Here is a 144,179-nt window from a genome sequence, read left to right on the forward strand (position 1 = left end):
TGAAATTTTCTGATATGATAAATAAAAAGAATACAAAGCCTCTCATGCAAGAACTTGAATAAGGACCTAACCTGACTTACCCTACCCATGACATGAATTTCATCAAACACATCATGAACATGTAATGTACAGGTCATATAAATACAACTAAACATACACACCTCATATTTATCTAAGATTCGTCAACAAGGTCTGATGCCCTCTCACAATAACTGCATTATCATCTATTAGGTAATACATTCATTGACATTTCATTTACTAAATTGTTGTAGCTGCTACAACCACCCTCCAAATGCTTTCCCATGCTTAGATTTTCGAGCCTCCCTTTTGTCCATAGGAGCTCATCATTCATTATCGTCAAGTATTCATGTTATCTCAAAGACTTATCTTTCATGGAGTGCTTGTGATGTATTGTTTTGATCCTGACTATAACATTTTCAAACACAAGTCATCTCTTACCTTGACTTTGTAGCTTTGCCGGTCTTCCCCTAAGAAATTACACAATCTTAGAAGACATGACTGCCTTGAGGATTTGAATTGCATAATCTAGGGAGGTAGGCCAGCCTTGAGCTCAGAAACTATGCAATCCTGGAAGGTAGCTCAGTGTTGAGCATAGAAATTGTGTAAATCTATCCTTCTCCTCAGAAACAACGCAATTCACTGAGGCAAGAAATTTCCCAATCCTTTGAGTCTGGAAATTGTGCAATCTCCTTTGCAAGTGTGAAAAAGAAGTTTCCCCAAAAACCAAAGTTGGCATCCCTAAAAAATAGGAGTTGCCTAATTTATGTCTAGTTCATTCCACTAAGCTGCTAATTATGACTTTCAAAGAACTAGTGCTTTTTCCTTGATTTTAGGCATGTGCATTAGAAACCTTAATGAACCTAGATCTATGTAATGTATACCTATATATTTTATTTTCAAATTCGATCTTGGAGTTCTAGATTTCCCAAGGATATCAAGGAACCTTCGATTGAGTTTGTAGCAATTTTCCGAGTGAGTTTTCCTTTTGTTGCCTTTTTCTATCGCTTTTTGTCATTTTACTTATGTAAGTTTTTTTTGTTGTTGTTTCTCTTCATAGTTATTAGAATTTTATCTTATATTAGCTTGTACAAGTGTTGGTTCATTCCATCGTTCACTTTTTACAAATGTTGTGTTAGCTTCTTGTTTTTATCAATTAGTGGTAGCTGTTTCGGGGACTCCCTATGCATGCTTGTTTTTCCTTTTGCATTTTGATCTTATACACTTGATTTTCATTGATATATTTTTACCATAGTCATATCCACACTCTTACTTGCACCATCACTCAGATATGCCACTTCCCTATCCTCTTCTCAGGCAGATCTACCCCTTTACTTGGATTGTAGTTCTCCTAATCAACTAGGCATTACGCAAATCCAAAGCTCAAGCCTCATGATTGGCCTCTGAGACTCTACACTGCACAATCCCTAAATTTCCCAACTGTGTATTACATAGTTCCAGGGCTAGAGCTTTATCCTTGGTCACTAAGACTGTGCAATGCACAGTCTCTCCATTAGTCTATCGAGGATGAGACTATGCATTGCATAGTCTCAAGCCCCAAGCCTCTCCCCTGATTGTCGAGACTACGCAATGCACATTTCATGAGGCCAATATTTTCCCTTAGTATAGTAATTGCGTATTTTTCCCTCTTTTTCTTTTGTTTGTTTCCTTGATATTTCTTTGTGAGTAATTTTCCTTGAGCTAATTTATGTTTTCCATGAGTGCATTTTTCTCCTACAGGTATTGTAGTCTTTTAGCACTTCTCTTGATCAATTACTATTATTATGGCTCCCAAGAGATCTATCTCAAAGGAAACTATAGAGAGCAGCATCAGGGAGGCAATTGAGAGTACTCTAGTGAATTTTCCAAGGAGATTAAGGAACCTTTGGTTGAGTTTGTGGCACTTTTTTGGGTGAGTTTTGATTTTGTCTCTTTTTGCCACTTTTTCTATTGCTTTTTGTCATTTCACTTCTACGAGAGTTTTTTTTCTTGTTTCTCTTCATAGTTTCTAGAATTTTGTCTTATATTAGCTTGTACAAGTGTTGGTTCAATCCGTTTTTCGATTTTTACAAGTATTGCATCAACTTCTTGTTTTTACCCTTTAGTGGTAGTTGTTTCAAGGACTCCCTATGCATGCTTGTTTTTCCTTTTTCATGTTGATATTATGCATTTTATTTTCACTAATATATATTTCCCTTCTTCGTATCTTCACTCTTACTTGCACCATCACTCATATCTACTAGTTCCCCATCCTCCTCCTAGGCAGATCTACCCCTTTACTTGGCTAGCAATTGAGCCTTATCCTTGTCCACTCAGAATGTGAAATATGTAGTCTCTACCTTAGTGTGCCCAGGCTGAGATTGCACATTACATAGTCTCAAGCCTCAAGCCTCTCCCTTCACTACCGATACTATACAATATGCAGTTCATGAGGCCAGTATTTTTGCTCAGTCCAAGAATTTCACAGTTTCCCCTCTCATTATTTTGGTTGTTTCCTTGATCTTTCTTTGTGAGTCATTTTCCTTAAATTGGTTTATGTTTTCCATGATTTAATTTTATCTTACAGCTACTATTGTTTTTTAGCACTTCTCTTGATCAGTTACTATCACCATGGCTCCTAAGAGATTGATCTCAAAGGACGCTATAGAGAGAAGCATCAAGGAGGTATTTGAGAGTACTCCAGTGAATTTTCCAGTTTTCTTAGACACTCAAATACTCATAGAGAAAGAGTTAAACATTACATGGTAGAAGATGAATGAGGTATTCTCAGTAAAAATCTTCAAAACGTATCCTAAGGACCAGCAAGTGTACATCAATGTCCAAAGGTTAGCATTAAACAAGATTGCATGTAGGTACCTATTCTTTCCATGTGCAGACATTGTCAACTAGATACTATCCCATATAGATAGCAAGACCATGACTCTCAAAAATCCCAATGGAAAAATGCTTGCATCTTTTACGTCACATGATTTTCAGAGTACGTGTCATTTACCATTGCTAAAATCTAACATGGATTCCCAATTATATGCAATCACTAGCTACCCAAGCACAAAGGATATTGTCAAAATTTGGGTGAAAGAGCCTTCCAAGTCCTGCCAAACATCCAACAACACTTACAAAACCAAATATCTTAAGATGTGTTATCAATACTTGATAGTGTTACATTGTTGGATCTATGGCCAAAGTAGTATTGAGACCTTTCCATAAGGTTAGGCATTCTCTCTTAATCAGGTTGTGAATGAAGGAAAATCATTCAACTGGTTGGATTTGTTGGCTCAAAAATTGAGTACCCATGTAAATAATTCTAAAAACCCTCCCAAGGGTAAGAAAGCTAGGTTCTACACATATTCTTACTTGTTGGATGAAATTTGTTCTCAATACTCTTTTCCTGGCATGAATTGTACCTCATCACCAAAATAACCTTTTGTGCATATTTACTACAAGTTGCTTCCACAGTGCAGTTACAAAGGAGTAATTGAAAATTTGACTAATCACTTCCTCATTCTTGTGCAAGTTAATATTTTAGGAAGTGACACCTTATATGTCTCGTGGGGAAATGGAAGCATTGTTAGAGTTAGAAAATTGGTTTCCCTAACTGGATGATATTTTCCTTAGATTTTTTGGAGGTTAGAAGTCTCCACATCTTCTACCGAGGTATGCCACCGAAAACTTGGTCATGCAAGAAGTTTCTTACCATCTCTCCGTAGGGTTATCAAGAGTTTTGGACAAGAAGAAGAAGGAACCTTGACTCATTCTTCCTTTGCAAATTTGGTTGTATGAGATCAAGAATTTGAAGGTTGCAAACATCAAAGGAAAGGAGATAGAGAAATTTACATTCGGTTGTTTGGACTTCAATCCTTATGATCCTAGGAATTTTGGCAAAGAACACTGTGCAAGGATTTATTTACAAAGGCCTAATGGGACATATTACAAGCCCAAGGACGAAACGATTAAGAATTTTTACAATTCCTCAAACTCCCACGAACTAGTTATCTCCATAGGAACATCATAGGTTAGTCCTCAGAAAGAAGTCACTATAGAGTCAAAACTAATAGAAGGGCGTAACTTGGTGTGCAAAAAGGGCAAGAAGAAATTTTCACATAGTGAGTGGAAGAGCATAGCTGCAAGATGAAAGAAAATCCAATCATCCTGAAAGCGACCATAACAGCAAAAAGGAGGCAAGATAAAGGAAGCAAGAGGAGGAGATGAAGTAGAGGGAAGAACAAGAGAATAAACAATAGGAAGGATAAAGGCAGAAACAAGAAGAAGAAGAAAGGAGACTAATAGAAGGAGAAGAAGCAACATGGAAATAGGTCAAAGAACAAGAGAAAAACCAACTACTATAAGAGGAGACAAAACTATTGTATGAGAAGGAACTCGCTCAATAAATCGAAGAACTAATTTTGATTCAAGACGTGGAAGTGGAACCAGAGCCACTAAACCGAGATGTTGATCTTATGCTGAGTACTCATCAGGTCACAATTCAGTCTCCCCCTCCTCCGATAGTAGAGAAAACTCCAAGAGTGGAAGAGGAAATTGTTCCTCTTGATGATGCTTCGGTCATGGATACGTAAAATATAATTTGTGATGAGCTTCAGAAGAATATTGTACAAGAAAGAAAGAAACACTTTCCGGATGATTTTATATCTCCTGCATTCATTAGAGAAAGGGTTATTGTGATAGATACTAGGAGAAATCCAGAAGCCATTGCTCCAACCAATTTGGACTTTGCAGGTGCTACCAAGTTAAATATTGAGTATCTCATGGCTGAGAATACGCAGATGGAAAAGAACTTGCAAGCTACAAGGCAACAAATTGACCATGTCCAAGTAGAGGTCCAGAAAGAAACTCCCGCACATGTATATATGAAAGAACTTAAGGAAACCATACTTGGTGAAGTATCAACATTGGGAGAAACCTTGTGGAGCCTTTATGAGGAACTTGTCACCATGCATAAATAAATTGTGTGCTTTCATGGAATGAAACATAAGTGAAAATACAATGCTAAATCCCTCAAGGTTGTCCATACATCCATCACTTTTGTGCAAGAGTGGTCAATGCAACACAAAGGGGCATCATCTGAATTTGAAAAAAAAAAAGGAAACAGGAAAGGTTGGAGAAGACAGAAGTTCAGATGATCATCCAGAGTAACAAATAGCTCACCTCATTCATCCTCAACATTCAGGCCTCATATGAATGATTATATAATAGCATAGATTTCATGGTGAAAACACATAAGATCCCTTCAATTAGTTCACTCATCAAAGCCAAGTGCAGGCGGTTGAAGAATATTTGGACTAGCTCAAGCATATCGACACCAAGGAAGATCTGGATGTGAGCAGGAACAATAGTAGAAGTACATTGGTGGCTTTGTCAAGATCAACACCATGTTACTCTTACTGAATACGAAAATTCAAACTGGTTCCAAATCAATCTACTCGGATGCAATGGAGGCTAGAGTCTGCTTCCAGCTTTATCCCATCATATAATTTTGGGAAGTCATCGCATAGTACAAGGCTTGGCACCACTATGTGATCGAGGAGCTACAAGTCAAGGTCTCTAAGCTAGAATTTCCCCAAACTCAAGCTTAACTTGTCTAGTTGACTCTACCCAATTTTTTCTTAGATAGGTATGAGCGGTATTGTAATAAGTTTTGTAATTAATTTTAAGTGAAATTCCAAGTGTCAATTGTGGAATGTGAAGAATCATTTTGTAATCAATTCCAAAGGCCATGGTTGAAGGAAGTCAAACAGTCATGACAAAATTCAAAGACTAACAAAGGGAGGTGAATAATCCCCCCTTTTGTTATAAATATACCCTCATTAGTCATGTAAATGGATTTTGGCTTAGGAGAAAAAGCTTTGGAGTTTTTGAGCCCTAGATTCTCTGTAGCATAGAGGGAGTATCTTTCTTTGGAGGAGTAGGTGTTGGGTTCATGTTCCACTATTTGGACTAGTGGTTCATCAATTGTATATGTATGCTTGGGATGTTGTCCCTTTAATAAAAGCTTAGAGTTGTCTCGTTTTCATGCATATGTTGTGGATATAGTAGGACTATTCTTCTTATGTTTGAAATATATGTTATTTCATTTACGCTAAATCTTATGAACTATTTCGCTTTCATTAGTACGAATCTTGTTTAATGCATGTTGTTGTATATTTCCATCATGGTTAACTTGTGAACTATTTTACAGGCTAATGTGTGATGAATTTTATGCTCATGTGTTCCTTTCAAGTTGTGTACTATTATAGGATTCTAAGGGGCTCACTCACTTTCCCTGCATCGCGCTAGAGCCTTCCATGCATTGCACTTGAGCCTTCACAAATCTATACAGTTATTTCACCAAAGTCATGAATACATCATTCTATGTGTTATCACAACCAAGGCATAACACTAAATCCCACTATTTCAGAAACCAGATCAGATTCCAGATGGGGCTCCTTCTCCAAATGGTGTGAATTCTAGCTAGGACTTCATACCAGGGAGACCCCCTGAATGTTGGCAGGTCCAGCACTGTCAACATTTCTGGCACTAAAAGGAGGGATAAATGATAAATTGATCATGTGAAGTGTGTTGTGAACTTTCCTATTTTTAAATGGCTTCTTCCCATATCTTAACCCTAGAATGTTTTTCCAAAACTGCAAATTTGAAAGTACCCAAGACGATAATGAATGACTTGTCAAATTTGAAGTTCAATGGAGAGCGTGGAACAATCATTGTTGAGTACACTACTCGCTTTCTTGAATTTTTCACTCATCACAATATTCACTGTGAGGATATTGCTTGTAGGTTGTTCGTTCTCAAGTTCGAAGTGCACGTTAAGGAATGGTGTTAAATGTTTCCAACTGCTTCTATTCAATCTTTCCAACATCCTATCATGGAGGTATATTGCCCCTTTTAAATATATGATCATAAATATGTTTATAGAAAAATAATGCATATAAGAAAAGAACCTGATGAATCACTTAATGATTTTCATGATCTCTTCATTCATTTATGTTATGAATTTTCTAAAGTTGATGTTGATTGGAATTTCATGAAAGAGAAGTTTGAATTTCTTATTCATATTTCGATGAACCCAACAGAATGTGAATCTTTTGAAAGTCTCCCAACATATACTGGTTATGGAGATCTTAAATCTATGACGAAGGAATTTGTTTTCCTAAGTGACTCTTCGTCTTCTTCTCATCAAGCAACTCCATTTACATAGGGAGAGGTTGGAAAACTTGAGAGTCCATCCATTGATCTACCACGATCTTATCCCACCCTACATATTGAAAACTTAAATGCATGTTTGGACTGAAGATCTAATGTTTCTAGTGATGATATTTCTCCTCATCCTCCATCCATTGGTTCCCTTGGTCTTCCTGAATGTTAATAAATTATATATTACAAAGCAATGGAACACATAAAATTATTGCAGAAATATAAAAACAGAAAATGCATAAAACAAGAGAGACACAGATATACGTGGTTCACCCAATTTGGCCTATGTCCATGGAGAAACAGCCAGTCCTTCCTTTTATATTATCCAGCAAACTGAAGAGATACAACCTACAATAGATCCGTTGTAATTCCCTCTTCACTCTCACACAATCTCCTCTCTCTTTCTCCCTCAGAATGCAGATCTACATAGACGTCATACAATTCCCTCATATATAGCGAGGGGCTACCTTCTAGGGATGAAAAACCTTAAACTAAATATAACTTTGACCGTCAGATTTCTACCTAATGAAAGGCCTATATTGACTATGAAATTAGAACATTTTACAAGGAAATTTTACATCTACTTTTAGCTTCGGCGGTGCTACCCCTGATCCCCTATTTGGGGGGGGGGGGGGGGGCCTCCAAATAATCGTCGTCGCCCCCCCTGGACCCCCCTGGCGGCATACATTTATGGGTGCAATTGCCGCCACATTACAAATTGGGGTCCAATGCAGCGATACCTCTAAATAAAGAAGATAATCAGGCTCCACACCCAACAATCTCCCACTTGGAAAATGATTATAGCAACTCCACCGCTGCTTCATTTGCTAGACAATGACTTCAATTTGGACCTCGTTGTTTCTCATCTTCATCATCATACTTGAAGACCAATTGAAACCAAGCAGAATCTTAGTTTCTCCCCGGTTACAACTTTTGTTAACATATCTATAGAATTTTTGCTAGTGTGTATTTTTTCCAGCTTCAACTGTCCATCTTCCAACACTGACCGTATGAAATGGTACTTGAGCTGTATATGTTTAGTCTTGGAATGAAATGAAGAGTTCTTTGCAAGATGTAAGGCACTCTGGTTGTCACTATATAACCTACCCAACTCCTGCTTCTTACCCAATTCATTTAGAAACCTTTGTAACCAAATCATTTCTTTACTAGCCTCTGTAGTAGCAACATACTCTACTTCCGTCGTTGAGAGTGCAACAACATTTTGCAGTTTTGAAACTCAATTAACAACTATTCCACCAACAATAAACACATACCCTGTGGTGCTCCTCATGTTATCTCTATCACCCACCATATCTTCATCAACATATGCCTGTAGAGCAATGTTTGAACCACCAAAGCATAATGCTTGATTTGTGGTACCTCTAAAATACCTGAGAATCCACTTCACCGCCATCCAATGTTTCTTTCTTGGATTGTTCATGTACCTGCTTACAACTCCCACTGCATGTACAATATCAGGCCTTGTGCAAACCGTTGCATACATTAAGCTTCCAATTGCCGATGCATATGGAACTTTAGACATCTAAGCCATTTCTTCCTGAGTCTTTGGACACACCCCCTTACTTAGTTTGAAAAGCTAGCCAAAGGTATACTAACTAGTTTTTCATTATACATATTAAATCTTTTCAACACCTTTTCTGTGTACTCACTCTGAGACAATGTTAATTTTCGATTCTTCCTGTCTCTAGTTATTCTCATACCAAGGAATTTTTTTGCAGTGCCCAAATCCTTCATTGCAAATGAGTTTGCCAATTTTCTTTTGAGCACATTTATTTCCCGCATGTTAGAACCTGCAATAAGCATGTCATCTACATACAATAACAATATAATATAGCTGCCATCATTTTGCCTTTTGAGATAAACACAATGATTAGAGTGACATCTAGTATAACCCTGTTCAAACATAAACCTGTCAAATTTTAGATACCACTACCTTGGAGCCTGTTTTAAGCCATACAAACTCTTCTTGAACCTGCACACTAGCTTCCCCTTCCCTTTGACCTCATATCCTTGTGGTTGCTGCATATATATCTCTTCGTCCAAATCCCCATGGAGAAAGGTTGTCTTTACATTTAATTTTTCAAGATGCAAAGCTTTAGCTGCTACTAGACTTAAAATAATTCTAATTGAAGTATTTTTAACAATATGATAAAATCTCTCATCAAATTCTATACCCTTTTTCTGTGCAAAACCCTTCACCACAAGTCTAGCTTTATACATTTTTCTACCTCCATCTTCTTCCTTCAACCTGTAAACCCATTTATTATGCAATGCTGTTTTAGCTACAGGCAACCTGACTAAGTCCCAAGTCTAGTTATGCACTAAGGAGTCCATATCTTCTTTCATGGCTTGCTCCCACTTCTTCCTGGTTTCTACCTGCATTGCTTCTTCATAACATTCTAGTTCACTAGAATCAGTCAACAATACATAATATAATGAAGGAGATTATTGCTCAAGGGGTCTACTTATCTTGGTAGATATTCTAACACCACTTTAAAGTGTTTGAGGTTGTTGTTGTTGTTGTAGTTGCTATTGTTGTTGTTTTGGCCACTGATCATTATGATTTTCAGGCATCTTCACTTTTTCTGTGATCTCATCAAGCACTATGTATTCTTTGTTTTCTTTTTCCTGTTTCTTTTCCTGCATTTGACCCTTATACAAAACCTTTTTATTGAATATGACATCTCTGCTTCTAATGATTTTTTGTTTTTTCATAATCATAAAAGTGATAACCAAAATCATTAACACCATATCCAATAAAGGTACATTTCTTTGATTTTGCTTCAAGCTTTGTTCTATTTTCTTTATTAACGAGGATGAAGGCTTCACAACCAAAAGTCTTTAAAAATGAGTAGTTTACCTTTTTACCTATCCATGCCTCCTATGGAATACCACCATCCAAGGAACTTGAAGGCCCTTTGTTTATTAGATAAACAACAATATCTACAACATCTGCCCAAAATTATAAAGGCAATCTTGTATGCAATCTCATGCACCTTGAATGCTCTATGATTGTACGGTTCATCCTTTCTGACACACCATTTTCTCGTGGTGTTCATGGAACTGTCTTCTCTCTGCGAATTCCATTCTCTGAACAATACCTATCAAACTCTTTGCTGCAATATTCACCTCCAATGTCTAATCTGAGACACTTCAACCTTTTTCCTCTCTCATTTTCAACCAAAGATTTCCATTTCTTGAAAGTATCAAATACATTAGATTTATTTTGAATACAATAAATCTAGGTTTTTCTCATTGCATCGTCAATAAAAGTAACATAATAATGAGAGCCACTGAGAGATGATGCCTGAGTAGGTCCCAATATATTTGTTTGCACAAGCTCTAATTTTTTTCTCTTCTTTTCTTTCCCAACTCTGAGGAATCTTACTCTCTTTTGTTTTCCATAAACAAAATTCTCATTGAATTCCAAATCAACATGCTTCAAACTCGGTAACAAATTTCTTGAGTGAAGAATCTGCATCCCCTTCTCACTGATGTGCCCAAGCCTATGATGCCATAATGTCGTATCTGCTCCTGTAGAGGTTAAAGCATTAATAGAATTAGAAATACCATTGCATAAATAAAATGTAGCAACATTTTCTCCTTTTTCCATTACCAGTGCTCCTTTAGTGACCTTCTAGGTTTTATCTATAAAAGTAGTTACGCAACCTTCACCTCCCAACTGCCCTATTGAAATTATATTTTTCTTCAAATCTAGAACATTCCTTACCTCCTTTGATAGCCATTTATTTCCATTCTATTATTTTATTAAAATTGTACCCATTCTAATTATTTTATAGGTTTTATCATCACCCAATCGATCCTGTCCAAAATCTCCTTGAACATAATCATGAAAATGTTCCCTATCAGGTGTGGCATAGAATGAGGCCCCTGAATCTACCACCTAAGCATCAATAACATTTTCTAATGAAAGAATCAAATCATATTGCAACACATCACCTGTCACATTTGCTTCATGATTGTTTTTTTGTTGCGCGTCTCCTTTTTTCCCTTCTGAGACTTGCAGTGTTTCTTCAGGTGTCCTTTCTTCCCTCATTTCTAGCACACTATCCCCTATATGTACTTGGATCTTCCTTTCCTTGACTTATTGTGATATCATAGGCTCTTTCCTCTTTCCATTTTTCTTCCCCTAGTCTCTGCAGTCAAATCATTACCTGATGTCTCACCAGAGCTTTTCCATCGCATTTCCTTGCTAAGGATTGCACCGAGAACATCATCAAACTTTAAAGTACTAGATCTAGAGACAAAGTTACTAACCACCATAACTAAACCATTCCAACTTTCTGGCAATGAGAATAGAAATAACAGAGCCCTAACATCATCAGAAAAAGTTACCCCTACAGAACTTAACTAACTGGTAACTGTATTAAATTCATTGAAAAGATTAGCAATAGATCCACCTTCTGACATCTTCATATTAAATAAATGCTTCATAATAAATACTTTATTTGAGGCTGATGGTTTTTCATATAGTTTGGCCAATGCCGACATTAAACCCTCTATTGTCATTTCCTTTGAAATATCAAAGGCTACTGATGCCGCTAGGCAGAGTCGTATTGTTCCAAGTGCCTTTCTGTCGAGAATATCCCATTTTGTGTCTATCATACTCGTAAACTTCTTTGTCTTTCCACTCAATGGTAGGTACATATATTTCTGATACAAGTAATCTTCCATCTGCATCTTCCACAACTGGTATTTTTGGCCATCAAAATTTTCAACCCTAAACCTACCATCTTCCGCCATTGCTCTGAATCAAACCAGGAACCCTTCACCCCTGCGAGTTTATCAACCAAATAGACCTTCGACTTTGATACCAGTTGTTAGAAAATTATATATTACAGAGCAATGGAACACATAAAATTATTGCAGAAATATAAACATAGAAAAAACATAAAACAAGAGAGACACAGATATACGTGGTTCACCCAATTTCGGCTATGTCCATGGAGAAACAGTGTGTCCTTCCTTTTATATTATCTAGCAAACTGAAGAGATACAATGTACAACAGATCCATTGTAATTCCCTCTTCGCTCTCACACAATCTCCTCTCTCTTTCTCACTCAGAATACAGATCTACATAGATGCAATACAATTCCCTCATATATAGTGAGGGGTTGCCTTCTAGGGAAAAGAAACACTAAACTAAACATAACTTCATCCGTCAGATTTCTGCCTGATGAATGGCCCAGATTGACTACGAAATTACAACATTTTACAAGGCAATTTTACATCTATTTTTAGCTTCGGGGGCACTGCCCCCGATCCCCTACTTGGGGGGGCTCCAAATAATCGTCGCCCCCCCAGACCCCCGTGGTGACACACATTTACGAGAAGTGTTTCCACCGCATTACAAACTGGGGTCCAATTCGGCGATACCTCTGAATAAAGAAGATAATTAGGCTCCACACCCAACACTGAATGTGAGATTTTATATCCACCTATTTTAATTGTTTCTTCCAATGTTCATGAGGATCAAATTTAGGATGGAGTTGGTGTTGTTCAACAAACTTGGGATATCATTTATGATGATTATTTGTGGGATTCTATTTTTGAACAAGAACATGTGATGAAAGTTGGTATTTCTCCTTCCTCCCCTCTCCCTCTTTATCCTGACATCTTCCATGATTCTATCATACCTATTGTATCGTTCGAAGAATCAGTTTCTGACAATGTTAATTCTGATCATACTTAGGACTTGTGGAATGTTAGTTTTACATCTAAATTTAGAGAGGGAAAATCTTCTCTTCTTGATCTCTCCCATCCATCATCTAATCATTTTGGGGAAACAAAGAGTGAAATATTTTGTTTTCAATATCTCCCTATCTATGATTCATCATATCATGTGGATCCTTTTCTTCTTTACGATGAAATTTCTAATCATGGTTGTCATGATCTATTCACCAACTCATCTAGTCACGACTCCAAATTTTATACTATCGATTTTTCTCAGCCGCGAGTTTTCAATGATATAGCTTCTGATGTCTTGGAACTACTACAATTTTTTGAGGAGCTTTAGCCCGCGCTAATAGTTATGTTAGCTTCTCATAGTCTTGGTGCTAGTCCCAATCATGATCAGGATAATACATCATCTTGTAGGAGTCCTCACAATTTGAAAAACAATCTCTTCCACATCCTCCATTTTTTTCATGATCCTATCACTCAATCATTAGAGGATTCACACCTAGCAAGCCCATTAGCAAAACACAAGTTTTCCACTTTATTCTTGTTTGCAAAGTTTGGAAGTTCAGAAGAATTCTTTTTCATGTCAGCTTCTTGCAATGTGAATGAGCACCATCATGCATCCACAAAATGTTTCGTATGTGCTTTCTTGATGTATTTTTCTACATGCATTTTCAATCTTCGAATGTTGCAACATGTCGTGATGTGTCTATCATATATGATGTTATTCTTGAATATCTCTCTTGTTGTTGATACCCTCGCTCACTTAGGTCAATAAATACTTCAGTGGTTACATTGGAAGTTTCATTTTACATAAGCATGGTTTTTTCTTGGTTATTTTAGGAGTAGGGGTAGTTTTGTTTGTTTGCCTGTTTTGTTTGGTTTTGATTTGCTTTCTGCACTTCCCTTTTCTTTCTTTTCCATTTCGAATATCTTCTACCTGAGACCATGTTTGGTTTCTTGAAGAAAACATGGTTAAGTTCAAGAGGAAATTGTGCTACTCTCAATACTTGGTTATCTGTTTATTCCCTCTCTTTACGTGGATCTTGCGCCTTTAGTCGATGATACCCTAATGGAAAATACATTCTTTCTTGGATAAAACCGTAGTGGAATCACAATGTTGATTCTATAACTAGTGCCAGATACTCTAATCAATTTTAATGATTGGTTGGTTTTTCCTTTTCAACTAAGTCGAGTAGAGTAAGGAGGGGAGGAAACTTTAATAAGTGAATTGTATTTCAGAGGTGTATAAATATCCTTCTTTGAATGGGAAACCTCCTCTTCTCTTCTTAAGTTAGGATCCCTCTTCCATGCCATGAAATCAATAAGTGTTGGTGCATAGTTATATGAATAAAATGAAAAAAAAATAAAGGGTGAAAGAAGAGAAAGGCTTCCTCCGCAGGGAGCTGAAGTAAGCAACTCCGTCACGTTAATGTCTAGGATCACTAGCAGTAGAGCAATGTTTTTGTCCCTGAAGTGACTCTATCATGGTACTGTCCAGGATTTTTGGTAGTGGAGAAATAATAGAGATGAAAACCAAGACTCTGAAATTCATTTTTCACTTGTGTATCTATATACTCCCATCCCCAATTGAAATAGCCGTGTTTGAATTGTCTTTGTTAGTGTGTCACCGATGAAGAGAATGGTATGGACTATATATTTAACTCAAGCTAAGAAAAGAAGCTATGGTGATCAATGAAATGAAAAATAATTTATGAGAGATTCTTCAACGTAAATCACATAGAATATCATTTGTCGACGCGTTTCGAACCAACTAGTGTGGTTCATCGTCAGGACAAGTTGAAGAAATAGATCCAGCTTAGCATGTTAAATAGTCTAAGCAAAGTCTCCAACGGCTAATTTGACCAACGACTAATTTTGACCTTGGGACCAGGGTCAAATTATTAATATTATTATTACTATTATTTATTTATTTATTATTATTATTATTATTCAAAAATAAAATAATTTTAATTGGTGTTAATGGTTAGTTAAAAAACTAATTCATTTATTTATTTAATAATTAAAAATTATAAAGATTATAATAATAGGTTGTTAATAAAAGTTAGTTAGAATTAATAAAAATATAGGAACGAGGTAACTTAAAATATATATATATATATATATATATATATATATATATATATATATATCTATATATATATATATATATATATATATATATATATATATATATATATATATATATATATATATATATATATAATTGGAACGAGGTAATACAAATAAAAATAAAAATACATAAATAAATATTAATGTATGTAAATTAAAGAAGCTGGTTATAAAAGGTACTAAAATAAATAAATAAATAAAAATAAATTAGTTAATTAATTAGAACATAACAAATAACCATAAATAAAAAAAAAAAAAAAAAAAATTTAAAATAAAATAAAATAAAATAAATAAATTAAAAAATAAAAAATAAATTAAATTAAAAAATAAATAAATAAATAAAAAATAGGAACAAAAATTGGCTGAGGAAAAAAAATAGAATACGTGATAAACCGGAACAGACGGAGAGATGGCTTCCACTGCGCATTCGATCTGGGCAAGGAATGGAACCCTCGGCAAGCTGTTCGTTAGAGGAAGCGAGGGGGGCAAGGACGCAGCCGGCCGCAGGAATGAAAGCAAGAACGGACTGCGGGAATTTTACCTGTCTCAAATCCCTGAAGCAGTCACGGTTATGTGGGCAAATAACTGGAAGCTACCGGAGTTTATGATTACAGGTTTTACCCTTCGGCCATATCGCCCAACGCATGAGGGGTCAAATGAAACTGGAGCTGATTTGAAGAAGAAAACAAATCCGTCCGGGACAAGAAATCTGCAGCCGGTTTTTATTGGGTTCAGAACTCGTTTTGGGGACGGATCTATGTCAGTAATTGGTCTGGCATATCCCGGATCTGCCAACCCTAGGCATGCATGCAAAGTAGTAGGGTTTCATGGGGCAGATCCAACTGCAGATCTCCCCCCTCACTCAATGCAGTGGTTAAAACTTTGCAGATCCGGCCCAAATCTACCTGATCGTGTCATCTTTCGAGACCCCAGACAACAGATTGACGGCAGCAAGCACAGATCGAACAGAGGGGTTGTAGAACGAGGCATGCAATCCAATACGATGCCAGATCTGGAAGACTGCTCAAAGCCAGAGCAGGTAAGATCAACCCTTATTCAGATATTTATTAAAACCCCTGAGGGGAAATCCCGATTAGTGTGGGTTCATGCAGGAGGCACCATCTTGCAGTTAAAACAGCAGATCTGGGCAGAGATGGGATATCCAGTCCAGATTCAACATCTGGTCAGTGGTAGGTGGTCCCTCCAGGACTGTAGAACCATGAAAAGCTATGAGATCAGCCTAGGAACAATCATTGCTCTAAACCTGAGGCTGAGAGGAGGGGCTATGCCTCAGGGACAGCCAAGCTCCTCAGGGGGAGGCAAGGGGAAATCAACACCTTAGAACCAACCCACAGGCAACTATCGCGAAGCAGCCAAAGGGAAAGAATTTCCAAAGGGGAAAGAATCCACAGCTGTCAATATACCTCCAGGGCAGTATATCGTGGATCAAATGCCAGAGAGTCCCTCCATCTTGCTGGATACTCCAGAGGTAAAGTGCATATTTTCAGACCTACAAAAAAATGTTGTTATTTGTAGATTTAACGGTTTCTGGCCTAGAACGGATGCTTTATACCAATGGATTCACACGGTCTGGACAAAAAACTGCTAGATCCACCTATGTTCGAAGGGTTTTTTCATAGTAGTCTTCCTAGAAGAAGGAGAAAGGGAAAAAATTCTCAATGAAGGACCATGGTTCTGGGGCAGTGCGGGATTGTTTGTGACCCCATGGTTCCCGGGTTTTGATGCAAATACTATGGTGGTATCAAGGATGCCAGTGTGGGTAAGGATGCATAACCTCCCAATACATTTCTGGCATTACAAGACCTTATCAGCCATAGGGAATACCCTTGGAAGAATGTTAAAGATTGATTCAGAGAGACACTTAAAAGGAATCTTTACTTTTGCTAGGATATGTGTCGAGGTAGACCTTAGCCAAGGCTTACCTGAAAGCATCATTCTGAATTTCAACAATTCTCAGTGGAAACAGCCTTTGGACTATGAGAATACAGCATTCAGATGCAGGGGATGTCAACAAACAGGTCACCTGTTCAATGCATGCAAAAGCCTCAACAAGAACAAGCCTCAACAAAGGAAGCCCAAAGGATGGCAGAACATAGATGATGTTATAAAGAAGAGAACCCCTTCGGTAATAGAAGACGAAGAAACAGAAGCAGAAGAGGATGATACCACCATAGAGGAAGTTGAAATAGAAAATCAGAAGGAAAATATAGCCGACAACAAGGCTTCACAGTCCCACTCAAATCAGGCAGAAACACAGCAAAATCAGGCAGAGATGATAAACGTGGATCAAAGCATGGGAGGCATCAAGTGGCACCATCACTCAGATACATCAGACTCAGACAAAGAAACAGGGCCTCCGAATGTATCAACACAGTTAGTCATTGTTTCGACCGAGCCCACTCAAGGAGAGTGGCGCAAGGTCGAAAAGAAAAAGGGGAGAAAAACGTGAAAATTTTCTTTCTCTTTTCTCTTTCCTTCTCTTATTCTTTGTGCACATTAGTTTTCTAATGTTGCGTAGGGTGCGAAAGCACTTGAGCCCATGTGGCAATTACTGAATGCTTCACTGCATCTGCTAGTGTAACTTTTCATTAATTCTTTAATAAAAGGTTACCGTTTTTTTCCTTGGAAAAATAAAATAAAATAAAAAAAAATAAATAGATAAATAAATAAATAAATAAAATAAAAATAAAAATAAATAAATAAATAAATAAATCAATAATAATAATAAGTAACAAGAAAAGATTATCAAGTTAAATAAGTTAATTAATAAAAATCATAATCCTTCAATTAGGAAGAGAGGGTTGGGATCCAACAGCTGCTTATCTTCCATCCGTCCTCTCTATTGAGATTGTTCGGTCTTTTTTCAATTTCAAGGGCTTCCCTAAATTTTCGGTGATGGAATTGCGAAACCCTAGCGATAACACTCGCCTCCTCTATGCAAACATGATGATTGGTACTCTCTGCATGCTCAGCTAAAGCGTAAGACTTGGTTCTCCTATGCCCGAGGTCAACTGCATGCTCACTAATCCTTTGACTAATGGAGCGACCAGTCTCACCAATATAGGGTGCCCCACAGGAACAAGGAATAATATAAACCCCTTTCATGTCCTTAGGGTTGATAGGATCCTTCACAGATCTGAGGGATTTACAGATGGTGTTGAGGGGTCTAAAGGTCGAGGGGACATTATGGCTCTTAAGAATCCTAGCAATCTTATCCGTGGTCCCCTGTACATAAGGAAGATGGACACCTGGGACCTGCTCTTTCGGTTCTCTTATAGGCAATGAATTTTTGGCAGCTTTGAGGAAAGCTTTCCGACCCAGGTACTTGCTTTAACCATTCTCAATGAAAACATTAAGGAGGTGGGATTTCTCTTTCTCAAAGCTTTTTTCATCAGAGATCCTAAGGGCCCGAGTAGCTAGGGTGTTAAGAACACCCAACTTCTAGGCCGGGAAATGGTGGGAATTGGCATGAAGATACTGCTCCGTATGTGTTTTCTTTCGAAACACTTGGTGGGAGAGGGAACCATCAATATTCTTAGAAATAAGAATATCAAGGAATGGGAGGCAACCATTGACTTCCTGTTCTTTGGTGAACTTAATGGCTGACGATTGACAGTTGAGATGATCAAAGAAGAGATCCAATTCCTCTTGGCCATGAGACCAGATGACATTAGTGTCATCTACATATCTCTTCCAAAGCTTTGGCAGGAGGCGTGCCGAGCTAAGGGCCTTGGATTCAAAATCTTCCATAAAAAGATTAGCAACCACAGGGGAAAGGGGGGAGCCCATGGCAACACCACAGGTTTGCTCAAAGAACTCTCCTTCAAAACTAAAGAAGGTGGAGGTTAGGCAGATCTCCACTAATCGAGCAGTATCAGGATCAGTTAGGCGGTTGACCACCTCCATAGCCTCATTTATAGGGATGCAGGTGTACAGGGAAACAACATCAAAACTAACAAGGATGTCCTCGGGGTCAAGCTTAACGTCCTTGAGCTCCTTAATAAAGGAAGCAGAGTCTTTGACAAAGGACTCTGTACGACCCACTAAGGGCTTAAGCTTGAAGGCAAGGAACTTAGCAAGAAGATAGGTAGGCCCACCAATGGTGTTGACAATGGGCCTAAGGGGAGCTCCTTCTTTGTGGATCTTAGGAAGTCCATAAATCCTAGGAGTTATGGGACTGCTCTCAATGAGCTTATGGTGCAAGTCACACAAAGATTTACAGGATTTAATGGCAAGCGCCACATTCTTAGAAATCTTCTTTAAAGGGTTTTTGGGAAGCTTTTTATAGCTTCCACTGTTATAAAGATGATCCAACATCTTACTGCGGTAATCGACTTTGTTGAGAATGACAGCAGCCCCACCTTTGTCGGCTTTCAGAACAACGATATCATTGTTCTGGTTTAAGGATCTAAGAGCTACCAATTCCTCCTTGCTAAGGTTGCTCTTAGGGGGCTTTGCCTTCCTCAAGATTACTGCACAATCCTGCCTGATAGTGTTTTTAATATTATCAGGTAAACCCTTAATCCCGAACTCTATGTCACAAATAATATCCTCCACGGGAATCTTCTTAGGGGCTAAGGAAAAATTTAACCCCTTACTTAAAACATTAAACACAGCAGGGGAAAAGAAAATCTGGACAAATTAATAACCTTATTATTTATATTACAATTTATTCTACCCCTAAAGTTACCATCAGTAGAACCATCCAACTCATTATTAATATAATTATTACTATTATTATTATTGTTATTAATATCATTATTATAATAGTAATTATTAATATTATTATTATTGTTATTATTATAATTATTATTATTATTATAGTTATAATTATTATTATTATTGTTAATATAAATATCATTATTACTAATATTATAATTGATAAAATCGTTATTATAATTATTATCATGCTTAAAGTCATTATCAAACCGGTTGATGTTTTTATTAAAATTCCTATAGTCATTCCCATTATCATATTTATAATCGTTAATATCATGATCATCAAACTTAAAGTCATTTTTATAATCGTTGATGTTTTTATTACCATTCGTATCTTTATAATTATAATCACTCCCCTTATTATATTTATAATTATAATTAAAATTATAATGAGAATCAAAACGAAACGAGTTGAAATGAGAAAGGGGGAGGACTGCGCTATCACCTGGGCGGGCTGTATTAACGAGCGGAGCCAAGTCACCAATCTGCTGATCAGACAACTGAGAGGCAGATCCAACGACGGGAGCCAAGTCATCACTCAGCTGATCGGATGGCTCATGAACAGATTTATCAGCCGCGACTAGAGCCAAACCATCAATCACCTGCTCGGATGACTCAAAACCAGTTTTGATAGCCGGATTAGAGATAACCAGCAGGGAAGAACATGGAGGGGGTGACGGTGAACCATCCCCGCGCCCTGAGGAAGAGCTGCATACAGCACTGTCACCGAGATTATGTAAGGGAGCCCGTAGATCGGCGCAACGGTATTCCTTACCCAGACAGCAGAAGGAAGCACATTCCGGTGGACCAGCAATAGAGGAAACCTGCGTTTTATAACCAGCAATACAGGAAATCTGCGTCTCACAACCACGTCCAGGACATTCAGCAGTGGAAACCTGCGTATCACAACCATGCCCTAGACACAAATTGCAGACAGCGCTGTTCTTTAAACCGTCTACCGTAACCTTCAGATCCGAATGGAGATTATCTTCAGGCAACTTACCATCAGAGATAAGAGGAGAAAGAAAATTACGGTTAGGTTTGGAAGAGATCAGATCTCCAGCCGCGAATAGATTGGACTGCTGGCCACTCTCCTCCATGCTGGAGCATGCGAGATCTGATGATGAGAGCGGATTGGCCTCAATGTTAGTGATTGCAGAGTTATCCTCATGAGGGACCAAATCGGAAGACCCACCAGATACCCACTCTTTCAACGCAGACTTCTGAAACGCAGAAATACGGCTATGTGAAACAGCGTCCGAAGATTTCAGCGCTAACCTTTGAAACTTAGAGGCCTGCTTCTGCTTCCAAATCTCTTCTAACCGTAGAGATTTTAATGCCGAACACGCATCTATTCTGGCCCAAAGGGAGGCGGGAATTAAATTCGCAAGCATCAGATGTAAACCCAAGAGATTAAGAGAGAGCTGATTAAGGGATCTTCTAATTGAAAAAAGACCGAACAATCTCAATAGAGAGGACGGATGGAAGATAAGCAGTTGCTGGATCGCAGCCCTCTCTTCGTAATTGAAAGATTATGATTTTTATTAATTAACTTATTTAACTTGATAATCTTTTCTTGTTACTTATTATTATTATTATTATTATTGTTGTTGTTGATGATTTATTTATTTATTTATTTTTATTTTTATTTTATTTATTTATTTATTTATCTATTTATTTATTTTTATTTTATTATTCTTTATTTATTTATTTATTTTAGTACCTTTTATAACCAGCTTCTTTAATTTACATACATTAATATTTATTTATGTATTTTTATTTTTATTTTTATTACCTCGTTCCAATTATATATATATATATATATATATATATATATATATATATATATATATATATATATATATATATATATAGATATATATATATATATATATATAGATATAGATATATATTTTAAGTTACATCGTTCCTATATTTTTTTATTAATTCTAACTAACTTTTATTAACAACCTATTATTATAATCTTTATAATTTTTAATTATTAAATAAATAAATGAATTAGTTTTTTAACTAACCATTAACACCAATTAAAATTATTTTATTTTTGAATAATAATAATAATAATAATAATAATAAATAAATAAATAATAGTAATAATAATATTAATAATTTGACCCTGGTCCCAAGGTCAAAATTAGTCGTTGGTCGAATTAGCCGTTGGAGACTCTGCTCAGACTATTTAACATGCTAAGCTGGATCTGTTTCTTCAACTTGTCCTGATGATGAACCACACTAGTTGGTTCGAAACGCGTCGACAAATGATATTCTATGTGATTTACGTTGAAGAATCTCTCATAAATTGATATGGATCACAGAAGCCTCAATTTGACAATTGAATCCCTGCATGAAAAATAATTCCTGAAGTGTTAGACCCAGTTTACATAAGTCAATACCCATATAGAGAACTAGAGTTCTACCAGTGTGTCACCAAGTGTTGTACCTGCTACAACCAGCAGCCAAAATGTTGCCCATGCTTATATTTTCAAGCCTTCCTTCCGTCCATAGGACCTCATCATTCACTGTCGTCAAGTATTCATGCTATCTTAATGAATTATCATTCTTGCAGTGCTCGTCATGCCTTTTTTGAGCCCAATTGAAGCCTTTTCAAACACAAACCATCTCTTGCCTTGACTATGTAGCTTTGTTAGTATTCCCTTTAGAAATTTCACAATCTTGGATGGCATGCCATCCTTGAGGATTTGAATTGTGAAATCCAGAGAGGCAGGATATCCTTGATATTAGAAACTCTGCAAAGTTATCCTTCCCCTCAGGAACTATGCAATTCGCTGAGGAAAGGACTTTCCCAAGCCCTTGAGTCTAGGAATTGTGCAATCTCCTTTGCTAGTGTGAAAAGAAAGTTTCCCAAAAAGCAGAGTTGGCATCCCTAAAAAATAGGAGTTGCCCCATTGATGTCCAGTTCAATCCACTAAGTTGCTAATTATGACTTTTAAACAAGTGGTTCTTTTTCCTTAATTTTAGGCATGTGCATCAAAAACCATAACTAGGTTAGATCTATATAATAGATGCCCATAGAGCTCATTTTCACAATCGATCTTGGAGCTATAGCTTTCCCAAGGAGATCAAGGAACATTCAGTTGAGTTTGTAGTGCTTTTTTGGGTGATTTTTGCTTTTGTCGCTTTTTGTCATTTTGCTTCTATGAGTGTTGTTTTGCTTGTTTCTCTTCATAGTTACTAGAGTTTTATCTTATATTAGCTTGTCCAAGTGTTTGTTCAATCTGTCAATTGATTTTTACTGTGTTGCATAAGTTTCTTGTTTTTACCCATTAGTGGTCACTGATTTGGCGACTCCCTATGCATGCTTGTTTTTCCTTTTGCATGTTCATATTCTAAACTTTATTTTCATTGATATATATATTTCCCTTAGCCATATATGCACTCTTGCTTGCACCATCACTTAGATTTTCCACTTTCCCATCCTCTTCCCGGGCAGATCTGCTCATTTACTTAGCTAGTAGTTGTCTTGATCAACTGACCATTGTGCAACTCCAAGGCTCAAGCCTCATGCTTGGCCTCTGAGACTATGCAATGCACAGTCCCTTGCTTTCCCAAATGCATATTGTGCAATTCCAAGGTTGATCCAGATTTAAACAGAAAAACAAAAAATTACAGATATAACCATAAATACAAAGATGCAGTAGAAATAACACTTCATTTCATTAATATCAAATAATGAAAAATGCTAACAAACAGAATGGAAATAAGACTAGCTTGGGTGATGGTAGCTTATCTCTGAGAAGAGATGTGGCAGCTACATGCCTCTGAATTGTGTTACAACAAGGCTCCAAGGCCTATTTATTGTTGAGAAACAAAGAAAACCCTAAACATCCAAAACCTAACCCTAGGATATGAAGCACCAAACTATGGGCACCGTTTGGGTAAATTGGTACATCAACTTCCCGGGTTTGTAACTTTCGCATATAATCTCTGTTTAACGTGCACAATACCTTGTTAGAAATATCTATCTGAGGACTGCAACTTTTGAGTGCGAAACATCAATATATAACCCATTTTGCTCCCAATTTTTCCAAAAAATGTTGTTTAGGGCCTCAAAACAGCTTTGAAAGTTCACTACTCAAATAACTACCAAAAATAGTAAATTGTGCTGCAAATAAGGAAACTGAAAAACTAAAAGAAACAATGGTGGGGATCCAAGTGGAATAGGCAAGTGACCACCAATATCCAACCAGATCATTCCTCCCCCTTTAGGAAGAAATGGTCCCCATTGCATTGAGTTCCTCCATGAGACGAGGAAACTTCTGTTGAACTTGGTCCCTGGTGAAGGAGTTGACCTACTTTGACAACTCGATATAGTTGGATCCTTTGCTATCGGGTGTTCTTGATCTGTGTGTCCATGTTCCGATCAGTCGTGGCTTGCTTCATCTAATCTGGCTTTAACTCTGTAGGTATGAATTGTTTTGTAATGTCTGATGTGTCCAACAATTGTGGGAAGTATGATCAAAGGCAATCCACATCGATCACTGGGTGCAGGCCAAGAAATGGGGGAATGTTGATCTCAAATGCATTATCTCCCACAACCTTGGTAATGGTGTAGCAACCATATCGAAGTGGTCTAAGTTTCTGATAGGCTCTAGTAAGGTGTTCCTTCTGCAAATGCAACCAGACTTTGTTGCCCACCTGAAACTTTTGTGGCACCTGATGTTGGTCATGTCCCTGCTTGTACTTGGCATTTGATTTCTCCAGAATGTCATGAACATTTTGGCAGATATGTTGGATGTTCTCAATGAAGTTGTTTCCTTATCAGCTTCCATTTGGACATGAGATGAATATGCCTGAGTAGCTGCAAATGGTATGGCCACATAAATGGGACATAGTGGTTGGAATCCCAAGCCCACCTGCAAAGGGTTGTGGCCAGTCGAGCTGTGGAGAGCCTGGTTATAGTTGTGTTGGACATATGGAAGGCTCTCATGTTGAAAATTGGCAACAAGAAACTACTAAAAATAGCACTACTAAAAATAGCAGTTTGGGCATCAATGCTAGATTGGGCAACAGGGAATGAAAAAAGGAAGTGCTAAAAGCATAAGTTCTATTTTTAGTAGTGCAATGTGGATTCCTATTTTAGTCTGTCCCTAGACTAGAAATAGGAAGTAAAATTTGAATTTGGTCTTACCAACAATTTGAATATTAATTAATTAATTCAGTTTGAGTTAATTAGTTAAGGAATTATGAACTTGAAGTCTTTGTGAGAACATGCAATATTTTCTCCACCTATTGGGGAATGTGTCCTTGATTTTCTCCACTAATTTAGGAATTAAGGATGAGTTCTATATTGAGAGGATCAGTTGACTTAGTTTAACTTAGTCAAGTCCAGTTAGATTAATTTAATAGTTTGTTAAATTAATGAGATTCAGTTTGTTGATGCTTGCATGAATGTGACAATTGGTATTTTCAGATAACTGAGTATTCACTCACGGATAACTGATGCATGGCATTTTAGACAAAGACCAGTTGAGATCAGATGAGGGACAATGTACTATCAGTTGCTAGGATATTCCTAGTGAATATTCCTTGCATGAGGAAGGAATATTATTCATTCTAGTACTGTGCAGTTGGACATGAGGTGACAACAGGTATGATTTGGCACATTCACACATGTTATGTAATTGGACCCTAATCAAAACTGTGCAAGGAAATAGGAGCTTGGAGGACTTGTGCAGCCTATATATAGAGGCCTAGGTAGTCCATGAGCTACATCATCAGAGTACAGAGAGAGTAGGATAGCTTTTGAGCTGATTCTTTTTGTATGTTGTTGAGGACTTCCACTTGGTTGATAATACAAAGATGGAGTTTTAGGCTGGTGCTTTTCCCAAATAAATTCTTCAGTGTTATGTGTGATTGATTCCTTCTTATCAGTTATATGTGTTCATGCTTGATGTTGCTCATGTTCAATTAAGCTTCCGCCAAGTTTATGGTAGATGTAGATCTAGTATTATGCTTTAGTACATTGCATATATCAGTTGGATTTGTAGGTGAAATTTCTACATGATATCAATGAGTTAGCTAATTTGTAGAGAAAATTCTACAAGGTATCAGAGCTAGTTGATTTGTAGAAAAAATTTACATGGTATCGAAGCACAGGTGATCAAGGAAGAACAGTATACAAGAAGGGAGAAGTTGAAGTTTGTGGTTTCTAAATATTGAATTGAGTTCTTATCACATCTATTTCACCGATGGTGTTCTATGGTTTGAGGCTTGAGTATGCACTGGATGGTAGCTCAAACTCTATAGCCTGGAAGGATCGCATGTAAGAAATATTAGAAGATAACGGTCTAAAGGACTTCATTGATCAAGAAGTCCAGAAACCGACTGATGCTACTCAATTGGCTGAATGGAAGAAGTGTGTGGCTAGAGCTAGGAGAATCATCCTGGAGGGAGTTCGAGATCACATAGTCTCGAGCCTTCATGGGAAGGAGACTTTGTTTTCAATGTGGAAAACATTGGAAGATCTTTATCAGAATAGTAGTGATCAGAGGAAGCTGGCACTGAAGGACAAACTTCGAAAGATCAACTGTGAAAAGGATGAGATGATCTCTATGTATCTGAACAAGCTCACCCATGCAGGGATGAGCTTGCAAGTGTAGGGTTCATGACAGCTGATGATGACATGGTGAGTCTTGCACTCCTCGGACTTCCTAAGAGCTGGCATAGCTACTAGGACTCGGTTAATGGAAGAGAGAAACTGCTAGATTGGGAATGACTATGGTCAGATTTGATGCAAGAGGAGATCAGAAGGAGCACTAGAGATGGTTCTTCATCCATGGAGGATGAAGAGAACTGTACCTTAGTGAGTAAGGCAAAGAAGGGGAAGGAGAAGGTTTCTCTTCTCAAGTCCAGTTCTTCCCATGGTGGGAAGAAGCTTGAAAAATCGAAAGTGTGATGCTTTCGTTGTCATGAGGTGGGCCATTTTGTTACAAATTTTCCACTAAGGAAATCCAAGAATGGATCTGGGGAAGGATCTGAAGGTGAGGCAATTGCTTCATAGTTCGAGTTGGATTTCACACTCTTCGCATGCATGGTTTCATCTATGGTGGGAAGTGTTTGGTTTCTTGACAGTGGAGCTTCTTTCCACATGACCGGCAACAAGAGCTTTTTCAGTACTTTGGAGGAGAAAGATCTCCAAATACTCATTGCGATGGGTAATGATGAAAAGTATAGTGTCTCAGGTCTAGGCATGGTTATTTTTTAGAGGGAGCATGGAGCTCGCCTTACCTTGACCGATGTCAAGTATGTACCAGGACTAAAGAGAAACTTGGTGTCGAACGTGATACTGGAAGACAGAGGCTATGATGTAGTCTTCAGTAAGGGAGAGGTTTTCCTTAGACACATCATCACTAGACAGGTGAAGCAGATCAGTTCACAAGTCAAGAACCTGTATGCTCTTGAGGTTCAAGATTCATGCAAAGCCTTGAGAAACAAGGCAACTGATGGAGACTTGGTGATTGAGAGGGAGAGTATATTACCTCTCAACATGCAGCGCCAGAATAAGTCTCAGACAATTGTGGAGGAGCCACGATTGGTGCAGCATGTTCAGGAGGTTGTGGAGCAACCACAACAGGGGAAGTTGAGTGGATATTGAGTAGAGACATCTACTCATGTAGAGACCTCCAGTAGGGGGAAACTTCGAGCTAGGTGGGTTGAGGGATCACATGCAACCATACCTCTAGGTAGGGGGTGGGGTGATGTAGAGTGATTGTCCCAAGGATGAGGGGCAGGATCCTTGATGTACACAACCTCTTGGATGAGACCTTGCTACAGGAGCTCGGATGGGGAGTAGCAAGAAATGACTGATTGGGTAGAGACAGATGCGGATGGAGTGGCAGAGAGAGCTACAGTGCAGGGAATCCCAGGACAACACAGAGCATGCAGGTTGCAACAATGTGAGAGGCACAAGTGTGTTGCACAGTGCAAGGTAGCACAGAGAAGGGTGTAATGGTGTGAGATGCATGGAGATGTTGCAGTAGCACAAAGGTCAGAGAGGGAGCACTTGTCAACAGAAAGTAGAGCTTCAGCATCAAAGTATGTTTCTAGCCCAATAAAGAGGTCAGTTGGGAGTTTTTTTTGTTCCAAGAGTTGTTGGAGTAACCACACTTGGTAGATGTGTTGCATGCAGAACATTCTAGAGGTACATGATCAGGTTCAAGAGGAAGCCTTTCTTGTTGAGAGGGAGTGTTGAAAATTGGCAACAAGAAATTGCTAAAAATAGAAGTGCTAAAAATAGCAATGCTACAAATAGTAGTTTGGGCATCAGTGCTGGATTGGGCAACAGGGAATGAAAAATGGAAGTGATAAAAATAGAAGTTCTATTTTTAGCAGTGCAGTGTGAATTCCTATTTTAGTCAGTCCCTGGACTAGAAATAGGAAGTAAAATTTGAATTTGGTCTTACCAGCCGTTTGAATTTTAATTAATTAATTCAGTTTGAGTTAATTAGTTAAGGAATTATGAACATGAAGTCTTTGTGAGAACATGCAATATTTTTTCCAGTGATTGGGGAATGTGTCCTTGATTTTCTCCGCTGATTGAGGAATTAAGGATGAGTTCTATATTTAGAGGATTAGTTGACTTAGTTTAACTTAGTCAAGTCTAGTTAGATTAATTTAAGAATTTGTTAAATTAATGAGATTCAGTTTGTTGATGCTTGCATGCATGTGAAAACTGGTATTTTTAGATAACTGAGTATTCACTCATGGATAACTTATGCATGGCAGTTTAAACAGAGACCTAGTTGAGATCAGATGAGGGACAATGTACTATCAGTTGCTAGGATATTCCTAGTGAATATTCCTTGCATGAGGAAGGAATATTATTCCTTCTAGTACTGTGTAGTTGGACCAGAGGTGACAGCAGGTATGATTTGGCCAATTCACACACGTTATGTAATTAGACCCCAATCAAAACTACGCAAGGAAATAGGAGCTTGGAGGACTTGTGTAGCCTATATATATAGGCCTAGGTAGTCCATGAGCTACATCATTAGAGTATAGAGAGAGCAGGATAGCTTTTGAGCTAATTCTTTTTGTATGTTGTCGAGGACTTCCACTTGATTGATAATGTAAAGATGGGGTCTTAGGCTGGTTCTTTTCCTGGATAAATTCTTCTATTTTATGTGTGATTGATTCCTTCTGATCAATTATATGTCCTCATGCTTGATGTTGCTCATGTTCAATTAAGCTTCCGCTAAGTTTATGGTAGATGTAAATCTAGTATTATGCTTTAGTACATTGCATATATCAGTTGGATCTACAGGTGAAATTTCTACATGATATCAGTGAGCTAGCTATTTTGTAGAGAAAATTCTACATGATATCAGAGCTAGCTGATTTGTAGAAAATTTTTACATCTCATTCCATTTGTGTGGATACTTTGAGTTGTACATGTGCAGAATGTGTACGATCATCTTGTTGATGACCTCTGTCTGGCCATTAGTTTGGGGATGGAAAGATGTGTACTTAGTGAGCTTGGTGTCTAGCATCAACCAGAGACTGGAGCAAAATGTACTGAGGAACCTGCTGTCCTGATTTGAGATGATAAACTGTGGGATCCCAAAGTGTACCCACACTCGTTCAAAGAAGAGTTTAGCAGTGGCTTCTACTGTGATATTCTTCTTGCAGGTCGCCAAAATGGCCATCTTCGAGAATCTGTCGATGGCCACAAAAAAGTAGTCGTTGCCATTCTTAGTAGAAGGAAGGCCCAACATGTAATCCATGGAAATGAATTCCCAAGGCCAAATAGGGGTATGAAGCAGATTATAGAGGCCTTTCTTCTTGACGGCCGGTTTGGAAATGGCATATGCAGTGTAGGATCTGATGTACTTCCGGACATCCTGTCGAAGATTCAGCCAGTAGAAATACTTTTGGAGTACTGCCATTGTTTTCTCGACCCCAAAATGCATAGTGGCCTGACTCTAGTGCACTTCCGAAATCATCTTGGCTCGCTTTCTTGAAGGAACAAAAAGGTGTCCCAGATGGCATAGTAAGGCATTATGGAGGTGACAATCTAGAACTTGCTGATCCTCCAAGAGAATCTGGTATGTTTGGCCAGACTCTGGGTTGCTTTTGTAGAGAAGTGGCCAATCATAAGTCTCGTGCCCACAAGAGTTGAGCACAGTCGGCTGAGGCAGTCTGCAACATTATTGGTGCTACCCTTCTTATACTTGATATTTAAATGGAACTGCTGCAGGTATGTGGACCACTTTTGATGGTGATCATTCTGCAACTTCCCCTGCATCTGTATGAACTGCAGGGGTTGGTGGTCTATGTGGATGATCGTTTCCTTCCCCAAAATGTAATGCTTCCATTGTCGGAAGGCCTGCATAATGGAATACATCTCTTTGTCATAAGTGGGATACTTCTGGATTGTGTGTGAAAGTGTCTCACTGTGATATGCCACTGGATGCCCCCGTTGAGTAAGTACTGCCCAAATAACATAGTCAGAGGCATCTATCTCGATCTCAAATGGTTGTTGCAAGTCTGGTAAAGTGAGCACTGGTGCAGAGTAGAGGCAATGTTTCAACTCTGCGAATGCCTTTTGTTGAGATTCATACCAAAAGAATTTTTCTTTCACTCCTCCTTTGGTGACTTGACTCAAGGGCCAAGTGATATGAGAGAATCCCAACATGAACCTGCGGTAGAAATTGGCAAGACCCAAAAAGCTACGAAGCTCTATCAGAATGGTTGGGGCTGGACAATCCCGAATGACTTGGATCTTGGTTGTATCCACATGCACCCCTCATTCATCAATAATGTATCCTAGATATTGAACTTGGGTCATGCCAAAAGTGCATTTTTCCAAATTTGCACATAGCTTGTGTTGCCACAGTGTTTGAAGAACCTGTTGGATGTATTGGAGGTGCTCTTCCCAACTTTGGCTGAAGAGCAGGATGTTAGCCAAGTATACCACTACAAATGAGTTGGTGAATGGCCACAAGATGTCATCCATCAGCCTCATGAAGGTTGCAGGAGCATTCTCAACCCAAAAGGCATAACCAACCATTGGAAAATGCCCTCCTTGGCTTTGAAGGTAGTCTTCCACACATCGGAGGGTTCGATTGGTACTTGGTGATAGTTGGACTTCAAGTCGATCTTGGTGAAATATTTTGTCCCCCTTCAGTTGGTCTAGAAGGTCATCAATTCGTGGGATCAACTACCTATTTCAGACAATGATCTTGTTTAGCACCTGGTAGTCAATAAAGAGTCTCCAAGTCCCATCCTTCTTTTGTACCAACACGATCGAGTTCCCATAGGGCGATGAACTCAGACGGATGTGACATTTTTGTAGCAGCTTGTTGGACATGGAATCCCCCCACACAACATGGTTTGGGGCTCAAAGCCCAAGTTTTGAGTAATATTATTATAATAACTCTTCGAATTGCGTGTGTTGAATGAAAATTGTATGTTAGAGTCATAAGGCTATCCACCCTAAGTTTTGAATGTAGTGTCGGCCTACCCATGGTCCGTGGACCATGGGATTGTATAAATAAAGTGAGGCTCTAAGTTGTAAAGTAGGAAGTTAACCAACGGATGGAGTTTGAAAGATAGTGAGCATAGAGCAAGAGTCTAGTATCTTGGGTAGTAGTAGTAGGAAGAGGCTCTGCAGCTGAGTACGCAGAGGCCTTGTAGAGTTCGCAGTTGAGTGCGTGGACCCCTGTAGCTGTGTGCGCAGGGCGGAGTCGAGTCTGTAAGCAAGGAATAAGAATAATAAAGAGAAGTTTTATCTGAATTTCGTGTATCCATTCTTATGTTATTACATGTTTGATATCAAGTAAAATTATACTATTTATTTACTGGACACTTTTGTATGAATGTTAAATATTGTTCAGTTTAAATGAAAGCATACATATAAGCTAAGTTAATCCACTAATATTGGGTTTCTAGTAAGGTTTTGGGTAATAACAGTGTTCGGGCCCCGAGTAGGGTTGCGCCAAGGCTGCATCACTGGCTACGAGTACTGATAAGTATGCATAGTGACGTGCACACAGGGTCAAACCATGGAAATATGAACCCATCATACATCCCCAGGGTACGAAAACCTAATTCTAGCACACTCCCATACTACTTTGGGTTAGACCTTAGTCCGTGCTCCGTGGACTATTGCCGAAAGCGCCAATCATACCGGGATTTGTTTGGCTAAATCATTTCTGAACCTGGATCAAGCCCCAACAATCCAACAAATGGTTCCATTGTCGGGATCAGGATCTTCATAAGGGATGTCTGATGTCGTGTCACTAGAATCCAATGAAGAAAGAAATTGAAGGGTGGTTAGACAAAAAGATTCACAAGTTCGCGACGCAAGAAAATAGGAATTCGCGAGTATCAAAGAAATAGTGGTTGGAGTGCTACTTATATACGGAAATCCATGAAATTTTCTTTGCATCCTTTCCCTATGAGTTGTATGAGTGGATCGCGAAGCTAGCAGACAGTCATGGAAGGTGTAGACTTGACAAACCAATTGTGTGGACCCCAGAATTAGTGCGCAGACTAGAAGCATCAGAAGATAAGATCGCACGCACTGTGGGCTATTGGCTCGATTGAATTATAGGAGGGTTTATCACCGAGTTCATGGTAGACACAACAGTCAGCAACAGTGAGGCGAAACAACACTTCCTCAAAGGACCACAAGGTAAGTACATTAAATCTCTGAACACTTGGATTAAGATGTTATTGCGTGAAAAGTAGGTTATGCGAATAAATTAATGTTTGGGGCTACACAAAGTGGGAAGATCTATAGAAACGAAGGTAGCATAGATATAGAGAATAACCCCTTGATTTCGCCTCACCGGGAAAGTGAGGAAGAGCTTGCGAAAGTTTCTCCAAGAAGCACGGTCAGTTTGATAAGGCAGCGAATTCCATGCCTACCACCTCCACCTACACCACCACCAATCTGACCATCTTCCCCTCCATATCTGCCCACACCACATCCGCCACCACCAACATTCAATATGGCGAGCGCGATAAAATTGCCAGTATTCAGGGGAGTAGGGAATGAAGATTCAGACCAATTTTGCTTCATGGTAAGGGCCTTATGGGAAGCACAAGGAGTTGTGGAAGACAATATAAAGAAGGTAACGTTGGTGAGCGTGTTGTAGGATCGCGCACTGACATGGTACATTAAGCATTCTAATGACCATCTGAACGTGGGGATTGCAGATATCTAGGCCGCATTGAACTGGGAATTTAGCAGGCCAAAAGTCAAAGACATAATCAATTATTGGGTTTAAGGAGATCACGATGCTTCCAAGAGAGACCCCATGGGATATGGACCAGAGACTGAAGAGTATGATTCGTGAAGCCAACATGACCTTGATATATGGGCAACATCTCGCATGGTTTTTAGCATCACTAACACTGCATATAAGAACGATGTTTTCGCAGCAAGAGTTATCCACCCAGGCCGAAACTTTGGAGATTGCAATGAGACTGCACGAGACCCCAATACAAGATCTTGGTTTTGGACTCCAAAAGGTCCATGCGCAACTACAAAAATTGTGTTTGGAAATGCAGAGTTTGAAACAGGATAGGGCAACTCACCCAAAAGCATGCGAGGAGGTATGGTGCATAAAATGCAACGACCAGGGGCACGAAAAGGACCGTTGTTCAGTCTTCGTGAATTAATTGGTAGGATAAGGGCCGATTCCAGTAAGACTAGAGGCACAAGAAAGACTGAGCATGGCACCTACAGTATGGTGCGTGATTTGTCATATAGGAGGAAAGCACACTGTGGATAACTGTCATCTATTGCAGAAGTATACGCAGATGTCCCAACAATTATTATGTAATTTCTATAGGTCGGTAGGTCATGACGAGCGCACCTACAAAAGTTACGAGCTAATGATGGATTAGACTCTTGCCTATAGGGTGTAGGCTGAAACACGAGCCCTCGACCCAAATGTGGGAATGGCGTGTGTTGGATTTCAGGGACGCGGACGAGGTCGAGGAGGAATGGGACTAGGAAGGGGTCGGGGACAACTAATTTGTTACAATTGTGGAGGGCCAGGGTACTATGCCCATGATTGTACGAATCCGATGAGAACATCATGTTTATATTGTACTTAGTTTGATCATGAGGCAGAGGATTGCCCTACATTGATAGCAAGGTTGCGCGAGAAAGGAGTACTCCAACCTCCCCCGACTCAGAATTTTCAAATGATAAGGTTTGAGCTACGCAAAGAGGACCTGAATGTAAACATAGTGCTCAGAAGTGGTATCACAATAGGAGATGACAAAGGTAAGAAACCTGAAGAAAGTGTGTGGGTTCACAAGGCTCCTACAAAGGAACCTGAATTTGATTTAGATCACGCGAAGGAGACATTCATGGAAGCTAAGAAGAGCTTCACAGAGGCCTCCACTTCAGGTAGTAAGGATCAACTAGAGCCGGAGATGGATCCTTCAACGATCACTACTTGAAACTGTTGCATGACAACAAGGCTTGAAAGGGCTGCAGGAACTTATCACTAGGTGCGCTAGGTTAGGAGAACCATGCGTAGTTTGGAAACTTGGAAAGCACACATCACGAACAGGAAGGTAAATGAGATTGACTGCACAAATTGGGGAGTATGAAATGTATCAAGTAATTTTGGATCTAGGATCCGACAGGAATGTACTGCCAAAAAAAACATGGGAGCACATGGGAAGACCCAAGCTACAATAGTCTTCTATTAAATTGAGAATGGCGAACCAATAGAAGATCTTACCCATGGGAGGATTGCAAGGAGTAATGGTGGATATTAAAGGTGCGAGTGCACTGGCGGATTTTGAAGTGATAGAGATTGTCAATGACAACAATCCCTATCCCACACTACTAGGAATAGACTGGGCCACCGATATGAATGAAGTACTAAATCTAAAGAAGTGTAGAATGATTTTTGAGAAAAAGTCACTACGCGTAGTGGTGCCTTTAGACCCTGCAAAAGGAGCACGCTACACAGAGCCAGTGCGTGACAACAAGAGCAAAAACAAGCTAGATTGTATCTACAAGATAACCACTTAAGAATAGGATTGGGTGAATCCTACAGTGGATGGCCAGATTTCGTGGGAGTGCAAAAGCTCCTGCACATCAGATTTGGATGAGGAAACAGAATGATGGAAGAACCAGTTACATGAGGTAACCACGCTAAATTGCAACATGATGATTAGATCACTGCATTGCATGACAAAAGAGGTAAGGGATCTGCCTATGTATGACGGGTTGACAGCAGTGGATGAATTCCTGAATAGATTTGAAAGTGCAATGCCAGAACAATAGCGGTTCGATGCTCTGAAATGGGCACTGTGTGCAACGCCCGCAAGGTGGTGGGGTACACATCAGAGAAGCTTTGAGGATTGGCACGGATGTAGAAGGATGATGCGCCTATGATTTGGGAAACCACTAATGTGGCTAGTAGAAAAGTATGACGGATGGAATGATCCACATACACACCTCGAAAAATGGACTAAGGTATATGGAGAAGAGCCACAACCTAAATAGGTACATTTGTTCTATCATACCCTGGATATCATACCCATGAATTGGTATACTGAGACGGAGCTCTGCCATGGTACGAGTGAATGGGATATATTGCGTGAGGGATTTCTGTTAACTTTCATGTTTGAAGATCGTTGGTGAGATACTGTTGATGATGCACTACAGGCAGTAAAAGTAGCTATCTTCAAAATACTACAGGAGCCAATGGAAGTACTTAAGCCAGAATCGACGACACAGCTGAGCTGCACGCTAGAGTGTTACAATGTAATTATTTAGGAGGATGATGAGGACCCATGAAATGTTAACATTCTAGAAATGGAAGGTTGTCACAAGGTTCGAGGACCATCGATTGAGGATCCCGACACCACCATGATATTAAAAATAAAGCACGTAAACATTGGAATGGAGGGGAAGTTGAAGTACACAATGCTTGGGGACTATTGGGATGATGCCACGGTGGATAAGGTCGCTGAGATACTCTGCGAATACCAAGACTTGTTCCTGACCAAAAATACAGACTTGAAAGGGATCGTTGGTGACTTAGGGATGATGAAGATTACCCTGAAACCCAACGCGAAGCCGGTTAAGCAGTGGCCTTATCGCCTGAATCCGAAATATAAGGAAAAGGTTCATGAAAAATTAGAAAACTGCTCGCAGCCAGAATTATTGAGCCAATGGAAGAATCCGACTGGGTGAGTCCTATGGTAGTGTAGGAGAAAAAGTAGAATGGCGAAATAAGAATATGTGTGGACTTCAGGAAGCTGAGTGACACCTGTGTACACGATCCCTTCTCGACACCATTCATAGATGAAGTATTGGAGAATGTTGGTAGCCAGGAAGCCTACTCATTCACGAATGGGTTCTCGGGGTACCATCATCAAGATCATGCTGGAAGACAAGAGAAAAATGACCTTCACAACGGAATAGGGCTGCTTTCAATACACCATTATGTCGTTTGGACTGAAGAACATGCCAGCCATCTTTTCATGCATCATTGTGGTTACATTCAAAGAATACATCCACTAGTTCTTAGAGGTCTATCTGGAAACCTGTTGGGACATGTGGTCTGTAAACAAGGACTGATGGTGGACCCTGTGAAGATTTTCATTATTCTAAATTTGGAAGCACGACGAAGTGTTAAACAACTGTACGCTACCTTGGGACACACCGAATACTACAGAAAGTTTACCAAAATCTATGCCCAAATCACCGCACCGATGGAAAAAAATATTGAAAAAGGATGTTACATTTTGCTGGAATGATGATTGTATGAAAAATTTGGATGTCCTGAAGGGGAAATTGGCCTTCACTCCAATCTTGGTCTTCCCAAAATGGGATGTGGAGTTTCATGTCCATGTTGATGCGTCGTGTATCACGCTGGGAGAAGTGCTCACACAGGAGGGTGGGGAAGGTTTGGATCACCCTATTGTGTTTGCAAGTCAGAGGTTGTCCAAGGAAGAGAAGAACTATTCAAAAATTGAGCGCGAGGGGTTAGCGATGGTGTATGCACTCCAAAAGTATCGACACTATTTACTCGGAGGAAATTTCAAGATGTATATTGACCATTCCGTGTTGAAATACCTGGTCAATAAGCCTGTGTTGGGGGGCCGCATATACAAGTGGATCTTATTGTTCTAGGGATATGATTTTGAGGTCATAGTCAAGTTGGGATACCTAAACACAGGACTAGATCACTTGTCGGGAATTGAGATGGGCGAAGAACCTACTAATTTGGAGGAGGGACTACCTGATGCACAACTCTTTGTGGTGCATGTCGCAGACGGGAACTTCGAAGATATAATCCATTTTCTGACAATAGGGATAGTGCCAAAGGAATATTTCATCCAACAGAAGAAGGAATTAGTGGTGCGCATGATGGATTTTTCTGTCATCGCAGGGCACCTATACGAAATAGGAAATGATGAGATATTACAAAGATATGTACCTGAATTCGAACGAAGCCAAATCCTCGTGGAAGCACATGGGGGTGCTACAGGAGGAAACTATGGAGGACATGCGACTACATAGAAGATTCTTCGTGCAGGGTTATGGTGGCCAACCCTGCACCAGGATTTGAAAGCACACTGTAAGGCCTGCAATATATGTCAAAGGAATGGAAAACCATAGTGGAAGGACGAGATGTCGTTAAATCCACAAATAACACTACAGCCATTTGAGAAATGGGAAATTGACTTTGTAGGACCGATCAAACCTCAGGGAAAGACAGGCAGACACTACATCACCGCAATGGAGTACTTGACACGATGGTCGGAAGCACAGCTGGTCAAAGACTGCATGGCCACCACGACTACGAAGTTTTTGTTCGAAAACATGTTGACCCAATTTGGTTGTCTGAAAATCTTAATGAGTGATCATAGAACACATTTCCTGAATGAAACCTCACAGAAGAGTTCCAGGTGTATCATCAGAAAATTACACAATACCACCCTCAAGCTAATGGGACAGTAGAGGCATTCAACAAAATACGAGAGACATGCAGTGAAACGATTGGGACCTGTGCGTACTTGCCGTGCTATGGGCTTACAGAACAACGTGCAAGAAATTGACAGCACAGACACCTTTCTGGTTAGTTTGTGGCACGGACTGCGAAGCTCTAGAAGAAAGTTTCGCACAACTAGAAGAACTCGAGGAAGAATGGTTTTTGGCTGGATTTCATCAGCAGGTACAAAATCAAAGTGAAAAAGCCTGGTATGACCACCATATCAAGTTGCGCACCTTCAAGGTTAACGACTTAGTGCTGCTGTATGACAGTAAGTTTGAAAAAATTCCGGGAAAATTCAGAATGCACTGTCTGGGACCATACATGGTTAAGGATGTCACAGATAGAGGCATAGTCTAGCTAGTCAAACTAAATGGAGAACGCTTGCCAGTAAAAGTAAACGACGGTTGCTTGAAGCCCTACATGGGTGGGCTGACTGTCTGACTAACTGGCCGAAGTAGAGTCTTCACGACTCGAGGAGCCGGAAAAGGGCGCAGGACTATAAACATACGCAGTGGATGCCGATACAGATGTAAGGACACAATTCAGACATGGAGGAATGAATGCAATAGGTTCAGCAAGCAGCAGCTCAGTGTGCGGCAGACATCAACACAGTATGGGAAAAGTTGGAGGGACTCGGCACCAAGATCACCACACCGATAGAGTGACTCAAGGGTGAGTCATGATGTTTGTGTTGGGGGCATGTTGGGCATGGAATCCCCCCCCATAACATGGTTTGGGGCTCAAAGCCCAAGTTTTGAGTAATATTATTGTAAGAACTCCGTGAATTGCGGGCACGGAGCGCGAATTGTATGTTAGAGTCATAGGGTTGTCTGCCCTAAGTTTTGAATGTAGTGTTAGCCTACTCATGGTTTGGGGACCATGGGATTGTATAAATAGAGCGAGGCTCTAAGTTGTAAAGTAGGAAGAACCAACGGCTGGAGTCTGAAAGATAGCGAACATAGAGCAAGAGTCTAGTATCTTAGGTCATTGTAGTAGGAAGAGGCTCTGCAACTGAGTGCACAGAGGCCTAGTAGAGTCTGCAGCTGAGTGCATGGACCCCTGTAGCTGAGTGCGTAGGGTAGAGTCGAGTCTGTAACCAAGGAAGAAGAATAATAAAGAGAAGTTTTATCTAAATTTCATGTATCCGTTCTTATGTTATTACATGTTTGATATCAAGTACAATTATACTGTTTATTTATTGCGTGCTTTTGTATGAATGATAAATATTTTTAAGTATAAATGAAAGCATACATATAAGCTAAGTTAATCCACTAATATTGGGTTTCTAGTAAGGGTTTGGGTAATAATGTTGTTCGGGCCTCGAGTAGGGTTGCGCGAAGGTAGCATCACCAGCTACAAGGTACTGATAAGTGTGCGTAGTGATGTGCGCACAGGGTCAAACCGTGGACCTTTGAACCCATCATACATCCCCAGGGTACAGAAACCTGGTTCTAGCATCCTCCCATACTACTTTAGGTGAGACCTCAATCTGTGCTCTATGGACTGTTGCCGAAAGGGCCAATAGCATTGGGATTTGTTTGGCTAAATCATTTTCAAACCTAGGTCAGGCCCCAACAAGCCAACACAACTCCTGAATTTGCCTCTTGATTTCATTTTTCTCTAGCATGAAGCCCCAATAGATTGGTCCATTTGGCAGTGACGCACTTGGGGTTAGATCGGTGGAGTGCTTGAATTGATAGTGCAGAGGCACCCCTGTGGGGAAGGTGAAGATGTCCTCGTACTACTCCACGACCTTGTCCATCTGTTGTTTCCATGCGAAGGGGCCCTATCTGGAGGTCATGGTCACTGTCTTCTTCTTTCCCTAAGGGCATATCATCAGGAAAACAAATTTCCCAGTTTTGGAAATGAGCTTACTACATAGTTTTGTAGTAACCAAAGAGATGGCGGTAGGCAATGCTACCTCCAGTATTCTGTACAACTTATTTCCCAAAGTAACAATAACAGTACGAGGCCTTGACTCATACACAGCATGTCGCTTCCATAAGTATGGTTGGCATAATAATACATCACAAACATCAATGGGAGAAATGTCACAAAATACCTCATTCGTGGAGGGATTGATGTTGTATGGAAGGCACACACGATGATCTTGTCCTTGGGGAAGCCACCTGATGGTGTACGGTTGTGGATGTGATATGATCAGTAAGCCTAGCTACTTCATGACCTTTGCCAAAATGAGGTTCTTTTGGCTCTTGCTATCAACAATGAACTGTAGCGGGGAACCCTTTACCCACATTTGGGAGTGGAAGAGGCGCTCCTCCTCCTCTAGATCTTCGGGTTCCTCGTTTTGGATCTTCATGGTGGCAACGATGGCATTGAGCTCCGCGTCAATAATCTTCTTCCCTTTGTCATTCCCCTTATTGGGTTCTGACTCAGAGTCAGAATAGGCATCTAATTCCAAATCCTTTAGCTCAGTCATGAGTGATTGCTTGGCTCGACACTCACTTTTGTTGTGAGTGGAGCTCTTATGGAACTCACACCACTTCCCCGTTTCCTTCTTTGGCTTCACGGTGTTGTTCTTTTCTTGCAACTTTTGCGGGTTGTCCCGGGCCACCATGCCTTGGCTTTTTCCTTTGTTGTGTGGTTTGGGAGTACCTTTCCCTTGCTTTGGATTCGCAGATCCAAAGTCTCACTTCTTCTGTTTAAAATTTTGCTTGATCTTGCTCGCATATCGGTATGCCCTGTTGAGTGAGGAGATGTCCAGGAATTCCATTTCATCCTAGATGTACCTGTGCAGGTAGCCAAGGTACATGAGAACCAAATGCTTCTCAGAATCCTTGATACCCAAGTTCATGCAAAGGGTATGAAAAACATTGGTAAACATTGGCACATATTGGTCCCTTCCCTATCACAACATTGTCCAATTTATGTATTTATCCTCATAGCTCCTGACAAGGTAGTACTGCTCCTTGATGGCATCCTAGAATGAGTTCCAAGTGGGTGCGGCTGAAAATAGTGAGTTCGTACTTAAATCCTTCTGCTTAGAGTAGGTTTCCCACCAGTCCTTGACGTGGGGGGCTTCTTTGAGAAGTGCAAAAGTGACATTTTCTTGGCTGGAAAAATCATGAATGGAAAAGTATCCTTCTAGCAAATTTAACCATTTATCTATAGTGTCTGCATCTATCTGACCCTCAAATATGGGAATGTCAAATTTAACTTATACCTTAAAGGGTGTGGCACTTCCAGAGTAGCTGCTAAAAGTAGATGCATCGCCCCTGGGTAGCCGCTGAAGGATCTGGGCAAAGTTGTCCATCATCACATTCCTTTGTCACTCGAGGGCTTCTTCGAGCAAGATTTTGATAGGTTATCCTACTTCCTCATCTTTCTTTTCATCTGCCATTGGAGGCCATCGGGATTTGTGAGGTTGGTCTTGCAAAGGTTCGACCAGTTTAAGCCCTAACTCCTTATATCCCGACCTCATTGGGGACATGAAAAGAAAAATAGAGAAAGAGCAGACTACTCTGATACAACTGATCCAAATTTAAAAAAGAATGAAACAAATTGTAGATATAACCATAAATGAAAATATGCAGTAGAAATAACACTTCATTTCATTAATATCAAACACTGAAATATGCTTACAAACATAATCAAAATAAGACTAGCTCAGGCAATCGTGGCTTATCTTTGAGAAGAGATGCGGTGGCTACATGCCTCTAAACTATGTTACAATGAGGCTCCAAGGCCTATTTATTGTTGAGAAACAATGGAAAACCCTAAACATCCAAAAACCTAACCCTAGGAGATGAAGCGCCAAACTATGGGCCTTGTTTTGGTAAATTGGTACATCAACTTCTTGGGGTCGTAACTTTGGCATACGATCTCCATTTGACGCACAAAATACCTCGTTAGAAAGATCTATCCCAGGACTACACCTGTTTAGTTAGAAACTTTAGTCAATGACCCATGTTGCTCTCGATTTTCCCCAAAAAAAAATGTCGTTTAGGGCCTCAAAATGGCTCCGGAAGTTTAGGACCCAAAAAACTGCCAAAAATAGTAAACTGTGCTACAAATAAGGAAACTGAAAGAAACAATGGTGGCGGTCCAAGTGGAATAGGTGGGTGGCCACCAATATCCACCTGAATAAAGGGCTAAAGCCTCATCCTTGGTCACTAAGACTACAATGCGCAATCTCTCTATCAATCTTCCCATGATGAGATCATGCATTGTGCAATCTCAAGCCTCAAGCCTCTCCCCTGACTACTGAGACTACAAAATACATAGTTCATGAGGCTAGTATCTTCCCTTAATCCAAGAATTGCGTAGTTTTCCCTCTCAATATTGTGTTTTCTACCTTGAACTTTCTTTGTGATTTATTTTAGTTAAGCTAATTTATGTTTTCCATGAGTGAATTTAAGAACTTCTCTTGATTAGGTATTGTCACTATGGCTCCCAAGAGATCTATATCAAATAAAGCTATAGCGAGAAGCACTGTGGAGGTAGTTGAGTGTACTCCAGTGATTTTTCCGGTTTTCTCAAACACTCAATTGTCCATAGAGAAAGAGTTAGACATTACATGGTATAAGGTGAATGAGGTTTTTATAGGTTATTTTGTCTCATCTAATCAATCAGTCTCTAAACTGGATCATTCACATGCTTCCCCCCCTTTAAATTATCATTTTACAAATCCATATGCATGACTCTCTCATTCCCCAAAGTTTTTACCCTAAATTACATCATCTAATCCAATTTTAGGACCAATGCTCACTGGTCTCTTGTTGGACTACATTCACCTACAAGTTCCTCCATTATGGTTTATGTTGATCACCTACAGGTTGCTACCCTTTGAACCTCCATTGGTTCTAGAAATTTGGGAAAAAGAGAGAGAATTGTGAAGCCTCCATTTCCAGAAGCTTCTAGCATTTGTTGTAACCATTTACCTTAGATAAAACTTTTGAATCTTATCCTATCCTACCTTGGAGTTTCCATCCCTTATCCTTAGATCTCATCTTCCCATCAAGAGTGGATCTCAATCCCAAGATTCATAAAAGGATAAGAACTCCTAAGTTACCTCACTCCTCTATATATTTACATCCTTCCATATGCAAGGGGTTGGATTTTGGAGAGTGATTCTACCCTTATGTTGTTGTTGTGAGAGTTATCTTTCCATGCATTTAGGGTGATTAGAGGTGCACTTTGTGACAAAGGAAGGAAGAGTCAACAACATAGAGGAGATCTTCTATAAGATAAATACCTATTTATAGTTGTAACTCACTCCATTTATATCAATACAAATACTTCTTTGCTTTCATATATGCGATGTCGTTATTTCACGTATTTGAATACCATGTTGATTTGTTGAATAAAGTAGATAGATGATGCTACATAGATCTTCTATTTTATTTGCTTGTGTTGTTTGGTTGTGCAGATTATAATTTTTGGAGTTGGAGCTAGGATTGTAGCATTGAAGCCAAAAAAGGAGTGAAACATATGACATATTCCAAGTAGGTTTTATCCCTTCATCTACTTATTTTAAGGGAAAAAATGGGTCCTTTGTCTTTCTATTTTTCTAAGTCAGTCCACCAGACCGAGGGGAGATATTTCTGTCCATAGTCATAAATCCTGCATAACACATTGGTGACCATACTGGGGAATAATTTATTCCCTTGATCATTTAATTTTCCATTGTGTTTGTCTTACCTCTTCTTCAGAGCATTAATGTCTCATTCAGTCCTGAATAGACCTAGGAAGACCTTTCATTGAGATTTACTTTCATTTTTTGGGTCAGAACTTGGCATTCCTTTATCACCACACCCTATGGTCTAGAGGCAGTGTGTTATGGTGCACCCTAGCCTTCTTTGCACCTGTTTTGTAGTGCACCCTAGCCCTTTCAGCACCTGCTATGATCCTAGTTTGATGCAAAAAATTTCCTTTTTTTGATTTTCTCTCTTATTAACTTTGTTCTAGTTGGTCATCCTTGTGTCCCTGAGTGTGTCTTGGTCTCTCATAAGCCTTCATATTGTTTTCTTTTGGTTTTGAGTGCCTTTTATAATACTTTTTTTAGATTTTCCTTTGTTCTTGTCATTAGATCATTAGCAAATTAAATTGTTTGATCATTGAGTGCTTGAAGGAATTGTTGTTTTAGTCATCGTTTTGCAAAGTGTTTTTATCAATGCTTAAGTGAATATTTTAGTTTTCATCTCAAAATTAAGTGAAATTGAAAAGAAAAATCTTATGCATCATGCATTGCATATAGGGCTTTGATTTTTATTTGAAAAGTGAAGTTATAGAGATTGAATGTTGCATCATTTGTTTGTTGCATTGTTGATTAATTTCTTCTTCCCCTACTTAGTTAGGCCTTTCATTATTCAAAGGAAAATTAAAAGAGTTATTTTCTTCATATTAGTTGCATGATAGGTGTATTCAGGTGACATCAAATTTTGAGCCTTAAAATTGAAAATTAATTAAAGGTAAACATTAAAATTCATCTCAATTAACCTAAGGAGCATTTAAAAATTAACGACACCCATAGAGGTCTAGGCTAGAGATGTCTTTCAGCGTCTTTAAACATAAGATCTGATTTTCTTTTCCAACGTTTCATTCCGAGGGTGATATATTGTTCCACATACATAAGTGTATAGGATCGTTCTCCACGTACCTTCGGGTATATCGGATGGTGCTCCATGCATGATAAGTATATGAGAATGTTCTCATCAAATGGTTACACATTAGACAACACTACTACTGATTGCACTCCCATGCACCGTTGAGTATATTTTGGGAGTCCCCTATAGGTTTCTATCCATCCATAGGTAACCGAGTCGACCTCTTTGTATACCATGATACACCAAATACAACATTCAGGGAGATTTCCTACACGTATGTTATGTCCTTGGTTCGCCAAGGTGTATATTGCAGTTTAGGGTTGCTTAGTAAACCTTTTTCCTATTTTACCCATTTTTTTTTATTTTGTGTTAATTTCTAAAATCAATTAATTGACCATGGAATAACATCCTCCCCATGGAACAACTCCTTAATAAATCTTAGGTTGAGACTAATGGCAATAGTTCCGGAGTCTACCAATAAAAGGAATGCCTCTATCGGGAATCCTAGTCCTTTTCCTTCTTTTGAAATATTGGTGCTCCTTATATGGAAATGTTATCCCTTCTCGGATTTACCATTGGTTTTCTAGTTGGTTATTTTTGACCCCTATGTTTAGTAATTCCCAAACTTCTTCTCAACCAAGTTCTCCTTCACTTGAACAACATCAACCTCATGTTGATCCCAAAGTTGACCATTTTCCCTCTTCTCCTGTTCGTTCTTATTCCTCTTCATTTGGTGAAAGCCATAATGTTAGTAACCAAGTGGACAAGAAAAAAAAGAAAAGGAAGATTAAGAAGAATATAAATAAGAAGGGGGACAACCAAGCAACCATTTCTATGAATGAAACTCATATGGAGGAACCTTCCCATCAGCCCCACAAAGTTAAATTCCCTTGCATGCTTTGTAAGGGTGATCCCCTTCTTAGAGATTGTCCTGGTATTCCCAAGGTATTTGAAGTGTGGTCCACAGGCTCACACCTACCTTTGTCATTAGCTTCTGGAGATCATGTTGGTGACAAACCCTCAACTAGTGATACTAAAGTCCATGGGAAAAAGGGTAAATTAGAATTTCCCTTTAAGTTATGTCAAGGGAATCATCTTATTCACCTTTGTCCTTATATGGATGAAGACTCAAAACTATTATAAAACCTTACAGCTTCTCATCCACGACTTCCATCTGGTTATCGGAAGCTTTCTCCCAATCCTCCACTAGTTGATGAAGTGATTAATCATAATCTCAATCGAATCAATCATGTTCCCTCTAAATGTGAATCCCATGAGTTCGTTCTTGATTAACCATTAGTTGATAAAATGGTTGACTCGATTCCACCTTCAATTGATTGTACCTTTCTCATAGAGAGTGAATTTCATACTGCTATGATTCTTCTTATTTCTTCTAATTCTACCAGACAAGGGGGAATTTCTCCCATCCATATGAAATCCCCTCCAAGGAAACGGGTCATTTCCTTTGATTAGAGTCAATTGAAAAAACCTCATATCCCTTCTTAAATGAATTTTAAGATCATGGTAAAGGCTTATAATAAGGACATCCATCACACTGTTATAGATGAGGGATATTATGTTAGTATTATATCCTCCTCTTCTTGGAAAGCTTTGGGTTCCCCACATCTTGTGTCCACCGCTCCAAATCTGTTAGCTTTTAATAGAAGAACTAGTCAACCCTTAGGGATCCTTCCTCAGTTTACTATTACCTTGGGAGGAAAAAATGTATGTATTGATGTTATGGTTGTCATAGACCCTTTGGACTTCAATTTTCTCCTAGGGTGAGACTATGTTTATGCTATGAATGTTGTTGTATCCACACTCTTTCGAGTGATGTGATTCCCGCATGATGGACAAATTGTGTCTATCGATAAACATTAATTTGCTGGTCCTAATTTGACTCCCAATCAACCAAAATCCCTAAATGGTACTTATATACAACTAGTATCCCCCTCGCCACAAGTTACTTATGTGGCAACCTGTTCGATGCCCGCGTCTACTAATGATTTGGTAGGTGATATGGTGAATCATTTACTGGTGGCATTGGAGCTTGATATTTCCATTGGATCTTTGGATATGTATCCCTTCTAGAGTGTTGTTCTCCAAACTAATGAGAACCTCTTGGAAGTGATGACCTCTTGGTGGTCATGGTCAAGGGTCTTGGAGAAAAGTTCCTTTTCTTGTGTCAAGCTCCTCCAAAAATGAAACAAGGTTCCCAGAGCAGAGTTCCTTGTCTTGTGTCAAGATCCTTAAAAAATGAAACAAGGTTCCTAGAGCGGAGTTCCTCTTCTTTTGTCAAGCTCCTTAAAAAATGAAACAAGGTTTTCGGAGAAGAGTTTATTTTCTTATGTCAAGCTCGTTAAAAAATGAAATAAGATCTTATGAGGATAGTTATTTTACTATGTCAACCTCGTTAAAAAAATGAAATAGGTTCCTATGAGCATAGTTCTCTTCCTGTGTCAAGCTCGTTAAAAAATGAAATAGATCCCCTTCTAATTCGAGCCTTTGATTAGATCTCGTAAATTCTCAGTCAAGTCTTTCACTTGATCTCGTAAATGAACCTCCATTCCATACACCTGCTAGTAACCAATAGTCTACTTAGGTGCATGAAATGAATTTTTGGGGGCATGTACCTCAAATTGATTCATTATGCTGGGGGCATGAAAACTTATATCAAGCATAGTTTTCCTTTGTTTCAGGCTTGTGTAAAAATGGAACCAATTTCAAGCATAGTCTCCCATGTTTCACACTTATGTAAAAATGAAACCATTCCAATTTTATCCTACGCGATTTCCATTTTTATCAACAAATTTATGCCAGATGAACCTTGGTTTTCTCATTCCATCATCACCATCTTCTTTTCCTATCATACGCTTTCACTTGGTTTTTACCCTTTCTTTAGGAATCGCTGTGATGAGTGAGATTATTAGCCAACCTCTTGACATTTGCATGTTTTGACTAGTTCCATCACGATCAGAACTAGTTGCTACCCTTTATACCACTTGTTCCTCAAGGAGGAGTCCTCTTTAATCTCTTCTTAGATTCCCAAAATATGTAAAGATTTCTGAGCACTTGTCTTTTCGAACTCGTAAAAGTAAATGAAAATATGTCTACTCGGTATAAGTTTAACCCTTTTTTGGACTAAGATAGACTATTTACGAAAAAGGAACACCTTAATTGAGCATGGCTAAGAGGTTCTCTTGACTATTGTTTTCTACCCTTTTGGACTTGAGATACTATCTAAGAAAAGGAACATCTGGAGTTTTCTTTTTCGCCTCTTTTTCAAAATCTCTAAAATTTAAAAATAAGTGGATTTTTCACCCTCGCTAGACTCGTAAAAACATAGAACAACGATGGACTCGTCGATCATGATGGTATCAAACCACTCCTTCTTTGGGTTTGTTAAATATTCTCAGAGGGATTCATCTGAATGATGGACTTACAAATGAAGCATATTTTATACTCCTCAAGCTTGTTAAAAATAAAGACGTATTGACCAGTATGGTTGGGGAAATTTGGAAAACATGGTACTCCATTTTTTAATGGCAGTGAGTTTCTCTTGAACACGCCACTCTTCCACTTCATATCCATGGTTATTGGGTTGGGTAATCTCCTTATCTTTCAATTCATCATACCTTTATAGAACCTCCATTTCAGTTTTGGGTCAATGATGCCAACTCCATTTCAGTGTTGCCAATGTGTTCAAGAGAAGTCTTTCAAATTATATCTGTTGCAATACTCTTAAGTATTAGTTCCATGTTTGCCTTTCTTGATCCAATTCCATATCAACATCATTTTGATCATTCTGTCTCAATCATCATACCCATTTCGTTTTGTTTATGGGGGATGTTATCGTCCTGTGATTTTGAAGATTGGCAAGAAAAAATTTACAAAAGATACATCAAACCACTCAGGAGTCTAGGATCTAACCCTCCTAGACTCAGATAGGGTTCTCTCTATATTTTTAGTATTTGACTCTATTTTCAGAGTTCTAATGTGTTAGGCTATATATAAAAATGAAGGAAATTTAATACTTAATTGCTTGGTTGTTTGTTTGTTTGGTTGGGGTAGATCATATTTGAATCCTTTCCATTGGGCTATGGAGTCTAAGGTTGGGTGGTAGCATCAATTTTCCAGAGAATTTACAAGGCGAGCTAATTGTCTTTACTGGATCTAAAAGTAGAGTGGAAAGTGAAATGACAGAAAAGTGATATTAGTAATGATTAAAAAGAAGTTAAGTATTTTTTAATCATACCTCAAAGGAAAACATTTAGATTGCAAATACAGATAGTAATAAGGTGCTCCAACAACATATCTTAAACTAGAATTTCTGCTTTGCAATAAGACTCAAAGATGCATAAATGAATAAACAGAGATACATTCAGTACAGAAAGGAAGACATCACCAAGTCAAAACAAATCAAGTATCTTGCAAACTGTCCTTTTATTGATGCTCCAACTCGAAATTACAATGCTCCAAACAGAAAAGATAATTCAAATGACTTGGGTCCAACCCCTAATACTTCCAATGCATGAAGTATTTAACAAAAACCTACAACGATTTGCCTTATACACTTGGCAATCTATTATTAATTACAATGAAAGGAAAAATGACTAATGTAACCATGAAGTGGCCATGCTGAGAAAAATGGGACATGTGCTCCTATTTTTTAGGTATGTTTTTGCTTGATACATTAATTTAATTGTAGTGGTTCTACTGATGTGGTTGGTGCTAACTCAAGTTTGTGCTGTCACTTTAATCATCCTTGTCTCATTCCTCTTGATAGTCACACAGATCACTCCATGCTTCCTCATCTGGAACTTTGACCTTAATTAATATTCTGTATATTTCATCAACTTCAGTGTATTTAGCAAAAGTTGGTTTGACCTTAAACACGTGCTTCAGTTCATGCTCGATGTAAATTTGATTGTTGATAGCTTCCAGCAATTCCTTTCCTGTTATGTTTCCTTTGATGTTGGAAAGATTTGCAGCATCTATGGCTATGCCCTGAAGTCTCTTGGCATAATACTATCCGGACATGAGTTTGTCATTTATGACAAACAGAGAGGGGAGACCTTTCTGATGTAAAGGTTGCATTATGTTGAAGAACCTGTTGACTGTCAACTCTAGATTTTGACATTTCTCTTCTAGCTATACATTCAAGCTCTTCTTAGTCAACACCTTCTTCACTTGAAGTATAGTCTCTATTCTATCTGCTACTCCCAAATCTTCTAGTTCATACCTATTTCTTGAATTTAAAAATTTGATTATCCTGTTGGTTTTTGCTGGAATGTCTCCCAGCTCTTCATTAGTAGCTGAAATAGCTTCTTTGGCTTTTTCAATTAATTCTTTCTGCTCAAAGATAATTTGGATGTTGGGCCAAATTTCATTCATTCCATCGATTATATTATTCCAAACAATCTCCTTCACTCTTCCTAGAGTGTTCCCAATAGATAATTCTTTCTCTGATTTTTGTAGTGCTTCAATCAATGTTTTTTCCCTTTGCATCTCCACCAAATGGTTACTTTTGGCCCTTTTGATTTGATCTTGCAGCACATTAACTTGAGTTTCTAGTCTTTTAATCTCCTTAGTCTACAGATTCATGCCTTCCATTGATCTGGCCAGTTGTTTTGTGTTGCTTCCTGCTCCTGTGGCAACACTTGCTGGAGTGGTTATGGGAGGGGTTGTTAGAGGAAGGGCCTCCATTGTTGTGTTGGCCATCTGTGCTACCTTTTCTTTCTCTTGCACCATTTATTCCATTTTTATTTCCATTTGTTTGATTTGGAGAGACTACTCCACTATTAATTTCATCATATCTACCTTTTTGCTCTCTATTTCCTCTATCTCCTTGGTCAATGGATCATGTGTGGCAAGCATCTTGAGTTGCTTCTTCAAAGCTTCTATATCTATCTCTTTCTTTTTTATTATTTCTTCAGCTACTTTTATATCTAAGGGATCATACCCAATCTTCACTACTAAGTCTTCTAAAGACTTAATTTTATTGTCCTTTGATTGTGATGAAATCCTTTCCATATTTAATTGAGATTGAGAATTTGACAGAGCTACCTGCATTTTAAACAAGTTCATAGAAGTGTTGGTTAGAGTAGATGAAATCATTTCACCTGTTTTCTTGTGCATTTCCAGTTGGTCAATTGGATGGACACTTCTGGCATCAAACTCAAAAGAAGTTTTCTTGTAATCTGCTAGAGTTTTGGGCTTTGTTATCTATGATTCCAAGAATTCCATGTGCATTTTTCCTTTTTCTGAATCAAAGGAAAAGATAAGTCTACCTTGTGCAGTTACACTTTGCTTCCAAAATTGAGCATAAGTGTTCTTTTTAATATCTCATTCCTGATTTTAATCTCCCTGAATGTGTCAAAGATTGTCTCTTCCTTTTCTCCACTCACATTTGTAGATGATGACACTTGACTTGTTCTCCACACTCTTCTTGGAGATGATACCCCATGGATCATATGACCATGTAAAATTGTGGGTGAAATTCATTTCTTTCAATCTTTTATCTACCTCATCCCCTACTGCTCTACTATTACAAATGAAGGGACCAATCTAAGATTTGATCTTGAACTGGGACTTTTTCTTAGCTGCTACAAAGTGCACTTCATCTGCATTAATATTTTGTCTGATGTACTCAAGTGAAAATATCCTTATGGGGAGGAACTTTGGTAGCTTGTAAGGGGCCAACTCACAGCCATATACTCCTAATTCAATGTAATTTTGGTATGAGTACCAATCACCTATTCTTGTTTGGTCTATTAGCTGCATAATCCTTCTAATTTATTCACTAATCCAAGGTTCTGCAGTCCCACTGAGGAGGCTCATTGCTGGGTGAACAAACATTTCTACAAATGTTTTGTAGCTAAAGTCTTTTGAGTCCTTCATCACTAATGTTGTCCAGAAAATCACAGATTGGGGTTCACCTTCTTCATTCATCTTGCTCATTGTAAACTAGAACCTGTCTGCCTGAAAATAAACCAACATATACACCAAAACTGAGGAGTAATGAAACACTTCCTCTGTGAAGAAATTGACAAGATGCTCATGAATGGCATCTGCTAAAAATTGGCTGAAATTGAAGAGAACAGAGGGCTTGGATTCTGTTGACAGAATAGACAAGAAAGCTATGATAGCTTCATCAAGCCATTGATCTGAATAATAGCCAAGTAAATAAGAGAGAACAATGACAATGTGTCTAGTTTTATTAGGGAAAACAGAGGAGGAATAAGGAGGATTCTTGTTTGGCAGAGGAGTTTGCTCAGTCATGAAGAGTTCTAAGGTTTTGTCTCTTTTAGAAAAATCAAGCTTCTGATACATTTTAGTGAGAATCTCATGGGAAAAGGGAGTAGTTCCTTCAATAACAGGGGCCTGCATCATTTGCATAATGGACTTGGCATCAATGGTAAAAAAAATATGTCATGTTGGGGCCATCACTGCCCTTTGCTGTGGATTGTAGCATGAGTGGCATTTCCTGATCAGTTCTGGGAAACTGTGTGTTTTAGGAAAATATGAAAAGGTATATTAGTGTCCCAGAGAGCTATGTCATCCATCTCCTCCATAAATTTATCCTGCCACCAGCTGTATATGTCAAACAAATCAAACGATTAGAATGTTTCATGTATCTTAAAATCCTTGTCTGGAAGGGGTATGCGATCCAAATCCAATGGTGGGTGAACCATTGGATTAAATATTTCTTATTCCTTTTTCTTTGGTGCCATGGTTGTCTTCTAAGAAAAACCTCTGAAACTGCCCTGTGTTGAATCTGTAATAGAAGGGGATAGGAAGAAATGGGAATTTAGTGAGGGAGAAAGAAAAGGGATTAACCAGAAATGGGATTTGAGAATGGGAATATTCGATCACTGCAAAAAAAATGGATCTTTCTGCAATTGTACTATTGTTTCTGTATGCACTGTGCACTCTCTGTGTATGTCTGGAGGGAAATGAATTATGCCTGCAAATAGTGAGAACACACTAAAATTTGAAAATGAATATGAAATGGTGCTTTTATGGATTTGGAGTGATGTCGTTGGATTGGCTTGACTTGGCGTGGGTCTGTTGGCTAACGGTCCAACCAATTAAATGCATAACGGTGGGAACAAAGGTGATAGGGTGGATGGGATGGGTCAACATCGTGAGGTGGTGGGAGCAACCAAACATTCACAATGGTGGAGCAGTTTAAGTAATGGCATAAACCACTTTTTGGGGGGGCTGGGGAGTGCTAAGTGGTATGGGGGGGGGTGCGAAATGATGAGGGCACGACGCGTCAGCGGTTGGAAACCACTGATTTCAGGCCCCCCCAGATTAACTTTCAGAGGGTGAGGGGGGGATGGAAAAGGACACGAGTCATCGGATCATGAGGGGTGAGCGGGGATTTGGTGAGAGATGGGGGGTAGATAAGATAGGATGTGACAAATGAGTGCATGGTGGGGTAGGGAAATAAATGAGGGGTGCAGACTATAGGGATAGATAGTACAGCATAAGGTTAGGGGAAATAATATTGAAAAACAATATGATACCCCTTCCCCTTTTAATTTTCTTCTCTCGACCTTAGGAAAAACAATAGGATATGTCTTCCAACCTTGAAAGAACATTAATGTCTTTCTTTATTTGGATTTTACTCAATCTACCTACCCTTATTTTTCTAATCTAGCATTTTTTCTTTTTAATTTGCAGGGTGCACTTGGAATGGCAGGCCCTTTCATTTTTTCTTTTATTTCTAGCCTACTCTATCACTTATTTCTCCCATTGGTCCGGATAAACAGATGAACCAATTTTATTTCTACCTAGCTACTGATTTGCCAAGATTAAAATATTTGGCAGATCTTTATTTTCTACCCTATCAATAGAAATTGAAATTTGTTCAATCATGCTTACACTTTATGATTTGAACAACATTTGGGGTTTTCTTTTTCTTCTTATTTTTTTCTCTTTTTTTCTTTTCTTATATTTATATACCCTCTTTTCATTTTTTTTAATTTTTGTTTTTGTGAAATCAATTGAATATTGCAATCTATGAACAATTTGAAATTTGTAAACTGTGAAATACTCAATCACCTTGAGATCCTATAAATTATAGGACCCTAACAAGGGATACATCAAGGACGTCCTACAACGGGTCACTTCATGTGGACATCATCACATTATCTAGGAAGCTGACTTAGAAACACCCATCAATAGCTTGGTGCTTGCATGCAACAATCGCAATTTTCTTCACTCTCGACGAAAATTTTACATCATTTGCCTCTGACTAAAAGATTTTGTGTGGTGTTTGACATCAACTCATTTATTCACACCATACAGATTGTACTTGACTACCTTGTGTTATAGACATATTTTGGCACATCAACCCCAAACTTATATGTCGATAAACCAGGGCTCACCAACCCCTAAAAGAGTTGTTTCATGCCCTAAAGGAACATATTCATCTGAATACATCATTCCCTAAAAGTTCCACCTGAGAAACCATCTAGAAATGGCCTAAATTAAACCATACTAACTACTCCACTGGCAAAGTACGATGCATACTGAGTGGTACACTACCAGGGTGCGATGCATACTAGTTAGGCCTTCTATAGGGTGTGATGGGTAAGGATGGACAAATCTCTGAGACAGTTTGCTAGGTGGTTGCTCATGGAATCTTCTAGAAACTTCTCCTGTGCCACTTGCCTCTCTGAATTCACTCTAGGATGAATAAGGGATCTAAGAAATCTCCAAGTGGAACCAATTGTAACAAGTGGAATGACACTAATCAAACCCCATGGTTGACTCACACCCTTTCACACATCTATAAATAGATCTCCAATTTAAAAGATCTAGAGGCTGGAATGTTGTGAATTTCAAGGAAGTTCTGATAGTTTGTAATTGAGGAAGGAGAGTTGTATTTTTGGTGCGATCTTGCTATTTCATGAGGTGAAGAAGGATTGAAGCTAGGAGGATGATGCTGGATCAGACAACTGGGTTGTGATTCTCCCTTCTATTAATAAAGTTCTTCAAGTTTTCTTCCATATGATTGTGCAATTGTGAATGTTATCATTTGTGAATACTATCATTTGTTCATTATATATCTGATTCTGTAATGTTCATGTTGTAATAGATCATGATGCTTTGACGATTCTTTGTTGTTGTACTTGTGCAGGTACTCTCCAAGCGTGTTAAGTACGGGGAGCAGTTGCAGGCTCTGTCAAAGGGGAGAGAGATCAAGCAAGGCATTAAGCGGAAGTTCCAAGTTGGTTCCACTATCTTTCTCTTATCTGTTACACATAGAAGAAATCGTTGAATTTCTTTAAACTGTTGTTTCTAGGGTAGCTGCCAAACCTAGAAGGTTAGCTTTCTTTAGGAATACTAGTTTTCCCAGAAACAAATTGGTGACTCCACTGGGGAGTGAACAGTTGTTTGTTTGTTTTATAAACTATAGACAGAGCCTGAAGTTAGCCAAGTAGCCTTTGAACTGCTCTTGCTCTACAATTGCATAGTAGATGAATGTTGCTTCAGTCAATCTCTGGTTTAGTTTATGAATTAAAAATTTGACTTACAAGCACATCTAGATGCCCTTTTGGTAGCTCAGTAACCTCTCAAGACATTCCTTCATACTTTGCTCTTTACTATTCATCAAAGCTCAGCTTAACTCATTGAAAACAGCTACACATCTGAGCCAAAACCCATTTCAGTTGCACTCCCTGGACCATCGCACTGTCTTCCACTGTAACTCAGTATGCATCGCACCTCCCAAGTGTAGTAAGTGTGATGCATCTCTGTTTCTGTGAAGCCCAGGTGCGATGACTGACTGAACTCTTTTTCCATTCTAGAAATTGAGGGTTTTTTGACCTTGTTTTTAGTTTTGTTTAATTGTTTTGTTGCACATGAACAGTGCCTCCTTACTGAAGCCTACTTGCATCACATAGATAAGTCTCAATTACATTAGGATTAGTGAATGTTTTTGTTGGCATTTTGGCATAGGTGTGGCCCTATGGTACAGGTGTTGTCCTTGATGGCAACTCACTTTGGTGTCAGACCTCAGTTCAGGCACTCAGAATGAAGGAAATCTTGTATATGCAATTTCACCTTACCGAAGATGCGTATACATGCGGGTTATACGTTCAGAAGTCGCGTATGCGTATACACGCACTTTTATGCACAGAAAAGCACGTACATGGTGGGAAACTTATTTTTGGTCCATGGTTGTTAGTCCTTGGAATTTGAACCTATGGTTTTGGACCATGGTATCTCGTCAGAAGTGTTGCCCCTAGGTTTTGAGCCCTTGGTATTGGTTTATTATGGTTTTGGATCGTGGTATTGTGGAAGGCCTAAAACTATAAAAGAGGAAGGAGATCATGTGACAAAGTATCATTTGAATTATTATTGAATATCTAATAATGTACGAGATCTGAAATATTGGTGATTAGCATTGTGGAGCAGATCTGGATCTGAATGAAGGAGGAACCTTAGCAAAAAGAAGGATAAGTTCTATTGATGGGTCATAATCTCTTGGCTTGAATGATAATATCTTTGCATGATTTTGATCTGTTATATCTGGCGCATGCGTGATCTATAAATATGATAATATGGGTTAATCAGTGCCTGAATACTTGAAAGAGTGAATTATTTTTGTAGATCTGTACGCAGGTTCAGTTCAGCTAAGGCGCGTATATACGCAAGTTCAGTGAAGGAAAACAGCGTATACGCAGGTTGTTCCATACGCAGAAGTGTATGCACGCAGGTTTCAGGCCACTAAAGTAGCGTATACATTTTGAGTTGTGTTTTTGCTGCTTCTGTTTATTGCTGCAGTGTTCTGGGTTCAGTTTTGGTGTGTGGTACTGTTACTGTGATCCGGGTACAGTTGTCAGAGAAGTGTTTATGTTGATTCAGTTTTTATTGGTGAAAAGGTGATTGGTTGATGCAGAAATTCTTGATGGTTGATTGATGTTATTTGTGGATCCAGCCTGAAAATTTATGAAACGTGGTCCCTGAAAGAAAGAGAAGGTTGTAGCCTTCTGTAGGCCAACACCTACATACTAGTATCTTGGCTAGTGCAAGAGCTAAGGGGGTTGTAGCTCCCTTCCAGGAGAAGCTCGAAAATGAGAGAGGGTTGTAGCTCTCTGCAGGTTGCAGCCTGCGTACTGGTAAAGGACTGCATCAGTACATTTGTAAAAAGAAGTTTCTAATTAAAGAAAAGATAGAGATGAATTGCAGCAGGTGGTTTTCACCCACATTGCGTTTCCACCTTATATCTTGTGTTCTTGTGTATGATTGTCTTTCTGCTCTGTTTTACTGTTTCTGGTTACTGGTTATTTGCTTCTGAATCACAGTTTAACAATCAACATCAGAAAGATAAAATAAATTAAAAGTTTGCATTATATATGCGGGTTTTATTCTACATAGTTGCGTATATACGCGGGTTTAATTAACTGAAGTAGCGTATAGCATTTGATTTTGAAAAAGGAATATTTGACTTAATAATACTGATTCACCCCCCCTCTCAGTATTATTTCCAACAATTGGTATCAAAGCAAGTCCTTCAGAAGAAGCTTGATTGCTTGAAGGAAGATCATTCATCATGAGCAACTATGAGAGGGAAGCATCAATCAGGCCACCGATTTTTGATGGGACAAACTTCGTTTATTGGAAGGTAAGAGTTACTGCCTATCTTCAATCTCTTGGTACAGAAGTCTGGGATATCATAGATGCAAGGTATACTTTTCCATCAGCAACTCCTACAGATCCAACTGAAAAGAAGAAATATGAAACAAATGCAAAGGCGGTCAATACTCTATTAGGATGCCTATCTCAATCAGAATTTGTCAAGGTAATGCAGTTTAAATCTACAAAAGAGATATGGGACAAGATTTTTCTGAGCTATGAAGGAGATGATCAAGTAAAACGAGCAAAACTTCAAACCCTCAGGATTCAGTATGAAAATCTTAGGATGTATAATGATGAAAGTGTGGCTAACTATTTTCTTCGTGTAGATGAGATTGTTAATTGTATGAAAAATTTGGGTGAAGAAATAAAAGAGGCTGTTGTGGTTGAAAAAGTTCTAAGATCTTTGTCCCCTAGGTTTGAATCTAAAGTTTCTGCAATAGAAGAAAAAGAGAATCTACAAAGCCTTAAAATGTCACAGCTGCACGGAATTCTAACTGCTTATGAAATGAGGAAAGGAGGTCCATCAGACAGGAGAGAAGCTGCCTTCAAGGCTTCAAGCAAAGGCGAGTACTATGAGTCAGGACACGTGTCAGAAGAAGAAGAAGAATCAAATTTTGTCAGAAATCTTCAACGGGGTACTGGGCGGTTCCGAGGTAAGTTACCTTTCAAATGCTTTGCTTGTGGAAGAGTCGGTCACTATGCTGCCAAATGTCCTCACAAGGATAATATTGACAAAGGGAAGGAACCTGTTAGATGGAACAAGAAACAGAATGCAAATAAGAAAAGCTATTACACTCATGAAGATAGTGATGGACTTTCAAATAGTGACGAAGATGAACGAGGTAATAAGTATAAAATTTTAATGGCTTTTGAAGATGATGACTACATGGATGCTATAGATAAAGAAGGTTTTTATAAAGAGATATCTAATCTCAAAATTTTCTTAGAAGAGAAAAATGTGATTATTGATTCTCTGCAATGTCAACTGGCTGAAAGAGAAAAACATCTTGAAAATTTGGAATGTGAAATTGTTGGTCTTAGAAAGGAGATTGAGAAAACAAAAGCTATTAATCTTAAATTTGTTAAAGGATCTGAAACTCTGGATGAGATTATCAATGTGTAGCGTTCTCCACTAATTAAGACAGTTCTGGGATATAATGAAGAAACATCTCAAGCATCCACCTCCAAAAGTTATCTTGATGCAGCAAGGAGGAGCGAGCAAAGGCCTAATAGAAATCATCAGGTATATCAGGGACAGTTTACCTGAAGAACGAACAAAGACTATCAAGAAAATCAGGGGCAAGCTACCTTGAGGACAAATAGAAGCTACAATCAGCCTCAGGTAAAATCTTCCCAACTTGCCTCAAGAATGGATGTCAGTGGAAACTACAATCGTTTGGATGATAGATTTAATAATCGCAGGAGTTTCTTCAATGGCCAATGCTTCTCTTGCCATAACTTTGGTCACAAAGCAGCCCAATGTGTTGCCTATAAGACAATCATGACTAGAGAAGCTCAAAAACAAAGGAATATGACTGGGATCACGAAAAGGACTTATAACAACTTTTCAGCCCTTGAAAATGAAGTTGAATGTTCTATTTGTAATAACTTTGGTGATGAAGATTCTGAATGCAGGAGCAGGTTTTGGAAGACAACTCGGAAGGAACAAACCTCAAGTGCCAGAACATGGAGAATGAAGGAACCACAACCAGAAAGATGTGGGATAGCCTTTTATGCAGAAGGACAATAAAATATATGGTATATCGACAACGGATGTTCGAAGCATATGACAGGTGATAAAGAAAAACTTGAATCATATACTGCATTAGAAAAGGGAAACAAGGTTTCTTTTCGAAACGATACCCCTGCAGCCATAAAAGGAAAAGGCACTGCTCAATTGAAAGAAAAGGTCAAGGCTGGAAATGTTTTGTATGTTGATGGCTTGAAGCATAATCTACTGAGTGTTAGTCAGATGTGCGATCAAGGAACCTAGGTAATATTTCGATCAACTGGATGTAGTGTTCGTGATCTTGATACAGGAGAAACAGTGATCAAAGGCAGAAGAACTCCAAATAATCTATACATATTTGAAGAAGGACAACAACAATGCTATTTAAGCAAGGATGATGAACACTGGTTATGGCACCGGAGGTTGGGGCATCTAAGCTTTTCACAAATAAGGAAAGCATGCAAATACCAGGCAGTTTGTGGTCTTCCAGATATCAAAATTCCAAACAACACCATACGCAAATCATGTTAGTTTGGTAAGCAAACCAGAACTAACTTTCCCGAGAAGGAAGGATCAGCTAACAGGCCTCTTGAGCTATTCCATACAGATGTATGTGGTCCATTTAGGACAAGGTCACCTCAAGGAGAAGAATACCTTATATTATTCATTGACGACTTCTCCAGGTTTGTTTGGTTAGGACTTATGAAGCACAAAGACGAAGCTTTCGAAAAATTCAAAGCCTTGGCTGAAAATGAATCAGATTACAAAATTAAGTGCCTCAGGTCCAACAGAGGTGGGGAATTTACCTCAAATTAATTTTTTGATTTCTGTGAAGAACATGGAATAAGAAGGGAATTCTCTACAGCTAGGACTCCTCAGCAAAATGGAGTGGCAGAAAGGATGAACAGAACAGTCCAACAAATGGCTCGTGCTATGCTTGATGAGTCTAGAACTCCTGCAACCTTCTGGGGTGAAGCTGCATATGCTGCGGTTGTTATTCTCAACAAAACAAATGTTCGAGTGAACAGCACTGAAACTCCTCATGAGCTCTAGTATGTTGAGACTCCTTCGGTAAAGCATTTCAAAATTTTTGGGAGCAAATGCTATATTAAGAATACTGATGAGCAGCTTGGAAAACTTGAACCTAGAACAAATGAAGGCATTCTCCTTGGTTATTCTCCCTACAACAAAGCATATAAGTGTTACAATAAAAGACTTGGAAGAATTGTTGACAAAATTGATGTAGTGGTTAATGAAAAAGGATACATCCCTAGGCAAGTGAATCATGAAAATATCGATGAGGATGAAGACTACTCTCCAAATCAGACAGATGATGAAGAAGAACCCCAAGAGGCACCAGAGGAATAGATAAGGATAGAAGAGAAGACTCCATCTAGGTACATTCAGAAGAATCATCCAGAATCTCAAATTTTGGGGCAGAAAGAAGCAGGTATACAAACAAGAAGAACAATAGTAGAAGCTTCAAGCTATTTGGCATTGCTCTCTTCCACTGAACCGCAAAATGTAAAAGAAGCATGCAAAGATGAATGTTGGGTTAAGGCAATGGATGAAGAGCTTGAGCAGATCGAAAAGAATAACACTTGGGAGTTGGTTCCTAGACCAAAAGACAAAAATGTCATAGGAACAAAATGGATCTTCAAAAATAAGTTGAATGAAAATGGGGAAGTGATTAGAAACAAGGCCAGACTTGTTTGTAAAGGGTATGCTCAACAGGAAGGAATAGACTTTGAAGAAACTTTTGCTCTCATTGCTAGACTTGAGGCCATCAGAATGTTCCTTGCTCTCTCTAGCTTCCAGAAGTTCAAAGTATTTCAAATGGACGTAAAATCAGCCTTTCTGAATGGAGACTTAGAAGAAGAAGTGTACATAGAGCAACCAGATGGCTTTATCCTTGGGAATGATCCAAATCTTGTATGCAGACTTAAAAAGGCTCTCTATGGACTTAAACAAGCTCCAAGGGCTTGGTACTACCGTTTGGACAAATACCTTCATCAACAAGGTTTTTCAAAAGGATCAGCAAATAGCAATCTTTATATAAAAATTGAAAATGACAAATTGCTAATACTTGTTGTGTATGTAGATGATATTATCTTTGGCAGCAACGAAGAAGCTATGAGTCAAAGCTTTGCCTTGGTGATGCAGAAAGAATTCGAAATGTCTTTGCTTGGAGAACTGACATACTTTCTTGGATTGCAAATCCAACAAAATGAGGGTGGTATCTTCTTGTCTCAAACCAAGTACCTCAAGCAGATTCTGAAGAAATATGGCATGGAAGATTCGAAACCAGTATGTACCCCTATGGTTACAGGATGCAGTCTCAGTGCAAATGATGAATCAGCAGCAGTACATCAACCAACCTATAGATCTATGATTGGAAGTCTACTTTATTTGACAGGTACCCGACCAGACATCATGCATGCAGTGGGAATAGTTGGAAGATTTCAGGCAAATCCAAAGGAAACTCATCTTCAGGCAGTCAAGAGAATCTTCAAGTACCTTCAAGGAACTCAAAACTATGGCTTATGGTATCCTAGAGATACAGATCTCACTCTTCATGCTTACACAGATGCATATTGGGCCGGAAGCGTGGATGACAGAAAGAGCACAAGTGGTGGTGCATTCTTTATGGGTTCCAGATTAGTATCTTAGTTCAGCAAGAAACAGAATTCGATTGCTTTATCTACAGCTGAAGCGGAATATGTGGCTGCTGCATCTTGTTGCACTCAACTTCTTTGGATGATGCAAACTTTGCAGGATTTTCAAATCACTTGTACTCCACCTATCTCTATCTTATGTGATAATACGAGTGCAATAAGCATTTCAAAGAATCCTGTCATGCATTCAAAGACCAAGCAAATACCTATCAAATATCACTTTCTTTAGGAACAAGTGCTTGAGCAAAAAGTCAAGTTGGAGTATGTTCCTTCTAAGGAACAAGTTGCTGGTATACTCACCAAACCACTGCCCAGGGAAACTTTTGAATATCTCAAATAGAAGCTGGGAGTAGTTGATGCTTCATCCTGCTGTTGAAGCTTGTTTGTTTCAGAGAAAAGATGGTGTACGCGAGTTGGATGAGGGGCATCCGCGTACATACGCTAATTTATGCAGGTGCAGTCGCGTATATGGAGTTCTGAAGAAAATCAGCAAGGACAGACTCTGGTTGGAGAGAGTTTGATATGGGTCTGTTAGAGACCATCAGGCACAAGTTCAGGGGGAGCAGATAATATTCTAATAATGCATTGTTGGCATTACCTTAGAAGCTCTTGGTTCTAGTACTCAAGTTGTTTTTGGTTCAGGTGGATTAGCTGCAGAAAGGAGAACAGAAGGAAAACATGGTTACTAATATATACAATGATTGTCAGATGTTGCTGATAGTAGTTATTGGTGATTTTCATAGTCTTGATATTTCATCTCTATGTCATGTATATATTTTTTATCAAGGTCATGTAACGGCCTATTTTGGTTTCCCCACTATGCCTGGGATGATTCTTGCAATGTGATTGGTTGTCATATGTAAATTTCCGATGTATCCCCACTTCATTGGGTGGATGATCCCCACTTGGTTGGGTGATGGTTGTATGTATCGAGTCTTTTGGTGATAGGAAGGTCTTTTATGATGTATAAGTCATGGTTCCTCTTGAAGAACACCTTTTTGCAGATCTTGCCTATAGTCAGTGGGAGCATGTTCAGCACAGCAGAGCAGAGATATCAGCATGTACTCAGGGGGAGCACAGCCCTTTCCCCTTGATGACAAAGGGAGAGAATGGCTTTGAGGATCTTGGGGTTGCCATCAAGTCCAAAGGGGGAGATTGTTGGCATTTTGGCACAATTGTGGCCCTATGGTACAGGTGTTGTCCTTGATGGAAACTCACTTTGGTGTCAGACCTCAGTTCAGGTGCTCAGAATGAAGGAAATCTTGTATACGCAGGTTCACCTTACCGAAGACGCGTATACACGCGGGTTATACGTTCAGAAGTCGAATATGCATATACACGCACTTTTATGCACATAAAAGCACGTACATGGTGGGAAAATTATTTTTGGTCCATGGTTGTTAGTCCTTGGAATTTGAACCTATGGTTTTGGACCATGGTATCTCGTCAGAAGTGTTGCCCCCAGGTTTTGAGCCCTTGGTATTGGTTTATTATGGTTTTGGACCATGGTATTGTGGAAGGCCTAAAACTATAAAAGAGGAAGGAGATCATGTGACAAGGTATCATCTGAATTATTATTGAATATCTGATAATGTACGAGATCTGAAATATTGGTGATTAGCATTGTGGAGCAGATCTGGATCTGAATGAAGGAGGAACCTTAGCGAAAAGAAGGATAAGTTCTATTGATGGGTCATAATCTCTTGGCTTGAATGATAATATCTTTGCATGATTTTGATCTATTATATCTGGCGCATGCGTGATCTATAAATCTGATAATCTGGGTTAATCAGTGCCTAAATACTTGAAAGAGTGAATTATTTTTGTAGATCTGTACGCAGGTTCAGTTCAGCTAAGGCGCGTATATATGCAGGTTCAGTGAAGGAAAATAGCGTATACGCAGGTTGTTCCATACGCAGAAGCGTATGCATGCAGGTTTCAGGCCATTAAAGTAGCGTATACATTTTGAGTTGTGTTTTTGTTGCTTCTGTTTATTGCTGCAGTGTTCTGGGTTCAGTTTTGGTGTGTGGTACTGTTACTGTGATCTGGGTACAGTCGTTAGAGAAGTGTTTATGTTGATTCAGTTTTGATTGGTGAAAAGGTGATTGGTTGATGCAGAAATTCTTGATGGTTGATTGATGTTATTTGTGGATCCAGTCTGAAAATTTATGAAACGTGGTCCCTGAAAGAAAGAGAAGGTTGTAGCCTTCTGTAGGCCAGCACCTACGTACTAGTATCTTGGCTAGTGCAAGAGCTAAGGGGGTTGTAGCTCCCTTCCAGGAGAAGCTGGAAAACGAGAGAGGGTTGTAGCTCTTTGTAGGTTGCAGCCTGCGTACTGGTAAAGGACTGCACCAGTACATTTGTAAAAAGAAGTTTCTAATTAAAGAAAAGATAGAGACGAATTGCAGCAGGTGGTTTTCACCCACATTGGGTTTCCACCTTATATCTTGTGTTCTTGTGTGCAATTGTCTTTCTGCTCTGTTTTACTATTTCTGGTTACTGGTTATTTGCTTCTGAATCACAGATTAACAATCAACATCAGAAAGATAAAGTAAATTAAAAGTTTTCATTATATACGCGGGTTTTCTTCTGCATAGTTGCGTATATACGCGGGTTTAATTAACTGAAGTAGCGTATAGCATTTGATTTTGAAAAAGGAATATTTGACTTAATAATACTGATTCATCCCCCCTCTCAGTATTATTTCCAACAGTTTTTTGTGTGTTTATTCATCATTTACAATCCCTTTTCAAAAAATTGTTTAAATCGATTTGTCGCTTTGATACAAAAGTGTCGTAATTGTCGTTTTGTGTTGAAAAGAGAAGTGTTGTGAATTCTTCCTTCCCTTGATAAATTGATTGAATGTTTCTTCATGTTTTTGGTTTGATTTGTTTATATTCGAAGTGTTGAAAGCATTTTTTATTCAAAGTTGAAAAGTGTCGTTGAGTCTTCCTTTCTCTTTTGAAGAAGAAATTGTCGAAAATGTCATTTTGAATGAAATATTTCAAATCTTTGCTACATTTTATTTTCCTTTTTGGAATTTTTCACGTTAAGGAGAACGAAAACGTATACATGCATTTACATTTAGCAGTTGTAGATTTGTTTACAAAAATATGATTTAGGGAAATGCACTAGGGTGTGCTCTTTTCTCTTTGCTCTTTGTACTATTATTTTCTTTCCCTAGTAGCTAGGATTTTCATTGCTCAAAATAAACAAAGATTGTTTATCATTGTAGATTGTATTTTAAGAATTTCAAGTCATCATCACATGGTGAACCATTGAAAGGAAAAATCTAAACAAGATCAACTTTAAAATAAATTTCAATGAACCTAACAATGCTTTGGAACTTAATGCAACATATCTAAAGGTTTAGGCTAGAGACGTGTTCCGACGTCATTAAAACTAGTGGCTATCGTTTTCATTGAAGGTTGGGTGATTCCTCCTCCTTGATACGACAAGTGCTAGCACGGACTTGTGCTCCCCGTACCGTCGCGTATATATTGGGAGACCACAATAGGCTTATATCCTTTATCCATAGGAAGTTGAGTTTACCACCTTATTGATCGCAATGCACTGAACACAGCATTCGGGAAGATTGACTGCCGTACATAAGTCCTTGGTAATTTCTCTTTAATTTATCACCAAGGTGTATATTGCAGTTTTGCGATTGGTTTGGTAATCCCTCTGTCTAGATTTTCCAGAGTAGTCACTTTCGTTCCTTTTCGACTCTTTAAAAGAAAAGGTCCATCTGAGCACTTGTCCTTTCAGGCTCATTAAAAATCAAAGGATTCTAGAGTCATCTTTAGCTTTTTGTTGACTCTTAAAAACTGAAAAAGAAAAGTTGTGTCAAAGCGTCATTAAAATTAATTGAATTCGGAATAACATCCCTATTCCTTAGTTGATATTAGGTTGAGATATATGGAGACAAATCCAGAGTCCACCAATCAAGGAATCCCTTTTGAAGGGAATCCTAGTCCTTTACTTCCTTCAGAAATATTGGTGCTCCTTATATGGCTACATTATCCCTTCCGGGACTTACCATTGGCCTGCCAGTATCGCTGTTTTCAACCTCTTTGGTTCAAAATGGGGGTACACCTTCAACTGGACAAAATCGATCTCCAGTTGATCCTGAAGTTGACCCTTCGCCTTATTCCTCATTTGTTTCTCCCTCCCCTTCTTCCTCTTCGCTTGGTGAAAGTAGTGATACTAGTAATCAAGTGGCTGAGAAGAAGAAGAAAGGGAAGGAGAAGAAGAAGAAGCCAATTTAGCAAAGGGGCAACCAAGCAGCCATTGTTTTGAATGCATCATCTGATGAAAATCCACCCATTAAACTTCCCAAAGCCAAATTTCCATGCATAATTTGTACGGGAGACCATTTTCATCAAGATTTTTCTTGCTTTCCTTGGATCTTGAAAGAATGGTCTCCCCGTTCACACCATCCCGTGTCATCAAATTTTGGAGATCATGTTGATAACACACCTTCAACTAGTGATAGTAAAGTTCATGGACTGAGGAGAAAAGTTAAGTTTCCATGTAGGTTATGTGAAGGTAACCATTCCCTTCACCTTTGTCCCTTTTTGGATGAAGCCAAAAGAGTGTTGGATAATTGTCCTACTTCACCGCAGTGACTCCCATCTGGTTACAAGAAACTCTCCCTAAGTCCTTCACTAGTTGAAAAACCAACTGACTTAAATCAACCGTCAGTCGAAACCACTCTCTTTGAAAGTGAATCTTATGAGTCCATACCCAAACAAAATCAATAGGTTGAAGTAACAATTGACCCAATTTCACCTTCAGCTAATCGTACCTTTTCCGAAGGGAGTGAAAATGATACCATTCAGGTTATTTTTGTTACTTCAAATGCTAATGAACTTGGGGGCAATCTTCATGTTCCATCAAGATAGGAGGAAAACCCTCCAGTTCTCATAACTCAAGGGGTCAATTCTCCCGTTTCTTCGGTACCCCCTCCAAGTAGTCTAGTCACTTCCTTTGATTGGAATCGACTGGCAAGATCCCACCTTCCTTCTTATGTACCTTTCTAGATCATAGCACAAGTTTGTAAAATGATCATGTTTGGCACTATTATAGATGAAGGTGCATCAGTGAGTATCCTTTCCTTAACTGCTTGGAAAGTGCTTGGTTCGCCACCACTTATGCTTGTTACACAGAATCTGTTAGGATTTAACAAAGGAACCAGTGGATCGTTAGGGATCCTTCCTAAGTTACCTATCACTTTGGGAGGAAAAATTGTTCATCTGAACATGATGGTAGTCCCAGTAACTTTAGACTACAATTTACTCCTTGGACGTGACTATGTTTATAACATGGAAGCTATTGTTTCAACACTCTTCCGAATGATGCATTTCCCGCATGAGGGCAAGATTGTCACCATTGACCAGCTTTCATTTCCCAGTCCAAACATAGGTCCAAGTCAATCATCATCCCTAAATGGTCCATTTGCATCAACAGTATCAATTGAACCTTCATTCCATCCACCTGATAACCATGAGTAGTCTGGTGAATGTAATGAAGCTTTGGGGGGGATGCACCTAGTAGTAAAGATAAGTTTCCCTGTAGGTTATATGATTGGTCTATCATACCATTCACCTTTGTCTATTCTGGATGAAGCCAAAGAAGTGTTGGATAACCATCCTGCTTCACCAAAGCGATTTCCATCTAGTTACTGGAGATTCTCCTTTTCAACATGCTGGAGGCATGCAACCATTTTTATCAAGCATAGTTTCTCGTTTAGAGCTTGTGTAAAAATGAAACTGAATCCAAGCATAGTTTCTTCATTTCAATCTTGTGTAAACATGAAACTGAATCCAAGCATAGTTCCCCATTGTTCAAGCTTGTCAAAAAATGAACCCATTTACAAGTAATTAACCTTTGTGACTGCCATTCTATTAGCCTTTTGAACCTTGGTCGTGTACATCCCATCACCACCATCCCTTTGGCCGATCATACGCTTCCACTTGGTTGTTTTACCCCTTTTTGAGGAACAGTCGCAATGAATGGTCTTATTAGCCAGCCTCTTCACAGAAATCATGATGTTTTGAGAAGTTCCAAAATCCCTTGAACCAATATCTACCCTAGACACCACACATTCCTCAAAATAGAGTCCTATTTAAACTCTGTTTAGACTTGTTAAACATGAAAATATTGTCGAGCGCTTGTCCTTTCCAGCTCATTAAAGTGATTGGAAATTTCATCCCTCCTGTATTATTTTATCCTATTTCGGACCTGAGGGATTATTTTACGAAAAAGAATTGGTGAAGTTTTCTTTTCGTCCCTTTTCAAACTCTCTAAACATGAAAAGGACCGAGTTATCCTTGTCGTTAAACTCGTTAAAACAATAGCGACAAACTTGTCCATCTAGACAAGACCGAGTTTCATTGTCACTAGACTCGTTACAACATTAAATAGCAACAGGTTTGCCCGAAGGGTGAATTATAGAACAAGCATATGTTATCCTCCTCAATCTTGACAAAAATAAAGAGGTACTGGTCAACAATTACTGTGGAAATAGGGCAAAAAAACTTGAAGAATTTATGGTAGAAAGTCGCTCTTGAACATGACACTTTCACTTCATCACAATTATTGAATCGAGTTGGGTTATTCCGTTCATCGGTCATCTCACCATTGGTCTTTCATACCATCCATATTTTGGGGTTAATGCTACCAATTCATCTCAGTGTCACGAAATGTTCAAGAGAAGTCATTCAGTTGAGAAACCACCATCTAGTTAATGTCTCATCCACTGCAATACCTCCGACCTTCATTTTTTTTCATGGCCGCCATTCCTGAACCTTATGTCGTCAATTCATTTTCACTTCCAAAAATCATTTGCATCGTTTCGTGTCGTAGATGTGTGATACAATGAGACCCTCCTACGACAAGTCGCTTCTTGTCGACATCAGCTCATTATCCAAGAAGTTGACTTAGAAACAACCCTTTCAGTGCTTTGAATCTTGCATACATCAATGGCAAGTTTCTCGCTTCCGGAAACAGGTTGACATTAATGGCCTTCGACCAAAATATTTTTTCTGGTGTTCGAAGTTGGATCATATATTCACACCACATGAATTGTGTTGTAGTACCTTGAGGGTCATTATCATTATCGGTGATTCCTCTCGCGTCTGTTAACAACTTACATTATTGGCTAGTAATCAGGCGATGTCTTTCCATGTTCGACTTCAGAACATATCTTCACATGGATTGAATTGTGCATTGAGTGAATATTGAACAAGTTTGAAGACCCCAGATCTAGTTTCATCCATCCAGGCTGCGATATATTCAGGGACATAAAAACATCAAATGTACAAAGGCTCTACACAGATGGTCATCCTAACCATGGATGATGACTCTATATTTGAAGAATCACCAATCTATATGTACATGAAATGGATTTATAAACCTGAGCATGGGAATGCCTCCCTCAGCGAGATCATGAAAATTATATTATGATGATGTATTGTATTGTAACTTATGCAGGTCACCTTACAGTTTGAAACCTCGGATCCTCTTGATAAAGCATTTCACCCGACATCAATATTTACGACTTCATGCTTTAGGGGGCAACTATTATAGACATATTTGGGCACAACAACCCCAAACTTATATGTCGATAAACTAGGGATCATCAACCCCTAAAAGAGTTGTTTCATGCCCTAAAGGAACATAGTCATCTGAATACATCATTCCCAAAAAGTTCCACCTGAGAAACCATTCAGAAATGGCCTAAATTAAACCATACTAACTGCTCCATTGGCAAAGTGCGATGCATACTAAGTGGTACACTACCAGGGATTCATATTGATTAGGCCTTCTATAGAGTGCGATGGGTGAGGATGGACAAATGTCCAAGATAGTTTGCTAGGTGGTTGCTCATGGAATCTTCTAGAAACTTCTCCTATGCCACTTGCATCTATGAATTTGCCCTAGGACGAATAAGGGATCTAAGAAATCTCCAAGTGGAACCAATTGTAACAAGTGGAATGACACTAATCGAACCCCATGGATGACTCACACCCTTGCACACATCTATAAATAGATCTCCAATTCAAAAGATCTAGAGGCTGGAATGTTGTGAATTACAATGAAGTGCTGATAGTTTGTAATTGAGGAAGGAGCATGTATTATTGGTGTGATCTTGCTATTTCATGAGGTGAAGAAGGATTGAAGTTTGGAGGATGATGTTGGATCAGACAATAGGGTTGTAATTCTCCCTTCTATTAATAGAGTTCTTCAAGTTTTATTCCATATGATTGTGCAATTGTGAACGTTATCATTTGTGAATGCTATCATTTGTTCATTATATATCTGATTCTGTAATGTTTATGTTGTAATAGATCACAATGCTTTGACGGTTCTTTGTTGTTGTACTTGTGTAGGTACTCTCCAAGCATGTTAAGTACGAGGAGGAGTTGCAGACTCTGTCAAAAGGGAGAGAGATCAAGCAAGGGATTAAGCAGAAGTTACAGGTTGGTTCCACTATCATTCTTTTATTTGTTACACATAGAAGAAACCATTGAATTGCTTTAAACTGTTGTTTCTAAGGTAGCTGCCAAACCTAGAGGGCTAGCATTCTTTAGGAATACTAGTTTTCCTAGAAACACCTTGAGATCCATTAACATTATTGGTGGTTTCTCTCACATATTTTAATGGCTTACATCATTGTTCGGTAATCATATGGTGTCTACCGTGTTTGACCTCAACTCATTGATTCACTCTGAGTTGGATCATTCACATCATTTCCCCCCTTCACATCATCATTGCATAAAACCTTATGCATGACTCTCTCATTCCTTAGATTTTCTACCCTAAACTGCGCCATCTAAGCCAGTTTCAGGACCAACGTTCCCTAGCCTCTTGTTGGACTATGTTCACCTATAGGTTGCTCCATTGTCGCTTGTGTTGATCACCTATAGGTTTCTCCCCTTTGCACCTATGTTGGTTCTAGAAATTTAGGAAAAAGAGAGAGAATCCCAAAGCCTCCATTTCTAGAAGCTTCCAGGATATGTTGTAACCATTTACCTCAAATAAAGCTTTTGAATCCTATGTTATCCTATCTTGGAGTTTCCATCCATTATCCTTAGATCCCATCCTCCCATCAAAAGTGGATTAAAATCCCAGTATTTGTAAAAGGATAAGAACTCCCAACTTACCTCACTTCTCTATATATTTACATCCTTCCATATGCAAGGGGTTGGCTTTTGGAGAGTGATTCTACCCTTATGTTGTTGTTGTGAGATTTATCATTCCATGCATTTAGGGCGATTTGAGGTGCACTTTGTGACAAAGGAAGGACAAGTCAACAACTTGGAGGAACTCTTCTACAAGATCAACACCTATTTATGGTTGTAATTCACTCTATTTATATTAATACAAAGAGTTCTTTATTTTCCTATATTTGATGTCATTATTTCATGTATTTCAATACCATGTTGATATTTTGAATTAATTATATAGATGATGCTACATATATCTCATAGTTTCTTGGCTTGTGTTGCTTGGTTGTGCAGTTTCTAATTTTGGCAGTTGGAGCCAGATTGGAGCATTCAAGCCAAATGAGTGAAACATATGACAAATTCTAAGTAGGTTTCATCCCTTCATCTACTTAGTTTAAGAAAAACATTAGGTCCTTTTTCTTTCTGTTGTTTTAGGTCAGTCCACCATACCTAGGGGAGATATTTTTGTTCGTCGTCATAAATCTCGCATAAGAGAGGTATTCTCAGCAAAACGCTTCAAAGAATATCTTGAATACTGGTAGGTGTAAATCAATGTCCAAAGGTCACGATTACACAATATTGCATGCAGGTACCCGAAATTTCCATGTGTAGACATGCCAGCTGGATACTGTCCCATATAGATAACATGGCCATGACTCTCAACAGTGCTAGTGGACAAAGGCTTGCATCTCTTATCGCACATGGTTTTTCAGAGTATGGATCATTTTCCGCTGCAATAATATTACATGGATTCCCAATTCTATGCAGTCACCAGCTACCTGAGCACAAAGGATATCATGAAATGTTGGGTGAAATAGCCTTACAAGTTCTGAAAAACACCCAACAATTATAAGACCAAATATCTCAAGAAGGCTTATCAGTACTTGATAATATTATGTTGTCGGATCTATGGTCAAGGTAGTATTGAGACCTTTCCAGAGGGTTTGGAATTCCTTCTTAATTAGGTTGTGAATGAAGGAAAACAATTCAAATCGTCATATTTGTTGGTTAAAAAATTAAGGACCCATGTGAATAATGATAAAAACCCTCCCAAGGGTAAGAAATCCAGGTTCTAAATGTCTTCTTACTTGTTGGATGCAATTTGTGCTCATAACTCTTTTCCTAACATGAGTTGGACCTAGTCACCAAAAGAACTTTCCATGTGTATTTACTCCAAGTTTCTTTGTGAGTGAAGTTACAAAGAAGTAATTGAAAAGCTGACTGACCACTTCCTCATTCCATTATAAAATTTAATATTATAGGAAGAGCCACCTTGCATGTCCCATGGGGAAATGGAAGCAGTGTCAGAGGTATGCCACATCTTTTGCCGAGTTATGCCACTAGCAAGTTGGTCATGCAAGAATTTTCTTACCATCTCTCCACTGGGTTATAGGGAGTTTTGCATAGGAAGAAGTAGGCACCTTGGTGCATACGTTTTTTCAAAATCAGGTTGTACGAGATCAAGAATTTGAAGGTTGCAGACACTGAAGGTAAGGAGATAGATAAATTCGCATTTGGTCATTGGAACTTCAAACTGTACGATCCCAAAAATGTTTGCAAAGAAAATTTTGTGAGGATTTATTTCCAATGTCCAAGTGGGACATTTTACAGGCTCAAGGAGGAAGAAAAACTTTTACAATGCCTCCAACTCCCACAAACTATTCATCTTTACAGGAACATCATAAGTTACTCCTAAAAAACAAGTCACTTCGAAGGTAGAACTAGCACAAAGGTGCAATTCAGTGCATAAAAAGGGCATAGGAATGTTGCACATAGTCTAGTGGAAGAGCAGAGTCGCAAGATGAAAGAAGATATAACCATCCTGAAAGCAACCATAACAACAGAAAAGAGGAGGAAATAGAGGAAGCAAGAAGAAGAGCTGAAGAAGAGGGAAGAACAAGAGAAAAAAAATTGGAAGACAAAGGCATAAACAAAAATAAGAAGAAATTCGAAGAATAGAAGGAGAACAAGTAGCACAGAAACAAGTCGAAAAACAAGAGACAAATCGGTTACTAGAAGGGGAGAGAAAATAGTTTTAGGAGAAGGAGCTTGCTCAAGAAATTGAAGAAGTGATTGTGATTCAAGACATGGAGGTGGAACTGAAGCCACTAAACCAAGATGTTGATCATATTACAGGTACTTAGCAGGTCACGATTCAATCTCCCCCTCCTCCAACAGCAGAGCAAGCTCCAAGAGAAGAAGAGAAAAATGTTCCTTTTGATGATGGTTTAGTCATGGATACATACAATCTAACTTACAATTAGCTTCAAAAGAATATTGTACAAGCAAGAAAGAAAAAAAATCCGGATGATTTTACATCTCCTGCATTCATTAGAGAAAGGGCGATTATGACCGATACCAGGAGAAATCCAAAAGCCATTGTTGTATCCAAATTATCCTTCACAGGTGCTACCAAGTCAAATATGAAGTATCTCATGGCCAAGAATAGGAAGATGGAAAGGAACTTGCATGCTACAAGGCAAAAAAAATTGAGAATCTCCAAGAGAAATTCCCTAAAAAAGATCCACATAAGTATATCTAAAAGAAATTAAGCAAACAATACTTGGTGAAGTATCGACATTGGGAGAAACCATGCAGAGCCTTTATGAGGAGCTTGTCACCATGCATAAAGTAGTTGTCTTCTTACATTGAATTCAACAGAAGTGAAAGGATAATGTTAAAGCCGTCAAGATTGACCATAAAACCATCGTTGTCATGCATGAGTGGTAAATGAAACACAAAGGGGCACCATCTGAATAGGCAAAGAAAACAAGGCAACATTCAGGCCTCATATGCATAGTTATACAATTGCATGGATTTCATGGTGAAAACACATAAGAACCTTTCATTTGGCTCACTCATCAAAGGCAAGCACATGAATCAAGTTAGGAAGGAGGTTGAAGAATACTTGGACCAACTCAAGAAGATCGCCACCTAGAAAGATCTGGAGGTGAACAAGAATAGTATGCACAAGTACATTGGTGGCCTTGTCCAGATCAGCACCATGTTTCTCCTATTGAAGAAGGAAAATCAAGCTGGTGCCAAATCAATCTACCTAGATGCAATGGAAGTTAGAGTTTGCTTCCAGCCTGATCCCATCGCACAGTTTGGGGAAGTCATCGCATAGTACAAGGCCTGAAACCACTATGTGGATGAGGAGCTACAAGTTGAGGTGGTTGAGCTAGAGCTTCCCCAAACTCAAGATTAACTTGTCTTATCTTATTAGGTTGTCTAATTGACTCTAGTCAATTTTGTCTTACATGGGTATGAGCAGTATTGTAATATTTTTGTAATTAAATGTAAGTGAAATTCCAAGTGTCAATTGTGGAATGTGAAGAGTCATTTTGTAATGAATTCAAAAGTTCATGGTTGAAGGAAGTCAAAAAATCATGAGGGAAGTCAAAGAGTCAGAAAGGGAGAGGAATCATCACCCCTTTTGTTATAAATATATCCTAATTTTTCATGTAAAGATATTTTGTCTATCCTTTTGGCTTAGGAGCAAAAGATTAGGAGTTTTTGAGCCTTGGCTTCTTCATAGCATAGAGCGAGTATCTATCTTTGGAGGAGTAGGTGTTGGGTTCCTGTTCCACTATTGGGACTAGTGGTTCTTTGATTGTATATGTATGCTTGGCACTTTCACTTTAATAAAAGCTCAAAGCTGGCATATTTTCATGCATATATTGTGGATATAGTAGGAATATTCTTGTTATGTTTGCAACATATGTTATTTCATTTATGATAATTCTTATGAACTATTTCATTCGCATTAGTATGAATCTTGTTGAATCTGTGTTGTTGTATATTTCCATCATGGTTAAGTTGTGAACCATTTTGCAAGCTAACTTGTGAAGCCTTTTATGCTAGTGTATTCCTTTCAATTTGTGTACTACTACAGGCTTCTAAGGGGCTCACTCACTTTCCCTTCATTGTGTTAGAACCTTTCATGCATCACACTTGACCCCTCACAAAGCTATACACTTGTTTCACCAAGGTCACGAATAGATCATTCTATGCATTACCACAACTAAGGCATAACACTAAATCCCACTATTTTAGCAAATGGTTCGTATTCTAAATGGGGATCCTACTACAAACGGTGTGAGGTATAATTGGGACTTCATATCGGGGAGACCCCCTAAATGTTGGTGGGTCTAGAAATGTCAACATTTCTAGTGTTAGAAGGAGGGCCAGATGACAAGCTAAGCCCATGAAATCTATTGTGAAATTTCCTATCTTTAAATGGTTTCTTTCCATATCTTAACCTTAGCATAGTTTTCAAAACTATAAATCTGAACATGCCCAAGGGGATAATTAATGAATTTTCAAATCTGAAGTTCAATGGTGAGAGTGGAACAACCATTCTTGAGCACACTACTCACTTTCTTGAATTTTTCACTCATCATGATATTCACTGTCAGGATACTACTTGCAGGTTGTGCAATCTCACGTTCGAAGCATGCATTAAGGAATGGTGTTACACATTTCCAACCACTTCTCTTCACTATTTTGAACATATTGTCAAGGATCTCTACAACCCCTTTGACAAGTATGATTATAAAGTTGTTTAAAGAAAAATCATCCATCTAAGAAAATCACCTAATGAATCTCTTAATGATTTTCACGATCGCTTTATTCATTTATGTTATGAATTTTTTGAAGATGATATGGAATGGAATTTCTTGAAAGAGAAGTTCAAAATTATTTTCATATTTTGATGAACCCAACAGAATATGAATCTTTCAAAAGTCTCCCAACATATACTAGTTATGGAGCTTTTAAATATGTGGTAAAGGAAGTTTCTGTCCCAAGTGACTCTTTGTCTTCTTCTCATCGAACAACTCCATTTACATAGGGTAAGGTTTTAGATCTTGATAGCCCATCCATTTATCTATCGCCATCTTCTCCCACCACACATATTTAAAATTTAAATGCAAGTTTGGATTGCAGATCTGATATTTCTAGCGATGATCTTTCTCTTCATCCTTCACCTATTGGTTCCCTTGGTCCTCTGGATTGTGAGTAGTTATATTCACTTATTTCAATTTTTTCTTTTGATGTTCATGAGGATCAAATTAAGTATGGAGTTGGTGTTGTCTAGCAAACTTGCGATATCATTTACGATGATTATGTGTGGGATTCTATTTCTGAACAAGAATTTGCGATGAAAGTTGATCTTTCTCCTTCCTCGTCTCTCCCTCATTATCCTAAAATATTTTGTAATTATTTCATACATGTTGTATCTTTCAAAGAGTTAGTTTCTAACGATGTTAATTTTGATCATACTCAAGAGTCGTGGAATGCCAGTTTGACATCTAAATTTGGAGAGGGACAATCTTTTGTTCCTGATCTCTCCCATCCATCATATGATTATTGTGAGGAAATAGAGAGTGATTTTTTTCTTAATCTCCCCCTCTCTCTGATTCATCAGATCATGGGGATTATTTTCTTCTTGATGATAGAATTTATAATCATGGTTGTCGTGATTTATTCATCAACTCATTTAGTCACAACTCTGTGTTTTCTACTATCAATTTTTCTAACCCACTAGTTTTTGATGATCTACGTTTTGATTTCTTGGAACTACTGCAAGTTGTTGAGGCACATCAGCTCACGTTGATGGTTATGTCAGGTTCTCGCAGCCTTGGTGCTAGTCCCAATCATGATCAGGATAGTACTTCATCTCACAGAAATCCTCATCAAGTGATTGTGCAATTTGAAAATAAACCTTTTCCACATCCTCCATTTGTTTTGCATGATCCTATCACTCAATCATTGGAGGAGTCATACCTAGCAAGACCATTAGAGAAATACAAGTTTTCCACTTAATTTTTTTTCCATGTTCGAAAAGTTTGTAAAAAAATATTTTGCATGTCATCTTATTGCAATATGCATGATCACCATCATGCATCCTCAGAATGTTTTATATCTGCTATCTTGATGTATTTTTTTGCCTTCATTTTCAATCTTCGAATGTTGTAGCATGTCGTGATGTATCTATCACATTTGATGTTATTCTTAAATATCTCTCTTGTTTTTGATACCCTCACCCACTCATGCGAGGAAACACTTTGGTGGTTACATTGGAAGTTTCATTTTACATGAGCCTAGATTTTTCTCAGTTAGTTTAGGAGTTGGGGTAATTTTGTTTGTTTTCTTGTTTCTTTTGGCTTTGATTTTATTTCCTCCCTCCCCTTTTCTTTATTTTCCACTATGAATATCTTTTACATGAGACCATGTTTGGTTTTCGAATAAATCATGGTGAATTTCAAGAGGAAAGTGTGCCACTATCAATGCTTGGTTATCTATTTATTCCCTCTCTTTGCATGGATCTTGCACCTTTAGTTAATGATACCCTGATGGGAAAAATGTTATTTTTCGTAGAAAACCATAGTGAAATCATGATGCTTGAATATATAACTAGTTCCACCTAATGTGATTGGTTGGTTTTTCCTTTTCAACTAAGTTGAGTAGAGTAAGGAGGGGAAGAAACTTTAATAGACGAACAATATTTCAGAGGTGTCTAGATATCCTTCCTTAAAGGGGAAACCTCCTCTTCTCTCAATAAGTCTATATCCCTCTTCCACTCCATGAAATCAATAAGTATCGATGCGCAATTCTATGAATAAAATGCAAAAAAAAGGGCGAAAGAAGAGAAAGACTTCCTGTGTAGGGAGGTGAAACAAGCAACTCGCTGGGGTACTATCTAGGCTCGCTGGCAGTAGAGCAATGTTTGTGTCCCTAAAGTGACCCTATCAGCATACTGTCTAGGGTTTCTAGTAGTGGAGCAACACTAGAGATGAAAAACAATAATTTGACAATCCTTTTTCACTTGTGTATATATATACTCCCCATCCCCAATCGAAACAACTAAGTTTGACTTGTATCTTTTAGTGTGCCGCCATTTAAGGCTATATATTTAACTCAAGCTAAGTAAAGAATTTATGGTGATCAATGAAATGAATAATATGGCCTGAAGAGTTAGATCTGGTCTACATGAGTTAAGACTCATACAAAGATTTGGATTTCTACCAGTGTGTCGCCAAGTGTTGTAGTTGCTAGAACCACCCTCCAAAATTTTTCCCATGCTTAGATTTTGGAGCTTCCCTTTTGTCCACGGGAGCTCACCATTCACTGTCATCAATTATTCATGCTATCTTAAAGACTTATCTTTCATGCAATGCTTATAATGTAATGTTTTTATCTCGAAGGGAACCTTTTCAAATGCAGGCCATCTCTTGCCTTGACTTTGTAGATTTTCTCATCTTCCTCTCATAAATTGTGCAATATTGGAAGGCATGAAGCCTTGGGGATTTGAATTGCAAAATCCAGAGAGGTGGGCCAACCTTGAGCTTAGAAAATACATAATCCTAGAGCACAACCCATCCTTGAGCTCAGAAATTGCATAAAGCTATCCTTCCCCTCATAAACTGTGCAATTCACTAAGGCAAGGAATTTCCCAAGCCCTTGAGTCTGGGAATTGTGAAATCTCCTTTTCTAGTGTGAAAAATAAGTTTCCCAAAAAAGGAGAGTTGGAATCCCTTAAAAATAGGAGTTTCCCAATTGATGTCCAATTCAGTCCACTAACTTACTAATTATGACTTTCAAACAAGTGGTGTTTTCTCCTTGATTTTAGGCATGTGCGTAAGAAACTCTAACCAACCTAGATCTATATAATAGACACCATTAGATCTCATTTTCACCTTCGATCTTGGAGCTCTATCTTTCTTAAGGAGATAAAGGAACCTTCAATTGATTTTACGACGCTTTTCCTAGTGATTTTTGCTTTTGTCACTCTTTCTGTCACTTTTTGTCATTTCACTTCTATGAGTGTTATTTTATTATTTCTCTTCATAATTGATGTATTTTTATCTTATATTAGCTTGTATAAGTGTTGGTTTGGTCCATTGTTCACTTTTTACAAGTGTCACATTAACTTCTTGTTTTTACCCATTAGTGGTCGTCGTTTCAGCAACTCCCTATGCATGCTTGTTTTTCCTTTTGCATGTTGATCTTATGCACTTAATTTTCACCAATCTAACTTTCCCTTATAGATATCTTCACTTTTACTTGCAACATCACTCAAATATGCACTTTCCCATCCTCTTCCTTGGCAGATCTACCCCTTTTCTTGGATAGGAGTTGTTTTGATCAACTGGGCATTGCATAACTCCAAGGCTCAAGCCTAATGCTTGGCCTCTAAGACTATGCAATGTGTAGTCCTTGGATTTTCAAACTACGCATTGTTGGAAATAATACTGAGAGGGGGGGTGAATCAGTATTATCAAGTCAAATATTCCCTTTTTCAAATCCAGATAATATATGCTACTTCAGTTAATTAAATCCGCGTATATACGCAACTATGTAGAAGGAAACTCGTGTATACAATGCAAACTTATAATTTACTTTATCTTTAAGATGTTGATTATTAATCTGTGTATCAGAATTAAATAACCAGTAACTAGAAACAATAAAACAAAGCAGAAGACAATCACACACAAGAACACAAGATATAAGGTGGAAACCCAATGTGGGTGAAAACCACCTGCTGCAATTCGTCTCTATCTTCTTTTAATTAGAAACTTCTTTTTACAATGTACTGGTGCAGTCCTTTACCAGTACGCAAGCTGCAACCTGTAGAGAGCTACAACCCTCTCTCATTCTCCAGCTTCTCCTGGAAGGGAGCTACAACCCCCTTAGATCTTGCACTAGCCAAGATACTAGTATGTAGGTGCTAGCCTACAGAAGGTTACAACCTTATCTTTCTTCCAGGGCCCACGTTTCATAAATTTTCAGACTGGATCCATGAACATCAATCAATCATCAAGAATTTCTGCATCAAACAATCTCCTTTTCACCAATTAGAACTGAATCAAGTAGATACTTCTCTGACAGCTGCACCCAAAAACATAGTGACAGTAATAACACACCAAATTCTGAACCCAGACCACTGCAGTAATAAACAGAAGCAGCTAGATCACAACTCAAAAGATATACACTACTTCAATAACCTGAAACCTGCGTGCATACGCTTCTGAGTGTGGACCAACCTGCGTATACGCTGTTTGTATTCACTGAACCAGCGTGTATACGTGCCTTCGCTTCACTAAACCTGCGTACAGATCTATAAAGGATTATTCACTCTTTCAAATATTCATACAGTAATTAACCCAGATTTATAGATCAAGCCTACGCCACATATAATAGATCAAAATCATACAAAGATACTATCATTCAAGCCTTAATATTATGACCCATCAATAGAACTTATCCTTCTCTTTGCGCTAAGGTTCCTCCTTCATTCAGATCCAGATCTGCACCATAACCCCAATCACCAATATTTCAGATCTAGTACTTATTAGATATTCAATTAATTCAGATGATCCTTTGCCAAATGATCTCCTTCCTCTTTTATAGTCTTAGGCCTTTCACAATACCACGGTCCAAAACCATAATAACACAATACCATGGACCCAAAACTTGGGATCAACACTTCTGACGAGATACCATGGTCCAAAACCATAGGTTCAAATATCAAGGACTAACTACCACGGACCAAAGGTAAGATCTCCAACATATACGCGCTTTTCCTTGCGTGAAAGTGCATGTATACGCATACACGCCTTTGTAATGTCTAACCCGCGTGTATACGCGTCTTCGTCTAGATGAACCTGCGTATATGACTTTTCCTTCATTCTGAAAGCCTGAATTGAGATCTGTTACCAAAGAGAGTTGCCATCAAGGACAACACCTGTGCCATAGCTCCAAACCTGTGCCATAATGCCAACACGCATTGCATAGTTTCAGGGCTCAATCCTCATCCCTGGCCACTGAGACTACATAATGTGTAGTCTCTCCCTCAGTCTTCCTAAGCTGAGACTACACATTGTGCAGTCTCAAGCCTCAAGCCCCTCCCCTAACTGTCGAGATTATGCAATGAGTAGTTCATTAGGCCAGTATCTTCCTTCAATTTAGGAATTGCATGGTTTTCCCTCTCAGTCTTGTGGTTTCTTCCTTGATCTAAATTTGTGAGTCATTTTTATTGAGCTAATTTATGTTTTCCATGAGTGAATTTTTATCCTACGAGTACTACAATTTTTTTAATGATTATCTTGATCATTCACTGTCACTATGGCTCTCAAGGGTTTTGTCTCAAAGACCACTACAGAGAGAAAACCTAGGGAGGCAGTTGAGAGTTCTCAAGTGAATTTTCCAAATTTCTCAGACACTCAGTTGTTCATAGACAAATAGTCAGACATTACATGGTAGAAGGTGAATGAGGTATTCTCAACAAAAATCTTCAAAGCAAATATTGAAGATCGATAGGTGTACATCAATGTCCAAAGGTTAGGATTACACAAGATTTCATGCAGGTACCTAGTTTTTCCAAGTGCAGAATTTGTCAGCTGGATATTGTCCCATGCATATAACAAGACCATGACTCTCAATAGTGCCAGTGGACAAAGGCTTGCATCTTTTATGGCACATGATTTTCAGAGTATGTATCATTTTTCACTGCTAGAATCTTACATGGATTCCCACTTCTATGCAGTCACCAGCTACTTGAGCATAAAGGATATCATCAAAAGTTGGGTGAAAGAGCCTTCCAAATTCTACCAAACACCCAACAACACTTACAAGACCAAATATCTCAGGAAGGCTTATCAGTACTTGATAGTCTTATGTTGTCAAATCTATGGCCAAAGAAGTACTAAGACATTTCTAGAAGGCTAAGAATTCTTACTTACTAAGGTTATGAATGAAGGAAAACCATTCAACTAGTCAAATTTGTTGGCTCAACAATTGAGGATCCATGTAAATAATGCTAAAAACCCTCCCAAGGTTAATAAATCCAAGTTATACATGTCTTCTTACTTGTTGGAAGAAATCTGTTCTCGGAACTCTTTTCCTAGCATGAGTTGGACCTGGTCACCAAAAGAACATGTCATGCATATTTACTACAAGCTGATTTCGGAGTGCAATTACAAAGGAGTAATTGAAAAGTTGACTGATCATGTCCTCATTCCATTGTACAAGTTAACCTTTCAAGAAGAGCTACTTTGCATGTCCCGTGGGGCAATGGAAGCAGTTTCAAAGTTAGCAAATTGGTTTGCCTCACTGGATGGCACTTTCCTCAGAGTGTTTAAAGATTAGAAGTCTATACATCTTCTATTGAGGTATGCCACTGACAAGTTGGTCATGTAAGAAGTTTCTTACCATCTCTCCACAAGTGTTATATGGAATCTGTGACTGCAGACAAAATTATCTTCCCTAGACCTAGTGGTCTGGTCTAGAAAAATAGAAAGAAAATACTATAAACTTCTTCTTAAAGAAATTGGAGAATGGAAATATTCTTACTTGTGATCCATCGCAAGATATTTTTTCCTCTTGGATTTTAAGCTCCAATTGCTATAATTAGAACCTGAACAAACAATCAACAAAAGCTAAAGATCTACGACATCTATGTAACATTATCCAATCACTCTATTTAATGGATCAGCATAACTTTGAAATATATGAATGTGAACATAAGATAGCACATATAATAAAATGATATACTCTTTGTATTAATATTAAAGGGAGAGATTTTATAACCAAAAGTGGAATTTGATCTTGTAGATATCACTCCAAGTTGACTTGTCCTTTCTTGTCACAATGCACATCTAAAGGTCACCCTAATGAAATGGAATGATAAATATCTTATGATCAAAGAAATGACATAAGGCTATGATTAGTATCCAAAATCCAACTCATAGCTTGTGGATGGTAGTAAATATATAGGAGAGGATGGTAGTTTAGGAGTTCTTATCCATTTACCAATCTAGGCTTGAGATTCACTTAGGAGGGGAGGATGAGCTCAAGGGATAAGAGGTGAAATCTCCAAGGTAGGATTAGACAAGATTCAAAGTTCTTATCCAAGGTAGATGGTTCTAACAACTCCAAGAATATTATGAAAGGGGAAGCTTCGGGATTATTTTTATTTTTCCTAAATTTCTATAATCAGTGCATCACCAACAAGGGACAACTTGTAGTTGATCAGAGTAGGTGAAAAACTAAGAAACTTGTTGTTGAACACAGGTCCCTAAAGGGCTAGGTTGTGCTGGGCCTTAAAAGCACTAAAATGAAACAGTCAAGGTCAAAAACTCAAGGATTTGGGAGAGTCATGCTTAGGCATTTGTGTAGGGATAATGACAAGGTATTCATGGATGTTGATTGACCCAGTTTGTAGGTCTATTAACTAGACGTGACAAAATGGCCTATAATAGATTGTCCGCTAAAGCATAATGTCAGAAATGGAAAGTGATGACTGAAGTGCTTTACCTTGTGATAAGTTTGGATCAATAACAACTAGTTGGATCATCATCTATTACAATACATTTTCATCATGATATCTTTGCCAAGGGAGGAATACCCATGCTCAACATATAAGATAAAATTACATGCACAATGATCAAGAAGACACATGTCCTTTGATGACGAAGAGTGGAGCCATTATTGGATGAATGTTTGTTTGAGCATAGCCATCATGCTTTGTAATCTTACATTAATCCTGAAATCGCAACTCGGATGGATGGAACTAGATTTGGGCTCTTCTATTTCGTTCACTTGATCGCCCAATGTACAAGTCTAACCATTTGAATAAAGGAGATAAAGTTGAACATGGTAGACACCATTTGATTACTAGCCAATGATATAAGTCCTTAATAGATGTGAGAGAAACCACTGATGATGTTAATGGATCTCAAGGTACAACAATACAATTCGCATGGTGTGAATGAAGGAGTTGAATTCGAACACCACACAAAATATATCAGTCAAAGGCCAATGATATAAACTTGTCTCCAAGAGTGAGGAAAATTTCCATCGATGTATACAAGTCCCATGGTACTGAAGAAGGAGTTTCTAAGTCAACTTCCAAGATAATGAGATGATGTCGATAGGGAGCAACCCATCCCAGGAGGGCCTTGATGTATCCCCCATCAACGACATGAAATGGATATCGTTATTTGAGATAGAATGACTTTGATGTGGAATTGTTTCAAGAACGATAGACATGGAATGAAGGATTAGGAGTATCATCTAGCAAATATCAATTGAATGAATTCCCTTGAACACATCAATGACACTGAATGGAGTTGGCAGCATTGATCCAAAACCAAAAATAGAGACTTTGAAATGGTGTGATGAACCAAAAGACAAGCAGATTTTCCGACCCAACAACCATGGAGATGAAGTGGAAGAGTGTCATGTTCATGAGAAACTTGCTCCCATTAATAGGTGGAGTATCCCATTTTCCCAACTTCCCCAACCATTTCCTGTTAGTACCTCCTTATTTTTTAATAGGCTTAAGGAGGATAACATATTCTTGATCTGTAAGTTCATACTTCGGATGAATCCCTCTTAGTGCTTTTAACGAACCCTGAGAAGGAGTGGTTCAGTCCTATCATGTTCGATGAGTCCATTGTTGTTTGATGTTTTTACGAGTCTAGCAAAGGTATAACTCGACTACTTTTTCATTTTTAGAGTGTCTGAAAAAGAGGTGAAGGTTCCTTTTCGTAGATAGTCTCTTGAGTCTGCAAAAAATGATACTCAAGAGAACCTCTTAGCCATGTTTGACTATATTCCTCTTCTGTAGATAGTCTAGCTCAATCTGGAAAAGGGTTAAACTTATATTGAGTAGATGTATTTTCATTTACTTTAACAAGTTTGAAAAGATAAGTGCTCGATAATATTTTCATGTTTGGGGAGTCAGAAAAGAGTTGAAAGAGGACTCCAAGGGGTTCCTTTTTTTGTAGGTTTCTAGAGCCCAAAAAAGTGATAAAAGTATACTCCCTGGTCAAAATGACCTGTTTCACTTCAAACATCATTACATCCATTAAAACAATTGTTATCTTGCTCAAAACAAAACCAAAAGGTTAAAAATACATGTTTCATGATAAAAATAAGTCGTATTTAGGTCAAAAGACTAATAAATTAATACATTAATGATGAAAATGACCATAAAATAGGCAAAAGGTAACTCATTTTTACCATTTCACATTTACCTCTTGGAGAGTGAGTTTTGTGTGCTTTTGTCCCCAATATTTTGCAACTGATTGCGACCAATATAGTGGATCATTTCAAGGGTCATCACTTCTAGGTAGGACCTATAACCTTTCTTTTTTCGTTTCATTGTTCCATATTTTTTTTATTTCATGCATATTTTTCAAATTTTTAATGGCCCTAGGGTTATAATTCTTTGTCCTGGGTCCAACGCACCCCTAGAAGGTCGAGAGGTGTGCTGAAAAATGGAAAAATACACTGGGGGAGAACTGCTATGCACTTTTCTACCCTTAGGAGGGTGCATTGGGCACAATTCCCAACTTTGTTTTTCTTCTTTACCTCATAGTTTCTCTGGGTTTTTGCATGAAATTTGTCCAAATGATCCTTCTTGTGATGTTTCGGGTTTCTATTGGAACAAAATGGCCTTGATATGGAGGGAAAGAGAACATGAAGAAGAATATTTGGTTGCAGCTAATGATACTACCACTACCCAGGCTTTAAGAGATTGTGGATTCTTAAAATTTGTTAGGGTCTAACTCTAACCCCCTTATTTATGCAATAGGCTCGAGTCATAGTTATAGTTAGTTAAAGAGTCAAAAAAGCCCATATTAATAATTGTAAGTGGTTGACCTGCATTTAAAGAAATGGACCATAGTTAGTTGCAAACTTGCCATGGTATTAGATAGATGGTATTGAGAGAACCATGGTACTGACCCATGGTATTGAATGTATGAATCCTATATAAAGGATAGAGACTCCCCATTGAGGAGCTTCGTGTCTTATTTTGTAATCGAGTTCTGCTCTGTTGGAGTTTTCCCCCTCGAAGAGGCAAGTGAACATTGCTTTCATCATTGAATAATAAAATATTTTCTGTTTTTCATTTTGTTCTGTATTTTGGGTTGTATTTCATTGTATATTTGTTATTCTGGCATCTTCTCATAGGTCAAGAGCATAACGAGTGGTATCAGAGTGCTTTCCAGGGCTGGTGGTATATCCATTTTAGCAGAATTTTTTTTTAGGCTAGAGACGTGTTCCGACGTCTTTAAACCATGGGATCTATCATTGAGCACATAAACCTGTGGATTGGGGGAGGCGTGCACGCAGGAAATACAAGAGGTGGTCATGCTTTTTGGACTCCCTTGTAACCCCTGTGGGTACCCCTTCGAGTAGTAGCGCATTAGACAGAACCATGCATGGACTGTCTTCCATGTACCTTTTGGGTATATCAAAAGCCCCCTAGGCTCACCTAAAACCTCAGCTTGGATAAACCGTCGGCCATCTTGCTGCTACAGTACACGGAGAACAACACTCGGGGAAATTACTCGCACATACAATAGGGTAGTCGGGTAGTATAGCCAAGGGTACGATTGATCCTCCTTAGTTAGTGCCTTGAAAGATTTGGCTAAGTACTATTGTTGGACCCTTACGTATATTGTGATCTATAGCACCTAACACTCCTTGAGACCATAGTTCCCTCATCTCTCTGAAGATCACCCATTATCTTATTTTCCATATCAAATCTAGCAGTTGGGGTTCTGTCACCGCTGCAACAATCAAATCCACTAGTTGAGGGTCTACCGCCACAGTACCATTCAGATCTAGCAAATAGGGTCTGTCATCACTGCAATCCAACTCACATTCAGCAGTAAGGGTTTCACAGGTAGATCTAACTATTTGTGTAGGGAGGCCTATGGCTCCTATACCCTAGGGCGATTCTCGCAGGGCATTGGGTAGGATTAATTTTTCTGGAAATTGGCCACTGCAGTATTGATAAGCGGGGAGTAAAACTCCTTTCAGAGTAAAAAAAAAATAAAAAAAAAAATAAAAAAAAATTGAAGCCTTCCCAGGACGCTTATAAGAGACTTAGCCCATAAGAATCAGGACGACGAGCTGATCAAGGTGGTACCATTTACTTTTCATATTCAATTTTCGGGTGGTCCCAAATTTTTTCAAAGTGACGACAAGTGACCAAGATCTGTGTATGGTAGAAACGAGAGCTCAAGCCATGGCCAACGAGAAGATCGAGAGCCTTGAAAAAGAATTGACTTATTTAGCAGACTAGATGCAGCAATTCATGGCCACATTCACAAGGGGAAATTTGACTTGCAATATGAGGCACATGGTTTTAATGAAGACCTTGAAGGAGATTCTAGCCATCATCTTCACTTCCATGGAAATCACCAACATTCCCACCCTCGACCACCCAAGCTAGACATGTACAAATTTGATGGCTTTAATCCGGCAGTATGGATAGCACAAATGGACCAATATTTCACTCTGAATCATATTGTAGATGATGAAACTAAACTACATGTGGGGGGCCCCTACTTGGACCAAGACAGATGGAAATGGTGGCAATGGCATTGGAAATGCTATCCTAGGAAGATTACTTGGCAGGTGTTCGCAAAATCCATTTGTGACCGCTTTGACTGCAAATATAATTTTTTGGGTCGTCTTACTAAGCTCCGACAGACAGGCATAGTAAAATACTACATTGCAACCTTTGAGACATTGGCCATCCGCACAGAAGGTATGGGATATGCATTCTACTTGGAATGTTTTATAAGTGGTCTCAAAGAAGCCATCCAAGCCCATGTCTGGATGTGCCACCCACCCACCTAGATGGACGCTTGCAACAAGGCTATCGAAGTGGAACATGTTTTAGCTGCCCATTCACCTCGTCAAAATTTCATAGCCAAAGGATGCCCCACCCAGGCTTAGGGCACTACCCAAATGCTTAAGGTTCAAAAGGTGTCCCCTGTAGAAATGGTTGAACAAAGAAAACAAGGATTGTGTTACTACTATGATGACAAATACTCCCCGGGGCATAAATGCAAGGAACACAAATTATTTCAAATTGATGTTACTGATCACAACTCATCTGAGGAAGCACCACCCCTTGAGGGACCAGAGGAGGAAGATGAGGACACCTAGCAAGATAATGAGCTCCCAGCTATGCCAGAAGAACCAGTTATCTCGCTACATGCTTTGGCAGGCATTTCAGCACCGCAAACTCTCAAAATCAGAGGTTTTATTAAACATCGCCCTGTAGTAGTATTGATTGATACTGGAAGCACTCATAACTTTATCCATCAAAGAGTCGTCGAAGCTGGTCATTTTTTTGTGAGGGAAGACTCTAATTTCCAGGTCCAAATTGCTGATGGGGGCACAACGAAATGTGAAGGCCACTACGAAAATATCAAACTTCAGATGGGAGATTACCACCTAAAGACCCACATGCAAGGATAATTTTAGGGGCGAATGTTCGCCCTTTGGCGAAATTAAGGGGTTTTAAATTTTTAGTGGGCGAATATTTTGTATCATAGTACATTTTTACAAATCACTTCAAATAGCCCACCTTATTTTAAGGGAGAGGGTAAAAAAGGTAAATTTAGCCCTTGAAATTAGGACTTACAACCTTCCATTCGCCCATTTTCAAGAATAGGTTTTATTTAAGTGATTCCATTCACCCATTTTCAAGAATAGGTTTTATTTAAGTGAATCCTATGGGCCAAATACCATATTTATAAAAGAGGTATGGTAGATTAATAAAAATATAAATAAATGAGAGATATGGTAAATAAATAAAACATTTTTTATATTTACTCCATAAGTCACCTTATATACATGCAAGGGTGTAAACAAATAAAAATATAAGTAAAGTGGAGGTATGGTAAATAAATAAAACGTCTTTTTATACTTACTCAAAAGGTATGATAAATAAATAAAAATATAAATAAACTAGACGTATCGTAAATAAATAAAACCTCTTTTTATATTTAGTGCATAACCCTCGTTCTATTTATGAAGGCTCAAGAAAGAGGTTTTATTTAAGTGAATCCTATGGGCCAAATACCATATTTGTAAAAGAGGTATGGTAAATTAATAAAAATATAAATAAACGAGAGGTATGGTAAACAAATAAAACATTTTTTATATTTACTCCATAAGTCACCTTATATTTACGAACACTCAAAAAATGGGTTATATTTAGGTGAAACCTATGGCCAAAATACTATGGGACAAATACCATGGACTAGATTGTTATTAATACCATGCAAAAAACCATTATTAACCCTAATATTAGAATTAATAAAAATAAAAATGGCACATGGTATTGACCCATGGTATTCACCAAAATGGCACATGGTATTGACCCAAAATAAAAATGGCACATGGTATTGACCCATGGTATTCACCTGGAATGTAGCCTATTTAAATGGGGAATTAAACCAGCATGTAGCCTATGCTAAGATTCACTAGGACTTTACAAAGTTTTATTATTTAGTGAAAGACTCGCCAAGATCTTACAAGATTTTATAATTGAGTAAAATATTCTAATAAAAATAAAAATGGCACATGGTATTGACCCATGGTATTCACCAAAATGGCACATGGTATTGACCCATGGTATTCACCTGGAATGTAGCCTATTTAAATGGGGGAATCAAACTAGCATGTAGCCTATGCTAAGATTCACTAGGACTTTACAAAGTTTTATTATTTAGTGAAAGACTCGCCAAGATCTTACAAGATTTTATAATTGAGTAAAATATTCGCCATGCCTGGTGAGAGATTCGCCAAAAAATTATATATACATATTATATTATTGATAAAATCGCCTTCAATTTTTCCTATATACCATGGAGATTCGCCCATTTATTATATTTATAAATTTAGGGGGGGTTCTTAAAATTTTCCCTGCCCACATGTTTGCCATCAACATGGGTGGTTGTGACATTGTCTTGGGTGCTGAATGGTTTCACACACTAGGCCCAATCACAATGGATTTCCAGGAGTTATATATGATTTTTAAGAAGAATGACCACATGCATACCCTCTGTGGACTCCAGGCAGGTTCTCCTTCTATCATCAGCTCACATCGAATGGAAAAGTTGTTGAAAAAGGGCCATCATGGAGTTATCGCCCAATTTAATGCCATCCAGGCCATCGAGCCCACTACTCTTCATATTCATCCTGAGATGCAATAGGTCTTAAACCACCACTAGCAGGTCTTTGACAAACCTAAAGAGCTTCCACCCTCTAGAGGGGAACATGATCATAGCATCACTTTGGTCCCAGGGGCACAATCGTCGAATGTGTGCCCATATAGATATCCTTTCACCCAAAAGAATGAAATTGAAAAAATCATCAAGGAACTCCTGGAAGTCAGTGTCATTCATCCTAGCATCAGTCCTTATTCATCACCAATGGTCATGGTGCTCAAGAAAGATGGGGAATGGTGCATGTGTCCAGACTTCAGGGCCCTCAACAAGCTCATGGTCAAAGATAAATTCCATATCCCAGTTGTTGATGATTTGCTGGATGAACTAAATGGTGCTCAATTCTTTGCTAAGCTAGATCTTTGTTCAGGCTATCACCAAATACGCATGAAAGAGGTAGACATTCCTAAGATTGCTTTCTGAACTCATGAAGGCCATTATGCCATTTGGTCTCTGTAATGCTCCATCCACTTTTCAGATCCTCATGAATCACCTGCTCAAACCATATCTCAAAAAAAATTTCCTCGTTTTCTTTGATGACATTCTCATCTATAGCCTCACCTAGAAAAAACATCTTCAACATGTAGACCTGTTCTTGCAACTACTCTAGAAGCATAAATTATTTTTCAAATTGTCCAAGTGCTCTTTTGGCATGGAAGAAGTTGAGTATTTGGGCCACATTGTGGGTCGTGAAGGTGTTAGGGTGGATCCCAAAAAGATCCAGCCAATGCAGGATTGGCCCCAACCAAAGACCTTGAAGAGTTTGAGGGGATTCTTGGGTCTCATAGGCTACTATCACAAATTTTTCCGCAATTATGCTCACATTGCTAGACCCCTCACTAACCTTCTCAAGAAAAAATCATTCCTCTGTAATGATGAAGTACACCATTCATTTATGGGTCTCAAACAAGCCATGTGTTCCACTCCCATATTGGCACTACCCGACTTCACCAAATATTTTGTGATCAAATGTGATGCTTTGAGCATGGGTATTGGGGCTATCTTAATGCAGGAAGGTCGACCCTTAGCTTTCACCAACCAACAACTAAGTAGGAAACATCTGGGACAATATATCTATGAGAAGGAGATGATGGCCATCTTACATGCAATAGATACCTAGCGACCATACTTATTGGGGCGGCGTTTCCAAATCCGCACTGACCATCAAAGCCTCAAATATTTTTTGGAGCAACATCTATCCTTGCCCCAGCAAAATAAATGGCTAGCCAGAATGCTAGGATATGATTATGAGATAATTTACAAGAAAGGGTGCGAAAATGTAGTAGCATATGCTTTATCATGCCAATTTGAGGATGACAACACCCTGCTATCAATCTCTCTTCCCATTCTAGATTGGATTGAAGAAGCCCGCAAGGAATGGTTTTCACATCCCTCTCTCTCCCAAATCATTAATAACTTGAGAGCAGATCCTAATTCCACAATGGGCTACTCTTGGAAGGATGATATTCTTCACTACAAGGATAGAGTAGTGATATCACCAACATCCACCCTAAAAACATGCATTTTGGCAGAGTTGCACTCATCTCCCACTGCAGGCCATGCAGGCTTTTAGAAGACTTATGCTCGCACTCGTCGTTCCTTCTTTCGGATAGGAATGAAAAATGGAATTCTTACTTTTTTAGCTGAATGTGATATGTGTCAACACCACAAAGGAGAAACTGTTAAGTCCCCAGGCACCTTACAACCATTGCCCATTCCTACCTCAATCTAGATGGATGTTTCTATGGATTTCATTACTAGTCTTCCAAAGTCAGGCAACAAGTCAGTCATCATGGTGGTTATGGATAGAATTTCTAAATATGCTCATTTTTTCACCCTACCCCACCCATTTAGCCCCACTTTGGTGGCCTAAGCTTTCATGGACTAGATCTTCAAACTGTATGGCATGCCCACTTCCATTGTGTCTGATTGTGACCCAAAATTCACCAGTAATTTTTGGCAAGAACTTTTCAAGCTACAAGGCACCCAACTCCAACTAAGTGCTTCCTATCATCCCTAAACTGATGGTCAAACTCAAGCAGTCAACAAATGTTTGGAGACCTACCTAAGGTGATTCACTTCCGAAAAGCAACATCAATGGGTACAGTGCTTACTTCTAGTTGAATGGTGGTATAATACTAACTATCATGCCACCACCAAGATGACTCCATATGAAGCAGTGTATGGTCAACTCCCACCTTCACCTACTTCTTATATCCCTGGATGCTCTAAGGTATAAGCAGTGGATCAAATCCTACAGAACTGTGCAACCATGCTAGCCCATCTCAAGGATAATCTCCATCAAGCTCAGAATCACATGACGCAATAGGCAGAACAACATCGTTCAAAGCGCACATTTCAAGAAGGGGATCAGGTATTCTTGAGGCTACAACCATACAAGCAAACATCACTCAAAGACAAGGGTTGTTAGAAATTAGCTCCAAAATTCTACGGACCTTATCAAATACTTCAACGCATTGGAGAAGTAGCCTACAAGCTAGCCTTGCCACCAACTGCAAAAATCCATCCCATCTTCCATGTATCATGCCTCAAGAAAGTGGTGGGGAACAATTGCAGAATTCAAACCAGTCTACCTGAATTGGATGAAGAGGTTTCACTTTGGCTCCAACCTGAACAGGTCCTCGACACATGAGAACAACATCTGCATGGCCGCATGATCAAGGAAGTCCTCGTCAAGTGGAAAGACACCTCTCCAGAAGATGCAACATGGGAACCAACCACTATTCTTCAGAAGTTTCCGCAGCTTCAGCCTTGAGGACAAGGTTGTTTTTATGGGGGAGGGCATGTTAGGGTCCAACCCTAACCCCCTTATATATGCAATAGGGTTGAGTCATAGTTATAGTTAGTCAAAGATTCAATAAAGCCCATATTAATAATTGTAAGTGGTTGACCTACATTTAAAGAAAGGGACCACAGTAAGTTGTAAATGGGCCATGGTATTAGATAGATGGTATTGAGAGAACCATGGTACTAACCCATGGTATTGCATGTATGAATCCTATATAAATGATAGAGACTCCCCATTGAGGAGCGTCGTGTCTTATTTTGTATTCGAGCTCTGCTCTGTCGGAGGTTTCCCCCTCGAAGAGGCAAGTGAACATTTCTTTCATCACTAAATAATAAAATATTTTTTTTTCTCATTTTGTTCTGTGTTCTGGGTTGTATTTATTCGTATATTTGGTATTCTAGCATCTTCTCATGAGTCAAGAGCATAAAAAAATTATTTTGGCTTCCTGGTATGAGGCAGCAAATGGAATTATTGAGGTATCTTGTCCATGCATGGGATGTTCAAGCACAAGCATTTAGACTTGGTGCACATACACTAGAAATATAGGTAGAGGATATATATTTCTTGACTGGTATGTCAAGGAGAGGTTCCCCCATCTCTTTATCTAGTTCAAGGAGTGGTGGAGAGAAAATCAAATATTATATCAATGCACATTGTCGACTGAGATCCCAACCAACTAAGGATGGAAAAATCGACATCAAGGATGTAGTCCATTTTCCTTTAATAACGACCTTGTTCATTATTTCCATATTCATTAGCAGAGCATCTCTTCATGTGGAGAACAAGTCACATATGTAGTATGCTCTACAATGTCTGGAGTCAACAATATTCAAATAGAGTGGGGGGTAATAGTAAACATGAAAGAGTAGCTCACTAAGGAAAAACATGGGTTGCTAAATAATTTTGAGTATGGTTTGATTCTGATTTATTTTTCTTTAGAGCAGATTCAATTTCTCATGCCACAACATATCGTGCTCGATCCCACAGATCTGAGAGTCCCATGGATGAGGAGATGGGTGTATCTCATATCTAAGCATGCAGGTTCGTCGTCAATGAGCTTCACAATTTTCCTCTTAAGATGGTTGCACATGAAACTCGTTATGATATAAGTTGATCCATATGCAGGCTTGGATTTCTGTAGAGACCCAGAGCTCGGGCTTCCTGATTGCGAGCGTTGGGGTGCCATAGGTAACATTTTGACCATTTTGGTATTTTTAAGTTTTAAAAATTTTATTTTATTTTTTATGTATATGATACTAAACTATTGGTTTATACGTATGCAGATATTGGACCTGTTTGACCTGTGGTCTCTTCTTATCTACATCATGCAAGAGACCCACAATAGGTACCAATAATAGTACAGGTTGTTGCAATAGAGTGAGAGGTACTACAAGATCTCAATGTGGTCGAGAGCCTTGCAGAGGTTGAGTTTCTCAAGGAGGCATTGACCCATGGCATAACTAAGATTAGGGTTGACTAGCTCCCTGTGAGACTGCAGTGACATACTATTGGCGTGCCTGGCCGTATCAGTCAACTATTCTGAAAAATGGCTCGCGCAGTGGCGTGCTATCATGAGCACTATGATTAGTCTACTAGGAGGCTTATAGCCATATTTTGATCACATGTATATTTTAGGTCGTGTGGCCACATGTGTCTTGGGCACAAATTTTTTAGAATCAAAAATTTGATATATATATAGATATATATATACTTATGGTTCTATCATTATTTTCAATGTGATGTGATGTGTATTAAATTAATTTACATGTGTCGCAAATGTCTATCTAAAACATGATTAGCCAATGCATCTGTCAATGTATTTATATTTCCAAAAATATGTTGATTCTGGATGAAATCAAAATATCTTTCCAGAAGGCGAACCATCATGAACATGCAAAACATAGTTGGACTTCTAACCAAATAAACATTAGTCAATTATAGTACTATAAGATATGAGTTAAGTTTGATAACTATATGGCGGATACCATGGGAAATAGCATCAAACAACAATTTAATCATTGTGCTATACTCATGATGTTATTCGTAGAGCGATCGATACAAATAACTTGTAAACTCAATAACTTTCCATTTCGAGCATATATAGCCCAAGCTATGAAATATAGGATCTAAGTACTACAAATAGCACCATTAGCATAACCAATGCATGGTTAAACAGATGTTGACATGTGTAAACCAAATGTAAGCAAAATTAATAGAAACCTAGGAAAATTTGAAGGGACTACACTGTAAACACACTCAATCACACCTATATACAGTATGTACACAATGCACTATGAAAAAACTCAAGAACATTATTTCTTAAGGTACAACCCATTCCTAGGTTGCACCAAGGGAACTCCATCGAAATGAACTAGATCATAGGCCCCTTTAGCATGAACATGTTTGACAATATATGGACCCAGACACATTGGTTTTAACTTCCTTGATCCTATTTTATCATACTCTTGATTGTATAACAAAACAAGCTCTCCTTCTGAGAAGACATGAGGCTTGACACTCTTGTCATATTGCACCTTGATACATTTCTTATGGGATTCATTAGTCATCGCATCATCACATCGGGTTTCATCTAAGTGCGTCAAATGTAAGAGACATTCCTCTTCTGTGGAAATGGCAGGGAGGAGTTTGATAACAAGTTTGAGGGATGGAAATTCAAATTAAATATGAAGGATTTCTTCCAAACCATAAACCAATTGGAATGGTGTAAACTCGGTAGTAGTCCTAATATAAATTTGGTACACCCACAAGCCTGCATAAATAATAATATGCCAGACTAATTTATTGACCCCTATTATACGTTGAAGCATCATTTTTAGAACATTATTAATTTCCTCAACTTTCCAATTTTCATGAGAGTAGTAGGGTCAGTGGAAATTTCATGAGACAGTCCTAGCTTGGTAGTCAGTTCAGACATCATGTGATTGAGAAATTTTTTTCCATGGTCCATGACATAGCTTGTAGAAAACCAAACTGTAAAATGACATGGTTGAAGAAAAATAGGGCAGTTGTTTCACTGGTATTATTGTATGTAGCCATTGCCTCGACTCACCTGGTAAAATAATTAACCGCTACAATGATATAGCCATGCCCCCCGACTGAGTGAGTGTTTCATGTCACGAAATCAATGCCCCATTTCGCAAAAGGACCAATGGTGATAATAGGATGCAGAGTGGGTGGAGCATGGATCTTATGGTCATATATATGGCATGCATGACAGTTTTAGATGGTGAGGATGCAGTCGTGAAATATGGTGGGCCAAAAGTAACCAGCACGTAATATCTTTTATGCAGTGACATATCCAGAAAAATGATTGCCACATGCCCCATAATGTCATTCATTTAATACTTTCTTGGCCTTCTCATGGGTGAGGCACCTTCAGAAAACCATATCGATACCATGACGATAAAGAATGTCATCAATTATGATATAATGTTTGGCTATCGGATACGTCGTTGGTCAGAAGGAGAGGTATTGGACCAAAAAGTCCAGGTCTAGAGATATCTGATAATGTCTGCATGCCAAGGGTCAGATGACGAGATCAGAAGCAATGAATGATTTGGAATAGAATCATTAGCTTTTGTTTCAGTTTCAAAATTTGGAAGGTCGCAAATTAGCTCAGCAAAAACTAAGGATTTCTTTGACTTGAATTTGATGAATTCCAAATCGAACTCTTGTAGGATGATAATGCATTTAGAGAATTTCCCCCCCCAGCAATTGTCATGATAAGATGTATTTCATGGGGTTGCAATATGAAACAACCATATTTTTTCAAAGCAGTTTGTAATGGTGAAATCTTTGGACAACTTGGACAACCGCCAAAGCTAACTTTTTGACATGGGTGTACTTAAATTTGGTATCATTGAGATTCTAACTCAAGTAATAAATAGGATGTTTAGTTCCTGGATCATCATCCTAAACCAATACCATAGTAATTGTAGTAACTACAGCGGTGGGGTACATGAAATAATCACAGTGGTAATCTAGGGGATATAACAAGGATTCCCGAATCAATACATTTTCTAAGGCATCAAACACCTTTTGAGCATCATCATCCCAATGGAAGGGAACCCATTTCTTAATAAGTGAGTACATCCTTTGGTTAGTTCGACGTAGTTGGGAACAAACCTTTGAAGAAATTTATAATTCCCTTGGAGTCATTCAAGCTGAAGGAGTGAAGAAGGAGCAGGAAAATCAATGATCACCTGAACTTTCAATGGATCAATATGAATTCATTGTTTTGATACAACAAAACCAAGAATATGAACGAAGTTTACACAAAATACACATTTACGTGGATCGAGTCAAATGTATAATGTATACATTGTAAAAAGATGGCCCTAACATGGATCGAGTGATCAGCCCAATGTCGTGAATGAACAGGAAAATCGTTCAAATAAGGTTGCACAATATGTTTGATGTCGTGGAAGTCATAATTCATTTCCCTCTGAAACGTAGCCCCAACATTCTTTAATCTAAAAGGTATTTTTCTATACACGAATGTGTCCCAGGGACAAATGAATGTAGTTTTATGTTGGTCCATTGAGAGAATGTTGATTTTTTATAGTCAAATAAACCATCCATAAATGAAAATATTTCACAACTGGCACAATCATCAACAATTTGGTCGATGAACGGGGTGGGATAATTGTCCATCAAACAAGCACGATTGATGTCCCAATAATCAACACACACACAAAGTGTTCCATTTTTCTTCATGATGGGAACAATGGTAGACACCCAGTCAGTTAAAGGTATGTGTTACCGGGAAAAGTGTCTATTTAGAACTGCTCTATCCCACTAAGGTGTGACAGCTGCCTTAGAAACAAACAGAGAAAAACTACTTTTGTCTTTCCTTTATGAACTATAGATAGAGAGGAATATGAAGAACCAACCTGTGTCTTGCGCTAATTCTTTGATCCAATCTCTCTCTTCTTTGACAGCTTCCAGCTACCTGCTCCCTTACTTGCCCAGCTTCACCAAGCACCTGTAAGATCACAGAAGAGGAACACTATACAAAGACATGGATCTATATTCATAAACAACTTAGGATCAGATTTAAGTTAACCATACAAATGTAACAAGCATCAATGATACAAAAGCATGGAGGAAAAACTCAAATAGTTTTTATTGATAAACAAGAAAAGATCCAGGAGGAGTTACAACCGATGGTCCCTGACCCAGCATCTACCTCCCAGCAAAGAAGCCCTTCTTCACCTCCAACAAAGCATAAATCACCCAATACTCTAATGTTTGTCTCAAAACCAACAGCAATTCCTTACAATGTGCAAAATTCCAGCCTCTGGATCTCTGGGATGAGGGATCCATATATAGATGTATGCAAGGAGGATGAGTCAGCTTGTGATTTGATTAGTGTCTTCTCTCTGTCAGTTCTTGCTTCCACTTGGAGACTGAAGGCCTCTTACTCATCCTTGGTCGAGTTTAGTGAGGCAAATGTCATAGGAGAAGATTCTGGAAGCTTCCATTGTCTCTCCACCTCGCGGAATGACACTGCCATTTGTCATTTCTCGCCCAACGCACCCTCATAGTGCATTTAGGTGCGTTGCAACGCACCTAGCCAGTGTGTTTAGGTGCTATGCAACGCACCTAGCCAGTGGAGCAACTGAAATGATCCTGTTTTGACTTATTTTGAGCAGTTTCTGGTGGAGGACTTCTGGGAGAAGCTGTAATTTGTTGACCTTGTTCCTTTAGGGGTTAGAACAACACTTTTAGGGACTTAGGAGCCCTTGTTTTATGGACATTTCATGCTTGGAGTTGCAAGGCACAAAAATGTCTATAACAGTTGCCCCCTAAAGTATGAGGTCGTTAATCGGGTGAAATGCTTTATTATGAGGATTTGAAGTTCTTTCAATGCTGGGAGGAGACCTGTAATAAGATACAATACAATACATTATCTTCATACTATTTTCATGACCTAGCTGAGGCGGGCATTCCCATGGTCAGCTTTATAAATTCATTTTTATGTACATAGGACAAACAATCGTCTGAGTGTAGACTGATGATTCTGATAGAGCCATCATCCTTTTGGTAGGATGATTATCTGTGTTGCAATGCTTGTACATTTAATGTCTTTATTTTCCTGAATATATATCGTAGCCCGGATGGATGAAACTAGATCCAGGGTCTTCAATCTCGTCCGATCTTCACTCAAAGTACAAGTCGATCCATGTGAGAAATGTCCTGAAGTCGAACATGGAAGGGCATCGCTTGATTACCAGTCAATGATGTAAATTGTTAACAAGCGCGAGAGGAATCACCGATAATGATAATGATCCTCAAGGTACTGCAGTACAATTCACGTGGTGTGAATAAAGGACTTGGCGTCGAACACCACGCAAAATCTTTCGGTTGAAGGTCATTTATGTAAACCTGTCGCCGGAAGTGAGAAACTTGCCATTGAGGCATGCAAGCTTCAAAGTACTGAATGGGGTGTTCCTAGACCAACTTCTTGGATAATGAGCTGATGTCAACAAGAAGTGATCCGTCACAGGAGGGCCTTAATGAATCCCACATCAATGACACAGAACGGAGCAAATGATTTTGATGGAGGTGAAAACGATCTGATTATACGGTTCAGGGTGGCGGTCATGAAAAAATGGAGTATAATGTATGGTAGTGGGTGGGACACAGGTGGCTTCTCTAGACGACTTCTCTTGAACATGTCGACGACACTGATGCGATTGATTGGTAGCATTAACTCCAAATGTGGATGGTATGGTGTGACCATGGCGATGTGACCGCTGAATGAAACAACCCAACCCGACTCGGACACAGAGTGGAAGTGTCATGTTCAAGAGCGACTTGCTACCAATAAAGATTCTTTGAGTTTTCTTCCCAATTTTTCCCCAGTCATTGCTGACCAGTACCTCTTTATTTTTGTCAAGCTTGAGGAGGATAACATATGATTTTTTTATAATTTTCCCTTCGGGCAAACCCATCGCTATGTTTTAACGACCCTAGCGATAGTGAAAATCGTTCTCGTCTAAAGACAAGTTTGTCGCTATTAATTTTTTTAACGAGTTTAACAACAAAGATAACTCGGTCCTTTTCAATTTTAGAGAGTCTGAAAAGGTACGTAAAGGTAACTCCAAAATTCCTTTTTCGTCATCTAATCCCTTAAGTCCGAAAAAGTATAAAACAATACAGAAGGGATGAATTTTCGATAGTTTTAACGAGCCGAACAAAACAAGCGCTCGATCTTTTTGTGCAATAATCCCTCAGGTCCAAAAAGATTAAAATCTAGATGAGGGATAGCACTTCCTGTCCCTTTAACGAGCTGGAGAGGCCAATGGCTCGGCAATCTTTTCATATTTTACGAGTCAGTTGAAAAGAGCTTAAAGGAGACTCGTCTTTTGAGGAACGAGTCATAAAACGGGTAGCAGCTGATTCCAGGTAAGGTTTGGAATTTTCCAATCACGGCAGTGTCACAAGGATGGCTAGTGAAATCACTCTTCGCAGCTGTTCCTCAAAATGGGTAAACAATCAAGTGGAGGTGAATGATCGGCCAATGAAAAAGTGGAGGTGACGGTGCAAACACGACCAAGGCTTTAATGGCTGAAGTACTACATTCACGGTGGTTATTTACCAGGGAATAGTTCATTTTTTAATGAGCCTAAACGCGGGTGGAAACATTTGCTCGGTGCGGGTTTATTTTTTAACGAGCTTGAACCTTGCGGTAACACTGCTCGATCAATCCAGTCGTATGATAAGAATGTCTCATATAAAACAACAATTTTTAGAGTTTTGCTCCACATCCTTTCTTTATGCAAGTTAGGAAACGACCAATCCTACGGGTTTAAAGGGTTAGAGGTCCTAAAAATTTAAAAAAAATAAATAGTCGCTCTTCGCTTGCACGCCAAAAGGCTTGCATGCCCCCAGGTATAAAACAGAGTTTCAAGGTTACCTCTACTTCTTTCCGCCAAAACATTTGTTTTATCGAGAGAGGCCTACCTCTTACAGGTTACCCAAAGATAGTTCTATTTACGGCGTAAACAAAACACTTCTCTGGCGATGTCTACCGAAATAAACAAAGGTGAGCGGCAATGCCCGCCAACTCACATAACTTTGACAAGAGAATCTTGTTCTAGAATAACCCCCTCTTCCAATCACGAACGGGGGTACAGACTAGTCATATTCTCTCGCGGAAACCTACCCTATACCCGAAGTTTTCCTGCCGAAGCAGACCAGGGTGCATGCCCCCTTGGTTTCAGTCATATCCCTATGAATTACTCGCATTCATCAGGAGGACAGACTGGAGGTTGAGACATTTCTTGCGTGAAAAGACCATTTAGGGATGGTATATGACTATTTGCTCTGTATGATCTGGGGAATGAAAGCTGGTCCATGAGCTTGACCACTCTTCCTTCGTGCGGAAAACACATTACTCTAAAGAGTGAGGAGACAATTGCTCCCATGCAATAAATATAGTCTCGTCCAAGGAGTAGATTGTAATCCAGGGGTCGTTGAACTACCATTACGTTCATGTGAACTGTTTTCCCTCTCAATGTTATGGGCACATCGGGAAGGATCCCTAAAGGTCGACTGGTTCCTTTATCAAAGCCTGTCAGATTTCTCATCTCAGGCAAAAGCGATGGTGAACCAAGCGCTTTCCAAGCAGTTGAGGAAAGGATACTCATAGAAGCCCCCTCATCTATGATGGTACCATCCATAACCATTCTATATATTTGAACGATAATTCGGAATGGTACGCTTGCTGGTAAACAGGGTCTGCCTAGTTGATTCCAGTCGAAGGAGACAACTAGGTTGCTTGGAGGTGGGACCGAATAGACAGCCGGGTACGACTCTGACGAACTTCCTTCCTGTGGTAAAGGAACGGGTAAATTTCCCCCATGTTCGTTGGAGTCTGTGCTTATGAAAAGAATTTGGATGGTGTCATCCTTGTTCTCTTCAGTGATTGTATCATCTGAAGATGAAACCTCTGAAGGCAAGACCGGGTCAACTGCCGCCTCGACCTTTTGACTTTCGTCTGGTATGGATCCAGATGGTTTATCTTCAATGATAGGTGCTTCAGCCGACCACCTGAGTGGGCCAGCCGGATTTTCAACTAGTGATGGACTCGGCAAGAGTTTTTTATATCCAGGAGGAAGTCGTAACGGTGAAACCGGATGATCATCCAAAAATCTTTTAGCTTCGTCTAAGAAGGGACAATGGTGAACGGCATGATTGCCTTCACACAGTTTACAAGGAAATCTATATTTTCCTTTTTGTCCTGGGGCTTCACTTTCACTAGTTGACGGTGTGTTTTCAACATGATCATCAGAGGTTGACGACACCGGGTTGTGCAAACAAGGAGACTAGTCCCTTAATATCCGAGGGATGCAAGGACAATCTCTATGAAAGTGGTCTCCTTTGCAAATGACACATGGTGATTTAGGCCTGGTCGGTGCAGTGTGTGGATTTTCGTTAGACGACACTCGTTTTCCCCCATTCGCCTTTGGCTCCTTCTTCTTCTTCTCTTTCTTCTTCTTTTCCTTCTTCTCCTTAGGAACTTGACTTTTGGCTTTACCAGCCCCATCAAGCGAAGAGGAAGGAGGAGAGGAAGAATTAGAGGAAGTAGAAGGTTGGTGGGAAACTCTGGACTCGTCTAATTGTTGATTCGATTGTTCAGGAATAGTGGTGTTCTGAACGATAGAGGTTGAGAAGAGCCATACAGGCAAACCAATTGTCAGTCCTGGAAGCGACAATGTGGCCATATGGGGCGCACCAACATCTCCCCAAGAGGAGAAGGGACTAGGATTTCCTCCAAGGGGAATTCCTTGGTTGGTAGACTCCATTTTCTCAACCCAAGATCAACGTAGGAAAGGGTAATGAATATTTCGTTTAAAATAAATTTTATACGCTTTGACACAACTTGTTTTTTCAGTTTTTAAGAGTCGAAAAAAAAACAAAAGATGACTCTAGTTGCCTTCGATTTTTAATGAGCCTGAAGTGACAAGTGCTCAGATGGACCTTTTCCGTTAAGGAGTCTAAAAAGGAACGAAAGGGACTGCTCTGGAGGTCTAGGTAGAGGGAGTACCAAACCAATCGCAAAACTGCAGAATACTTTTTACGGTACGGCAGTCAATCTTCCCGAATGCTGTGTTCAGTGCATTGCGATCGATAGGGCGGCAGACACGGCTTCCTATGGATAAAGGATTTAAGCCTATAGGGGTCTCCCAAAATATACTCGACGGTACGTGGGAGCACAAGTCCGTACTGGCACTTATCGTCTCAAAGTGGAGGAATCACCCAACCATCAGTGAGGACAACATTTACCAGGCTTTACGACACCGGAATACGTCTCTAGCCTAGACCTCTAAATGTTGTGCGTTAAGTTCCAAAGCGTTGTTAGATTCATTGAATTTATTTTAAGTTGATCTTGCTTATGAAGTTTGCCTTTTGGGTTCACCACGAGATGTAGATGTAATTCCTAAAATGCAATCTAAAGATGATAAACAAACTTTTATCTCTTTTGTGCAATGAAAATCCTAGCTACTAGAGGAAAATAAAGACACAATCTTTTCACAAAGAGCAAAGAGCACACTGTAAATGCAATTTCCTAAATCAAGCCAAACAGACTGTCTATATGCAAATGCACATGCATGTATTTGTTTTCGACTTTCTTAGTATTGATGCTAAAAAGAAAGTTGTTATACAAATCTGAATTTGCTTTCAAGCGACAAACACAAACAAGCTTCTTTTCAAAATCAAAAGATAAAGACGATTACGACACTTTACGATTTTGAAACGAATACTCGTTTTTGACACTAGAAAATCACAAATTTAGTCCAAAGGCAATAGTAAAAGTATAATCGACCATCAACAGCAATCAAACTTTCTCCTATGATCGAAATCGACACATATGATAGATCTAAATCAAAGGACAACAGTACGACTATTCTACTTTTGCAATGGAAAACTGTAAACGACTCAACAAACACACAAAAACATCTACAGTTCTTTTGTACAAAGGAGGCGGAATAACAGCAAGGAAAAGGGGTTTTCAACAGGCATATACTGATCACAGACAGCAAAATTCAAAGATAGAACTGAAAAGAATGAAGCACAAGAACCTCAGCTACACGGGGCTAGTCTGATCAGCGCACCTGTAACACAGAGAAACTAAATTGCAGTGCAGGTTACCCTTTCGGGAAGTGCATTGAAATGCAGGATCTCTTAACAGTACCTGCACTGGGCTAGAAACGAGAATCTGTCCGGGCTCTGGGTCACAGTTTGCAGTTCAGTCTTTGGTTTTTGGCCGAGTGAAAGCAATCAGTAATGCACAATCAGGGGTAGATCTAAGGAGGGTCTAAGAGCTATCACAAGGGAAATCAAATAGTTTGTGAATCAGCTGTTCAAATCATAAACAGATCCAGTGAATGGATTGAAGTAGCAGATGTCTACTTTGCATTTGTTATGGCAAATGCAGTTCGAATGCTACTTATAAGTTTATGAAACAAACAACAAAGAGATACACAAACAAACTAATTAGACATTCTCCCCAGTGGAGTCGCCATTTTGTTACTGGGAAAAGTGTCTATTTAGAACTGCTCTATCCCACTAAGGTGTGACAGCTGCCTTAGAAACAAACAAAGAAAAACTACTTTTGTCTTTCCTTTATGAACTATAGATAGAGAGGAATAGGAAGAACCAACCTGTGTCTTGCGCTAATTCTTTGATCCAATCTCTCTCTTCTTTGACAGCTTCCAGCTACCTGCTCCCTTACTTGCCCAGCTTCACCAAGTACCTGTAAGATCACAAAAGAAGAACACTATACAAAGACATGGATCTATATTCATAAACAACTTAGGATCAGATTTAAGTTAACCATACAAATGTAACAAGCATCAATGACACAAAAGCATGGAGGAAAAACTCAAATAGTTTTTATTGATAAACAAGAAAAGATCCAGGACGAGTTGCAACCGATGGTTCCTGACCCAGCATCTACCTCCCAGCAAAGAAGCCCCTCTTCACCTCCAACAAAGCATAAATCACCCAATACTCTGATGTTTGTCTCAAAACCAACAGCAATTCCTTACAATGTGCAAAATTCCAGCCTCTAGATCTCTGGGATGAGGGATCCATATATAGATGTATGCAAGGAGGATGAGTCAGCTTGTGATTTGATTAGTGTCTTCTCTCTGTCAGTTCTTGCTTCCACTTGGAGACTGAAGGCCTCTTACTCATCCTTGGTCGAGTTCAGTGAGGCAAGTGTCATAGGAGAAGATTCTGGAAGCTTCCATTGTCTCTCCACCTCGCGGAATGACACTGCCATTTGTCATTTCTTGCCCAACGCACCCTCATAGTTCATTTAGGTGCATTGCAACGCATCTAGCCAGTGTGTTTAGGTGCTATGCAACGCACCTAGCCAGTGGAGCAGCTGAAATGATCCTGTTTTGACTTATTCTGAGCAGTTTCTGGTGGAGGACTTCTGGGAGAAGCTGTAATTTGTTGACCTTGTTCCTTTAGGGGTTAGAACAACACTTTTAGGGACTTAGGAGCCCTTGGTTTATGGACATTTCATGCTTGGAGTTGCAAGGCACAAAAATGTCTATAACAGTATGGGATAGATGAAACTAGTGGATAAATGTTTTTCAACTTCATATTTGATAGTGACATCCTTCTTTGGATGAACAGGGTGAAGGTGTTTCCAAATTGGTTTAGCATCAAGGTACGTCTTAATTTCATGCACAAAAATGTTTGTATTGATACCAGTAATTTATTCATAAGACTAGGCAAAAACATCTCTAAATTCATGGAATAGGACTTTATAAGTCTTGACCTCATCAGGAGAGAAAGATGCATCGATATGTACTTTTTTTACAATTCTGAGTTTAATTTAAATTTCGAGAGGGATACTCTCTTCAATGTTCTACAAGTTCTTCTCAAAATCGACTCTGTAGATGGATGCGGAATCTATAAATAGCTCAACGATATTGGGTCCATAAAGTTCATTAAGATTGTCCTCGAAGGAATCGAGCAAGGAGGAACAATGTTGATGATTGTCCCATGGTGCATCATCCCGGATCATGATCTCCATGATGCTCTTATCAGTGGAAAATGTACGAGAGAAAGGATTAGATGATGTACCATAATCTAAAGAATGATCAACCCAATTAATCGAAGAGGAAAGATCAGAATAGGCCGTGCAAGTCGAATAAATTCCTTCATAGTCAAGCTTGATGGGGTTGGGTACCATACGGTCACCAAAAATGTCGATATTAGATTGATCTAGTACTACCCATGGATCAAATGGATCAGTACAAGAAGATATCATATTAATATAGGAAATCGAAGTAGATTTATCAGGCAGTGAGGGAGGAGGAAGCAAAAAGGTTCCCATGAGAGAGGAATCCTTAAGCAGTCGAACCCCAACATGCTAATATGGGTGAGGGGTTTCCCCCATGAGAGGGACACTTCTCATAAATCAAGAATCAATGGTAAAGAAAGTGAGTTGATCGATGGCTATGATATTGCCTTTATGAGGAAAATCAATCATTATAAAATATGTGGAAACAACCGCAGCCATGGCATAGACCCACGTACAACCCAGTATAATATTATAATATATAGTTTCGTTGATAACTTCGAATTTTATTGATACAATATTTCCGCCTAATTTCAACTATAAAGTATTCAAAATCCAACATGGTTTATATGTCCTTCCATCAAAATCTTTTAGAGTGGTTGGTGACTAGCTTAATTGGGGAGAACCAATAGCCTTCCAAAAAGACATGGACATAATACAGGTTGAGGCTCCTTCGTCCACAATGGAACGATGGATATTCTTACCATGAACAACAACCTGGATCATGAAAGCTAATTGAGTCGGAAGTCGAGGTGTATAGTTCTCATGGTTAAAAACTACTAGGTTGGAATCTGAAGGATCAATACATCTAATTTCCGAAATCAAAGCCTTGTTTTGGGCATGGTAGTTTTGCAACACCTAAAGAGTTGACATCGTTGATGGAGCCTGAGTGAGATCTTCAACTATGTTATAATTTTGAGCAGCTCTTATGTGAGGGTTGAATGTTGATTTATGGATAATTCCTTTGGGAGGCTTAGTCGTTAATTCAATAGGCACAAAATTTGGACTAGTATTTGATGGAGATGCAGTCGAACTAGTAGGGCAATAAGTAGCTTGGCCATTTGATGGATTCACATTACCATAGTCCTTACTTTGGGTAGCCACCATAACATCATTTTTGGGCTTAGTAGAGGAAAGCATCAAAACCGAGTTAGAGGAAGCAGGGTCCTGGGCAACCATATTGGTCTCCTGATTCAGAAATGGGTCTGTTAACGCAACGGGTGTAGTGGATGATTTAAGGAATTGATTCACCTCCGCCTAGTGTGGACAATCACAAGTGAAATTATCCTCATTACAGATCAAACATGGGTAATGAGGTTTCTACTTTTCTTCAAAAGACTGATTGTTTTGTTTATCCTGCAGAGAATTTTCTTTCTTCTTCTTACCTTTGCCTTTCTTCTTACTTCCTAGTTGTAGAGATTTTCCTTTGGATGATTGAATGACATTGATCTCAGAAGTAGAAGCCACAAGAGTGGAAGGAGGGATTTGAGCAGTGACAGCAAGAGTTGAACTAGATGGTTTACTCATCGACTGCTGGCTGGTAGAACCAATCACACCATCGAAAACATGTGATTCTTTACTAAGAGTTTGAGAAACAATATTGGTAGGTCATGAAACATTTGGTATCTTATCATAAAGCATGTCAGATTGGGTATAGATGAGATCCAAGTACTGGGCATGAGAAATCACTTGCTCTTCATTTATGACTTTGCCTTTGGATACATCTTCTATGATAGATGGCAATAGAGACTTAATGAACCATTCAACTAACAATTGGTTAGGAACAAAAGTTTTAACCTAACAACGATGATGTCGAAACTCATGAATATGATCAGATATATGAGTGGCATTAGAAGTTTGAAACTGGTTAAGAGTTATGTTCTAGTCTCATATTCGATGGGTAACTGGAAATGTGTTAGGAATGTGGTATCCAAGGCACTGAAGTTATCAAACAAATCTCGAGGTAATTAAATATACCACTTTACTATCGTACCAGTGAGTGTACGATGTAAAAGACACAAACAAACATAATCATCACTAAGGGAGTTCGAGGAACACCGAAAATGATAAGTCATCACGTGTGTGGATAGGTCTTCTCTAGGATTTCCATTAAATTTAGGAATATCAAAATGCATATTCATAGGAATAAATGGCCACCAAGGAGAATGAGCAATGGGATCATTCGTGAGTCTGGTCAAACCTGGAAATTCTAGAGTTGCTACGAATGGAAATTTCCTATTGAGGTCCAGTGGAGGATATCTTAGATAAGATGGGATAGCCTAAGCAACAGATATCTGTGTCCCGAGATAGGGAGTATTTCGATATCCATTATACACATAGCCTTGTTGTTCAGCTCCAGGATAACCTTTCAAAGGTTTAAACTATTAAGTTTGGACTTGTTGACTGTAAGGCATTTGATTGATACCTTGATACGGTTGATATTGTTTCTATGTGGGATTTTGCATCATCTCAATTGTTGTCACTCCTAGAAACAATCTCATATTGCTTACAAGGCCAGTGGCTTGGCACATCTAGATTTTGTGTGTCTTGTATGATTCTCAGGAAAATGGAGAAATCACACACACACACACATATATATTAAACATAATGGGTTGATTCATTCATCTAAAGGAGTAATCCATGAGTTTCTAGTACTTCTTCACATATACAGCTCATAGAAATATGTGCATAAAATAGTGGAGGCCGAGTAGTTCAAGGACCTACAGTTTAATAAGCTTTGATAGAGCAATGAGAGAGGATAAGGAGAAGGAGTAACTCATCACATAGAGCTTAAAGCATCAATAATTCTACACTTAACACATAGAGCTTGAAGCATCAAGAATTTCTACACTTATTTGAGTTACAGGTAGATATAATGTACAAGAGAGAGATTGGGTATAATGATTCAAGGAGTGAAATTTTAAAGATATAATCTCAATAATCCATACATGCACATGCATTAACAAGTCAATACAAATGAATCTGTGAGGAAGTTTGAAATATTTCTAGCAACTATGATTACATGAATTTAGAGAAGAAACATGAACATAATGGATTTTAACAGAGGGAGAACATATTGTAGTACTCGAAGGGGGAATCACCACCATTTTCTTTATATTCTGAAAGATGCATATCATACAGTCTTAAAATAACATGTAGCTTTTTCTTTAGGATTTCTAAACCTTTGTTAAGTGTTGCTTCCCTCTATTTATTTGGAGAGGCAAGCATTGAACATTAATTACAAAAAAATATCTTTAGTCGAGTCTCATCTATCAGATTGACTAGTTGTCTTGTCCAGGGATGGCTCTGTGGCCCAAAAACATTACAAAATATTAATTTCCTCATTAAATGGTGGCACATTACAGGATAACAAAACCAGTCAACAATCAGATGAAAACATCAATAAAATATCTCCGTGCCCATCCTTGTGATCGCCTCTGCTTCAGGTTGTATTTTGCTCACATTTTGTCCTCCTTTGTTACTTAGTCGACTCCCGTCACTTTTGCCTTTACTACTTGAACTATTCATCCCTTAAAGATGGGAGTGGACAACTATCAATTTCATGTCGTAGTATAGAAGTAGAGGATCCTTGGGCAGTACTTCGTCTTCCCCCTGTATGGAGCACCATGCTGGATAATCAAGTCCTCCCGAACTTCCAAGTCTTTGTTTACTTCTGTCAGCATCGACCCTAGTTTCATGTCATAAGGGGCCTATCTGGGTCGGTCCATGCCGAGTTTGAATGCTCCATCTCCTTTCTTAAATGCCACAGTTGCTGACCCATCACACCTTTAAAGTTCTGCACTACCTAGTCACAAACTTATCACATCAGGACTTTCCATTAGAAGTTCTTTACAGGACAGGGCTTTCTGATCCACTTTAGCCCCTTTTGCTTCATGTGACTGGGGCTCGTCATCAAGTGCTTAGTCCTCAGGCACTAGGGCCTTTGGACTGTCCTCCATGGGTCTTTTTCCTTTGTTACATAGAATCCTGCACACTGATGCTTTATAATGCTCGCCTTTGATATCTCCCCTTGATAGTTGTGATTGTTGATCTACGAGATTGGGCCCACCTGGGGTATCACAATATGGGAGAGAGGGCCACGTTACCTTCTTTTATAGCACTGGCTGATTGTTTAGATGCAAAACTTTCATAAGGCATGACACATAAAATATCGCATCTGAGAGGGTCTTCGCATATCACAGTCGCAAGTCGAAAAGGACTTCGGTGGAGGAGGGACTTTGATTTGTGTGATCACCTATTGCTAATTGATGACGTCATCATTACCACGTGTCACTTTGCGAGTGGTGACATGTGTCACCTGAAAATTCTCCCTTAGGACCCCTGAAAATTCCAGATCAACATGCCACGTGTCCTCCATACTGCCACATCATGATGACGTCAGCTTCCATGTGGATTCATAGGAACCAATGGTATTCCGCCACATGGCCCCTTGCAGTAGAGAGAAAAGGGCTTGCCTAGGCTTGGTTTTTCGCTGCAATCCTTTGTTAAATGGTTTTGGGCCCTTCCCGACGCTTTAACACTATAGGCTAGAATTTCGACTTTTCAATGTTATCAGCGTATTTCTCCTGCAATTCCTTTAAGGGTGATCCGTTAAAGATGCCAACTTCCAATTTCGATATGTGTGGGCTCCGCCGACTACTTAGTTGACTATCCTTGGACCTGTCGATCACCAATATGTCGTGTTGCCTAAGTGCGATATGTGAGCTGCCTAAGTGCGGCATGCGATTGCAATGACCATGGGCCTCTGAAGTTTGTTATCGCCGATATCGGTGATCTTTGATCGCAATTTTCTTTGTCCTTCATCGTTGCTACTCTTAGGAAACTACGATTGTGATTATCACCCCCTTGGTTTTTTCCTCTTTGTTTTATGGCTTTCAAAGGGTATCTTCAATCTGCTCTAACTTCTAATTCAAGAGTCGATTCTTGGACTTCCACCTACCATTGGAAATATTATTCTAAGCATTATCCAGTGGAGATGGTCTAATTTGGCTTTGATAGCTTTTGCAGCTTGGAAGATGGCTACACGATTCTTTGTTCTTTGGTACTCTTTGGACAACTAGAACTCTGTTTTCAAAAGTTGACAACATTGGCTCCACCTGGGGATAGTGCCTTGCTAGCAAGGTGCTGAGAACCTGCAAACTATGAACTTCCCTTTTGGGCATGGAATCTTTTCTAAACAAACAATAATTTTTTGAAAGTGGAATTCTAACCAAAAACTGTAAATTTCATATAATAATTACTATTATGTTCCTATACCAATAGGAGTCATAATTTTTGAATGGTTGAGGTCAAATCTGTAATTTGTACATACCTTTGCTTTCTGCAAATGTTTTCCATATTCAAAATATCAAAAAAAATTTAAAAATGTAAAGAGGGTATGTCCTAAAAGAAAAATCAAAGGACAAAAGGAATGAAACAGGTCAAAAAAATATGAAAAATGAACCCTAAGAAAGAAAAAGATCATGAAAGTGTGCAAGTCAAAATGCCACTACTATTTACTTTTGATGTAGAATAAAAATATTGTGTGCAGCCTGTTACCTTTGCCACAATCCATGGATGGTTAAACAGTTTAATCTTGGTTATTCCATGTTTTGAATTTCATGTTTATAGATAGAGAATGAAATTCTGACCAAACTGTTTAATCTTAGCAGATAAGTAGATAGGTAGAGTTAATAAAAGGAGCTCAGCTATTTAATCTAACACCTTGGATGTAATAAGGTTCGACTTAGATAGATTTCTATTGTAAAGGAAAAGAAAAGTTTTGATAAGGGTTTGCAAGCTTAAGTGCACCCTAATAAAGAGTAGAAAAAATGGTAGGATGAGTAGATGGGTGAGTAGTTGCATGGTTGCAGAATTGTGATAATTGATTAGATAAAATCATATCATTTACCTTTATCATCAAATTTCTAAAGTATGGATGATAATTGAGCATTTACACAAAGTCAAGTGATTAATTTCCCCATTCATTTCACCCTTAATTTTACTAATTTCCCTTAAGTAAAGTCTAAAGTACCTAAAACCTTAACTTAAAGGGGCTCAAAGCATTTCTCTGACCTCTGGAGGGACGGGACCCTCGGCCCAATAACTTGTAGGTCCTAAGTACTAAAAGTCCCCTCACAAGCATTCACCCCCTTCAATTCATTCATTTTCTCCCATAAATCCCTTTTCCTAAGGTAAAACCACCATTTTCCTAGGGAAAGTAATCACCCCTAAGAAAACCCCTTCTTCACAAAAACCCACAAAATGCGCATTTAACCTAAGTTATAATGTTCTATGTGAAAAGTAAATAAATTTCAAAACATATTATACTTAGCGCAAATCCATTTTTCTGTTTTCATTCATATTAACTCCTAATTTTAATTATATTTACTAAATCCCAAAAATACCCCTTTCCCGTATACTTTATTAAAAACCCCTATGTTAATATCCCGCCCCGAAGTTTGAAACATAAACTTTATTAATAAACTGATTAATGGGTTAATTAAGTCGATTAGTGACTAATTAATAACCAAGACCCACCGCCGAATAAAAGAGATTAATTAATAAATCAATGATTAATTAATAATCTGTCCCCACTAATGAAATCACCCCCGATATCATTAAACCTCCATAATCCACAATTAATTAATCCCTCCATGCTTAAACCTCTGTCGGGCCCCTCCATTAAACTTCATATCAAATCATCACCCCGCTCACCATACAATCTGACCCCTTTTGATCCAACGGTCGATGCTCATATCGGGCGGCCTCCGAAGGCCAACCTTTACTCGCCTGATATGGGTGGTTTCACTATTCACCCTACTGCTATGTGGCGCCTGATGAATGGCATTGGGCAGCCTCCCTCCAAAACCACTTTAACCCAAAAGCTGTGCGATACGATCCCGCTTACCACCTCCCACTAAACAACAAAACGTCGCATCCCTCGCTTAACGCCAAGTGTACTTTTCCCAATGACCCTCCAAAATAGTTGACTTTACGAATAAAACTAAAAAACTCATTGTTTTTTGTTTTATCATGAAAAAGACTACTCAGACCTCCATGCAAGCACCAGAGTACATGAAACCGTCAACCCACATCCAACTGCCAACCTGCTGAAGCTGCTGAAACTCCAGACCTCCTTTCATTCACGTGCGCTTCCTGCAAACAGTGTACAGTCACCATCACTCTGTTCAAAGCCAAAACCAGGTAATTACCCAAATTCGTTGAGAAACCCTATTTTATTCCCAAACCTGAACTAAATTGCTTCAAATTACTAAGTAATTCAGTAAGATAGTTGCCCATTGACCCCAAAATACTCTGAATTAGACCAGTTTTCCCCAATTTCACTGAAAACCCTTCGCCCCCATCCTTGAATCCACAAGAACCAAGGATTTTTGCTCCAATTGCATTAAACGTCCTACCCATTTCTACTCCTCACAGGGATTTAGACCATCTCCCACTGGCAGATAAAGATTTTCAGATTAAAGATACCTCTATCCAAGAATCCCCTTTGAAACTATACTGCAGTTACAAAGACCAGTTCCTGAACCATGTGGAATACAAAGGACTTTGGGAATCAGGCTTACCCAAGTACCAATTCCCCAGAGTTCATATCGTCCCAGAGATTATCCATTACTTCCATATGAACTATAGTCCCAGCCAAAGGGCAGTGATGATCCCTGACCAGTCTGTATTGTTTACCATCACTGCTGAGTCCATAAATGAAATGCTGCAGTTACAACCAAGCCAAAACCTAACCCCTCTTTCGGTTGGAGATTTGCTTAATATATTCCCTACACTTTCCTCAATCAAACTTGCTTGGTTATTCCAGACCTTCATTAGGGAAGAAAAATACATTCCAAAGGACCCTCTCCCTTACATGTGGACTATATTCTCTGATCTTGGCCGAGACATCATATAAATGATATCCAATGTGTTAGGCCAAACTACAAGTGAATTTTTTGATGAAATTATCATAGCCTTTATGTCCATTTACTCTCTTGGACACCCCCCTACCATCATGTTTGACTATGCTAAGTTCATTGTTGATAAGATGCATGATCAATTCATGAGGATGAATAATGAAAGAGTGTTCAAATATTCTTCAGTTTTATATCATCTTTTCCTGTATTATCAAGCTGAAAAATTTCCAATCATACTCCAGAAGCTTGATACCAGAGGCAACCCTAGATCAGTATTCTTCTGGACTTCATTAATCCACCTATATGACTCTCAATATTCTTAGACTGATTTCATAGATCTCTTTGTGCACCTAGTGGCAACTATGTTACTAGGAAGCCCTCGCCCCAGAATCTGTGTAGACAACAGGAGGGTCCTATAGTTTTCAGAACAATATAGAGTGGGGGATTGGTACTTGTACCAAAAACACACTGAAATTAGAATATATGGATGTGAGCTAGCTTCCTACAAACTGCCCAAGTACCTCCCCATGAGATTGTTTGCTCTGGAGTACTACAGGAAAATGATCAATTCATATGAGGTACATTTTGTGAACGCCAAGAAGAAAGCTCAACTTAGAATTAAAGATCAACTTGGCCCCTTCATATGTAATAGTAGAGAAACATGAAAGGAAGCAGAGGAAATCCTCCAAAGGTTGAAACTGAAATAAAGTTTTATCTAGAGATATGACCCTTTAGAGTTCATTTGCAATAGGAGACAAAAGAACAAATTATCTCCTTACGTCCACCACAGTTCATGAAATTGAATAGTATGCTAATCAACTAGAATGAGTGGAAAACACTTTGGTAGACCGAGATAGCACAGAAGTTGTTGTCAATAATCTATTGATTGATTTAGAAAGAAGACTTGATGAAGATTCATTTGTATAGGTGCCAGGAGAGTCCCAATCTCAAAGGGAATCACAGGGACACAGTGAGGAAACAGTAGAAGAAAGACCTCAAGAGCAAGAACCATCAGAGTAGCAAGAGGAAATAGAGAAGCCAAAGATAGCAGAAGAACTTGCTCAGCCAAAACATATCATGAGTAATCCACCTATTTTACACACTCCTCTAAACAAGGAGAGAAATCCTAAAAGAGATAGAGAGGAGGCCACTCCTTCTAGCAAACCTGTTGCCCAAACTTATGTCAAGAGGCAAAGGTTGAGTCCATTTTCAGAAAAAATGTTTACTGAAGAAACAACAGGAACCACAGGTGTAGAAAGAGTAGAAAGTAGGTATACTACTCCCTCAGGAGGTACACAAGAACCTTCCACTTCACAGGCTCAAATGCTAGAGAGACAACAGAGCATGGAAGTATTCTCCTTTAGAGCTCCAACTGGCCAGATCCAAGACATTAGAGAAAAATATAAAGAAATAAGGCCAAGAATGAAAGATTGAAGGCCCAAAGTTATCACATTACGTAAAAATGGATCCTACTAATCAGACAAGGCTAATGTTAGCCTTTGATGTGAAAGAAGGAAAAATGTAGATGACTTTTATGAAGCCTACTACACAATAGCCCAGGTCAATTGCAGATTATTTGAAAATGGACTTTGAAGTATTGGCAAAGGATATCCATCCTATTGACCAAATAGAATTACACAAGCAGACTGGGGAAATGGTCTATTCTACCTTGACCAGTAAGGCTATTGCAGCTCACCAACTCTAAAATTCGTTGAATAATATATTAGTGCAATTCCAGTTTGAGAAGGCCTCTTCACAGGCCAAAGATACCAAAATAAAGTCCTTAGAGGACTTAGTCATAGAACTTGGGCATGATCCCAAAGATGTGAAAGCTGTAGAAAAGCTTATTAAAAAGAAAAATGATGACATAGCTGCACTGAAAAAGTAGCTTAAAATTCCTTCTCTGCATCATCCTCAGACAACTGAAGTATTGGAAACTCAGAAGGAGGAAGAGCTTATGGACTTAGTCCTTAACCTAAATGAACAACTAAAAGAAATAGAGAAAGAGCTGGATAATTTGATACAGTCAAAACATAGTGAGTTGGCCACCACTCCTCAGACTGTAATTCCTACAGTTTCTACAACAGTACCATCCACATTGGCTACTTCATTAGCACCAACAATTCTACCAGCTACTACTTTGCTAGTTACAGGTACATCAACAAGCGCAGAGACATCTATAGAAAAAACAACTGAATTGGTAAAATCCATGGAGGAAATGACCATCTAGACTACTGAGCTCAAAAAACTTAGAGAACAAGTGTCAAGTTTAGAAACTGATTGCAAACTTGCATAGATATAACAGAAAGAAGAAGCTCAAAAGAATCAAAGAATGGGAGAAAGAATAAAAGTCCTTGGAAGGGACTTGACATTGCAACAACCACTGGGAGACATGAACGAAATTCTTTGGGCCAACAACATTGGGCCATCAATGATGTTTGGTCTTCTATTCAAGTAATTTTTGAACAAACTGAACTGGTAAAAGTGGCTACATAAGAAATCCACATGACAATGGAAGAATTGGGAGATAAACCTGAAGAAGCCAACCAATTGATAACATTTCTCAACAACATAAACATGTATCAGCTTCATGAACTAGAAATAGAAGACAGAATAGGAACAATCATAGAAATCAAGAAGGTTCTCACTAAGAGGAACCTTATGCTCAATCTTGAGAAAAAATGCCAAAGTATCCAAGTAGACATTGATAGATTTATGACAAAATATGGTATTTTAAGAGAAAAAGGATTCCCAATCCTATGGTAATACATGCCAAGCTGACGACCCAATATGATTATATTGAAAGATTAAACAAGTTGGCCAGAAGCAAAGCTAATACTTCAGGGGTAAAATCTTTGACCACTGGAAAGGTATTATATGATAGTCTGGAAAATCTGTTTTTCATAGAACATGAGGTCAAACACTTATTCGTCAGCATGCCAAATTTTGCTAAGCATACAGAGGCTAATGAAATATATAAAAAGATGATAAGGATGAAATTACCTAACAGTGAATGGTGGATGAAACTAACATATTTACTATAAAGTTACTACAGTAAATCTATATGGTAAAACATGGCTGCCAAGTAAAACAGGTAAAATAGAAGTCAAAGTATAACAGGTAAAGAAGATCAGTAGGTAGAATACATAAAGTGAATCCGGCAGATAAGTATCAAGCAATTGAAAGAGACAAATCCGAATTACAACAGTCAGCACAGTCACAATAAAAGGGACAACAAGAAGACAATTCTCTATCTGTCTCTATCTTCCTGCTTGAAGATATTTCCAGTTTCTTAGAATAATTCTGATATTGTTATGAGATATTTTGTAACAATTTTTGTATAAATACTTCACAAAATGAAGTAATTAGGGTGGATTAAAATACATTTCTATAGACATTTTATATTGAGCCAAGGAGCTACTGTACTCAAGACTGGACTGGTTTTTCTAGATCATGAAATAAAGCTAAGGACATTTCAATGGATTCTTGTGCACAGTTGGAACAAATAAGTATTATCTCTTCATGTTTAAATATTGTTTTCTCTTCATGTTATAAATATTCATATGTGTCTCTTAGGAAATCTGAAAAGTTAACGAGGAATGATATCTCAGAATTAGCTTAAATGCTCATTGTTTTAACTGTTGACTTTCTATATGTTTTCTACTAAACTATCTTGGTCTGGGAATTCTTAATTGCTCCCTTACTTCCGTAGTCTCCCCCCCCCCCCCTAGTCCATAGTAAAGGATTCTTCATTGCCCTTTGCTACTGATCATCCTTCTTTTCTTCATCTTAATTCTGATTAATGATTCTTCATTGCCCTTGGCCCTAGTTAGGACTACCTCATCCATTTTAACTTGCAAATTTGCTTTCTGTTGTGCTAACCTTCCCTGTGAACTCTTACTTTAGTGATTGATCAAATCCAATTAAATCCACTCTTTGATTGAGTCCATAGCCCAATGGCCTAAATACTTGTTTTGCCCATCTGTTTTCTTAATTCCACTACCCAATCAAAACAAAACATCATGAGCACTAATAACTAGCCTGAAATACTACCCAAAACAAAGTTAAATTATAAAGGGAGAGCCCTATTTGGACTTAGGTTGGCTAGAAATTGAGTCTAAAAGATTAGGTTTGTGGTTACCTCAGATTATTCCTTCTTTTATAACTTCTAGGGAAGACTTCTGAGTGATGACATAGTGGTGACCATACTGGGGACTCAAACCCCCAGTCTTAATAAACCTTTGAGAAATTCAAAGTTTTATTTTTAAGCCTTTTAAAGGGTTTATTAGAAGTTATTTCAAAAAATTCATAAAAAAGAAAATAATTAGAAAAAGCTCGAAATCTGGCTCCAGGGAGAACTCACTATACCAGGGCCAACCCTAATCCAATCCTCCCCCTGTATTTGACAATCCCAACCTTATTCCAAGAATAATCAGAAGATAAGAAAGTTCAGTAAGCCCAAGACCTTTATTCAAATCCAATTCCTGCCTTGTTGAGTGGTTTTTCATAGAAGACCTCCCTTTTGACGAGTATTTTGATAATTCCCTATTTAGAACCAAGTCTGAGAGTAAACTTGATGACACAATTCTAGATCCAGAATTTACAACAGAACTTGAAGTCCAATGAGTAAACTTATCAATTGATTAGTATCTTCTAAACTCCCCTCAGTCATCCCTTCTAATAGAATCCCTGAACTTTCTGAAACTACGTCAACTTCTTTTAACTTACCATCATTTCCCCACACTTCTGAAGATCATCCCTCATATCCATTCATACCTTCACTCCCCCATCAGCCTATCACTACCCTTCAAATACCCATTACCCCTATTACCCCAACTCCCCCTGTTGTCCCAAATCCCCTTGTTACCCCAACTCCTGTTCTCAATCCTATCCAACTTAGAGCTATGGCACTCAGATATGCCCCCCTTGTGATGCCTGCTCCTCAAGGTGCCTTACCAGCAGATTATCAGAGTAAAATTACCTTATTCGATGGCACTAGATCTTACACTGCACAACAACACACAAAGAAAATGACAAATTATTTTGAACTGCATGAAATTGACATAGGAGATGTCCAAATGAGAATTTTTGCCCAAACTCTAACTGGAGATGTGAGAACATGGTTTAGATCTTTGCCTCCTAATAGTATAGATAGTTTAGATATTTTTTACCAACAATTTTTAAATAGGTGGGAGAAGAAAAAGAACCTTCTTCAAATTCTTTCTAAATATGAAAACCTTAAGAGGGTACTAAATGAAACCATTCAGGACTACTGTACTAGATTCAACAATGTATATAACGCTATACCACTTGACCTCAGGTCTCCACCTGGCTTAGCCCTAATAAATTTTCCAGGTGGATTTGACACTGACATGGATTTTCAACTTAGAGAAAGGAATCCCCCTATGCTAGAAGATATGCAAAGTGAAGCAGTTAGTGTAGAAGCCAATCTGCTATCCAAAAGAGCTAGGGTTAGAAACAAAAGGAGAACACCCCTGAAAGATGAAACTTCACCTTTTGATCAAAAATGGATTTTTTAGCTAAAGGAATGGAAAAATTGATGGACAAAATAGAAAACATTGAAAGGAAACCTCACAGGGATAGCCAACAGGCACCTCCAGTAAGGAATCCGAACTTTAGGAAGTACCAGAACCAAAGCACTGGTAAAAATGGGCTTGATCAGAACGTTAGACCACCTTTCTAAGAGAATTATGCTGAAACTTCCCATCAAGAAGACCTTGAGCTAGACACCCAAATAAACTTAATTGGGTTAGATGAAGAAGAAACTGTTTTTCTAACTCAGGATGATCAGGAATTATATATGCTTCAACAATTACATACTCAAACTGGAGAATCTTTTGACTACAAACAAGGGTATGATTCTACTATCTTCGAAGTGCATAAACAATACAATTTAAGGAGCAAAAAGAACACTGATGTTCCAAACCAAAACAAGAAAGTAGTACCTAATCAGCCTAAGAAAATGAAAGCTACATATCAGAATCCTCCAGTTACAAAAACTCTGCAAATCCTTTCTAGACCAAATCAAAAACCTCCCAATCCCATCATTGAAGATGTAACCAAGGACCAACCTTCTAATCAGCAACCTTCCACTTCAGTTCCCCTCAAGGAAATAGTGGAACAATCTCCATAAATTATATTAGAAAATCTAATTAAAAAGACTTCAAACACTGAAAAATAAGAACAAACTACTCCAAACCCTGTTGCTCAGACTTCAAATGTTCAAACAGACAAATCCCCTCTACCTTTCAATTTGGGAGCAGAGGTGGCCAAACATAAAATATGAGTTCCTTTAACAAAACTGGTTAAACATGAAACTTACAGATCTCAAATAAGAAAATCTTTAGACTTCATTGAAAATGAAGACTCGGTTAACCTATTTGATGATCAACATGAGTTAATTCTCGGTCTTGATGTTAATGGAAAACTAGTGGAAGAAGGGATACCACCCTTCTACATTAACCTTAACATCCATGATAAAATCTTACATAATGCCATGCTAGACTCTGGGGCTTCACACAATCTTATGCCTAAATCTGTTATGGAGAAGCTAAACTTGGATATCACTAGACCCTACAAAGACCTTTTTTCCTTCAATTCAAGCCAAGTTAAGTGCCTAAGACTTATAAAAGATTTGTGTGTTTCCCTAGTGCAGTGTCCTGTTAAGACTATTCTTATGGACATAGTTGTTGTTGATATACCACCTAAGTATGGTATGTTGTTGTCTAGATCTTAGGGTGCCAAACTTCAGGGATCTCTGCAACTTGACATGTCATATGCTACCATTTCAGTCTTTGGACATCCTAAGAAACTGTATAGAGAAACTCTGATGAAGTATGTAGTGAGTACCCAAGAGAGGCCTCAAAACTTTCATACGTATTGAATGCATTCTAATATTGATTCTTTCATTCTTTATAATTCTGAATCTAACCAAGAAAACACTTCAGATGCTTCATGGCAAAACCAAAAGAAATTATAGTAACAAAAGAAAATCAAAGTGTCCAAATTCGTGAAATTTTAGATAATAAAGATGACCTAAATACTTTAGTCAAAGAAGATTTTATTCCCCCATATAGTAAGAATTATGAACACGAAATTCTATGGCATCTTGAATTCGATGGGTCAGTAAACAAACTAGGTGCAGGAGCAGGAGTATGGATTTAAACTTAGAAAATGATCATTTAGAGGGTCATGCCTACATATTGAACTTTAAATGTACAAACACCATGGCCGAATATGAAGCACTTCTGTTAGGTTTGAATTTGGTCAAAAGGTTAGGAGCCATAAGAGTCTCTATTATAGGAGATTCTAAGTTTGTAATAAAACAAATTAATGTTGTTTATATGACTAGGGATCCTAGGTTAGTATTTTATAGAGGAACAGTTGTAGAAATACTAAATACTTTTTTAGAAACTAAGCTTGTTATTATTCCAAGAAAACACAATACGCAAGCTCACAGTTTAGCAATGTTTGCTAGTACTTGCAAGTTGCCATTTCAACCCAACCATCAGTACACTGCTGAGGTTAGGCATAGACCTACTATTCCTAACAACTTAAGGAACTGGAAAGTGTTAGATAATGATCAACAAATTAACATTTTTCTAACTTTAGATGATGAATTTGTAAATAGCAACATAGACATAGACATAACATTATATTTTGATTACATTGATGAAGTAGAAATTAACAAAGTAGAAGATGAAAAGATAGATAATTTTCATCCCACAAAGTTTACAAAATCAGATATTCGAAACCTAAAAGAAATGGAAATTGATGAAGCAATCAATGAAGAATCTGAAGTCATCAATCTTAAAGACAATTTTTTGCCCAAAGGATTAACTCCTTTGGAGGACTTTCTTGATTCAAACGATGTCCCTAAAAAGCCGAAGATGGAACCCTTAAAATCAGACATTAAGGAATGTAACATAGGCTCTGAAGAAGATCCAAAAATGATAAAACTTTCAAAGTCTTTACCTCCCAATGAAAAAGTGAAATACATAGAACTGCTAAAGGAATTCCAAGATGCTTTTGCCTGGAATTATGAGGACCTTAAGTCCTACGATACCACCATAATACAACACACCATTCCATTAAAAGAAAACCAGAAGCTTTTTAGACAGAATCTTAGAAGGATTAACCCTGTTCTATTGCCTTCCATCGAAAAAGAGATCAAAAGAATGTATGAAGCTAAGATTATTGCACCAATTAGATTCTTAGATTGGGTTTATAATTTGGTACCTACAAGAAAGAAAACTGGTGAAATTGGAATGTGTGTTGACCTTAGGAATTTAAATAAAGTTTTTGTTGGGTGTGGAGCATGATTATCATCCTAATTTAGAGGTGAGACTGTGAGAGAAAACAGAGGATATTGCAGCGGATCTGCTATAGGTTGTGTCTCTTCATTTTGTTGGATAATAGAAAGGAAGGACTGGCTATTCAGGGTGGACGTAGCCCAAACTGGGTGAACCACATATATCTATGTCTCTTTGGTTTTATGTGTTTGTGTTTTTCCGCATATTATATGTCTTACATTTCTTTGTTATATGTAATATTTTTCTAACCACTGGTATCAGAGCCAAAGGTCTAATTGGATGATAAACTCATAAGAAAGAAGGGTTTCTTGTTCGAGTGGGAGAAATGGCAGAAGATGGTAATTTTAGGGTCGAGAAATTTAATGGCCAAAACTTCCCACTGTGGAAGATGCAGATGGAATATTATCTGTATCAGAAAGATCTATACCTACCATTGAGCGGAAAAACAAAGAAGCTGACGACTATGATAGATGAAGAATGGAACATTCTCAATATAAAGGCACTCGCAACAGTACAGTTGTGCCTCGTAGCGTCGGTTGCCTTCAACATTTGGAAGGAAAAAAAGATAGAGGGTTTGATTCAGGCGTTGGCAAAACTATATGAAAAACCATCAGCCTCAAACAAGGTATTTCTTATGAAACGGTTATTTAATGCGAAGATGTCAGAAGGTGGATCTGTTGCAGACCATTTAAATGATTTTAATATAGTTACAAGTTAGTTAAGTTCTGTAGGGGTAAATTTTGATGATGAAGTTAGAGCTCTGTTATTCTTGTGCTCATTGCCAGAAAGTTGGAATGGTTTAGTAATGGCCATTAGTAACTCTGTTTTTGGATCTAGTACTTTAAACTTTGATGATGTTGTCGGTGCTATCTTTAGTGAGGAAATGCGACAGAAAAGCTTCGGTAAGAAATCGGGTAATGCTTTGAGTGTAGAGTCTAGGGGAATAAAAAGGGAAAGAGGAAAGAGCTCAGGATATCGCAGTAAATCAAGGAAAGGTAGATCCAAGTCCAGATCGGGGATAGCATGGTGGAAATGTGGAAAGAAAGGACACCTAAAGAAATAGTGTAGATCTTGGAAGGGAAAAGAAGGAGATGCACAACAAGAAAACAATCATGAAGCAAATGTGACAGGTGAGGTGTTACAAGATGCTTTGATTCTTTCTTTCGAAAATATTACTGATTCCTTGGTAGTAGATTCAGGGGCCTCATTCCATGCCACACCTAATAAGAAATATTTTCATGACTATGTTCAAGGAGATTTTGGACAAGTCCGTTTGTGTGATGATAAACCCTGTGGAATTGTTGGAATGGGTAAGGTTCTTGTAAAACAGCAGAATGGAAACCAATGGCTACTAAACGAGTTAAGGCATGTTCTAGATCTAAAGAAAAATCTGATTTCAATAAGGCAGTTAGGCGGTGAAGGTTGTGTGACAACTTTCACAAATAAAGCTTGGAAGGTCACCAAAGGAGCCTTGGTAATAGAAAAAGGCGAAAAGGTTGGTATGTTTTATTTATGCAATGGTATTTCTAACTCTGTTAATGCTTTAACTTTCAAAGGAGCAGATGCAACATTATGGCATCATAGGCTCGGACACATGAGTGAAAAGCGGATGAAGATTCTTCACTCAAGGAATTTGTTGTCTGGTTTGAAGAATGTTGATTTGGACTTCTATGAGAATTGGATTTATGGAAAATAGAAGAGAGTCAGATTTCTCAGAGTTGGGAAAGAAAAGAAGAGTGAAAAAATAGAGCTTGTGTATATAGATGTATGGGGACTTGGTCAAGTATAATCTCTTGGTGGCTCTCATTATTATGTTACTTTTATTGATGATGCAACTATAAAAACTTGGATTTATTGTATTCAGAATAAATATGATGTATTTGATACTTTCAAGAAATGGAAAGCCTTGGTTGAGATTGAGACGAGAAAGAAATTGAAGTGTCTCAGATCAGAAAATGGAGGTGAATATTGTAGCAAAGAGTTTGATAGGTACTATTCAGAGCATGGAATCCATAGAGAGAAGACAGTTCCAAAAACACCACAAGAAAATGGTGTGTCAGAAAGGATGAACAGAACAATCATGGAGCATGCAAGGTGCATGAGATTTCATGCAGGATTGCCTTTACAATTTTAGGTAGATGTTGTAGATACTGTTGTTTATCTAATAAACAAAGGGCCTTCAAGTTTTTTGGATGGTGGTATTCTAGAGGAAGCATGGACAGGTAGAAAGGTAAACTACTCCATTTTAAAGCCTTTTGGTTGTGAGGCCTTTGTCCATATTAATAAAGAAAATAGAACAAAGCTTGAGGAAAAATCAAAGAAATGTACCTTTATTGGATATGGTGTTAATGATTTTGGTTATTGCTTATATGATTATGAAAATCACAAAATCATTAGGAGCAGAGATGTAATATTCAATGAAAAGGTCTTATATAAGAATCAATTGCAGGAAAAGAAACAGGAAAAAGAAAACAAGGAATACACAGTTCTTGATGGGATCACTGAAAAAGTAAAGGTGCTAAAAAATAATAATAATCAACAACCACAACAACAACAACCACCACAATAGCAACAAGCACCCCAAACACCTGAAAGTCGTGTTAGAATATCTACCAGGATAAGTATACCCCCTAAACGATACTCTCCTTCATTATATTATTTATTGTTGACTAATTCTAGTGAACCCAAATGTTATGAAGAAGCAATGCAGGTTTAAAGCGGGAAGAAGTGGGAGCTAACCATGGAAGAAGAGATGGACTCCTTATTGCATAACCAGACTTGGGACTTAGTCAGGTTGCTTGCAGGTAAAACTACATTGCAGAATAAATGGGTTCACATGCTGAAGGAAGAAGATGGAGGAATACAGAGGTACAAAGCTATACTTGCGATGAAGAGGTTTGCATAGAAGAAAGGTATTGATTTTGATGAAATATTTTCTCCTGTTGTTAAAATAACTTCAATTAGAACTATTTTAAGTCTAGTAGCAGTTGAAGATTTGCATCTTGAGCAGTTAGATATAAAGACAACCTTTCTCCATGGGGATTTGGAGAAAGAGATATATACGCAGCAACCACAAGGATATGAGGTAAAAGGGAAGGAGAAACTAGTGTGCAGGTTGAAGAAGAGCTTGTATGGCTTAAAACAGGCTCCAAGGCAATGGTATCTAAAATTTGACAAGTTTATGTCTGAACAAGGTTATACTAGATGTCACTTTGATCATTGTGTTTATCTGAAAAAGAAAAATGATGGCAGCTATATTATATTGTTATTGTATGTAGATGACATGCTTGTTGCAGGGTCTAACATGCAGGAAATAAATGTGCTCAAAAGAAAATTGGAAAATTCATTTGCAATGAAGGATTTGGGAGCTGCAAAACAAATCCTTGGTATGAGAATAGCTAGCGATCGGAAAAATCACAAATTAACATTGTCTCAGAATGAGTACATACAAAAGGTGTTGAAAAGATTTTGTTTGGTTGTGTTATATTCTTTCCACGACTAACTTATGTACTGAACTGAGGGGTTAGAGGGTGGGGTGGCGAAGGCCCCCCTTTGTTGCGTCGATTGTGTAGTAGGGGGGTTTGAGGGGGCCAGGTAGCCCCCCTCTACGGGGTCTGGGGCAACATCCCAGGAAATTTTTTTTTGGACCCTATATTAGATTGGGCGAACCTATTTATGGTTTTTGGTCCTGTTGAAGCCCCGAAAATCGGGTCGACAACAAGGGGGATACCCATCCGGTCCGGACCTTGGTTGGCAGCTCCTTATCCGTTTGGTATAGCGGGTCCGACTGGGGATAATGGGACTAGTTTCCCAATCTAAGGGGTGTGTGTGTGTGTAGAGTTGGATGATGCTAATCTAGGAGTACTTAAAGCTAATTTAATTCAAACTTATAAACTAACTCTATGCTACCATAATCTAATAGGAAACAACACATCTAATCTACGCTAACCCGAGGTGTATTTCTTCTATTATGCGATCTAAAGAGATTTCAAACAATAACTGGTAATAAAGATCATTCAGCTATCATAAGAATATAAATCAATTGAGATAAACCACTCTGCATAAAAAGTTAAGCAAAACAGTTGTGAACAGCATATCGCATAATAAGTTATTCATATATCAAACACAAATAAGTGACTCCACCGTACAGAAGTGCCAAATAGTAACCCACACGTTCATGCATTAACATATAAACAACTGAAAACTGTATATCACTTTAAGAATATAAGCAGAAATGGTCAAGAGATAAAAGTACCATTTATGACTAATCCTACTCACAAACTTCAAGCAAAAACGATTTATCTCTACTTGTTCTAACATCTACTAAGAGTACAGAAGTGCAACATCAGTAGCAGACATCAAATGCAAACATTAATAAATCTCGATCCATTCATTCATCAAAACCTCCTCTGAGGGTGCAGAAGTGCATGTTCCGAGGACAAGTTTTTGACAAATTTCTGGACCCTTCTCTAAATGCATGAGAAGGGTTAAAATACTACTTCCTAATTCTAATAACAGTATTTTACAAAATTTAGGATACGGTTTTCAAATGACCGTCCTTTTTCTAATCTAATTAAAAGAAAAAACAACATTCTAAAATAAGGCTACTTCTGAATTTGGTCCTTAAAGTTGCAAGTGTTCATCATGGGCTTGAGGAGAGTCGGCTGACTGACTTCTGCACTGAGCTGGGCTGCGAAAATAGCATCTATGAGAGCTGGCACTACTTTTTCGGCCGCGTTTGTGATGCATTTCACCGTCATCCATTGACTGTGTGGTTTGACCAAGTATGTCCAGTAACATTCCCAATCCAACCTGTTTAATGCTTGGATCGCCTTTCCCTTTGCCTGCGCTTTCTGCTTCCATTCTGCTTCCAGTTGTAACTTATTTGGTAGGTACCCCGGGGTGGTCTCTGCGATTAAATTGGTCCTGTGTAAATTCTCATTTACACAGTCGATAAGAATGCTTGCCTGTGTAGCCGCTGTCTCCGCTGCTCGCTCCGCCTGCCTGATTTGATCATCCCATTTATTAAAGAGCAATTCTTTATGATTTTCGTTTATCCTGGGTGCACCTGCTCTTTTCCCTGCATCTTCATCCTGCCAAGTTAAGTATTCCGTCACCCGCCTGTCACTCTGATCATAGTCACTCCGCAAGTCTACCACTTGATTGGTGATTTTATCGCTCAGCTCGCAATAGTGACTCCACTGTGATATTTTACGTCCCAACTCTTCCTGTTGCTGCAGTAGTTACTCATTTAAGCCAATAGATACTGAAATAAATTCTGCTAGCTTAGGCTCATCTTTATGCATTGCCTATAAAGTCTGCAATTGTTTTCCTTTCTCGTCTAGACTTCTTTGATAGTCTATCTGCATCTGCTAAAAGTCTTCCTGCAGCTTCTCGAGCTGTTTGGAAGCTTCAATATTAGTATTGGCTTGATGCAACTGTCGTTGTAGCAGCTGTATTTGATCTTCTTTTTCTTTCAATAGTTGCTGAACTTCCGATGCCTTGTCAATAGTTGCAGAAGCATATGCTCCTGCAATCTGAGACAGTTTAGTGAGATTTTTAGTCGGGTTATTGTTGGGGTCTTTCCATAAGACGTCCAAATGTTCAGCATCTTGTGACAGTGTATTTTCCAGTTTTCTTTTCTTCCTCTGTCTCCTTACAACTGCTTTGTGTTGGGGACTATAGAATACATCCAGTGGGGGAATTTCTTCTACATTAAATAGAAGCTCAGAAGGCGGAGCGATAGGAATGTGCTCCGTTTCTGTGACACTGCTGACTATGGTTGAAACCACTTCTTGCACTACTTGCGTATTGTTCACAGATGTTTTGGGGGCTTTCCCTTCAAGATTGATCAGTTCATTGAAGGTTTCCCATTCTTTGTCCAGTTCTGTTGTGACGAGTGGTGCTTCGATGACAGTAGGGGGGACATCTCTTGGTGGGGAGGCAATAACTTGCTGTTGCGACATTGCACTTGACTGAGCTGTATCTTTAGTTGTTTCTTCGTTTTTTCCTTGGTCGCATCCGGACTCTTTAGGATGTTCTGGTACTCCTTGCGTAGTGTTGTATTTAGATCTGGAAGTGCTAGAATTTCCACTGAGGCTAATGCTTGGAGTTGGTTCTCTGGCAGGCAGTCGCAGCTTCTCTAGAGGAACACTGGCCAACCTTCTTTCCCTGTATAACATGAATCTTTGGAGGTCATCTGAAGACAACCTCGACCGAGCTTCCCGCAAAATTTCTTGGAGTGAGCTTCTACTCTGAAACAAATCATCAAACAAATCTTTCTTCCCAACGAATACTTTTATTTTGACGTTCGTTGTGAAATCTTGGGCAACATCATTTGGGTCAAATGGCCTTGCTGGGAATTTAAATAATTGTAGACACGTCACATTCTCCACTTCGGAGAAATCGTGTCCTACATCGAACAATGAGAAGGCCCCACAAGCTACAGGAAATTGAGGCCATATGGCCTTCTTTTTGTCCTTTAGGTCTTTGGTGAGGCTGCCTTCTGAGCAAGTTTGATAAGAAATTTCCCGAGCCAACAGTTTATCAGGAATATATAGAGGTAGGACATGTGGAGGTACAGTGCTTCCAAACACTCTAATATAGGTAAACCATTCTTCCCCGAACCATCTTGCGATGGGGATGATGTCTATTTGTGCCTCAGGTGAGCACCTCGGGGGGTCTTCATCATACATTATTCTATACAAGGGCAAAATAAGCCCGTGGCAAATCTGGTAGAAGTGAGGGACGAACTGAGAATCCCATAACACCTTATGATAAACATGGATAGGTAATGGGTCCTGGGTAGTCCATTTCCAACCCATAATGGGAAATTTAGACACATAACAAATAGAATCCATAATATATGCAGACAGATAAAAAGGAGGATAGATCCTCTGAGACAAGGATCTTTTAGACCGGTAATTGATAACAGCCGTGTATAGATTATCAGAAAGGATCTTGGCCCAATCCATAATATCGGCGTTTGTGGCAGCATCAATTAATGGTAGCCACTCAGACGAAAACTTATTGATATCCGGCATACCAAATAACCTACAAAGCATGGCCGCAGCAAAACAATATGGAGAGGTGAGGGAACCAGTGCTGTACATACCGTTTTTGTCCTTTTTGAGCGGCTCCTCTTTTCTGGACCAATCTTTGGTGGTCTCTGATAGGTCTGGGTTTTCGGCCGCAAATTTCTTGACGAATTGTGCATTGTAAGTCGCCTGCGGTTCAGGAAGATGATACATAAGCTTCAAATCTTGCGCAGCGAATGATCCGATGAGCCCGTGTCCTTGAACTTTGAATTGTCTGTTGTTCATGTCTGCATTATCAAGTATCCACTTGATCATATCCGTATATGGTAGAATTTTGGGTCTTGCTGCTATCCTGTGAAGAAATGAACATGCCAGCTCCTCTAAGGATGCCTCGGAAGAGCGTTGTGAGCCCGCGACAGCAGCAACCTTCATTATTCTAGGATTTTCCTCCTCAAGCAGCCTGTACATGCTTTCCCATGTCGATATCCCTGCGTCTCTGTTACAGGCTGTGTCTGTATACAAAGGCGCCATCTCCTTCGTCTTTTCCTTCGCTTCAGAGCTTTGGGCTTTATTTTTCTTTCCCATTTCTTACTGCGTTTGGGTTTGAATCGTCTTGGCTCTTCGTTCCTGCAGATTACGAGTGAAATGGAAATGACTGATTCAGAAAGGTGATGGGAGAGTTTTAAATGCAACAGATGTATCAAATATGCCACCTTACGTGAAGTAATTCTCTATAAAGGCACGCGTCTTTACTTCCATTAATAACTGACAACTAATTCATTTACTATCATTAAAAGCGCATGATTTGGAGTCAGATTATGGTAAGTGGCTTTTTCCTTGAATGGCGTGCCCGAAGGATTCGTAATGAAGTGATTTATGATTTGCTTACGTAACCTCGCAGATCGCGCCATCGCAAATCGCACCATCGCAGATCGTGAGAACGCAATATCGCAGCGATCGCAATATCGCAGATCGCAGAAGTTTGATGTTTGCCAAGTCCTGCCGGCTCATTTCTGCGATATGCGATCTTGCGATCGGCGTTATCGCAGATCGGTAAAATTTTTAAGTTTTTCCTTATGAGCATTACTTTGTTGCGACGCGATGTTATACTGAACACAAGGGTCTTGCGCATATTGGTATTAAAGGGAAATGGTTAAAGATTTTCTCCTTATCATAGACTTAGGTTTAAAATATTCTAAAGACCTACCTAAGCTTATGATGGTAACCTTATTTTGAGGAAAGGAAACTCTTGCTCTTCCTAAAAATTAACTAAGGGTCCCCATTCATTTAGTATTTTGGTCAACACTTAAATGAACAAAAAAAAAAGGGGGGGGGGGGGGGGGGGGGGGGGGTTGTTGCTGGCCACAACAGGTCCATGGTTTTGGATGCGATGGTTTTCGGTCCATGGTATTGGATGCTTTGGCATGTATAAAAATGTATTGTAATATTGAAAGGAATATAATGAAGAATCAAGCTGGTAGTCCCGGTTTTGGGATCCAAGGGAAAATCTCTGTGTATATGTGTTTTATGTGTTATGCTCTCGCATTGTTTATTTTCTGTGTTTTAAAATTCGTATGCAGGTAATTTCTGTACGGGGTTAAAACCTACATTTGGTATCAAAGCTGTTTTTGGCTTCAAGGGGATGCCTTTGTTGCTGAGGGGTTTCGCTTGGGCCTGTTGTAGACCCTATTCAGTGGGAGATTTGACAGATCGATTTTGGTGGTAAAAGAAGATGGCGAGTAGTGGAAAGATAGAGATCGAGAAATTTCATGGTCAGAGTTTCGATTTGTGGAAACTCAAGATGGAGGATCTGTTCATGGACAAGTATCAGTCGATCGTGGTAGATCCAGGTACTAAACCAATGAGAGTGTCTGATGAAGAATGGAAGAAGTTGGATCAGAAGGCAAAAAGCATAATACGATTGTGTGTCTAAGATTCAGTATTGCTAAATGTATTAGGGGAAGCTACGACGAAGGCTTTGAGGGACAAGTTATGGACTTTGTACTAATCTAAGTCTCTGGTGAATAAATTTTTCTTGTGGAAAAAGCTGTATAACTTGAGGATGAAAGATGGAGACTCAGTGACAGAGTGTCTGAATGCATTTAATACTGTGGTAAGTCAGTTAGCATCTGTTGATATTAAAATTTCAAATGAAGATTAGTGCATCAATTTGTAGTGTTCTCTACCAGATTCACGGGATAGTCTGGTTACTGCAATAGGTAGCAATGTAACTGCCTTGTAGTTTGATGAAATAGTCTCAGCCTTGTTGACGGAGGAGATGAGACAGAAAAATATGGAGAGCTGGAATGGTGATGCCTTGTCTATACGAGGACGGTCCTAAAACAGAAACAAAAATAAGTCATCGAGTGGGAGATCTAAATCTAGAGGGAAATCAAAATCTCCAGGAAAACCTGTAAAGGTGGTGTGATGGAAATGAGGAAAGGAAGGGCATTTCAAAAGGGATTGTAAATCTAAAGCTACTGATAAAAGAAAGGGATCTGATGATGCTCCTTCTGCAGAGGTGAAAACCACCTCAAATGAAGGTGGGGATGTGTACTTGGCTTCTTCAAGTACACATGTAGATCATGAGGCATGGTTGATTAACTCAGGTGCATCCTTTCACTTCACTCCCCATAGAGAGTGGTTCTATGAGTATGAGAAATACGATGGTGGTGATGTCTTCTTAGGGGATGATAGGAAGGCTAGAATCGTTGGTCGCGGAAAAGTAAAGTTTAATTTGCAAGGTGGAAGGGTTAGAACACTTCCAGGTGTTCTGCATATTCCTACATTGGCTAGAAATCTGATTTCTGTAAGCAATTTGGATGATGCAGGTGTAAAAACAGTGTTCGAGAAGGATACCTACAAGATGGTTCAGGGAGCACTGGTACTGATGCGGGGAGTTTGGATTGGAACTCTGTACAAGTTGCAAGGTAGCACTATTGTTGATGGGTGCAACAGTTCTGTGGTTCCTGAAAGTGGAGCAGAAAATCTAGTGGTCTCTGGAGAGAAGACCATGCTATGGCATCAAAGGCTTGGACATATTGGAGAGAAGGGCCTTCGAATACTTCATGGTTAAGGTATGGTAGAAGGTATGAGTAATAGATCTCTGGATTTTGATTTTTGTGAAAATTGTGTATATGGGAAGCAGAATCAGGTGAGTTTCCCCTCTGGTGGTAAGAGGGCGAAACAGATATTAGAGCTTGTGCACAGTGATGTGTTTGGACCTGTGAATGTTCCATCACTGGGTAATTCTATGTACTATGTATCATTTATAGATGACTTCTCAAGAAATACATGGATATATTTCCTTAAGAAGAAATCTGAAGTATTTGACAGGTTTAAAGAATTTATGGCTATGGTCTAAAACCAGATAGAGAAAAATATAAAGGTGTTGAGGAAAAATAATAGTGGAGAGTTTTGCAGTAATGCATTAGAAGAATTCTGTAAGAAGTGTGGTATAGTATGGCAGAAGACTACTCCATATACACTTTAAAAAAATGGAGTTGCAGAAAGAATGAACAAGACATTGATGGAAAGAGAAAGAAGCATGCTCAGTGGTGTCGGGTTAGGACAGGAATTCTGGGCAGAGGCGGTGGAGACAACATGTTACCTAGTCAACAGATCACCTTCATCAGCATTCGAGGATAAGACTCCACAAGAGGTATGGATTGGTAAGAAAACCTCTCTTTCACATCTGATGGTATTTGGATGTGATACATATGTACATTTTCCAAAGGAGAAACAAACCAAGTTGGATAGTAAATATGAAAAGTGCATCTTTATTGGATATAAGGATGGTTTAAAGGGTTATAAACTTTGGAACCCAGTAACAAGGAAGGTTGTGTAAAGCCAAGATGTGGTGTTCAGAGAGGTGAGAGATGTTATTAAACATGAACTCCAACCAAAGGAACCTGAGAAGATAGAGTTTGAGCTAAAGGAGGAAGAATCAGACTCTACAGTAGAGTAGGAATCAGAAGATGAAGAGCCACAAACTCCGGGTGTAAGAAGATCAGTTCGAGAAAGAAGGCAGCCAGAAAGGTATAGTCCATCTACTTTCTGTTCAAATTTTTCTTTATCTATTACTGATTATGATCCCAGAACTGTGAAGGAAGAAGTAGATTCAAAGGATGGAAAACTTTGGAAAGAGGCCATGATTGATGAAATGGCATCTTTGCACAAAAATGAGGCTTTGGATCTGGTGGAGTTGCCGGTTGGAAGGAAACCCATTGGCAGCAAATGGGTGTTTAAGAAGAAGACAAATGCAGAAGGAAAGGTGGAGAAATACAAAGCTCGTTTGGTAGCAAAAGGTTATTCCCAGGTGTCGGGAATTGATTTTGGTGATATTTTTTCTCATGTTGCCAAGGTAACTTCTATTAGGTTATTTTTATCTGTTGCTTCTACTTTTGATTTTGAGGTAGAACAGATGGATGTGAAGACAACATTTCTTCATGGGGATCTGGAAGAGGAAATCTACATGAAGCAACCTGAAGGCTTTGCGGTGAAGGGTAAGAAAGAAGTGGTATGAAAATTAAAGAAGTCTTTGTATGGGTTAAAACAGTCACCAAGGGTGTGGTATCATAAATTTGATACATTTATACGGGGACTTGGCTTCACTAGAAGCAAATCAGATCACTATGTGTATTTTAAATTAATTGGTGACCGTGTTATTTATCTGGTCTTGTATGTGGACGATATGTTGTTAGTTGGAAATGACAAAGAAATTATCCAGGATTTGAAGACCCAATTGTCCTCCAAATTTGACATGAAAGATCTTGGTGCTGCAAACTATATTTTGTGCATGGAAATTAAAAGAGATCGGGCAAAGAGGAAGCTCTGGTTAAACTAGAGGAAGTATGTCAAGACAATACTGTAGAGGTTTAATATGCAGGATAGTAAACTAGTGAAGGTTCCTATTCTTGTAGGTGTAAAGTTATTTGTTGAACAGTGTCCCAAGACACAAGAAGAGGAAGAGGATATGTCCCGTGTTCCATATGAAAGTGCATTCGGTAGCCTAATGTATGCAATGGTCTGTACTAGACAAGACATTGCACATGCAGTGGGAGTATTGAGCAGGTTTATGTCAAAACCAGGGAAGGAGCACTGGACAGCAGTGAAGCAGGTTTTCAGGTATTTGAGTGGCACTAGTGATTATAGTTTATGCTACCAAGGAGACCTGGATTGGACAGAGTGTTAGATATTCGCGGCTTTGTTGATGCAGACTGGGCTGGATATCTGGATCAGAGAAGATCTACAAGTGGGTATGTGTTTAACTTATTTGGAGGTGCAGTCAGTTGGATGAGTAAGAAACAATCTGTAGTGGCACTATCAACTACAGAGGTTGAATACATGGCAGCCACTCATGCAAGCAAGGAAGCAGTTTGGTTGCAAAGATTGTGTTCAAGTATGGGGTTAGTACAGGGAGCTATAAGGATAAACTGTGACAGCCAAAGTGCAATTTTCTTGGCAAAGAACCCTGCTTACCATTCAAAGACAAAGCACATTGATGTTCAGTATCACTTTGTGAGGGATATGATAGAAGACAAAAAGGTGGACACTTTGAAGAATAATACAGATGCATTGACAAAATCTGTGAGCTATGAGAAGTTCTCTTGGTGTAGAGAAACAATGGGTGTTCCAGGGCTAGAAAAATGACTAAGCTCTCATGTGGTCCCCTGTGGAAAGAAAACAACAAGTGGGAGAATCTTGGGTTGTGTTATATTCCTTCCACAGCTAACCTACGTAGTGAACCGAGGGGTTAGAGTGGGGGTGGAGCCCCCCTCTCGTTGTTCCGATTGCGTAGTGGGGGGGTCATAGGGGGGGCAGTAGCCCCCCTATCCAGGGGGTTTGAGGGGGGCGGGTAGCCCCCTCTACGGGGTCCGGGGCAGTGCCCCACAATTTTTTTTTTTTGGACCCTGTATTAGGTTGGGCGAACCTACCTATGGTTTTCAGTCCATGGTTTTGGACGTGATGGTTTTCAGTCCATGGTATTGGATGCATCGGCATGTATAAAAATGTATTGTAACATTGAAAGAAATATAATGAAAAATCAAGCTGGTAGTCCCGATTTTGGGATCCAGGGGAAAGTCTCTGTGTATATGTGTTTTATGTGTTATGCTCTCGCATTTCTTATTTTCTGTGTCTTAGAATTCATATGTAGGTAATTTTTGTATGGGGTTAAAACCTACAGATTTAATATGCACAATGCAAAACCAGTTAGTACACCTTTTGCTAGCCATTTCACACTTAGTAAGGAGATGTGCCCAAAGACCCAAGAGGACATGGATTATATGTCTAAAGTTCCATATGCATCAACAATTGGAAGCTTAATGTATGCAATGGTCTGCACAAGGCCTGATATTGCACATGCAGTGGGAGTTGTAAGAAGGTACATGAATAATCCAGGAAAAGAACATTGGATTGAAATGGATTCTTAGATATTTGAGAGGTACCACAAGTCAATCATTATGCTTTGGTGGTTCAGACATTTCTCTAAAGGGATATGTTGATGCAGATATGGTAGGCGACAGAGATAAGAGGAGGAGCACTACAGGATATGTACTAACAAAAGTTGTAACCAGGGAGAAACTAAGAATATGCTCAGTTTCAGTCGGTCTTCAAGGATGACGGTGAAGACGAGAAACAACCAGGTCCAAAGAGGAGTCATTGTCCAGCAAATGAAGTAGCGATGGAGTTGCTACAATCATTCTCCAAGTGGGAGATTGTTGGGTGTGGAGCATGATTATCATCCTAATTTAGAGGTGAGGTTGTGAGAGAAAATAGAGGATATTACAACGAATCTGATGTAGGTTGTGTCTCTTCATTTTGTTGGATAATAGAAAGGAAGGACTAGCTATTCAGGGTGGACGTAGCCCAAACTAGGTGAACCACGTATATCTGTGTCTCTCTAGTTTTATGTGTTTGTGTTTTTCTGCATATTATATGTCTTGCATTTCTCTGTTATATGTAATATTTTTCTAACAATTTCACTCAAGGATAACTACCCTCTTTCTAAAATGGATCACATATTACAGAGGGTAGTAAGTTCAACCAGAATCTCACTACTAGATGGGTTTTCTGGTTATAACCAGATCCTAGTCCACCCAGATGATCAGGCAAAAACTGCATTCACCACTCCATGGGGCACTTTCATGTATGTGAAAATTCCTTTTGGGTTAAAAAACACAGGGGCCACCTTTTAAAGAGCAATGGACATAGCCTTTGCTAAGGAAATCCATGACTTCCTGGTAATTTACCTAGATGATATCACAGTATTCTCTAAATCAGATAAGCAACATCTGGATCATCTTAGGCAGTTCTTCACTAAGTGTAGGATGTATGGAATTTCTCAGAATCCTAAAAAATCTTTATTTGGGTTGCAAGAGGGAAAAATAAGAGGCCACATAATCTCCAAAGATGGTATCTGGATTGACCCAACAAGAATTGAAGCCATTTTGCAAATACCACATCCTAGGAACATCAGATAACTACAAGCATTTTTAGGTAAAATAAACTTTTTGAGAAGATTTATCTCTAGTTTAGCTTAACTAATTAGATTACTAAACAACATGTTAAAGAAAGATTTGACTTTTAAATGGACTCTAGAGGCTAAAAGTCATTTGAAGACATAAAGCTAGCCTTAACACAAACTCCAGTTCTCATCATTCCAATGTTTGATAGGGATTTCATCATTTTTTCTTTCGCCTCAGAACGTACAATTGCTGCAGTGCTACTACAAAAAAATAATTAGGGTTTTGAACGACCAACAACCTTCTTTAGTAAAGCCCTGAGAGATGCACCTTTAAAGTATAATATAATGGAAAAGCAAGATTTTTCTCTAGTTAAAGCTATTAAAGATTTCAGAGTTTATATCTTGTACTCTCATATAGTAGCTTATGTTCCCAATGCTGTAGTCAAAGACATTCTAACACAGGATGGACTAGATGGAAAGAGATGGAAGTGGATAGCTACCATATTAGAATATGATTTAGAAATTAAACCTACAAAATTTATCAAAGGCCAAGGTTTAGCCAAGCTCATGGCTGAATCAAACTATCAGGCCCTAAACATAAATTTCATTGCAAAATTGGATAACGAAGAGGAGATGGTGACTCCATAGATCAGCCAGGCCTTTACAAACTCACCATGGTATGCTGACTTTATATACGTTCTACAAAATCTTCAAGATCCTCTTGAGTTGTCCAGAACTAAAAGTAGGTTCTTAAAAATGAAATCTTTGAAGTTTTGCATAATTGATAATGCTTTATTTTGGAAAAATCATGAAGGAATCCTTCTTAATTGTTTGTTAAAGGAAGATTCTGACAAAATATTGTAGGAGCTTCATGCAGGTGAATGTGGAGGACATATTTACTGGAAGACCACAGCTGATAAAATCTTAAGAGCTGGTTTTTACTGGCCCACTTTGTTTTCTGATGTGAAGAAATTTCTAACCTCATGCCACAAATGTCAGATTTTTTAAGGAAAAAGAAAACTATTGCCATTACCTTTGAAACCTTTATCTACCAAAACACCATTTCAATAGTGGGGTCTTGAATTCATTGGTGAAATTCATCCCCCTTCCTCTACCCAATATAGATGGATATTGACTGCCACAGATTATTATACAAAATGGATAGAAGCCATACCCTCAAAACAAGCTATTGATACTATCATAATAGGTTTCCTTGAGGCCAACATTCTGTCCAGATTTGGTTGCCCCACTAAAATCATCATAGACAACGTAGTAGCTTTTAAATCAAATAGGATGGTTGATTTTTGCAACAAATATCATACAACCCTGGGTCACTCCACCGCCTACTATTCCCAAGGAAATGGACTAGCAAAGTCTTACAACAAAAGCTTAGTGAATATCATCAAAAAATTGTTGGAAGATAACAAGAAACCTTGGAATAAGAAGCTAGTAAATGCCTTGTGGGCAGATAGGTTGACCACTCAGAAATCCATTGGTACCAGTCCTTACCAGCTAGTCTATGGAATGGAGGTTGTTTTCCCATCTTCCTTGGGAACACCAGTGATGAAATTGCTCCAAGAAGCACAAGTTGAGCCAAATGATATTCAAAGAAGGATCAACCAGACAATTCACTTGCAACAAACCAGGGAAGAAGTGTATATCAGATCTCATTTTGTGCAGGAAAGAATCAAGAAAGCTTTTGACAAAAGGACCAAGGCAGAAGATTTCTATCTAGGAGATAAAGTTTTGAAATGGGACTCAAGAAGGGAGGAAAAAGGTAAACATGGGAAGTTTGACTTCCTATGGAAAGGCCCTTACATAATTTATGCTTTCAGAGGTAATAATGATTATTTCCTCAAACAATTGGATGGTGTAGAAGTAGAAGGAGGACCAGTTAATGGTCGAATGCTTAAGCACTATATAGATCCCAGTGACTAATTTCACTAATCACTTGTACATATTCTATTTTTCACAAAGTTTAGTGTGGAGTCGATAGTAAATTTTGGAGTTGAAGCCCGAAGAGAAGGCCTAAGATTCAAAAGTTTCATTGTTATAAATATCAATAAAGCAACGAAGTAAAAGGGAAAGTTACAGAGTAAAATCACAGTAATTTAAAAGGCCATTGATCTACTAGTTCTTGAAATTTCACCATCAAATGCCATCCCCATGTGGAGCCACTGTTATGTTCCTATACCAATAAGAGTCATAATTTTTGAATGGCTAATGTCAAATATGTAATATGTACATACCTTTGCTTTCTGCAAATGTTTTCCATATTCAAAATATTAAAAAAATATATATATATGTAAAGAGAGTATGTCCTAAAAGAAAAATCAAAGGACAAAAAGAAGGAAAAGGTCAAAAAAAGATGAAAAATGAACCCCAAGAAAGAAAAAAGATCATGAAAGTGTGCAATTCAAAATGCCACTACTGTTTATTTTTGATGTAGAATAAAAAGATTGTGTGCAGCCTGTTACCTTTGCCACAATCCATGAATGGTAAAACAGTTTAATCTTGGTTATTCCATGTTTTGAATTTCATGTTTATAGATAGAGAATGAAAATCTGACCAAACTGTTTAATCTTGGCAGATAAGTAGATAGGTAGAGTTAATAAAAGGAGCTCAACTGTTTAATCTGATCCCTTGGATGTAATAAGGTTAGACTTAGATAGATTTCTATTGTAAAAGAAAATAAAAGTTTTGATAAAGGTTTTCCAGCTTAAGTGCACCCTAACAAAGATTAGAAAAAATGGTAGGATAAGTAGATGGGTAAGTAGTTGCATGGTTGCAGAATTGTGATGATTGATTAGATAAAATCATATCATTTACCTTCATCATCAAATTTCTAAAGTATGGATGATAATTGAGCATTTACACAAAGTCAAGCGATTAATTTCCCCATTCATTTCACCCTTAATTTTACTAATTTTCCTTAAGTAATGTTTAAAGTACCTAAAACCTTAAGTTAAAGGGGCTCAGAGCATTTCTCTGACTTTTGGAGGGACCGAACACTCAACCCAATAACTTATAGGTCGTAAGTACTAAAATTCCCCTCACAAGCATTCACCCCCTTTAATTCATTCATTTTCCCCTAAAAAATCCCTTTTCCTTAAGGTAAAACCATCATTTGCCTAGGGAAAGTAATCACCCTCAAGCAAACCCCTTTTTCAAAAAAACCCACAAATGCGCATTTAGCCTAAGTTATAATGTTCTATGTGAAAAGTAAATAAATTTCAAAACATATTATACTTAATGAAAATCCATTTTTCCATTTTCATTCATATTAACTCCTAATTTTAATTATATTTACTAAATCCCAAAAATACCCCTTTCTTGTATACTTTATTAAAAACCCCTATGTTAATATAACGCTCTGAAGTTTGAAACATAAACTTTATTAATACACTGATTAATGGGTTAATTAAGTCAATCAATGGCTAATTAATAACCAAAACCCACCGCCAAATAAAATAGATTAATTAATCAATCAATGATTAATTAATAATTTGTCCCTACCAATGAAATCACCCTCGATATCATTAAACCTCCATAATCCGCAATTAATTAATCCCTCCGTGCTTAAAACTTTTTCGAGCCCCTCCATTAAATGTCATATCAAATCATCACCCTGATCACCATATGATTTGACCCCCTTTGATCCAATGGTTGACGCTCATCTTGGGCAGCCTCCGAAGGCTGAACTTTACCCGCCCGATATGGGTGGTTTTACTATTCACCCCGCTGCTACGTGGCGCCCGATGAATGGCATCGAGTGGCCTCCCCCAAAAACCACTTTAGCCCAAAAGCTGTGCGATACGATCCTGCTTACCGCCTCCCGCTAAACGACAAAACGTCGCATCCCTCGCTTAACTCCAAGTGTCCTTTTCCCAGTGTACCCACCAAAATAGTTGACTTTACCAATAAAACTAAAAAACTCATTTTTTTTTGTTTTATTGTGAAAAATATTGCTCAGACCTCCATGCAAGCACCAGAGTACGTGCAATCGTCAACCGACGTCCAATTTCCAACCTGTTGAAACTCCAAACTGCCTTTCATTCACGTGCACTTCCTACAAATAGTGCACATTCACCATCACACCGTTCAAAGCTGAAACCAAGTATTTACCCAAATTCGCTAAGAAACCCTGTTTTATTCCCAAACCTGAACTAAATTTCTTCAAATTACTAAGTAATTCAGTCAGATAGTTGCCTAGTGACCCCAAAATACTATGAATTAGACCAGTTTTCCCCAATTTCACTGAAAACCCTTCGCCCCCATCCTTGAATCCACAAGAACCAAGGATGTATGCTCCAATTGCATTAAACGTCCTGCCCATTTCTACTCCTCATAGGGATTTAGACCATCTCCCACTGGCAGATAAAAATTTTCAGATTAAAGATACCTCTGTCCAAGAATCCCCTTTGAAACTATACTGTAGGTACAGAGACCAGCACCTGAACCATGCAGACTACATAGGACTTTGGGAATTAGGCTTACCCAAGTACCGATTCCCCAGAGTTCATATCTTCCTAGAGATTATCCATTACTGCCATATGAACTATAGTCCCAGCCAAAGGGCAGTGATGACCCCTGACCAGTCTGTATTGTTTACCATCACTGCTGAATCCATAAATGAAATGCTACAGTTACAACTAGGCCAAAACCTGACCCCTCTTTCAGTTGGAGATTTTCTTAATAGATTCCCTACACTTTCCTCAATCAAACTTGCTCGGTTATACCAGACCTTCATTAGGGAAGAACAATACATTCCAAAGGACCCTCCCCCGTACATGTGGACTATATTCTCTAATCTTGGTGAAGACATCATATAAATGATATCCAGTGTATTAGGCCAAACTACAAGTGAATTTGTTGATGAAAATATCATAGCCTTTATGTCCATTTACTCTCCTAGACAGGCCCCTGCCATCATGTTTGACTATGCTAAGTTCATTGCTGATAAGATGCATGATCAATTCATGAAGTTGGATAATGAAAGAGTTTTCAAATATTCTTCAGTTTTATATCATCTTTTCATGTATTATCAAGTTTAAAAATTCTAAATCACACTTAAGAAGCTTGATACCAGAGGCAACCCTAGATCGGTCGTCTTTTGGACTTCATTAATCCACCTCTATGACTCTCAATATTCTTATACTGATTTCATAGATCTCTTTGTGCACCTAGTGGCAACTATGTTACTAGGAAGCCCTCCCCCCCGAATCAATGCAGACATCAGGAGGGTCCTACAGTTTTCCAAACAATATAGAGTGGGGGATTGGTACTTGTACCAAAGCCACACTGAAATTAGAATATATGGATGTGAGCTGGCTCCCTAAAAACTGCCCAGGTACCTCCCCATGAGATTGTTTGCTCTGGAGTACTATAGGAAAATGATTAATTCAGACATGGTGCATTTTGTGTAGCCTAAGAAGAAAGCTCAACTTAGGATAAAAGATCAGCTTGGCCCCTTCATATGTAACAGTAGGGAAGCAAGAAAGGAAGTAGAGGAAATCCTCCAAAGGTTGAAACTGAAACAAAGTTTTATTTGGAGATATGACCCTTTAGAGTTCATTTGCAATTAGGAGACAAAAGAACAAATTATCTCCTTACAACCACCACAGAATTCCTAAGATTGAACAATATGCTAATCAACTAGATTGGGTGGAAAACACTTTGGTAGACCGAGATAGCATAGAAGTTGTTGTCAATAATGTATTGATTGATTTAGAAAGAAGACTTGATGAACATTCATTTGTACAGGTTCCAGGAGAGTCCCAATCTCAAAGGGAATCACATGGACACAGTGGGAAAACAACAGAAGAAAGACCTCAAGAGCAAGAATCAATAGAGTAGCCATAGATATCAGAAGAAGTTTCTTAGCTAGAACATATCATGAGTAATCCACCTATTTTACAGACTCCTCTAAACGAGGAGAGGAATCCTAAAAGAGATAAACAGTAGGCCACTCCTTCTAGCAAACCTGTTGCCCAAACTTATGTCAAGAGGCAAAGGTTGAATCCATTTTTAAAACAAGAGTTTACTAAAGAAACAGTAGGAACTACAGGTGCCAAAAGAGTAGAAAGCAAGCATACTACTCCCTCAATAGGTACACAAGAACCTTCCACTTCACAGGCTCAAATGCTAGAGAGACAACAAAGCATGGAAGTATCCTCCTTTAGAGATCCAACTGGCCAGAGCCAAGACATTAGAGAAAAATATAAAGAAATAAAGGCCAGGAATGAAAGATTGAAGGCCCAAAGTTATGCACATTACCTAAATATGGCTCCTACTAATCAAAAGAGGCTAATGTCAGCCTTTGATGTGAAAGAAGGAAAAATGCAGATGAATTTTATGAAGCCTACTACGCAGCAGCCTAGGCAATTGCAGATAATCTGAAAACAGACTTTGAAGTATTGGCAAAGGATATCCATCCTATTGACCAAATAGAATTACACAAGTAGACAGGGGAAATGGTCTATTCCACCTTGACCAGTAAGGCTATTGCAACTCACCAAATCCAAAATTCGTTGAATAATATATCAGTGCAATTCCAGTTAGAGAAAGCCTCTTCACAAGCCAAAGATACCAGAATAAAGTCCTTAGAGGACTTAGTCATAGAACTGGGGCATGATCCCAAAGATGTGAAAGATGCAGAAAAGCTTGTTAAAAAGAAAAATGATGACATAGTTGCACTAAAAAAGCAGCTTAAAATTCCTTCTCTGCATCATCCTCAGACAGTTGAAGTATTGGAAACTTAGAAGGAGGAAGATCTTATGGACTTAATCCTGAAGCTAAATGAACAAGTAAAAGAAACAAAGAAATAGATGGATAATTTGATACAGTCAAAACAGAGTGAGTTGGCCACCACTCCTCAGACTGTAATTCCTATAGTTTCTACAGCAGTACCCTCCACATTGCCTGCTTCATTAGCACCAACATTTCTACCAGCTATTGCTATGTCAGTTACAGGTACATCAACAAGAACGTGGACATCTACATAAAAAATAGCTGAATTGGTAAAAGCCATGGAGGAAATGACCATCCAGGCTACTGAGGTCAAAAAACTTAGAGAGCAAGTGTCAAGTTTGGAAACTGATTACAAATTGCACAGATACAACAGAAAGAAGAAGCTCAAAAGAATAAAATAATGGGAGAAAGAATAAAAGTCCTTGAAAAGGACTTGACATTGCAACAACCACTGGGATACATGGAGGATATTCTTTGGGCCAACATCATTGACTCCATCAATGATGTTTGGCCTTCTATTCAAGTAATTTTTTAACAAACTGAACTAGTAAAAGTGGCTACAGAAGCAATCCACAAGACAATGGAAGAATTGGGAGATAAACTTGAAGAAGCCAGCCAATTGATATGATTCCTCAACAGCAAAAATATGTATCAGCTTGATGAACTGGAAATAGAAGCCATAATACGAATGATCATAGAAATCAAGAAGGTTCTCACTAAGAGGAACCTTATGCTCAATCTTGAGAAAAAATGCCAGAGTATCCAAGCAGACATTGATAGATTTATGACAAAGTATGGTATTTTAAGAGAAAAAGGACTTCCCAGTCCTATGGTAATACATGACAAGCTGATGACCCAAGATGATTATATTGAAAGACTAAACAAGCTGGCCAGAAGCCAAGCTAGTACTTCAGGGGTAAAATCTTTGCCCACTGGAAAGGTATTATATGATAGTCTGGAAAATATGTTTTTCATAGAACATGAGGTCAAACACT

This window comes from Pinus tabuliformis, chromosome 3_2 (assembly GCF_031772625.1).
Source record: "Pinus tabuliformis cultivar Carrire ecotype Pingquan chromosome 3_2, CPIR1, whole genome shotgun sequence".
NCBI lineage: Eukaryota > Viridiplantae > Streptophyta > Pinopsida > Pinales > Pinaceae > Pinus > Pinus tabuliformis.